General features: G+C 47.1%; 7 protein-coding genes across 17 annotated transcripts in view; 2 read left to right on the top strand and 5 right to left on the bottom strand.

Annotated features, from left to right (window-relative positions):
* The window catches only part of atp9a (ATPase phospholipid transporting 9A), a 26,657-nt gene extending 22,853 nt beyond the window's left edge, over positions 1-3,804 (bottom strand). The window contains exons 1-4 of the mRNA XM_058051230.2: positions 3,400-3,804; positions 2,239-2,383; positions 1,102-1,215; positions 911-1,019 (exon numbers count right to left, since the gene is read on the bottom strand). Of these exons, the coding sequence (XP_057907213.2) occupies positions 911-1,019; positions 1,102-1,215; positions 2,239-2,383; positions 3,400-3,467 (436 nt within the window). The 5' untranslated portion in view covers positions 3,468-3,804. The remainder of the gene's footprint in view (positions 1-910; positions 1,020-1,101; positions 1,216-2,238; positions 2,384-3,399) is intronic.
* Positions 3,805-6,129: 2,325 nt separating this feature from the next.
* sall4 (spalt-like transcription factor 4) lies at positions 6,130-11,164 on the bottom strand. Its single transcript, XM_058052068.2, has 4 exons — positions 10,950-11,164; positions 7,372-9,576; positions 6,995-7,299; positions 6,130-6,697 (listed from the first exon to the last, which is right to left on the bottom strand). The coding sequence occupies exons 1-4, from the start codon at positions 11,047-11,049 to the stop codon at positions 6,221-6,223; spliced, it is 3,087 nt and encodes a 1,028-aa protein (XP_057908051.2). The 5' UTR covers positions 11,050-11,164; the 3' UTR covers positions 6,130-6,220.
* A 9,884-nt stretch (positions 11,165-21,048) lies between these two features.
* Positions 21,049-25,755, bottom strand: zfp64 (zinc finger protein 64 homolog (mouse)). Its single transcript, XM_058052069.2, has 6 exons — positions 25,504-25,755; positions 25,091-25,252; positions 24,417-24,557; positions 24,248-24,310; positions 23,934-24,185; positions 21,049-23,114 (listed from the first exon to the last, which is right to left on the bottom strand). Exons 1-6 carry the CDS (start codon positions 25,550-25,552, stop codon positions 22,009-22,011), a joined length of 1,773 nt encoding a protein of 590 aa, XP_057908052.2. The 5' UTR covers positions 25,553-25,755; the 3' UTR covers positions 21,049-22,008.
* Positions 25,756-31,900: 6,145 nt separating this feature from the next.
* Positions 31,901-83,082, top strand: tshz2 (teashirt zinc finger homeobox 2). Of its 2 annotated transcripts, XM_058051952.2 has the most exons (4): positions 31,901-32,109; positions 32,345-32,412; positions 37,246-37,455; positions 79,964-83,082. In XM_058051952.2, exon 4 carries the CDS (start codon positions 79,969-79,971, stop codon positions 82,822-82,824), a length of 2,856 nt encoding a protein of 951 aa, XP_057907935.2. In that variant the 5' UTR covers positions 31,901-32,109; positions 32,345-32,412; positions 37,246-37,455; positions 79,964-79,968; the 3' UTR covers positions 82,825-83,082. The 2 variants fall into 2 exon arrangements, with proteins under 2 accessions (XP_057907935.2, XP_078653095.1); XM_078796969.1 differs by lacking the exons at positions 31,901-32,109; positions 32,345-32,412; positions 37,246-37,455 and adding exons at positions 59,195-59,638; positions 62,831-63,433.
* A 32,628-nt stretch (positions 83,083-115,710) lies between these two features.
* znf217 (zinc finger protein 217) lies at positions 115,711-122,024 on the bottom strand. 3 transcript variants are annotated; one of them, XM_058051299.2, is made up of 5 exons: positions 121,943-122,024; positions 118,754-120,079; positions 118,412-118,519; positions 116,593-117,720; positions 115,711-116,255 (listed from the first exon to the last, which is right to left on the bottom strand). In XM_058051299.2, exons 2-5 carry the CDS (start codon positions 120,048-120,050, stop codon positions 116,164-116,166), a joined length of 2,625 nt encoding a protein of 874 aa, XP_057907282.2. In that variant the 5' UTR covers positions 120,051-120,079; positions 121,943-122,024; the 3' UTR covers positions 115,711-116,163. The 3 variants fall into 3 exon arrangements, with proteins under 3 accessions (XP_057907282.2, XP_057907281.2, XP_057907280.2); XM_058051298.2 differs by lacking the exon at positions 121,943-122,024 and adding an exon at positions 121,502-121,861; XM_058051297.2 differs by lacking the exon at positions 121,943-122,024 and adding an exon at positions 121,181-121,401.
* Positions 122,025-124,006: 1,982 nt separating this feature from the next.
* bcas1 (brain enriched myelin associated protein 1) lies at positions 124,007-137,906 on the bottom strand. 8 transcript variants are annotated; one of them, XM_058051293.2, is made up of 12 exons: positions 137,679-137,751; positions 137,517-137,601; positions 135,776-136,029; positions 130,416-130,601; positions 128,288-128,377; positions 127,853-127,888; positions 127,499-127,690; positions 127,141-127,206; positions 125,895-125,942; positions 125,236-125,358; positions 124,315-124,545; positions 124,007-124,115 (listed from the first exon to the last, which is right to left on the bottom strand). In XM_058051293.2, the coding sequence occupies exons 1-12, from the start codon at positions 137,715-137,717 to the stop codon at positions 124,035-124,037; spliced, it is 1,431 nt and encodes a 476-aa protein (XP_057907276.2). In that variant the 5' UTR covers positions 137,718-137,751; the 3' UTR covers positions 124,007-124,034. The 8 variants fall into 8 exon arrangements, with proteins under 8 accessions (XP_057907276.2, XP_057907277.2, XP_078653093.1 ...); XM_058051294.2 differs by having other exon boundaries at positions 128,288-128,341; positions 137,679-137,750; XM_078796967.1 differs by lacking the exon at positions 125,895-125,942 and having other exon boundaries at positions 137,679-137,750.
* Positions 137,907-139,996: 2,090 nt separating this feature from the next.
* pfdn4 (prefoldin subunit 4) lies at positions 139,997-142,934 on the top strand. The gene is made up of 4 exons (XM_078796970.1): positions 139,997-140,066; positions 140,637-140,744; positions 140,916-141,056; positions 142,701-142,934. The coding sequence occupies exons 1-4, from the start codon at positions 140,040-140,042 to the stop codon at positions 142,830-142,832; spliced, it is 408 nt and encodes a 135-aa protein (XP_078653096.1). The 5' UTR covers positions 139,997-140,039; the 3' UTR covers positions 142,833-142,934.
* Positions 142,935-143,403: the final 469 nt, after the last annotated feature.

Genomic DNA, 143,403 nt, shown 5'->3' with positions numbered 1-143,403 from the left:
ATACTTCATATTTTACTTTATTCTCGTAAAATTATAGCTGCATTTTTTTTCGACCACTGGTAAACGTTCTTGTCGTTTATTCACATCATATTTTGATATTACCTGCATAATATTATACAACTTTTTCCCCAACCTAATATTTAACAATACAAAGTTGTATTGTTTTGTCTGTCATAATATTATGACTTACATACATATGACAAAATACATCTTTGTTGCTTAATATATGAACTTTATGCTACTGACATTTTTCCTCATAATATACAGTATATGGTTTTTCTTGTATTCTTTTTTATTTATTCATTCCCGTACAATCACATCTTTTTCCCCCATATTTTCTTGTCATATTCTGACTATATTCCAATCATATTTTCATCTTCTTCACATAATATTCAAACAATTACAACTTAATTTTCACAATATTACGACGTTTTCAAAAATGACATCTTTATTTCTACTAAAACGATGTTAGTTTTCCTCCTATTTATTCGTTTGACTTTTTCATCTTAAAATGCAACATAAAATGACAACTTTTATAACAAATATCAAAGAGTGCTAATTCATTTCACCAATACATTTTAAAGTCATCATATTTTGATTTTATTCCCATCTTTTCCCCAACCTAATTTTTCAACAATTCCAACTTTAGTTTGGTTTGTCTCTCATACTACTACTACTCTCATAATACTACTACGGCTGAAAAACCCCTTTACCCTTTACTAATATTTCACCTTCCTGCTACTAAACTGAGAGTATTTTTCCTCACGGTATTCAATAGTTGGATTATTTAGTTGATTTTCTGGTCAAATTCCAACTTTTTTCATGTAATATTTTGATATGTTGTCAGCAGTTTTCCCATTTTAGCTCATCAATCCAGATAACGTTGGTTTGAAGCCAGCCCGGCTCTTACCTCTGGTGGACAGCTTGCTGTAGATCTGCGAGTTCACCTCTTTGTCTCGAAAGTAGCATCGGATTTCATCCACCGCCTCTCGGATGATGGTGATGGTCAACACCAGACCCTGCGGAGAGGCCACGCGGCAAAAAGGTCACAAAGGCGGCGCCGCAGAAGGAAAAGGCAGCGGCGTGGAGATGGCCGCCTACCAGCGGGACCCAGTAGGTGTAGAGGTCACCCAAGCGCAGAACCTCCACAAACTGCGAGCAGGCCAGCAGCAGGAAGTACAGGTTGAAGAAGTACTTGAACTGATTGAACAGCACCTGTTGGCACAATATTACACAGCGGTACTGCATGACGGCATAGTACACAGCGGTACTGCATGACGGCATAGTACACAGCATGTCGGATGCCGGATGTCAAAGTGATTTTAATTTATTTATGACTTTTTAGTCCATAATTTCCCTTTTCATCTCATCATCGCATGTTTTCTCTTAGCACTGGGATTTGTGTTTTGTGTCAGTGGCTTAGACGGGCTTCCATCATTCCAAACGTAACACTCGGGTAATAAGGTCTCTGTTTCATTAGCACCCGAGGGTGAAATGACTGGCATTGCGTTGCAGTGAGGGCCGAGGAGCCCAGCCATTCATCTCATCACCGTCTGAAGAAAATGAGAATAATTAGAATATGAAAAAGGAGATGACATTTTGCATTGCAAATATCGATATGCTCTTGTCTTACGCTTGGCAAACAAAAACACATCCTGGTGAAGACCTAAGACTACTGGATATGTCTGGAAGGCAAATGCTTATGCAAAATACTCTGAAATCACGAGAACCATCTCCTCGGGCACACGTACACAGGTACACACGTAGATGGGTAGTACACAGGTAGAAAAATAGATGGGTAGACAGGTAGACAGATATATGTTTAGACAGGTAGTACACAGGTACACAGGTAGACGGGCGCCCCACCAGAACTGGGCCCAGGACACCAAGTGGGGGGGGGGGTCTCTGTAGATGTGTGGGGGTGTCATACACCTTCATGTAAACAAATCCAACTATCCCTTTAACTTTATGAAAATGATCATATTTCAGTAGCGTACTAATGAAAAGTCTTAATATAATGAGAAACAAAACCCAAAACAGGTGGGTGGGGGGGTGATATTATTGCAATAAATATTTTTAAATGTAATAGTTTTGTGCATGTGAAATGATTGTTAGTGCTGTTGTACTAATAAAGATAAGATAAGGTAAAGATTGAAGAGTCTGGTGATTACATAACCCCGCCCCCCCCCCTTCATGTATAGATTGCGCTCAGGTCCGGCCTTCCTGTGCGGCACTCACCCCGGGCAGGAAGGTGAAGAAGTTGTACTTCTGGTTGTTGATGACATTGCGGGGGTAGCGCTGGTCCCTCTTCTCGGGGTGGCCCAGCCACACGGTGCGGGGACGGAAGTCGCACATGCCGCAACACTTGGACCACGGGCAGCACCTGAGAAGAACGACACAAACGTTGGTTGCCGAGGCCGCAGGAGGCAACCTCCCAAGACGGCTGGCTGTTTCCATGACGACGGTCAGCATCCAGCGGCTTTGGCGATATCGCGACAACGGTTGCGTCGCTGCTGCGTTGTCTGCATGAATGCCCGTGAAGGAACTTGTGATGACAGACGGACACGCGAAGAGACGGCGTGACTTCCATGAACACGTCACGGCAGCTGCACGTGCTTAGCATGGCTTCCATTGCTGCTACTCACCTGCTGTTTCATGCTGGATCGCCGGTTTGCTCCTTGGCGCTACTGCAACACTGCTTCTGTTGCCATCAATCGTTTTGGGGGTTAGGGGAGGGACCCCCCCCCTTAAAAAAAAAACTGACATGCAAACTTAGCCACAGGGAAATATTACGAGAAAAAAATTAGAAAATTTCAGAAACACAACAGCGAAAAAAGAAGCAAACAGCAAAATAAACCAAGCTCAGATGACCAAGAATAACATCATCTGTTAATACGAACAAGTCTTCTCGTAGCAGCTCAACACGAGCAGCACCTGGCCCACGGGCCGCACTTTGGACACCACTGATGTCCAGGTACGAATAAATGCCTTCCAATGAATCCGCTGGAGGCCTGCCTCCTTGTCATGGACTAGCAGCAATTCTTGTCCAAAAGGGAGTTTAAACGATAAAAAGGGCGTTTGCGAGCCAACATTTGTCGCCATGTCAATATTGACGCCAAGTGCACTTGCCGAACAAGGATGGAAGCTAACACAAAGCTACATCTAGCTAGCACAGGGCGCCGTCACAACACAGTCGCAAGGTGTCAAGAATAGAAATATGACTATTTAAATCATAATTATCCTGTTGGAGCTTGGCCTTTCTCCCGCAGGAACACACCGTCGCTGCTTGTTTGGGCACAAATGGCCGCAAAAAGTCCACAGTGCTAGCCTAGCTAGCGCTAGCTAACGTTGAATGTGATGCATCCGGACGCTCGGTGTCGTCGTCTAAAGACGCCTTACCCATTTCTGTGCTTGCTGTTGTTCCTCTTGGGCCGCCGGACGGGCTGTAAGGGGATGTTGTCCGTCATTCCGGAGGCGGGCAGGCGGGCAGGCGGGCAGCCCGACCGGGCGGTTCTCTGCTGGGCGGAGGCTGCCAGGCACCGAGCTGCTCCGACCGAGCCGGATGGAGGACCGGACTAGCTGCCTCCGAGCTAGCAAACACGCTCCTTTTGTGGATTCTTTTCACATTCTCAAGCCCGCGGCTTCATTTCATCGACACGATTTCAATCTTGGCGCAAAGTTGCTCTGTATTGTTTACAACGTTTTTAGTTGGAAGGCATGGCCGGAGCTACATTTGGGATGGCTGCGGGGCAAAACCACAGCCTGGCCCCCCGCGGTGTGCAATGACTAGCATCGGCAGTAGCATCGGCAGTGTAAATAAAGAGAAATCTTCTATTTCTAATATATCATTTGAAATACACCAAGGTTGTATGCCACAACGATATCCCGTATATTATCACCTTTTCAGGCGAACTAGCTTGAAGGTGTATTTTGTGTTTCTAATGGGCGGGGCTACATATTTAATAATAGCATCGTTGGTCATATATATAGAAGTAAACAAATATTTAATAATGGGGAAGATATTTGGGGCAGTTGCTCACCATCAAAATACTGCAACTGTAAAAGTAAACATGAAACTCATCAAGAAAAGGAGACTTGGAAACGAGGGAAAAATGCACTTCCTGTCCGCCCAAACGCTGTTCCCCTAGCACCGAAAGACATTTGCAGTAATACGCACCTGCAAGTATTATTTTCTCTTATTCCATTTTCTGTACTGGTAATAGTAGTGACTATAGGGGTGTTATTTCATGTCTACAGGTCTCTAATCGTGATAAAGGTGTATTTAGAAGGTGGTAAACAGGTCTTCTCTGTATTATTTCCTCTTATGTCTACTATATTAGATATGAGGAGTGTAAAGGTGACTTTAGGGGTGTTATTTCATGTCTACAGGGCTCTAATTGTGATAAATGTGTATTTAGAAGGTGGTAAACAGGTTTTCTATGTATTATTATGTCTACTATATTGGATATGAGGAGTGTAAAGGTGACTATAGGGGTGTTATTTCATGTCTACAGGGCTCTAATTGTGATAAAAGTGTATTTAGAAGGTGGTAAACAGGTTTTCTCTGTATTATTATGTCTACTATATTGGATATGAGGAGTGTAAAGGTGACTTTAGGGGTGTTATTTCATGTCTACAGGGCTCTAATTGTGATAAAAGTGTATTTAGAAGGTGGTAAACAGGTTTCCTCTGTATTATTATGTCTACTATATTAGATATGAGTGTAAAGGTGACTATAGGGGCGCCTAGAGGGCTCTAATGTAAAAAAAAAAAGTTTCCATGTTTGTAAACAGGTTTGCTATGTCTTATTTTCTCTTATTGTGTCTACTATTTTGGGTAATAGGAGTGTATATTGTATTGAGAAGGTGTCAAACAGGTTTTTTTATGCTCCAACTATCCAAAGGTTTCATTTCTAAAGATGAAATGTAGAACCAGTAAACTGCCATAAAGGAAAGATGAGTATTGTGAAGTACTCTAACTATTTTAACTTTGTTCTCATAATAAAATTCTGACTGTCATGAATATTTCAGCTTCATGTGGCTTATTTTTTCTTAATATTTTGAACTTATTCTTGCAAAATTAGATTGTAAGAATGTGACAATGAAAATAAAACCATCCTGGCCACTGATATATATAAACAAATAAAACAGGGATGCGTGTGTGAAGAGAACGGTAAAATCCACGTTGGAAAAAAAAGTCACCCTGATTTTATTTTTCAAAACCAGCAAATATCATTGAAGGAAACATTAGAAGAAGAAAAGGCAACAATGTACACCGTAAACAAGCCGCACCGGCTCAACATTGGATTGAAAGCAGTTTTGGACACGGTTCTCTTGGTGGCAAAAAGGCACAATGTGGCAAATGCATATGGCCAAGGAATGTACAGCAGGGGGGGGGGGGACTCATCAGGACTCGTGTAAAGTGTCCAGTGATACATTCGTTTCATTTCAACACAGCAGAAAGAATGTACTGTTGAGTCTCTCACACACACACACACACACACAAAGAGGTAGACTTTAACCCCCTGAACTTGTCAAGCCTTGTGGATTACAAATAAATTAAGGATGCTACAACTTGAAGACGGTTAAACAGGATGAAGACAGATGCAATGTTAGCGTAAACCTTCAATAAAGTGCAGGCTGGAGATTTAAAAAAAAAAAAAAAAAAGGGACCCCACAAGGGAACCACAGGCGCCACACGAGCAATGCGACGTGGCGCAAAGATCACCCAGCCTTCAATCTGACATCACACCATTCCAGGCAGGCACTCGCCGGCTACCAGCACCAAATGGCTACTTTATTATAGACGGGCTCGTCTGCCCCTTCAATGCCAAACATACACTAGAAAATAAAAACATGGGGGGGGGGGTCTGAGCGCTGACCTTAAGACACCAGCTTTTAACAGCAACCTTCAAAAACAGGAACATAGGAAAGCGGTTTCAAGTAAGAGAGATACATTCAAGCCTGTGGAGACCAGCCCAACCCAGTGGAGGAGACAAGCCCAACCCAATGGAGGAGACCAGCCCAACCCAGTGGAGGAGACCAGCCCAACCCAGTGGAGGAGACCAGCCCAACCCAGTGGAGGAGACCAGCCCAACCCAGTGGAGGAGACAAGCCCAACCCAATGGAAAGACCTACAGTAGTTCCATCAGGTCCAACGGTCTTTGGGTGAAGATTGATTGTACCTCATTTGGGGGGGCGGGGACCAGTCCAGGTGGCGGCTAATTCACCGCAATCTTCCCCTCCTCCATGAAATGCGGGAACTGAGATTTGGGGACGCCGTCCGAGCCGTTCTTCTCCATTTCCGCCACGCTGGGGGGCAAGCCCGAGTGCGAGCTGGAGTGGGCGCCGGCGTGCGAGCCCAAGCCGGCGTGCGATCCGTCCATCTTCACCAGGCCCCCGGTGGAGCCAATCAGCGGGGCGCCGCCGCCCCCGGGGCTCCCGGGCAGGGGGATGCCGCCCCCCTGGATGACGGAGATCTCATTGGTCTTCATGGTCAGGCCGCCGGTGAAGGCCGCCGCCGCGTACTGGTTCCACAGGGACGGGTCGAAGTTCATGGGCGGCGCCTGGGGGAGGTCTTTGGGCGGGGCCGCCATCTTGGCCTCGGGGCCCATGGTCATCAGCGGCATGGGGCTGTCCAGCGAGAGCCGCTGACCCCGCCTGGACGAGCTGTTCCACATGTGGGTGCCGATGTGCACCTGGAGGAGGACATGAAGATTAGATGTTTTATGGTCATATATCATATCTCATATCATATCTATATGCATTGGTGTGTGCCGGCCCGCCACCGATACAGTTGGACCACCACAGATATTTGGCACCATTATTTTTGGAAGAGAAAAATCAGCAAATTTGAGGGATCTCCTTTTCCTCCATTTTAGAAATGCATTTGCATATTTGGAGATTTATTAGCCTTATTCCTCATATTGGCCATTTCCTTCTGGTGGTACGAGCCAGGCGTATGATGTCACGTGCAGGATTGTGCTCAGGCGTACCTTCAGGTTGCCCTTGGTGGTGAAGGCCCTGCCGCAGATGTTGCAGGCGAAGGGCTTCTCCCCGGTGTGGGTGCGCTCGTGGATCTGCAGGGCGCTGGCCGAGGAGAAGTTCTTCCCGCAGACGTTACAAACGTGCTGCTTGGCGGCGCGGCGCGGCGTGGCCGAGACCAGTGAAGGCGGCGCCGCCCCCTGAGGCATCGGAGAGCCGAACAAAGCGTGGCCGCCCACGGCGTTCTCTGGGGGCATCTTCATCTCCAGACCCGCCAAAGCGGAGGAGATCCTCATGAAAGACATGCCGCTCGGGCCTGGCGGAGGAAGGAGAGCATTAGCTTCCATTAGCTTCCACCACCAATAGATTGCAGTCCTGAGCTCCTTACCGTATTCTCCGTTGGCGAAGGGCAGGCCGGGTTCTTCTTTGATGGCTCTCGGGGTGAAGCTGCTGGACGCCGTGAGGTCGAGAGCGCCGCTGGATTCGCCGGCGTCTTGAGACGGAGCGTCCAGATCGGCTTTGGAGCCGTTCCTGGGAAACTCCTCGCCAGCCGGTTCGGGAGGGTTGAGGCCACCTCCGTTGTCGTTGGCGGGGGAAGCCGAATGGAAGGCGGCGGCGTCCGACAGCCCCGGGCTGCGGCCGTTCTCCTGCTCTCTGGGAGCCGCCGGCGACTCTGTGGGCGTTCCTTCGCTCTCCGACTGAACGCTGCTCTGGCGTTTCAGCGCCAGAGCCGAGGTGAGGTTCTTCAAGACGTCCAGGCTGGAGAACACGGCGGCCGGCGCGTCGGCGGCAGGCGGCAGGGCGTCGGCGTTCTCGTTGGGCTTCACCTCCGCTTCTGGGTTTTCCACGCTGGCGTCAACACCCTTGACCTCCGCCGACCTCTCCTCCGGCAGGGAGGAGCGGATGGCTTCCGGCTGCGCCTCGAAGGGGTTTTCGGGCACGGGGGTGTTGGGGATTTGGCCGCCCATGTGCATGCGGATGTGCTGCTGCAGGACCACGGCGTTGGTGAACTTCTTCTGGCAGATGGGGCAGGAGTGCTGCATTTTGAGAGGCGTGTTGGCGCGGTGGACGCCGTAGTGGGCCTTCAGGTTGCCCTTGGTGGAGAAGGCGCGGCCGCAGATCTTGCACTTGTACGGCCGCTCGCCGGTGTGCGTGCGGTAGTGCATCTTCAGCGAGCTCTGACAGCTGAGGATGCGGTGGCAGATGACGCACTCGTTGGGGTCGTTGGTCCTCTTCTCCAAGCCGTCCACCATCTGCTGAAGCCTGGCCGTTCCGGAGCTCTGCTCGCTCCCGTTCATGTGATGCGGTGGTCCCAGGAGGTCTTTGGCGTCCTTCTGGCCGTGATCCAGCCTCCTCTCCTGGCTGAAGACGTCGCTTGTTGACGGCGAGGGTCTCTGGGAAAAGGGCTCTCCTCCGAAGCCATCAAAGGTGCTCTTGAAGGAGTGGAACCCGAGCACCGGCTTCATCTCGCCGGGCTCCTCCATGGGCACGGACATGCCGAAGGGAATCCCGCTGCTGGTGGGAATGTTGTCCAGGTGTTCCGGCACGGGGTGGGGGTTCATGCTGATGTTGGGATACTTGTCCTTGTGCCGCTGGAAATGCACCTTCAGGTTGCCTTTGGTGGTGAAGCGGTTCCCGCAGATGTTGCACTTGAAGGGCCGCTCCCCCGTGTGGGAGCGCAGGTGGATCTGCAGGGCGCTGTCGTTGCCGAAGGTCTTGCCGCAGTACTTGCACTTGTGCTTGTACAAGGACTCGCCGGTCTTGGACTCCCCCGGGAGAGTCAGCAGCTTCCCCTTTGCCTTTTTGGAGTCCGGCCCCGCTTGGATGGCGCTGAAGGCGCCCGGGAAGGCCGCCGCCGCCGAAGACGACTCGGGCAGCAGGGCCGGCAAACGGCCAGCCAGATCCGGACCACCCGTCTTGGAGGCCGTTGCGCTCAGGCCTCCGGGCACAGACGCCGACATGCTAGCGGCTAGCGGTAGCGCCGCCGTCTTCACCGCCTCCAAGGACAGGCTTTGACTCCCGCTCCTTTTCCCGATCAAGGCTGCTGCGGCAGACAGCTGCTGGGACAGATGAGCCCCGAGGGCCTTGAGGGGGTCGGCGCCGGGCCCCACGGACGACTGGAGACTCTGTGGGGTCATCATGGCCACCTGGATTCTGATCTGTTCCGTGATCTGGATCTGCTGTAGCTGCTGCTGCTGGAGGCACACCAACTGCTCCAAGATCATGGGGAGGACCTGCATGGCGTCCTGACACGGCGTGTCGGGAGAAGGCTGGAAGTTGGTCTCGGTCTCCCGCGGGTCCTCTGCCATCATGTTGGAGTCCTCCTCGGCTCGCTCCATCTGGTCTCCGTTGGCGAGCGACAGGTTGCTGGAGCGGCTGTCGTCGTCGTCGCTGGCGGGGGAGCCTTGGGAATATTCCTCGCTGCCGTCGCCGTCCTTCATGATGAGCACCTGCTGGTTCTTGGCGCAGGTCTTTTCGTGCTCCACGAACTGGGCCTCGTCGAAGAACTCGGCGCAGCACTTGCCACAGACCCTGGTCTGGTCCATTCGGAACCTCTTCACTTGGCCGCCCCCGGCCTCCTCAGCTGGCTCATCTAGAAGAAGCCGGGATTCGTGAGTACACAAATAGTCACCAACATGCCAGTTGTGAACAAGTACAGCAAAACCTTGAATTGAGCTTCAACGTGACCCGCAACAAAGTGCGGGAGGACAAAGCATTTTAATGGCGAGAGTGCGGGGAAGGGGGGGGTGCGTATGGGGAGAAGGGGACTGGATCCCTGCGTTTGCATTCAAATAGCCAAAAAGGACTACGGTCCAATTAAAAGCACCATAAAGTACTGCATTTGTCTGCAAAAGGAGGCATTTCACAACAACTGGGTGTATTGTTAAATGCTAATGCCTTGCGCAGGGGTGGGGGTGGGGTGGGGGGTGAGAGCGGCCTGCAAAACCACCTGTTTGCATTTGCCCTAAAGAAACTGTTGGACTTGATAATTGCCCAGCAGGGAGGGAAGGCCACTAAACACAAAACTGCAAAAAAAGAAAAAAAGGTGCATCACAATACTACACAGGCCGGTGGGGGAGGGGAGGGGCAGGGGGAGGGGTCACCGCCACATTTGCGCACAATGCAGCGCATCTGCAATCTTATCGCTCCGAAATGAAACACGTTTGCGGATTTCAGAAGCACGGAGCGGCGGCAGTGCCGCTGTTGGCCGCCTGGGGGCGCCCGACCCGCTTCACCTTTGGGGGAGTGCATGGCACGAGGTCAGCGTAACACGAGCAAAGTGTTCGGTCCATTGTTAATAAAGTTTTTTTTTACATTTAGCTTAACTCGTACTGCACCTCCACTCGTCAAACAATTGGATATTCCAACTTTTACAAAGTGACGGAGGAGAAGGGCCCCCCCACCACCCAGCACACGCCACAAAAAGGGCCACCCTGCTCCATCCCCCACCGTCCAACATGGTACCAAAGGAAACAGTCATGCATTAAACTGGGGGATTTATTGCCTTTGGGTCGGCTTACGGGAGTCCCGTTTCATACCCTTTTAGTGAAAAGGGGGGTGACCTTTGTTTTAAAAACTTAAAACAATGTGAAGAAAACGCCATTTCATTCACCCGGGCACGATTAAGGAACTCGTATAATAACGTAACACGCGATTCAGTAGTGTAGATTCGTCACAATCAGCAGGCCAAAAAAATGACTTTTTCCAGAGATTAAAAATATCTATCCTTAATAAATGGTGTTGTAAAGGCCTTGGGGTTTCAGGTCGCTTGCGGGGAAGCTGAATTCCCACCAGAAAGAGACAAGCGATCAACAGGTAATTTGAAGGAAAGTTGCGATTCCGGTTGGCACATTCGATACAATGTGACTAATGTGACTCCCACACCTGGACGAGTTTCAGCTGCTCCAAACTTGGCGTTTCAAGACACGGACGGATTCTCACGCATTAGTTTGGCTTCCAACTCACCATTGTGGCTGCAAGAAGAGGAGGACGAGGAGGAAGCGGCGGCAGGAGAAGGTTCGTCCGAGTTGATGTGCTGAGGTTTGGCTTGCTTGCGCCTCGACATGGTGCAACCATCTGCCCCAAAAAGAAGTTCCGCACAATTATGCTCCTCTTCTTCTACTACTCCTCCTTCTCCTACTACTACTACAAATTCTTCTGAAACAAGGAGGTGAAATGACCCCCCCGCACCACCTCCCCCGCGGTCCTCAAGTAGAAATGCGCATGTCAAGGTGATTATTATGATCAATAATGCATTGCGATTTATCACAGAGCTCTGACAGCTGATTGGCTCGACTGCATTATGCAAATGAGCAAACCTCCACCCCTCCCGGCTCACTGACCAGAGGTGGGGGCGGGAGGAGGACTACCAGTGGCCGGCCTGGAGGTGTGGAGGGCCGGCCTGGAGGCGTGGAGGGCCGGTTTAAGGACGCCCAGCACGCCGGCCATCAGGCTGGGCGGATCGAGTCCAATATCGATATTTACCGATACCAGGTAGCGTCGGTATCAGACTATTATATGTATTATGTATTACGTTTTTGTTGTGCTGTTCCCATTATTGCTAATCAATATTTGTGTTTTATTATGAACATAATCAATATTTGTCTTTGATTATTAACATAATCTTTGTCCCTGATTAGAAACGTCATGAGACATGAAAGAAGAAGCCAATCATCAATGATTGATGAGTGTTGGCAGCCCTGGTCTTGCGTTGACTTGCTATGGCATCCATAGGAAATGCTTTTATGACATCATCACGACATCATCACGACATCATCACGACATCATGGTTTCTGTTGCTATGTGTAAAAATCCCCAAATGATTGTGTATGCTAAAAATAGCATCAATAATAAAGATGAAGGAATACAAATGATGATGAATTTGAATAGTTTTCTATCAAATGAACCCAAAACATACTCTGGTCCCACCAAACCCAAAAAACCTAAATAGTCACCTTCTTTCCTGCCTGGCTTGGATCGACATTCCCATCCGCCACAAAGAGCCAAAAGAGGAATCCAATATGGCCACACCTGATGACTGGAATCAAAAGTACATGAAGGAGTCCTCCTGGAGCCGTCTGCCCCCCCCCCCCCGGACACAGACAGCCATTTCTTTTTGTCCATGCCAGCCACATCCCCAGTCGGACTGCACGGACGCTGTAGGGTCAGCTCAGATGGGACACGCCGTGTGGGAACCTTTGGGAACCGTTGGTCCACTTAACCCTGCCTAATCTCACTCACGGCGACACTGGCTGGCGTGGAACATGTCCAGCATATTAGCTTTAGTGTCATGTTTACACTAAATAGTGCCACATAACACCATCTTTAGCGTCATGTTTACATTAATAGTGCCTTACGTCACTAAATAGTGCCACATTCTGCCATATCACACCATCTTTAGGGTCATGTTTACATTAATAGTGCCTTACGTCACTAAATAGTGCCACATTCTGTCATACAACATCATCTTTAGGGTCATGTTTACATTAATAGTGCCTTATGTCACTAAATAGTGCCACATTCTGCCATACAACACCATCTTTAGGGTCATGTTTACATTAATAGTGCCTTACGTCACTAAATAGTGCCACATTCTGTCATACAACATCATCTTTAGGGTCATATTTACATTAATAGTGCCTTATGTCACTAAATAGTGCCACATTCTGTCATACAACACCATCTTTAGGGTCATGTTTACATTAATAGTGCCTTATGTCACTAAATAGTGCCACATTCTGCCATACAACACCATCTTTAGCGTAATGTTTACAATGAATAGTGCCACATTCTGGCATATAACACCATCTTTAGTGTCATGTTTACATTAATAGTGCCTGATGTCACTAAATAGTGCCACATTCTGCCATATCACACCATCTTTAGCGTAATGTTTACATTAATAGTGCCTTATGTCACTAAATAGTGCCACATTCTGCCATACAACACCATCTTTAGCGTAATGTTTACAATGAATAGTGCCACATTCTGGCATATAACACCATCTTTAGTGTCATGTTTACATTAATAGTGCCTGATGTCACTAAATAGTGCCACATTCTGCCATATCACACCATCTTTAGCGTAATGTTTACATTAATAGTGCCTTACGTTACTAAATAGTGCCACATTCTGCCATATCACACCATCTTTAGCGTAATGTTTACATTAATAGTGCCTTACGTTACTAAATAGTGCCACATTCTGCCATATCACACCATCTTTAGCGTAATGTTTACATTAATAGTGCCTTATGTCACTAAATAGTGCCACATTCTGCCATACAACACCATCTTTAGCGTAATGTTTACAATGAATAGTGCCACATTCTGGCATATAACACCATCTTTAGTGTCATGTTTACATTAATAGTGCCTGATGTCACTAAATAGTGCCACATTCTGCCATATCACACCATCTTTAGCGTAATGTTTACATTAATAGTGCCTTAAGTCACTAAATAGTGCCACATTCTGCCATGTCACACCATCTTTAGCGTAATGTTTACATTAATAGTGCCTTACGTTACTAAATAGTGCCACATTCTGCCATATCACACCATCTTTAGCGTAATGTTTACATTAATAGTGCCTGATGTCACTAAATAGTGCCACATTCTGCCATATCACACCATCTTTAGGGTCATGTTTACAATGAATAGTGCCACATTGTGGCATACAACAGCATCTTCTTTAGAGTCATGTTTACATTAATAGTGCCTTATGTCACTAAATAGTGCCACATTCTGCCATATCACACCATCTTTAGGGTCATGTTTACATTAATGCCTTATGTCACTAAATAGTGCCACATTCTGCCATATCACACCATCTTTAGCGTCATGTTTACATTAATGCCTTATGTCACTAAATAGTACCACATTGCGGCATACAACAGCATCTTTAGCGTCATGTTTACATTAATAGTGCCTAATGTCACTAAATAGTACCACATTGTGTCATACAACAGCAGCCAGCCGTACCATGACTGAGATTATCTTTGGTGTCACGTTAACCTTTGAACTAGAGAGTGAACCTTGTGGTGTAAAAAGATGGAGGAAGGCCAGCAAGCATCCATACAATGACTGCTATTTCTCTCTATAGGTGTTATGTAAGGAGACGGCCGATAAACAACTTGAGACCAAATGAGAGCTCGGCTGAAGGTGTAAAAAGAAAAAAAGGGGGGAGTGCTGTCTAGACGCTTTATGGCCCCCCCAATAAGAAGGTATGCTTGAATACGCTGTTTTGTTTCTTCCTCTTCTGTGACTGTGTGCACTCATGCAACCATGACACCCCCCCCCACCCCACCCCACCCAACCCCCGCTCCTCTAGGAAAGGAAATAACCAAAATAGAGTGACGGAGTCAACAGTGATGAAATGTTGAATAATGGAGGCAGGAGGACACAACAACAATCCAATCATTCATGGATGGAATAACTAACCCTAACAGAGGCATGCTGGGAAGTACCATAGCATAGCATACTAGCATAGCATAGCATAGCATAGCATAGCATAACACAAATCAGCTGAACATAACATTGATGAAATTGAGGTATTAAATGAATGAATATAGTAACGTGTTTACTTCAATGACTTCAGTCAGTAGCATGTAGTACTTTGTTTTATTTCTTTAGCAATCATATCTTGAAAGAATTCTTGGTTTTACTACTCAACTAAACTCAACCTTATAGTTTGTAAACAAATGGATTCATTACATTTTATTGCTTTTTTAATCATTCTATTTATTTTTCAATTAATTTCTATGAATTCATTATTCAGTTGACTCAACTGATTATTTGAAATGTTGTACATTCATTCCAAAATCAATTTGATTTCTTTTTCAATGATTGTATTTCTTAGTGTTTCTCTTTGTTTATAATTAACATACAGTATTTGTTTATTACTGCTTCAACTAAATGACGTATGGATTGACTCAATAAACACTATTATTGTTATTATTCATTTCTATTTTGAAGGAATTACTGGACATCAGTTGAAGTCAATCAGACATCATATTTTCTAAATCAGTTCATTCATTTCATTGGTTAGTTTTCCAAATAATACCATCATAATTGTACTGGTATTTATTTTTTTAGGACTTATTAGCTCAACTCAATGACTTATTTTGTACATAGATGTACATAGATTCAATAATCAATGTTCTTTTTATTGGTGAATCAACGTATGAATAGTTTTTTTAAATCATGCCTTTCTCTATATTTGTACAGAATGATGTATGTACATACAACATGTATACATGTATAATACGTGTATACGTGTATACGTGTATGTATACATATTGTAACATTTGTATTATTGTAAATATGACTAGTGTCATCAAGTAAAAAGAGCGGATTCAAACAATCACACCCAGTAGTAAAATGTGTGTGTGTGGTGGGGGTGGGGGGGGGGGGTGGGGGTAAATAATTGACTCAGCATTTTAAAAACGGTGGGGGGGGGCTAAACCAACACAAAGCAGCATAAAGCACTGGGGGGTAAAAAGTCACCTGACAATGTTTTACAGCAACCACGACCCCCCCCACGACCCCCGCGCCCCCCCCAAATAAAATAAAAATCATACGTCTTTATTCTTGCCCCCCCTTGTGAGTTTATTGATGTTGCCATGGCGACGGCTTCAACACGACAATACCCCCCACCCACATCTGCTTTGTTTTGGATTTCCTTCTGTTGAAATGGAATATGAAAATGAATGTTTGAAATAAATCAATAAATATAAGAACTTTATATATATATAATATTAATATGACTTTATCCAAGTATTACTACTTTTTCATGGCATTTTCCTCCGCTGATCCAGGTCTGGGTCCGGGTGGCGAGCCAGGAGACATAATCCGTCTGGCGGTCCATCAGGACCACATCGTCCGCAGGTAGCAGAGATGAGACCCAAAGGCCCCCGAACCGGACTCCCTGGACGCCTTCCCATCTCGTCCCGCCCCCCGCCCCCGGTCACACATTGTTACCGGACCTTCCATTGTGGACAGCTTCTCCAAGTTCTGCCCCCCAGACCTCCAGACCCGGTCCAGCATGCGGTTGGTCCCCACGGCATCCTGACATGTGGTATCTCAGACTCGGCTTCGACTCCGGATGCTCTTCCTGGTGCAGGCCGTGTCCTGGTAGTCCTCCCAGTCCTCCCAGTAGCGTTTTGGTGGCCGCTAGGGAGAAGAAGTCATGGTTCCATGGTGGTTCCATGGTGGTTCCATGGTGGTTCCATGGCGTAGTTAGCGTGGAAGAGCACCTGCTGGCTGGGATCCACCCTTGGAAGAATGCTGGGCCTCTCCTGGTAGTCCCCTCATGCTGGGCATCCGGGTGTGAGCACCCCTCCTCCTGCAGGCCAGCAGAAGCAGAGGAAAGGGGGATGGGGGAGGTGGCCAGGAGCATTGGGGGGGGTGTGGGGGGGTACGTAGGTAGATGCTATCCTTACCTGTCTGGAAGGTAAGGCGGAGGCCAAATGTCCTCCATGGCAGCACGTTTGGTTCCAGGCTTAGTGAGACTTCCTGCCCGGGATGGATTTCCTAGCTCCGTTTGAGGTGTCAAAGGAAGCAACCCAGGTGATGACTACAGCCAGGGTGGGTGTCACGTGGGTGGGGGTGGGGTGGGGGGTGGCCTCATCTTATCTGCAGGGGCCGTAGCCAACTTATCTTCCTAAAAGCAGAAAAGACTCATCCTGATTGACAGCATTCCCCACCAGGTGTCAAGTTACTGGGGGTAATTAATAGAGGATGGCTATGGGGGGGTGGGGGGGGGGCATCAAGTCATTCATTATCTGGAGTGGAGACCACAGGAAGTCCCCCGGCCGGCTGTTTATGGGTCAAAGCGGGCCCACAAGAAGGTAGACCAGAGTGGATGTACAGCCACCCCCCCCCCCCCCCCCCATGACGCCATCAGCCTAACAATGCTATGCTAACATGGAGAGCGTGCATGCTAATGGCTTCTTTCACAAACGTCACACCTAGGAAACACTTCCTGTGCTGAAATATGATTAGCATCCATCCACTCCCAGACCCCCCCCCCTTTACCTTCATAGCTGGGGGAGGACAAATCACAAATGCTAATAAAACACATTCCAGCCCCACAACACCCCAAATGGACACCCCCCCACCCCACTCTGTCTTCTACTTCATTTTTTTTTAATCTCGGAATTGTTTTATCTCATATCTCATGCCTCATACCTCATATCTCATACCTCATATCTCATACCTTATATCTCATATCTCATATCTCATACCTCATACCTCATATCTCATACCTTATATCTCATATCTCATACCTCATACCTCATACCTCATATCTCATACCTCATATCTCATACCTCATATTTCATACCTCATACCTCATATCTCATACCTCATATCTCATACCTCATACCTCATATCTCATATCTCATACCTCATACCTCATATCTCATACCTCATATCTCATACCTTATATCTCATATCTCATATCTCATACCTCATACCTCATATCTCATACCTTATATCTCATATCTCATACCTCATACCTCATACCTCATATCTCATACCTCATATCTCATACCTCATATTTCATACCTCATACCTCATATCTCATACCTCATATCTCATACCTCATACCTCATATCTCATATCTCATACCTCATACCTCATATCTCATACCTCATATCTCATCTCATACCTCATACCTCATACCTCATACCTCATACCTCATACCTCATATCTCATACCTCATATCATCTCATATCTCATACCTCATATCTCATATCTCATACCTCATATCTCATACCTCATACCTCATACCTCATACCTCATACCTCATATCTCATCTTTCTTATCTCATCGTTCAACAGTTTCCACCTTTTATGTTGTCATGTGAACACTCATAGTTTGTACTTTTTAAATGATAATTGTGACTTTCTGTCATCGTTGGCTTTTGTCTTGCAACGTCCACTTTTATCTCCTACTGTGACTTTGGTCTCCGTAATCATCCTTTTTTATCTCAACGTTTCACACCAGATTGACTCTTTATGTCATCATTGGCTTTTCTCTTGGAATGACTACTTTTTACCTCATACTCATCTTTTTCATCTCATTATTACAACTTTTATTTGCTCATTTCAACTTTTCATCTCATAATTATGACTTCATCTTAGAGTTCGGACTTTCTTATCCCAAAACTGGAACTTTTCCTCTCAGGATTTGGACTTTTATCTGACATCTTCTAGTCATTTCTACTTTTATCTCATCATTTTTATCTCATGATCTTATCATTCGGACTTTCTCATCTCATAATCACAATTTTTATGTCATAATTTTGACTTTTTATCTTGAAATGTCAACACTTGATCTCATAGCTGACACTTTAACATTTCTATCTCCAAATGAGTTGATAGGAAACGGAAGGTCAGTTGGGTTGGGGGTTGAGCAGGATGATCCCGTGCGGCCAGAAAGCTGCTGTTATTTTGGGGCGGGGGTGTTTGGTCAAGGTGTGGGTCCTTGTTGGAAACTTTCCAGCACGCTGGAAGTCTCGGGTGACTGACAGGATTCATCATCCATTGTTGTCCCTTTGAGACGTGTTATGAGGCGGCGGCAAACATCACCTTTGTTTTTTGGCCGTGAAGGGAAGGATCGGGTCAAGCAAATACGTAATATCACTCGCGTCAGCGGAGGGGTGGGGGGGGTGGGGGTCGATGGCTTGGGTTGCTAGCCGTAGCCGTCCAATCGTGTAAAACTGCCTCCTGCCAGCCAGGACGTCCGCAGCCATATGCAGTAGCCTATTTATTTAGCCTTATTTACCGTCGCCATGACAACATCTCCATAGCATGATGACTTTTCCATCTCCTCATTCCTTCATCATCTCATTATTACATTTTGTCTTGTCAACTTTTTATCTCAGAATTATGACTTTCCTAATCTCCTCATTGCAACTTTTCAGCCCATAATTAGCACTTTGAATATTTTTACTTTTTTTAATCATAGAGTGACAATAATGACATTTTATCTCCTAAATTCTACTTTTATCTCATAATTTCAACTTTTTATCTCAGAATAATGACAATTTCAACTTTGCGTCTCATAATTAGGACTTTTACCTTGAAAGTCTGACTTTTGATCTCATAATCTTGATGTTCTATCTCATCATGAGGACTCTTGGTGTCATGGTGTTGACCTTTCACCTCATAATTATAACGTCATGTTACTGAAAAGCAAGGTAGGCAAATATAGCAGACGGAGTGCACGCTCATGCATCTCCCTCACACACACTTGCACGTGCACACGCACACACACACACACGCACACACACAATGGCTTGCATGTGTAAAGATCAGATTCCCGCCATGTTTGTTTTGCTAGGATAAGGCATGAGTGAACAAAGACAATATTTTGCTTGCTAATAGCCATCTGTTGAAACCCCAGGAATTCCTAGCATTGTTTTTGCAACAACAACAAAAAAAAGTTTGTTTTTGTTTTTTTTGCCAGTGAGGAATTCATAACAGTCGTTTCAGGCGAGCAGAAGATGATTTGACTTGTTGACGTTATTATTGGTAACTTATTAGTTCTAGTAACCTAAAACATTGTGTGGACACTTCAAAAAGCTTTGAGCATGGCCACAGCTTGACCCCGGAACAGACATGACTGTTGACATGACTATGAACAGTACTTCACTTCTTTTTACGCTTGTATGATGTGCAACCTAGCCTGCGCGCGTCATAAAGCTTTTAGGATGGCGCTAGATGTAAACATGAAGTGGAAGAGTGTCGGCGGTGATGGTAAACAATGGCCGCCTCCACTCACTCCTTCCTTTGGCCATAAAAAGACTTTAATGGCCCCGATTTGGAAAAGGTGCCGTGTTGAAGTCTTAAAGCGGCAACAACAACAAGACGTCAGGGTAATACTTCCTGACACGCTGGCCTGAGATTTAAAAAAGGAAAAAGCCAAAGGACAACAGGCTGAAGCATTAGGGACACCCCCCCCCACACACACACACTCAACACCATTTTTCTCCACAATCCTCTCCCAGCTAACATGAAATTCATTCCTTTATTTATACGTAAATATATATATTATGTATTTACTTCTACGTCTAATCAAGCATTTACAGCAGCCACAGTTTGACCCTGGAACAGACTATTTCCATTGAAGATTTGTCCAAGACTGCGACTGGCGAGCCAAGCGTGCGTTACGCTTGTCGTATTGACCGAGATAAGAAATGGGATCTAACCGTGGGCATTTCACCACGGTACCACCACGGTACCGTCATCCGCGCAGCTCGCTCCTCTTGGAGCAGCTGCCGGTGGAAGTGGGAATTAGTTGGTCCGTTTTAGGAGGGCAGGGAGATGGGGGGGTATTTATGACCCCACCACTCAAACACAGGAAGGAAGGAAGTGGAGAAGTGGCAAACAATATCAAACTGCTGCAACCTTCAAGAGGAACACACACGCGCACAGGGCAGCTTTAAAGTCACTCATCTAGAAAGGTCACTTCATTAAGTACACCCGTACGGCCAAATGGACACCGATACTAGAAACATGGAGGAATGCTGACCATCCATATAAATCTGTATATATGTGTATATGAGTATCTTATGAAGTTAATTACAATAATAATTAAAGCTTAAAGTTCTCATGACACCAAAGAACGTTTGAAAAAATAAAAAAAAAACAGGATGAAAAAATACTTGCTAAAACATTTGTCATACTGCTGTCAAAGATGAATAACTTACCGGCGACTTTCTCAACCGACGCCATCTTGGCTGTGACGTCACACACGGGAATAGGAAGTGACTCAGCTAGCTAGTTAGCCAGCTAGCTAAAACGAGCTGGTTCTCATCCCAAATATCAGCTGCTGGAATGCGAAACCGTTTTTCCAAAAGTAACCTAGTCGGCATTCCTTGCACTTAAACGTGAGACTAAGACCCCCCGAACTTCTCAACCAAGATGTCGGCCGACTTGGCTCAAAAACGAACAATCGGCTCAGTTTCCTTAGCTAACGTCTTCGGTAAGAAAAATCGTCGTCATAATCACAGCTTCGTTTGGCATCACCTGGCTTGGAAAGATGAAAGAATATGAAGGATATTCCATTTATTTGCCTTTCTTGTACAAGTCAATGAAGGCAGACTACATCAAAGTACAGTACTGGAATTCCCAACTGTAAACGGCACATTTAAGTGAAAGCTCTTAACAAAAATATTGCAAAGCTATACATAAAATATACAAATGCATACTTTCACTTTCATTTCCTTTTGCTTTTCTCGGCAGGGGTCTCCAGAAAGTGATGGCCTTTAACTCCTGCAAGCACTTTGGCGAATGGCTGCTGTTTAAACTAAAACAGGTTTTATCCACACGACCTACAAAAGTCTTCCACTTGTCGTTAGGATTCCTGTTCATCACACAAAAATAGGTGGAAACATTCCAATTCAATGAAAAACTTACTGTTATTGATATTTATTTTCGTACATTTGACTAAATGACAAGTGATTTTAGTGATGAAGGGCTATATAAATATATATAGACTTGACAATAATAATAAATATTTGAACAATGTGCATGTAGCAGCACCTTTATCAGAACCGTGGTGCGTTCCCGCTGCGTCGGTGAAACAAAGACATGATTCCGCTTATGCAAATGAGACCCCCCCCCCCATGGCGACACAAATAGATTGCAGTCCTGCGGGACTAAACCCTGTCCACCTGCAGGGAGCAGGTCCGCTAAAAAGCCGGACCAGAAATCAATAGTGAAGCGTTCAAGTGCAGCCTTGACGTCTTAGAAGCGCTAAGTGCTCAAGTCAAGAGACTCGGGACGCTCGAAGCCAAACGGGCACTTTATTGAAAAATCAATCCGTGGAGAGAAAGGCTGCTTTTTGGCGAGTGGAACATCTTTGTGCACGGCTTCGTTCCACGCCGGAGGAGAGTTATTCATCACGAAGGCAATCAATACTTGCAAGGCTGAGCCGAGTGGCGTCAGTCTCCCAGCTACCTGCTGCGCCCTGGTGGAAGAATGGAGGAACTGCAAGGCTAAAAGGTTAGCTTGTGTGTCACATGCTAAGGCACTGCCCTCGCCCCTCCCCGCCGCCCCCGGGTGTAGTCGTCAGCACGGCACCGTTCCCTTCCGTCACCACCGTCACCTCGGTGCCGCCCTCCTGCACCAAAGCGCTCAGGTCCTCCAGTTCTGCACAGGTGGTGATGAAGGTCTGCGGGCCGGCGCCTGAGTCCTGCGTGACGACGGCGGGCTGGAGCGTGTGGACCTGGTGCATCGGTTCGTCAGCGGTGGCGTGCAGCGGCGTCAAGAGGACCGTCTGGGGCACGAAGGTGGCCTCGGCGCTTTGGGGTGGCCCGGGGGCCAGCAGCATGGAGTTCACCACCAGGTCCTGGTGTTCTGGGCTCAACAGAACCATCCTGTTGGGACTCTCCGCCGAAGAGACGATGATTTTGAGTTGCGACAATGCGTCCGTCTGTACCGGGACTTCCACCTGAGGCGGCACAGCGGGAACCGGGGCGTCCACCTGGACATGGCCCTGCAGGGGGGGTTGGACTTCCCTGTGCTGCTTCCTGTGACTCCTCAGCGAGTCCTCCCTGACAAACGATGCGCTGCACAAGTCACAGCCGAAGGCTCGAGCGGCGTCCAGTTTGGCCCGGTACCGAGAGCTGACCGGCATCGGGGGGTCGTCGCCGGGCCTCTTGCCGACCCCTCGCCCGCCGCCCTTCTCCGGCGCGTCCGAATGGAAGCGCCTCCTGTGGATGACCAGGTTGCTGCGCTGCTTGGAGGCGTAGCCGCACGAGTCGCATTTGAACGGACGCTCCTCGGAGTGGATCCTCTCGTGGACCTTGAGCGCCCCCCGGCTGGCGCAGGAGTATGTGCACTTGGGGCACTGGACGGGCTGAACGGGCCGGTGCTGGCGCGAGTGCTGACGCAGCGCCGTCTTGTTGCTGCACTTAAAGTCGCAGTGCGCGCAGTGGAAGGAGTTCTCGGTGGCGTGTTTGATCTGAACGTGCGACTTGAGGTTACCTTTCATGGCGCACCGGTACTCGCACAGGTCGCACTTGTAGGGCTTCTCCCCCGAGTGGACCCGGACGTGCCGCTTCAAGTCAGAGTTGATCTTGAACTTGGCGTCGCACTGCTGGCACTGGAAGGGCGCATCACCTTGGACAAGACACGGCAAGGAAGGCTACATGATGTCTGAGTCGCAGTACAACCGTGTCTTGTCTACCGTCCGGCACGGTGGTGGTAGGATGCACAAGTGCTGCTGGCGCCGGGGAGCTGCGGTTCATCGAGGGGAAACACCTCACAGAGAATACGTCCTCAACGAGCCGGAGCTCTCCAGTGTCAGCAGCACTCGTGCAGCCGCGGGCCGTGACGCTGCCACCAGGACACGCTTATCTGCTTCTCACCTGTGAGTTGCATCTCGTCAATGGACAACACAGTAGAAAGTACACATGGATACGCTGTAGAGTAGTAGAGTAGTCTGTGTACAACTTGTATAGCAGGATAGATGAGCTATCAACACACAGTCGGTTGAGATAACAGTAGTGGGGGTGCATGAGTGGAGGGGGGAGCTGCGGTTCCTTCCTCAACATCAGCTCCTTTGGTGATGGTAGCGTCACAGACTCAGATGCATGAGTGCTGCTGGCACAGTGGCGCTGCGGTTACTTCAGGAGAAACGCCAATTCCAAGATGCACTATGAGATTCTAAAGATCGGCTTCCCTTGTGGGAGCCGCGTCACAGTCTGAGATGCACGAGTGCTGCTAGTACTGGGGGGTGCGGTTCACTCAGGAGTAACACGAATTCCAACATGTACTTTGACATTGTGAAGATCTGCTCGCCTAGCGGGAGTGGCGCCACGGTCGGAAGGTGCACGAGTGCTTACACAATCATGGCAGTAACTCTCGGCTGCTACACAGGCTGTACACCGGCTACTCTAGTGCACGTGAGGGCGTGGCCAGGACGGCGGCGGGGCCTACCGGTGTGTGAGCGGAGGTGCACGGTGAGCTGGCTGGAGTTGCGGCTGGCGTAGGGGCAGATCTGGCACTTGAAGGGCCGCTCGTCGTAGTGGATCCTCAGGTGCTTCTTCAGGCTGCTGCTGTCGGCCGCGGCGTACGTGCACAGCTTGCACTTGTGCGGCTTCTCGCCCGTGTGCGAGCGGCTGTGCATGTTGAGCTTGTCCCGCCGGCTGAAGCGCTTGTGGCACAGCTCGCACTCAAAGGGCTTCTCGCCTGCGTGCGGAGAGGATGGCTCCAGTAAAAGGACGGTGGCGGGTGGCGAGGCGGGCGCGTACCTGTGTGTGTTTTCAGGTGTCTCTCCATGTCCTTTTGGCCGTACTGCGTCATAAAGGTGCAGCCTGGACAAGAGGAAACATGCGTGGCTTCCTGTCGCTGTTACAAACACACGAGCAGCACCACGTATGGCACCGGGCATCGACCAACTTCAATGAGCACCAAACCCACCTGAGAAACAGCAGCTGTGCCTCTTGGACGTCAGCGAGTCTTTCAGCTTCTTGATCTTCTGCGGTTTGGTGAGGATCTTCTTGACCCCCCTCAGGAGACACGTCTGGAACGTCTCCTCCAGGACCACCTCCATGCTGGAGCCTGAGCACGGACAAATGACACACATTGGAAGGCCAGAAGAAGATGAGATGAGAAGAAGACGAGTGCAACTGGAGAAAAGCTTCAGAAGATGAGCAGAATGGGCCCAAAAGTACAACACGAGAAGATGAGGGTGAGGCTCTCAGGAATGAGATGAGAGCTGAGGAAATGAGATGATGAATGGAGCGTAATCAGTAAAAATGCTGAGAAGGCGGTCAGATGAAGGAACGGGACACGAGAAGAAGGCGAGGAGCATGATGCCATACGTGAGGACAAAGGAGAAAGCGTAGAGCCTAAAAGAAAATGTTGCATGCAAGAGCAAGGAAAATGAGAAGACCAGGAAGCGGAGCTGGATGAGAACAGAAGGAACCCAGCGTGATGAGGATGACCAGGCAAGAGGAGAAAAGGACTGGCGAGGAGCAGGAGGAGAAACTGGAAGCAAGGTAAGCAAGATGTAGGTAGGAGGTGAAGCAGAAGATGGACACGGGCACCAGAGCTAAGAAGGACATGAGAAGATGATGAGGCGATGAGGTCACCTGGCAGGGGGGAAGCTGCAGCGGCGGCTGAGGTGCTCCTCACGCTTTGTCGAGAACATCCAGTCTGCTTGTGCGCCACAAACACTTGGAAGTTGTTGAACTGTTGCTTGCAGAAGCCACAAATGTGGATGTCAGGGCTCACCTCCACCACCACAGAGTGTCCTGCGTGGGAGAAGACGCTCTTTTAGAGAACAGCAGTTGCGTCAAGGTTGTGCACTACATTACCCGTACGGCTTAGCGCCAGGAAAAGAACCCGGAAGTACATAAGCTGTTCAAGCTGCGCAGGTGAGCGTACAAAGCAATGAAGTGTTTCCATATATTGCTACACACCACTGGTTTTGCTTTGTTCACAAGCAACAAACACAGCAGCAGTGAAAGCAGAAGCGTATTAGAAGAAGCTGTTTTCTTCATACCTTCTGCGTCGTAAGCCGCCGCCATAGTGGAGCTTATTTGGCGACACATCAAGTCATGTCCTGGCCACTTTCTCCCGACCCGAGTCACACTTTGGTCAGGGCAACGACTTGTTCCGTCATGGTGCTAAAACAATGTGAATATTCGACGACATTCAGGCGGTAGACACGCCGAAAAACACACACAGCTAGCGAAGCGACAACAACATCAGCTCGGAGGAGGTTTGCGACATGTCACGCCAGGTTTACGGCAGCCGGGTACGCGTGCGCAGAGGTGTTGCTGGAGTGACGTCACGTAGAGTTGGTAATTAAAAAGCGACGAAAATGAAATAAAGATATGAATGGGAAATTATATTGGTTACTAAATGATGTCACTTTTTCAGTATTATTTTAAAATATACAATGATGTATTTTTTTATATCACATATTTATCTTTGTAATATGACCACATTTTATGCATGGAATGCATAACTTAATTCATCACTGAATTCTCATAAAATTCTGACTTTTTTGCAATACTTTATTTTGGTAAAATGACATAGGTCAAAAATATTGTGTAATATTACAACTTTATTGTGATAAAATGTCGTCTTCATCTTGCAATACAACATATTCATATATATAGCAAGTTACTTAATATTGAATGAATATAATAATACACATATTTAATCAAATAGATATAACAGAATCAAAGAATGGAGAATCAGCAGTGAGTAACTTCCCATCTTTGTACGTTTGAACGTCAACAATTGGCGGCCATTGCTTCCAAGCAGCTCTATTTCATGGCCAGCTGCTCTTACAAGGCACTTACACACGCACGCACGCACGCACGCACGCACGCACGGCCGCCCGCCATCTTTCAACCAGCGGGTGTAATTTAGTGGCTTGTTGGGTCGAGCGAAGGAGAAAGCGTCTTTATGTGAATAAGCCGTGAACGTGACTGACACACGGCGCCATTTTCCCTGGCAGCTCCTTAACTGGCTCGTTGCTACGCGGGACGTCTGGCCTGGTTCCCGGCCTGCTGAGACAGCACAAAATCCTTCAAGGCAAACAGGAAGTGCACGCGCACACACACACGTGTATATGCAGTATAATAGTGTACTGACGTCGTCCAACATCCTCCTGTACACGCAGCCTGTCAATCAAAAGACGGCCACGATGGAATAATTCCATGCGAGGGGAGGGCGTACAGATGGCGTGCCCGGAAAGCAGCCGCCGTTCGTTCATTCATTCATTTGTTCATTCATTCGTTCAATCGTTCATTCGTTCATTCGTTCATTCGTTCATTCGTTCATTCGTTCATTCGTTCATTCGTTCATTTGTTCATTCATTCATTCATTCAATCGTTCATCATGCATTAAAAAGACATTTTACGGCTGGTTGTTAAGGACCTGATACTCGCCGCGCCTTTCCACCTCCTGCCCTAGCCCCGCACCTTTACCAGCTCACACCCGGCCTCCACCCAAGGGCCCCCCAACAGCACCAACCACACCACGCCCCCCTTTTAAAAACACCCAAGTTCATATTTTTAGGATTATTCCTTTTATCTGATCAGAAGACCCTCGTGTGGTTGCGGTGCTGCTCACAGCCCCCCGGGCACGAGCCCCCAGAAGATGATTGTTGCTATGATCTGCTGTGATAGCATCACGTTGAGGCCTTCTGAGCGCGTGTCTGTCTCCTCGTGCACAGCAAAAGAAGGAGCCCCCACTCCTGCCCCCAGCCGTCGGGTGATGGTGGATTCCACAGCAGGGGCCGATGCGCGGTTCGCTGTGCGTCCACCAGGGGGCGTCCTACGTCATCTTATGGCGCGTGTGGAGGCCTCGTGCAGATTCACTTTGTTGTGGCTGACATTTTGGAAGTGTCGGCTCAGCAAAACGGAAAAGGAACAAAGACGTATTTATGGAAAGTGCTGACATTTCTCATCAGAAGACACTTTTTCTACCTTCTAACCACCATTCTCCGCTTTCATTAGCGCCGCCACTCGGGGGGGGGCGGGGTCGGGGGGGGGGGGGGGGGGGACATTCGCCCTTTTCAGTCAAATCCTGTCCCGTTTATCACTGGGTTATCCACGGGGTTGGAAGCCATGATGCCCACCGCTCACCCCTCCGACCCCCATACCGCCACCCTTTTTGGGTGCTTGCTTGTTTTTGAAAACTGTAGTCAAAGATCATCTATATGATGGAGCACTCTGCTCTTTTTTCCTCTATATAACAGGTGCGCTTTTCCGTTTTTTAAGGAGCAACTGCAAATATGCTGGCCAAAGATGCTCTATATGACAGAAGCACCCTGCTCGTCAAAGATCCTCTATATGACAGGAGTGCTCTTCTGTTTTTTTAAGGACCAATTGCAAAAATGCTGGCCAAAGATCCTCTACATAACAGGGATCTTCTGCTGTGTCAAAATCACCTACTGCAAGTCAAAGATCCTAGTATATGTGATGGGATACTCTGCTGTTTTTTTATGGACCAAAGTGTACTGGATCAAAGATCAACTATGTGGCAGGGATGCTTTCCTACACTGGAAACAACACTGGTCAGGGATCCTCTATTTAACAGGAGTTGTGTGGTGTTTCAAAATGTTGGTCAAAGATCCTGTAGGGCAGCAAGTCAAAGATTGTGTATGTGACAGGAGCGCTGTGCTGTGACGGCGTTCCCACAGAAAGCGGCAAAATGCTGCAGCAGCGATTTAGTTTCCAAGTGTTGGAAAAAAGCTGTTTGGCGCTGCCAGCGTCTTCGCAGCCGTGTCACCCGCAGGAGGAAAAGGAAATCACGCTTCAAGCGCTCACCTGACAGTCGACGCGCGACTTGTGATGAGAGGCTGGGGGGCGGGGGCGGGGGCGGGGGCGGGGGTGCCAATTAGGGACGGAGCGCGACGACGCGTCTGAAAGTGATGGAAATATGACGCCGTTGTTTTATGCGAGCGCAGCACTGACAGTGTGGCCCTCTTTGTTAGCGTAAACGTTAGCTGACACGCTAGCTGGCTCCCGATTACGATGGCTACGTACAAAAAGGAAGGACTCAAATAAAATGACTTTTATTGATCTTTGTTTTGCATCTGTGCTAACCTAGCATGGCGTTCAAGTGCTATGCTAGCACCTTAGCATCACATGGCTAGCCATAGTAACGTTCCTTCATGCGTTGTACGCCATGGATATCCGTGGATCCGTGACTTTATCCGACAATCTGGAATCATGTCAAATCTAATAAGAACCAAAATGAAATCATAATAAAATAAAGAAATCCAAAGATTTGAAAGCATAAAACATTGATTACATACGCTACATTCATCAATAAATTGCAAATGAAGATGAAGCAAACATGACTGGAATAGGATATATGAAAATGATAAATACATGAACAAAATTATAATACAAATACTTCAAATAAATCAAATCTAGAAAAGGTCTCATACTATTTCATAAAGCATTACATTTTTGGAAAAACAAAAAAGGATGTCAATAGAATTATAATAATAAATATGGTTCAATAAAATAAATAAAATGTTGGATGGATGGGTGGGTGGATGGATGGATGGATGGATGGTTGGATGGATGGGTTGGTGGATGGATGGATGGATGGATGGATGGGTTGGTGGATGGATGGATGGATGGTTGGATGGATGGGTGGATGGATGGGTGGATGGATGGATGGTTGGATGGATGGATGGATGGATGGATGGGTGGATGGGTGGGTGGATGGATGGATGGGTGGATGGATGGATGGGTTGGTGGATGGATGAGTGGATGGATGGGTGGATGGTTGGATGGGTGGATGGTTGGATGGATGGATGGATGGATGGATGGGTGGATGCATGGTTGGATGGGTGGATGGATGGATGGATGGATGGATGGGTTGGTGGATGGATGGATGGTTGGATGGATGGATGGGTGGATGGATGGATGGTTGGATGGATGGATGGATGGATGGGTGGATGGGTGGGTGGGTGGATGGATGGATGGATGGGTGGATGGATGGGTGGATGGTTGGATGGGTGGATGGGTGGATGGTTGGATGGATGGATGGATGGATGGGTGGATGGATGGATGGGTGGATGGATGGGTGGATGGATGGATGGATGGGTGGATGGATGGGTGGATGGGTGGATGGATGGATGGATGGTTGGGTGGTTGGATGGATGGATGGATGGATGGTTGGATGGGTGGATGGATGGATGGATGGTTGGATGGGTGGATGGATGGTTGGATGAGCGGGTGGATGGATGGGTGGGTAGGTGGATGGGTGGATGTATGGATAGATGATGGATGGGTGGGTGGATGGTTGGATGGTTGGGTGAGTGGGTGGATGGATGGGTTGATGGGTGGATGTATGGATGGATGGAAGGATGGATGGGTGGATGTATGGATGGATGATGGATGGGTGGGTGGATGTAAAAGGCCCCATCCCTCCGAATGCCACATCAAGGCCAAACTCGGTATCATCCCAATTGGAGCCTGATCATTCGGGAACGTCGGGCCCCGACGGTGCTGGAAGACGTCAGCTGACGTTAGCCGCAGAGTCCGGATGGTCTCGCGGCTTGGCTGGGACGTCGTCCATCATCATCCGTCGCGGATTTGTTTGCTCTTAATTGAAATATTATTTTACCTGACTTTTGAATTATTGATGGCTTAAAAATGTCTTTCTCGCTCATCAATAATTCAGAGCGGATGGCGGGAAACATGTCGCATCAAAGCGTCCGTCGTCTCGAGCGCAATTTACAATTTCCATCCGCCGCCGCGTCAACCTGGCGTCGCTAATGAGATGGAGGAAGGAGGCCGGGGGGGGCGGCGGTTGGGGGGTTCAAATGTGAGAGCGGCGGGCCGGCTGTCAAGCGCCGGGTGACGGTTTTAGGACTCGGCGGCGATACTTCATTAATTAACCTTCACAGGCGATGTAGATCCGCTCATCAAGATGCAGTTAATTAAAGAAAGGTCACCCCAAGGGCTGCTGGGAAGCGGCGGCCGTACAATGGAGGGACGGCACTGCTTTCAGCCAGATAACACTCCAAGGGGGCGGGGGGGGGGGGGGGGGGGGCTCAATGGCAGACATTTCACCACAACTCCGGGAAAAAAAAAACACTTTTCTGACTTGGTTCGGTCTTCATCCTGTCCGAACGCTCTAATGGAAAAAAACAGTAAAATATTCATCTGGCTCAATCGACGGCATCCATCTTTTAGCATCGTCTTCTTTTTTCATGCTGTCCGAGTAAATAATGCACTTTATTTATAGAAGGCTTTTCCTGCCCACTCAGGGAGGTTAAGTCAAAAGTAGGGAAGGAATACGTTCAAGTCCTACGCTGAAAGCAAAGTCTATTCGTGGCATCGACAGTGCTTCCCTGCAGGACTGCAATCTATCTGTGGGGGGGGTAGATGATGTCACCGTCTGGTCACCTCTCTTGTCACCTTTACACCCCTAGTACCCAATGTGGTAAAAAATAAGACAAAGGAAACCTGTTTGGCGCCTTCTCAATACACCCTTTAACATCGTTAGAGCCCTCTAGACATGACATAGCACCCCTACAGTCACCTTTACACCCCTAGTACCCAATGTGGTAAAAAATAAGACAAAGGAAACCTGTTTGGCGCCTTCTCAATACACCCTTTAACATCGTTAGAGCCCTCTAGACATGACATAGCACCCCTACAGTCACCTTTACACCCCTAGTACCCAATGTGGTAGAAAATGACTATTGGCCTGTTTTAGCTATTTTCATTTGTACATTTCATGAAGGAAAAGTGCATGGAGGTAATTCTTTCATCATAATAATAATAATAATAATAATAATCCTTTCAATGTTCCTCAATAGGAATTTAAAACATGTATCATCCGTCAACTCATCTTATTTGGAGCTGACACAAATAAACAAAAATATATCAGAGTGAGAGGTCTCACTCGCTCACATTTTGGATTTGCTGATGTTTGTGGGCGAGAGAAAAATGATACCAAAATATAGCTGCTGACTATACTATTTTAAATCATGACCCCCATAATAATAGTGGGAATAATAGTTCCCAAATTGAAAGGTTACAAGTTTTTTTTCTCTTATTTTGCTAATATTTCAACGTTATTGTCGTCCAATTATTGCTGTTTTTTCCCTCTTAGCAAATGTCCTTTGGACACCTTGGACACCTTGGACACCTTGGACACCTTGGACACCTTGGACACCTTGGACACCTTGGACACCTTTGGACACCTTGGACACCTTGGACACCTTGTACACCTTGGACACCTTGGACATGTTGTCATTTGTTGCTTGAAATATTCATATTGAATCCGTGCTTATTCATCCTGAGCAAGGAGCCAATCTGCCGACGCGGGGCTGCAATACTCGCCTTCGCCACAGGGCGGCAGCAGCGGCGACAGTAGCCTCTTGAGAGGCTTATTTTACGGTAGCAGCAGAGCGAATATGACGTGGCGACGCCGACGATTGAGTACATATTTAAACTTCCAGGTGGTGTTGTGTGTGAATAGCGTGCCTTTTAATAATATATATTTGATATTGCTTGTTAGTTCAAGGCGCTGAATTCCACTTCAGTCACGTCGAAGATCCACTTTAATGCTGTGGTCAGCTAGCATGAACGGCTAATGTCAGCCTGACGTCCGCCATGTTCAGGTCAGGATGAGATGGAGGTAGCAGTTTTCAGTGCTTGGGAAATGGGCTGTTATTGCAAATGTCTCATGGCGAATGTGATATTATATTAACGTGTAATGAAGAGGCGTTTTTAAGTTTTATTATTGGAGTTATTATTTTTTTGGAGTTAGTGGAAAAGCCTTTTCACGACCTAGAGACCTGTAGACATGAAATAACACCCCTACTGTCACCTTTACACCCCTGTTACCCAATGTAGTGTGACGTCTGGCCGTGTGGTGCTTGTGGCGACAGCGGCAGGATGCGCAGACAAGGACCCAAGTGCAGGTAAGGAAGGCACCAAGTTACCGTGAAATAGGAGTATGAAAACCTGACGTAAAGTCTGAGAGAGGTAACAGAGATAAACCAAGTGTGACATATCGTAGACATAATAAGTGAATGCAAGACATTTGAGGCATAGAAAACTTGTTTACCACCTTTGGAATACTTTGTTAATCATGATTAGAGACCTCTAGACATGACATAACAACCCTGTGGTCACCTTTACACTCCTATTACATAATATAGTAGACATAATAGCAGAAAATCTCTTTATGTCCTTCTAAGGGTGTTTTTTTTAAACATTAGAGCCCTCTAGACATGAAATAACACCCCTATAGTCACATTGACATGACCATTACCCAATATAGTAGACATAGTAGCAGAAAACAAGACATTTAAGGCGTAGAAAACCTGTTTACAACCTTCCAAGTGCGTTTTTAACATGATTAGAGCCCTCTAGACATGAAATAACACCCCTATAGTCACATTGACATGACCATTACCCCATATAGTAGACATAGTAGCAGAAAACAAGACATATATGGCATAGAAAACCTGTTTACAACCTTCTAAGTGCGTTTTTAACCTGATTAGAGCCCTCTAGACATGAAATAACACCCCTATAGTCACCTTTACACTCCTGTTAGCTAATCTAATAGAAATAAAAAGGGAAATAGGACATCTCAGGCATAGAAAACCCATTTACAACCTTCTAAATGCGTTTTTAACATGATTAGAGCCCTCTAGACATGAAATAACACCCCTATAGTCACCTTGACATGACCATTACCCCATATAGTATACATAGTAGCAGAAAACAAGACATTTATGGCATAGAAAACCTGTTTACAACCTTCTAAGTGCGTTTTTAACATGATTAGAGCCCTCTAGACATGAAATAACACCCCTATAGTCACCTTTACACCCCTGTTAGCTAATCTAATAGAAATAAAAAGGGAAATAAGACATCTCAGGCATAGAAAACCCGTTTACAACCTTCTAAATGCGTTTTTAACATGATTAGAGCCCTCTAGACATGAAATAACACCCCTATAGTCACCTTTACACTCCTATTGGAGCCCTGTAGGCATGAAAGAAAAGCCTACAGTTACCTTTCCACTGTCAGCCAACATAGTGGGCATGATGAGATGAAATAAGACATTTTACTACTATTATTATCATTATGATTATGATTATAAAATATAACCTTTTCCCTATGTGGCCCTTGCTGGAAAGCGATGGGACACCCGTGGCTTCTATAAAATGTGTATGTTTTTCCATTGATTGGAAAAGCAGTGAGTGGCTGGAAGACGACTAAGTGGCGTGTTCCTATTCTTCCAGCGTATTTACTTTCATTCCATCCAATCAAAGGGAACGCCGTCCTTCGCCAAATTGTATTCCCGTTCGTTTGCCGGCTGCGTGCACACAATGTCCCGTCCAACAATGGCGCTCAGCCTCCCGACGCCATTGGCTGGAGCGTGACAGTCTGACATAACTCCGCCTTTTCTTCCCCCCCCTTTCCTTTCACCCCCTGCCCCCCGCCCCCCGCCCCCCGACAACACAGCCCCCAATTATTCAGCTCCAAATTCAATAGCAATTTTCCGCTCAATGAAATAGTGGTTTCAATCTGGAGAGTAATGTCACTTTGGAGACGCTTTCTCCAACGCCGTGACTGCCGGCGGATGGATGGACGCGGGCGAGGGTTCATTTGGCGCGGAGGAAATGATAGCCGCCCGCCGCCGCTTGTCATTTATCGACGGGAGACGCGCCGTGCGGGGATGTTTGGGGGCCCCGCAGAGTGCTCTTCCTTTAAAAAGCTCCACTGGTTAGCTTTCACTCAAAAGGAAGGAACAACAACCAGAATAGCACTCAGACCCCCCCCCCCCCTTTGCCCCCCCCCCCAAAAAAGGCTGAACTGTTAGAAGAAAGGATGCTGATGTTAGGTTCCACATGGAGGGACTGCTCGGTATGGGGACGGGACGGCCAGGGTGTGGGATGCTGTGTCGATGGGGTGTCCAAAGTGTGGCCCTGACCACGCCGCATTCTAAATGCTCCATTTGTTACTGGAAGACTAAATGATTCATTTGACAAGAATGGAGGCAAACGATGACGACAGGAAATGCTGGCATTCTTGGAGAATAACGGCGTCGTATGACCAGGAACAGGAAGTCATTCCCAAGGGACCCACCTGTACGACCTTCACAGGGAGTCGGAATGCGTGTTCTCCCGCTCAACCATGCAGGGCATGCCCACGCACGGCTTCCCCACTCCCAGTTGATCCACGTCTCTCCAGGACGTTATTCCTTTCTTAGCAACTCCTACAGCCACTGTGGGTTATTGTGTGTAGCTGCTCTACAGGAGTCCCCAACTCAATCCAAAGGGCCCTAAAATGAGCGTCGTAGGCCCCCTTTAATGAGAAGTGATGGAAGAAAACCAGAAAAATCCCTGACAAACAGCAAAGGTGGAAAAATGACGTGTGATTTTAGCAGAAAGCCAAATTGTTACAAGAGATCAAAGTTCTGTCATCTAATGAGAAAAGGTGGAAAAAACCTCATTGATGATTTCAGCAGGTAGAAATATGACATCATGATGGTGTTCGATTCCAGCATGGTGGTTTTGCTGGAGTGGTGCTCTTAAAGCAGCACGCATGGCTAATAATGCAGGGTGGGGGTAAAAAAGGCAATTATAGGCGCTGTTTGTGTGTAATATATCAGCGGGCCATCCGGGGGCCCGGCGTAATGAATGCAAACGTGCGAGCAGTGAGCCGTGCCCCCCCCCCCATGTGGAAATAAACCGAGCCGTGGAAATGCTTCTCATTAGTGTTGTTTTCATATCAAGTCCCTCACACCACCTTCCACCAAGCCCCGCTCCCCCCGCTCCTCCGGGGACCGCAGCACCGATACGTACGGCGAAGGGCAAAACAACAAGGCAGCCCGCATCGACGCTATTACCCCCCCCCCCCCCCCCCCCCCAGTAGTTGCTGGTCCTCCCCCAGGACCGCCATGTGGAGGCCGGCCACAGGAAAACACATTAAGACCTTCCGGAAAGAGTCCCCGCTTTCATTTATTACCATTGGTGTTGCTCCCCCCGCCATCTTTGATACCATACCGTCTCACGGGGGGGGGGGGGGTATGTACTAGTACACATGGGTATCCGTACCCACCGCTTGGCCAGTTGGCGCAGAGTACACTCACCCGGCTCTATTCACTGTTAGGGATGTACCGACAATATACTAGTATACTAGTACGTATCCCAAATCCTACAATATACTAGTACGTACCCCAAATCCTACAATATACTAGTACGTACCCCAAATCCCACAATATACTAGTACGTACCCCAAATCCTACAATATACTAGTACGTACCCCAAATCCTACAATATACTAGTACGTACCCCAAATCCTACAATATACTAGTACGTATCCCAAATCCTACAATATACTAGTACGTATCCCAAATCCTACAATATACTAGTACGTACCCCAAATCCTACAATATACTAGTACGTACCCCAAATCCTACAATATACTAGTACGTACCCCAAATCCTACAATATACTAGTACGTACCCCAAATCCTACAATATACTAGTACGTACCCCAAATCCTACAATATACTAGTACGTACCCCAAATCCTACAATATACTAGTACGTATCCCAAATCCTACAATATACTAGTACGTACCCCAAATCCTACAATATACTAGTACGTACCCCAAATCCTACAATATACTAGTACGTATCCCAAATCCTACAATATACTAGTACGTATCCCAAATCCTACAATATACTAGTACGTATCCCAAATCCTACAATATGCTAGTACGTATCCCAAATCCTACAATATGCTAGTACGTATCCCAAATCCTACAATATGCTAGTACGTATCCCAAATCCTACAATATACTAGTACGTATCCCAAATCCTACAATATACTAGTACGTATCCCAAATCCTACAATATGTGTACTAGTACGTATCCCAAATCCTACAATATGTGTACTAGTACGTATCCCAAATCCTACAATATGTGTACTAGTACGTATCCCAAATCCTACAATATACTAGTACATATGCCAGTACATATCCTACAATATATGTACTAGTACATATGCCAGTACATATCCTACAATATATGTACTAGTACATATGCCAGTACATATCCTACAATATATGTACTAGTACATATGCCAGTACATATCCTACAATATATGTACTAGTACATATGCCAGTACATATCCTACAATATATGTACTAGTACATATGCCAGTACATATCCTACAATATATGTACTAGTACATATGCCAGTACATATCCTACAATATATGTACTAGTACATATGTGAAATGAGGGCTTTTGGTTGTAATATTCCAACATTTGATGATAAAATGAGGACTTTTGAAGGTAATATTCTGCCTTCTGACGTCAGCATAGCCCCCATCCCATCACCCCCCCCCCCCCCCCCCCACTAGTTTCTGGGAGGCGATACAGACGTATCAGGACATCAGGGCACGGACTAAGAGACTAAAAACTGTCTTTCCTATGATGGCTCTAGGAAAGGTCCAGTTTGTAACCATGGCAACCAATGGTCCTCCACAATGTATATCCTTCTTTATTTATGATTTATTCTTCAACATAATGTCCATATTTTGTAGTGAAAATGGAGCTGCTGCAATGTCATTCTCCAATTGGTAAAATGACTATATATATATAATCTAATAATCTAATAATGCATAATATCAAATCCCTTACTTTCAAATGTGTATGATCAGCTATGCACACCTTTATCCGGATCCTCACTAAAATGTCACATGTCCTTTGGTTGGTGCGTACGTAAAGAAAGAAGAAGCAGCTTGGACCGGGACGCGTCTCGGCTCCCCGGCGCCGCCGTCTGGGCCCCGCCCCGCCTGAGCCATGAGGGTCGTCGTGCGGCGCCTCCAGGCCACCCAAAAGATCGCCTTTCGCCCATCTGCCGCGTTTTCCAGTAAAGAGGGGACGTGTAAGCGGATCCGTCAAGGGGACATGAACGGCGGCTCCACTCCAGGACGGGTAAGTCATGGACGCTGACGGGATGAAGTGGGCGGGTCACCCAAGACCAGCAGGCACCGTAAAGCCACACCACTTGAAGATGCTGGATTTGATTTCATGCCGGGGACTTTTGGTGCTAATATTCTGACTGAATTCTCCTTAAACATCTGACGGGATCCACTTGAGGACGCATTAGGCCGGTCAAATAGTCGTTCCCTGGGTACGCGTGCTCACGTGAGCGTGTGACGGGCGTCGTCCAGCGTCGTCCACCGTCATCCGGCGCCAGCCAGCACGGACCGCCAAAATGAAAGCAGAGCTTTGGCTAGTATTTTGTGGCCTCTGTGTGCGATAGCGGCGTGGCTCCCGCTGGTATTTTTGTAATTTGCGGCGGTGTTTGTGCTCCTCCCGCCTTAATATCAGACTATTGCTTCAATTTGGGCGGCAGGAAAGTCGCTCTCGCTTTCTTTGTACGTCTCCAGGTATTTGTTGTGTTTTGTTTTATGGATGAATTATTTAGAAGACTCCAAAATAGAGAGGCGAGCGTGAGGCCTGGATGTCCCGCTATGATTTCTTTCATATGCTCCTCGCCACACGCGGGGCGGAGGATGCCTAATTTCCCTGAAGGAGGTCGCTGTTGAATTGGAGTGGAATGATAAAGAGTTATTACCTGCCTTTTTCACTCCTTGGCTTCCACGGCCTCGTGGAGATGCTGCTTCATCCTAGTCTCACCAAATACTGGACCGCAACGCTGGGGCTGCTGGTCTTCATCCTGCACCGTTAATACAGAAATAGACTACTACGTACTTAGTGCATCAGGACAGAAAGGTTCCACTTCAATGATAACAATTATGGGATTCAAAAATATGCAAATATTATGCAATATGCGAGTACCTGATCAAAAAATACTGTATTACAAATACTATAAATTACAAAGGTGTTGCTGTTCATTGACAATCAGGAAAAAACCTTTCCATTAAAAATGTCATCCATCCATTATCCTCACCAGGGTGGGGGTGCTGGAGCCTATCCCAGCTGTCTTTGGGCGAGAGGCGGGGTCCACCCTGGACTGGTGGCCAGCCAATCCCAGGGCACATATAGACAAACAACCATTCACACTCACATTCATACCTATGACAATTTGGTGTGGTATTATGGTAATATGTAAGGCTAATATGGTTATGGTAATATGATGTGGTAATATGATAATGGTAATATGGTAATATGATAATATGCCAACATGATAATGAGGCAATATGGTAATTGGTAATGGTAATATTGTGGTGTGGTAATATGGTGATATAGTAATGTAATATGGTTATGGTGATATGGTAATATGGTAATGGTAATCTGCCATTCATTTCCTGGCCTGGTGTGTATTAGGAAGTATTAGTATTAGGTAGTAAAACGTAGTAAAACGTAGTAAAACGTCATCTTTTCAAATATTGCAGGTGAGGTGAAAAGTGGAAACAAATTCGGTTTCCATGTTTGCTCCCGGTAGACAAAGCCCCCCCGCCCCCCCCCCCATGCTAATACTTGGTGGAATCATATTTCATCATTTAGCCAACACGCTAAAGTTCATAGCTCCATTAATGAAAGACTCAGGCTTTTTCTTTTTTTCTTTACACACGTAGCGCTTTTTAAAAATGCTAATGGAACCAGCACCCCCCCCCCGCACCCCAGCACCTGAACGTGCCCTAATTCCCCCCTCAAAAGGTCAGTGGGATGAGTTATGGCGGCGGGGGGGCAGAGAGCTATTCCCTCGTTAGATTTGACAAAGGGAGGCTCCCGTTAAAAATAGTACACCCTGATAAACGATGGTGGGACGGATACGGGCGCTCCTCCGACGCGGCCGGCGAAGGAACGGAAGGGGAATCATCTGTTCCAGGGTCAAAGTGTCACATGACAGCAGTATTATCCTCTTCTACTCATTTCATCATTCCATTTGGAAAACATTCCGGACAACTTTCATGCATTTTAGCTAGCAGACAAAGTAAGCTGTCATTTCTCCCGTGTTTTGGCTCCCACTCTGTATCCTGATAAAATTCACACCTACTCTACGTTGTATCAGGAGGGCAAACGGCACCACCTCCTGGACCAGGTGGGGCCCTGCCTGGCCTGGCTGCCCCGATGCCAAGTCAAGTGTGGTCAAGTCAAGTTTATTTATATAGCCCTTGATCACAAAAGGGCTAGGAAAAACTCAAACCCATTAGGGAAAAGGAAAGCTTGAGAAGGGACCGCAGATGGGGGCCCCAACGGGGGCGGGGAATACAGAGGGAGCGAGAGTGAAGGACGGCAGTCAGGCAGGGAATATTTTCAACGAAATGCTAAAGTGTAGAAACAAGTCCCAAGTTGGGACTTGAACATTTCTCCTGCGGTAGCAGCTCTGATATTAATATCAGGTAGTCCAGTACGTAGCGAGTACTTGGGTAGTACTTGGGTAGTACTTAGGTAGCATGGTAGCATTTCAACCAAGTGAAGTCTTCGTTTCCATTGCCTCACGACCTCTCGCGGACTTAACGATTTAACCTTCAGTCGCAAGCCGACGCAAAAACCTCCCACGCCGCCGTCCCCGCCGCCCCCGCCTTCCCCCCCGCCGACGCAGATTGCAACTCATCTGTTTTTTTGTTTTTAATTGCGGCAGATTTTTAGCCCGTCCCAGTGCGCCGGTGGTCGTTGTCATCCGTCTGCCGTGACAGGAAGGTAGTGTGGCACGGCGCCACTTGGCTGCCGCTAGCCCACCGCCCGGCCCCCGCCCCCTTCCCCAACATCTGATGTGTCAGGCGTATCACACGGCCCAGCGATCGCGAGGTGACACCCGCCGCTGAATCAGTGACATTTCACGGACGCTGCAAATCTATCCATCTTTGTCAAGCCGCCGCCCTCATTTGAAGCCTTCCTCCAGTTAGCATATTGATCACACGCTCGCGCGCTAAGAGACGACCACCCCTGCCACTCGTCGCCCCCTGCTGGCAAAAGCAACTTGACTCGTCTGAATAAATACCACGTCACTTTTCAAAGCACTCGAAGGTGTTGAAGTTAGCAACACTGTTAGCATGTCACGTTAGCTGATGATGCTAACTTATGTTGTTTTAAATGATTGTTCCTTTTGTTCAAATCCCAAATGTATTTATTACACTTTCCATACTTCAGCGTTAGCGTGTAGACGTCTTTACGGCACGCCTGGCCTGATGATGCACCGCTAGCTCATGCTTGCATTCCCTCTTCTATGGTTACCATCACATTGTCCCACATTCTCACGTGGGGCGGCGTCAGGATAGCCCCACAGAATGCGAGTTGCAAAAAAAGTCAAAGATCCTCTAAATGAAAGATGCTCTGCTGTTTGCAAAAAGTGACTGAAAAGTAAACGCTAGCCAAAGATCCTTTATATGACAGGAGTGCTGTGCTGCTTTTACAAACCTACTGGGAAAAAAACCCTGCAAGTCAAAGATCCTTTATATGACAGGAATGCTCTGCTGTTTTTAAAAACCTACGAAAGTAAAACACTAGTCAAAGATCCTCTATGTGACAGGAGAAAGAAGCAAGTACTGTAGGTAGTAGTGCAGTAGGAGTGAGTAGTAGTAGTTGGGGGGGGGGGGTAGCCAGGTGTCCCTCCTCCCTGCAGCCCCCCCCCAGTGAATGAAAAGATGAATGGATGCTAATCCAGAGTAGCCTGTCATGTCGTCAGTGGAATCACGTGCAACTTCCTGTGCGGGGGGAGGGGGTGGGGGGGTGTCTGCATGATGTAAGTAGTTTATGAAGAATGACTTTTTATTGACTGATTGTGTTTACTCATGTATTTTTTGCAATGAAGCCCACAGTGAACATAGTCAACTCACTAGTTTGCTGGTGGGGGGGGTTTGAACGTGTGACGAGCGCAGATGGGCGGGCCTTTAGCGCTAGCTTGGATAGCAAAGCGGTGCAGACATCGTTTGTCATCAGGGATTTCCTAGATAGATCCCAGAGCAGATCCAGGCTGATGGATACTGTGGATTTAGGACCATGGTCGTGTAACATGTGGCCAGATAAAGTGGTCTGTGTGTGTGCACGTGTGTGTGTGCACGTGTGTGTGTGTGCGTGTGCGTGTAGCACCTTTGACGTTTTTGAAATGGAGCGCCGAGTCAGCACGAGGCTCGTCACACGCTCACCCTCTGCACTGCTAGAAAACGATCACGCCGCAGCGTCCACTTAAACGCTTCCTCCTTGTCATGTGATTCATCAGAAATCCCCCCCGTCCCCATTTTTGGGGGCAGCATCGCTCTGCGTCATTGTGTCAAGTGAGGCTGCGGCCACTGCAGTCCAGTCGGAGCTGAGCACAATCTGCTGGAAGCCCCAAGTGCTCATCTGGCAACCCACTTAAAGCTACGCTAAGAGATAATTGGCTAACTCTAGGGCGCCTCCCTGTCCTTTAAATAAGCAAGGCCCACCGCCAAAGCTAGTGCTAACACAACACGGGAGATGTCCTGGCTGGTCCTCTGTGGCTGACATTTTGGTTTCCCGTTCTATGATTATCATCACACTTTTATCATTGCCATCCCTGGAGTCCTATTGATGACCCGCCGTACATTATTGATGGTCTCTGGAGCCATATTGTTCTGAGCAGCCAGGATGGACACGTGTGTGCCACCTACGTTACGCCCATTTCCTGTTCTACCGCTAACCAAAAATGTTCCAAAATATCACCGCTAACCAAAACTGTCAGAAAATGTCACCGCTAACCAAAACTGTCAGAAACCCTAACCCTAACCCTAACCCTAACCAAAAATGTTAGAAAATGTCACCGCTAACCAAAACTGTCAGAAACCCTAACCCTAACCAAAAATGTTAGAAAATGTCACCGCTAACCAAAAATGTTAGAAAATATCACCGCTAACCAAAACTGTTAGAAAATGTCACCGCTAACCAAAACTGTTAGAAAATGTCACCGCTAACCAAAACTGTTCCAAAATATCACCGCTAACCAAAACTGTTGGAAAATGTCACCGCTAACCAAAACTGTCAGAAACCCTAACCCTAACCCTAACCCTAACCAAAAATGTTAGAAAATGTCACCGCTAACCAAAACTGTCAGAAACCCTAACCCTAACCAAAAATGTTAGAAAATGTCACCGCTAACCAAAAATGTTAGAAAATATCACCGCTAACCAAAACTGTTAGAAAATGTCACCGCTAACCAAAACTGTTAGAAAATGTCACCGCTAACCAAAACTGTTCCAAAATATCACCGCTAACCAAAACTGTTGGAAAATGTCACCGCTAACCAAAACTGTTCCAAAATATCACCGCTAACCAAAACTGTTAGAAAATGTCACCGCTAACCAAAACTGTTAGAAAATGTCACCGCTAACCAAAACTGTTCCAAAATATCACCGCTAACCAAAACTGTTAGAAAATGTCACCGCTAACCAAAACTGTTAGAAAATGTCACCGCTAACCAAAACTGTTCCAAAATATCACCGCTAACCAAAACTGTTAGAAAATGTCACCGCTAACCAAAACTGTTCCAAAATATCACCGCTAACCAAAACTGTTAGAAAATGTCACCGCTAACCAAAACTGTTCCAAAATATCACCGCTAACCAAAACTGTTAGAAAATGTCACCGCTAACCAAAACTGTTCCAAAATATCACCGCTAACCAAAAGTGTTAGAAAATGTCACCGCTAACCAAAACTGTTCCAAAATATCACCGCTAACCAAAAGTGTTAGAAAATGTCACCGCTAACCAAAACTGTTAGAAAATGTCACCGCTAACCAAAACTGTTAGAAAATGTCACCGCTAACCAAAACTGTTCCAAAATATCACCGCTAACCAAAACTGTTAGAAAATGTCACCGCTAACCAAAACTGTTCCAAAATATCACCGCTAACCAAAAGTGTTAGAAAATATCACCGCTAACCAAAAGTGTTAGAAAATATCACCGCTAACCAAAACTGTTAGAAAATATCACCGCTAACCAAAAGTGTTAGAAAATGTCACCGCTAACCAAAACTGTTAGAAAATGTCACCGCTAACCAAAACTGTTCCAAAATATCACCGCTAACCAAAAGTGTTAGAAAATGTCACCGCTAACCAAAACTGTTCCAAAATATCACCGCTAACCAAAACTGTCAGAAAATGTCACCGCTAACCAAAAATGTTAGAAAATGTCACCGCTAACCAAAAATGTTAGAAAATGTCACCGCTAACCAAAAATGTTAGAAAATGTCACCGCTAACCAAAACTGTTAGAAAATGTCACCGCTAACCAAAAGTGTTAGAAAATGTCACCGCTAACCAAAAGTGTTAGAAAATGTCACCGCTAACCAAAACTGTTGGAAAATGTCACCGCTAACCAAAACTGTCAGAAACCCTAACCCTAACCCTAACCCTAACCAAAAATGTTAGAAAATGTCACCGCTAACCAAAACTGTCAGAAACCCTAACCCTAACCAAAAATGTTAGAAAATGTCACCGCTAACCAAAAATGTTAGAAAATATCACCGCTAACCAAAACTGTTAGAAAATGTCACCGCTAACCAAAACTGTTAGAAAATGTCACCGCTAACCAAAACTGTTCCAAAATATCACCGCTAACCAAAACTGTTGGAAAATGTCACCGCTAACCAAAACTGTTCCAAAATATCACCGCTAACCAAAACTGTTAGAAAATGTCACCGCTAACCAAAACTGTTAGAAAATGTCACCGCTAACCAAAACTGTTCCAAAATATCACCGCTAACCAAAACTGTTAGAAAATGTCACCGCTAACCAAAACTGTTAGAAAATGTCACCGCTAACCAAAACTGTTCCAAAATATCACCGCTAACCAAAACTGTTAGAAAATGTCACCGCTAACCAAAACTGTTCCAAAATATCACCGCTAACCAAAACTGTTAGAAAATGTCACCGCTAACCAAAACTGTTCCAAAATATCACCGCTAACCAAAACTGTTAGAAAATGTCACCGCTAACCAAAACTGTTCCAAAATATCACCGCTAACCAAAAGTGTTAGAAAATGTCACCGCTAACCAAAACTGTTCCAAAATATCACCGCTAACCAAAAGTGTTAGAAAATGTCACCGCTAACCAAAACTGTTAGAAAATGTCACCGCTAACCAAAACTGTTAGAAAATGTCACCGCTAACCAAAACTGTTCCAAAATATCACCGCTAACCAAAACTGTTAGAAAATGTCACCGCTAACCAAAACTGTTCCAAAATATCACCGCTAACCAAAAGTGTTAGAAAATATCACCGCTAACCAAAAGTGTTAGAAAATATCACCGCTAACCAAAACTGTTAGAAAATATCACCGCTAACCAAAAGTGTTAGAAAATGTCACCGCTAACCAAAACTGTTAGAAAATGTCACCGCTAACCAAAACTGTTCCAAAATATCACCGCTAACCAAAAGTGTTAGAAAATGTCACCGCTAACCAAAACTGTTCCAAAATATCACCGCTAACCAAAACTGTCAGAAAATGTCACCGCTAACCAAAAATGTTAGAAAATGTCACCGCTAACCAAAAATGTTAGAAAATGTCACCGCTAACCAAAAATGTTAGAAAATGTCACCGCTAACCAAAACTGTTAGAAAATGTCACCGCTAACCAAAAGTGTTAGAAAATGTCACCGCTAACCAAAAGTGTTAGAAAATGTCACCGCTAACCAAAAGTGTTAGAAAATGTCACCGCTAACCAAAAGTGTTAGAAAATGTCACCGCTAACCAAAACTGTTCCAAAATATCACCGCTAACCAAAACTGTTAGAAAATGTCACCGCTAACCAAAACTGTTCCAAAATGTGTCGTTTTCACAAAAGAGGAAAGTCATTTCATGGGACTATCTGCCCCCGATCCCACCAGACTGACCGCTTTAAGAAAGGTCAGGCTGTGAGAGGTCGGTGGGGGCAAAACGGCTCGTGGGTGACCCCCTCCCCAATTAGGAACACCGCAGGGTACGAGAGTGCGGTGGGGAGTGACAGTCATTTAGCAGCAGCTCATCTGAGGGGAGGAAGTAGGAGATGGATGATGGGGGGGGCCTGTTAGAACCTCTCCACCCGTCGTCCTGCCACCTCTGCTCCACACGCACGCACACGCACGCTCACACACACGCACACACACACACACACGCCATCGCCGCATGATTATTGGTGCAATCAGTCATGTAACAGCCCGGCCCGGCTTTGTGTGGGGGCTGCTGTATTTGTCACTGTCACTTTCTCCCACTGCTCCGCCATTGTCTTGGAAATTGTATGTGTAAGGCAAGAGATGCCTGTGACCCACTTCCACGCACACACACACACGCACGCACACACACACGCACTCACACGCACACACACACTTTGATGTGTCCTATTATGTGTCCCAGCAAGAGCCATAAATAATTGTGACAAGTTTTTTTTTGTTGCGCGTGGAAGTCCTTGACTCTGCCTCCTGTTCCAGCACCTCCCCTCTTGTACGGAGACGCTGCCAGACCCCCCCACCCCTCGCCGCCCGATGATAGATGGCACGGCGCGGCAAATGACACCGGGATAGATTTTTAGTTTGTGCTTTGGAAGGGATCAGTAATGGTGCTTTGCTGTACGGGGCAATAAAGAAGAGGGACAGGAGACGGAGCGGTGAGAGAGGAAAAACCAAAGGAGGGGGTTGTCGGCCATCTTGGCTCCGATGCAGTGCAGGGAAACGCACCTTCTGTCCTCTGATGACGCCGTCCACCACCGTCATCTTCCATAAAAAATGGAGCCGGGCGCCAGGTAGCGTACCACCTGCGGGGTGCGGTGCCAGGCGCTGCCATCGGTCATGCTAACGAGCGGCGTGCTAACATGCCTTGAATTATGGCACCTCCGCCAAGGCCCGCACTAGTCCTGCAGATGGCCATAAATTCTCTGGGACGTTTTGGCGCTGTTGTGCTCGCGACTCACGGGTGCTCAATGAAGACTCCAGCTTCACTGACTCACGGGTACTTCACAAAGAGCCGTGACTCGCGAGTGCTTAACAAAAACTCAAGTTTCACTTATTCATGGGTACTTCACGAAGAGCCGCGACTCAAGGGCGCTCACAAAGACCGGAGTTTCACTGACTCATGGTACTTCACGAAGAGCCGTGACTCGCGAGTGCTTAACAAAAACTCAAGTTTCACTTATTCATGGGTACTTCACGAAGAGCCGCGTCTCAAGGGCGCTCACAAAGACCGGAGTTTCACTGACTCACGGTACTTCACAAAGAGCCGTGACTCACGAGTGCTCAACAAAGACCGGAGTTTCACTGACTCACGGGTGCTCCATGAAGACTCAAGCTTCACTGACTCACGGGTACTTCATGAAGAGCCGTGACTCACGAGTGCTCAACAAAGACCGGAGTTTCACTGACTCACGGGTGCTTGCGGAATACTTGAGTTTCAGTGATTCAGGAGTACTTGTTTCACTGACTCACGGGTAAATCAAGTGCTGCTCGGGCCACAGCACGTTTGAGACTCGTTCATAGAATGTACTTAGCGAGCTAGAAGCGTCGCTGGGCGGTCGGGTTCGTATGTTCGCACCTTTCCGAGGGTCGATGACAGATTTCCGTGGCGCCACATTCAGAGCTTTGTCGTCTTTATTTGACCGCAGACGCATTTGCTAATTGCATTCACTCCTTTCCCTCACCCCCCCCCCCTCCGTCAGCGGCCCGTGATCATTCACGTCAGCGCGGCGGCCGCATCGGATAGTTCCGAAGCGGGGCTTCCGTAAAGAATCCATCACGTACATCAATGCGCATTACGGAGGTAATTAAACAGGAGGTAACGCCGGCAGATATTAAAATATCACGGGGTGATCATACGCCCCCGCGCACTCTGCAGCCTCAGCACTTGGAAGAGGGATCAGCTGCGGCATGGAAAAAATCCCAAATGGAAATGTAATTTGTCTATTTTAGAGTATGACTTCCCCCCCGATGAAAAATGATGCCTAGCGTACAGGAAGTGGCGTCGACATAATGACTGTCTGAGTTTGTACATTGAGCGCGGCAGCACCATTAGGAATAATCTGTCCAATTAAAGCGCGTGTAATTCATTAAGTTGAAGGGGGGTGGGGGGCGGGGGGGTTTATCACGCCGCTGAAATACGACCTCTCTTGTCCCTAAGACTAATACGTCTCAACAGAGGATGAGAACGGATGGCGGCGTTATTTGGAACACGCCGCAATGTGATGCATCTGCGCCGGGCCTCGTAAAAGCGCTGATGTATTGGACCCGCCGCGCTGAAGGGCGCCCGGATGCCAAAAATACTCGCTGACTTCATCCGGCCTCGAGTAGGCGGCGGGATAGCGCCGCCTAGGAGAGCGGCGGAGCGTGGAAATGTCTCACTGGGCCAAATCTGGCTCATCCTTTGTGCAAGAAAATATGCGCCCTTCCTCTCTCAGCCGTTGCAGCCTGCGTGCCAACCTGCGTGCCAACCTGCATGCCAACCTGCATGCCAACCTGCGTGCCAACCTGCATGCCAACCTGCAAGCCTGCATGCCGTGCTTCAGCTCTATAGAGCCACGCCTCTTAGAACAGCAGACGTGCACGACAGCGTCAGAGTAGCAACCCTGGTGACCATCGAAAACTCATCGGTTGTACATTTAGGAGGACGACCCGCCCAACGGAGACTCAAGCTTCACTGACTCACGGGTACTCTGCAAAGACTCAAGCTTCACTGACTCACGGGTACTCTGCAAAGACTCAAGCTTCACGGACTCACGGGTACTCTGCAAAGACTCAAGCTTCACTGACTCACGGGTACTCTGCAAAGACTCAAGTTTCACTGACTCACGGGTACTCTGCAAAGACTCAAGTTTCACTGACTCACGGGTACTCTGCAAAGACTCAAGCTTCACTGACTCACGGGTACTCTGCAAAGACTCAAGTTTCACTGACTCACGGGTACTCTGCAAAGACTCAAGCTTCACGGACTCACGGGTACTCTGCAAAGACTCAAGCTTCACTGACTCACGGGTACTCTGCAAAGACTCAAGCTTCACTGACTCACGGGTACTCTGCAAAGACTCAAGCTTCACTGACTCACGGGTACTCTGCAAAGACTCAAGCTTCACTGACTCACGGGTACTCTGCAAAGACTCAAGTTTCACTGACTCACGGGTACTCTGCAAAGACTCAAGCTTCACGGACTCACGGGTACTCTGCAAAGACTCAAGCTTCACTGACTCACGGGTACTCTGCAAAGACTCAAGTTTCACTGACTCACGGGTACTCTGCAAAGACTCAAGCTTCACGGACTCACGGGTACTCTGCAAAGACTCAAGCTTCACTGACTCACGGGTACTCTGCAAAGACTCAAGTTTCACTGACTCACGGGTACTCTGCAAAGACTCAAGCTTCACAGACTCAAGCTTCACTGACTCACGGGTACTCTGCAAAGACTCAAGTTTCACTGACTCACGGGTACTCTGCAAAGACTCAAGTTTCACTGACTCACGGGTACTCTGCAAAGACTCAAGCTTCACTGACTCACGGGTACTCTGCAAAGACTCAAGCTTCACTGAGGGAGACTCCTGGGTACTTGGTGAAAGCTCCAGTGTCACTGACTCTCGGGTGCCTGATGAATCTTTTCGGTTGACTGACTCACGGGTACGCTACAAAGAGTGGAGTTTCGCTGACTCGCAGAGACTCCAGGAAGAGCCGAGACTCACGGGTTCCTGCCAAAGACTCAATGAAAGTATTTGTTGGTGTGGGCCGGCAGAGAGCAGCGCCACAGCAGCTGTGTAAAACAGCGTAAACATTTACATGAGCCTGACATAAACACACGGCCAGAAGAGACGCCACCCCGGGCCTGTCACAGCCAACCAACGTGACAAATGGACGAGCCGACGGACGTCCCAGACACCCCCACCCCTCCCCCTCTAAACACTGACATTCCGCACGCATGAGCACTTCTTCCAAGGAACATTTGCAACACTTGGATGAAACCAAGCGACTGACAGGAAGTCTGACCCGACATCTCGTACATCAAATTGGAAGATACCACCTTTGAATGCAAACCCAAAGGACATAGACATGGTCTGTTCCAGGGTTAAACTGCAGCCACCATAAATGCTTTAGTCCTAGTCGTATATTTAACATTCTTAAAAAAGAAAAAAATAGTGTAGAATAAAGAAACGTCCAATTATAGTCAATGAAAAATGATATCATCATTCAAAACAAAGGTGTATTTTTAAGAAATAAATATTTATTGATAAGTATATTTGAATAAAAGAGCGCACAACTTCATTGTCATGGCCGCCGCCATATGGACTCGCCAAACGGCGATCGCTGGCGGCAAAAGGCAATGAAATTGCAATGAAGAGAATTAACGGCGCCATGTCGCCGCGCCAGTAAAGATGTGTGCCGAGTTTCATTTTAGACTCTACTCTGGCTAAAGTTCCAGCATATTGACTTACTTCAATTAGCCGTGTAGATGCTAACGTTGTTATGCTAGCAGTGTCACTTTAACATGCTGGGCTGAAAAATTAGGAATAGAAAAAAATCAGTATTAGGTGTCATATTTGTTTATCCGTTCATTTCTTAGCTAGTAGGCTACTTCCTGGTTCATACAGGTTAGCATTCCATGACTGGATCGGACCATTTTTGGTTGTGGGAAATGCTTCCTGTCAAAGTAAGCGTGTACATTTATACCACAAAACTACAAAATAATCAGTATTAGGTGTCGTATTTGTCCGACCGTCCATTTGTTAGCTAGTAGGCTACTTCCTGGTTCATACAGGTTAGCATTCCATGACCGGATCGGACCATTTTTGGTTGTGGGAAATGCTTCCTGTCAAAGTAAGCATGTACATTTATACCACAAAACTACAAAATAATCAGTATTAGGTGTCGTATTTGTTTGACCGTCCATTTGTTAGCTCGTAGGCCACTTCCTGGTTTACGGAGATTAGCATTGGATGACTGGATTGGACCATTTTTGGTTGCGGGGTGAGGGAAATGCTTTGTGTCAAAGTAAGCGTGTACATTTATACTACAAAACTACAAAATAATCAGTATTAGGTGTCGTATTTGTCCGACCGTCCATTTGTTAGCTAGTTGACGGAGATCGTCGTGTGAGGAAAGAAATGGCCATCTTGGCGTCGACTGCCAATAAGCGTGTGCAACTGCAGTCCCAAGCGCTACAAGATGCCCCCCCCCTGGCAGCACAAAAGCCAGTGAAATGATTGCAAATAATGAAAAGCCATCAATAAGAATTCAGCAGAGACTCATTTCTTTGTGTTTTGTGGCGGCCACATTCTTTTGTGTGAATGTTAGCGCGGCCGAGCCCGCCTATTGATTCTATTATTTCTGACCTTGCATTAGTGGCGGCTAATCTCGCCTGGCTATAAAATTTCATTTGCTGCTGAAAAATGCTGTCGGGCCCTCAGGGGTGGGTTGCGCGTGGGCGGGGGTGGGGGCGGGGTGTTTGCACACCCGTGGGATTCATAAAGTGCACACGCGGGTAAACAAACGCTTGGGTAGATGACTGAGCAGCAGCCGCCGCCGCCGCCGCCGCCGCTTCATTCCCGCTTTTTTTCTTTCTTGTTTTCCTGGGAGGTGTCGGGTCGCCAGACGAATGAGAGCATCTTCCGGAACAACATTGGATTTTTTTTTCCTTTTCTCCTGATCCCCACCAGGCTTTCCTACCGCCAACGCTCGTGTGAGGCGTGACCCGGGCGTGACCCGCGTGAGGAACAATGAAGCGCTTGGAGGAGAATTATGTGTTGCCATTATATATATATATATATATATATATATATATATATATATATATATATGATATTATACTGAATACAAAGGATTTCTTTATTTTCTATATCTTTTATTTAATTTGCCTGAAATGGAATATTTAATTTGGTAAATACAATATATAATAACTAATATTCTTGAATAATTATAATAAAGTATTTATATTTTCATATATTTGACACTCAAAAGTGTAGCAGACTTTATTGCTTTAAATGTAATATATTATGTATTTAGATAAATTTTTTATTCTACTGTTGCATTTGAATTCATTCATTCATTTTCTACAGCTTTTCCTCACGAGGGTCGCGGGGCTGCTGGAGCCTATCCCAGCTGTCTTATGGCAATATTTATAAAAAATAGATCATTTTTATCTTCTGAATTATACATAAAAATAGAGTAAAAAACGTCAATAGTACATGTCATGGCATCATGTTATTGTTTTTAATCTTTCCTAATAACAGCTCTGGGTGCCATCTTAAGATGTGTAGTGAAGCCTGAGCGTCACCGGTTTAAACATGAGATACTAAAATATGGCAGGATTGCAGTAATACTAGTCGTATAATCATGTGCTCATCCAAGTTTAACATGGCGGCGAGTCAAGAACAAACAAGCAGACGAACGTGTTGCCGACAAGCCAGGGACACGGCACACTCGCCTATGCTGTTTTGATAGCCGTGGTGGGGTGTGGCATGGTGGGCGGGGCATGGTGTGGCGTGGGGTGGCATGTTGATGAAATGACAGTGTCAGCCATTTGACAGGACAAGACGCCCCCAACAGATCTGCACTCCAGATCATTTGATGCCATATTTGGCATTCCCGTGCACATTTAGCTCTACGTGCATAGAAAATGTTGCCCAGAGAGCCAGACTGGACTTCCTGGGCTACGATGGCATGTTTATGTAAGAAAAAGTGTGGGTGGATGTGGATGATGTTTTTTTAGCATAACCATGGAATACAAATGGCCGATGCTGGTGCGATGGTATGTTCTTCCTGGCGAGGAGCCATTGAAGGGCCCGTACGGTAAACAATGGAGGCGGATCCCTGCGAGCGCTGACGGGTGTGGCGATCCTCTTTCAAATGGATCTTCATCATGACTTGACTTTGTAGTCGTTATATTTGTAGCATGCGGAGAAGCGGCGGGCCGCGCATTGGGAAGATGAGAAAGACGTGATTGGACGGCTCCGACAGGCGGACTCGGGCCAGAGTGACGCTTCTTTAAAGCGTCTGCCAAAAGCGCCGCATGAATGAAGTTGTCGCCGGACTTGAATTGTCGTCAGAAGTTTGGGAGGGGGGGGCGGTGGTCCCGCTCTGAGGAAAGGTTAGCGAGTCCACGTTCTATGAATATTCATGCGGCTAATGAAGACAATTGCCGCTTCCTCCGGCCGCTGATGTGTTGTTCCAGAACAAATATGTCAGGCAGGAAGTGAAGCCTCCGCCTTTATCTCCCATTCATCACCACGTTTCCTTTTTTGGCGGCACGGAGAGAAAACCGGGTCTGGTTTTAGACACTTCATTGTTATGCTAAGTGTTAGCATGGTGAGGTTTGCACGCTACCATGATATCATGTTACTATACTAGCATTTTTAGCTATTTTTGTCGCGATATAAACACTTAGCACAGTCAATGCTAACATTAGCATTTAGGCATTGCTAGCATATTAACATGAGCACAGTAGCTTTTTTTAGCCATTTTCTCAGGACGACACTTATATAAAGACTTACAGTTACTATCGTTATTATTAATTATTAATATTATTATTAATATTATTATTATTATTAGGTGGTAGCATACTAAGATTAGGATGCTAACATTAGTGCAGTAGCATTTCTAGCCACTTTCATAGGTAAAAGCATACTGTATATAAACCCTTAGCACTATGATGTTATCATGTTAGCATTGATAGCATGCTAACAATAGCATAGTATCATTTTTAGCCATTTTCATAGCAGGACACTCATATGTATAAGCACTCACCACTATGATGATAGGTATGTTAACGTTAGCATATTAGCATTGCTAGCATGCTAACATTAGCAATCTAAATAATGTAGGACTAATATTTGTGGTGGAACACAAAATGGGGGGGGGGGGGGGGGGCGATGACGCTTTTCTAGTTAGTGTATGTCTTACCTTGAAGACATGGAGCCAGGCAGCCAGGCAGGACCCCGGACCAGCCAGCCAGGCCCCCGCGACCCCGGCCAGCCCTTCAGCCCCCCCCCGCCTTTCCTCTCGCGGCTCGTTAATTGAGAATTTGAGCACACAAATGCATCACGGCAGCCGATAAAAATGGCAGGAGTGATGTGGTAGCGTTCTTCACTCCCGCTAATTTGTTGCCCCCGCCCACCAGGCGCCCCTGCCCCCCGCATCTTTTTTTTTTTGCTGAATATGCTACATTATCCCCTTATGAAGATTCCAAATACTTGTCAAGGTTAACGAGTTCATATTCTCCTTCAATATTTATTTTACGGCCGAAAGAAAGCGTCTCCCTTCATCGCCCCGAGCCCCCCCACCCCGAGTGGGGAGGTGGGTGGCGTTCATCAGCGTGACAAGGACAGTGTCCTTTTGGTTAATCCCCTGAATCATCCGGAATAAAAGATTGTTAATCAGCCGCCTGTGATGAATTGTTATGAAGCGTTGCTCATCCATTTCCGGATGCCTAACGATCTCCCCCGTGACTCCGCCCGCCGCATCAAAAACGCTTATTTGCGGCTTTGCTAACTGCCTTTTCATTCGAGTCTTTACTTTGCTCTTTTCAACTGTTGGGAAGCGTTGCTACATTTCAGCCACGGCGAATGCGCTAACACGCTAATGAGCAAAGACGCTAGTTTGTTTTGCGTGCCATGCTAGCATGATGCTAGCACACCATTTCTGAAACTGTAAAAAAAAAAGTATTTTTTGAATGCAAATGCTACTATGCCATTACAAGCTAAGTGTGACTAGCCGTAGTCTAGTCAGCTAGATTTTTACTTGGTTAAGGCTTTAGCGTCACAAATATCAAAAGCTCTGAAATATGTAGCCGTTAGCAATGGTTCTTGGCTAGCTAGGGTTTTAGCTTTTAGAAAGGTTGCCCAAAATGTCAGAAGTGTACTTGGCAAATGATCTGTAATAAACAGAAGGCCTAATGTAGCAGCTAGCAGCTAAAAAATAACTTAGCTAGCCATATTTGGGCAAGCTATATTATAGCTAGTGTTGTTTTAGCTGCTCAAGAATGGCAATAATAATAATCCAAATGCTAGGAATACTAATTTTTTTCCGTTTTTGTTCAAAGTGTAAGTGTAAGTTGCAAAACATGTATGGAAACCTGATAGGCAGCTAGCTGCTAACAGCTTGAAATAACTTAGCTAGCTATAGTCTAGTGAGCTACATTTTGCTGAGTTAAGATTTTAGTGGCAGAAATGTTGCACAAAATGTCCAAATATACGTAGCATAGCATACGTAGCTGCTAGCAACTGTTTAAGCTCGATTTTGCTGAAGAGCAACAATCATAATATTCACTTTTTCCATAGAAATGTGGCACAAAATGTCTGAAAGAAATGTAGCAGCTGTAGTCTAACATGAACTTAGCTAGCTGTATTCCACTTAAAATACATAAATGGATTTTTATTTTTGATTTAATTGAATCTGTGGAATGATTGCTTTAAAAAACACCAAAAAGGAATCTGTCTAATAATGAATCATGTTTTTTCAAAGATAAGCAAAGTGCTCGGAAGAAAAGAGAGGGAGAGAAAGCAAAGCAAAGTGAGCGTGAGTGATGTCAACACGTAAAAAGCAGGAACGTTCTTGACCAAATAACTGTCACATGATTTTGACGGCCCCCCGCCCCCGCCGCGCTGCTCTTATTGCACATCAGCTAACTTGTCACGTCCGCTACGTCCCTTTCATGGCATCACTGACAATTAGCAAGACGCCGCCGCACGCCAGCATCTGGACGGACGCGTCTCTTTCTGTCTCTCGGCTCGTTGCTGCTGAGCCAGCAACCAAAATAAATCTCAAGGTCACCCGCCGCCTGTCGCTTCCTCAACGGAGCAGGTTGCCTCGGAGGTGGATTTATTTTATTGGGAGAGGGTTAGCTTCCTGCTAATGACAAAACCATGTGACCAATCGGCAACTCGTCATTTTCGCACTCGCCTCATTTCGTGACTTGCACAACTTCTGTGCGTCCAGAAGTGCACACGGCACCAGGACGCCCTTGGCCACAGGTCTAGATGGGACGGGTCACCCCCTGGTGACGACTGCATCCCAGGTGGGGGGTATAGAGTCCGAATGGGCCCTATTCCATGCCTCCGATGCTGGGGCCACGTTAGAAGCTGTGGGGAAGCCGTGCCCAGTCCACGGTTTTCAGTGGAGACGGTGGCCTGCTGGACTTGGCTGAGGACACGGTTAGGCAGGGGAAGGAATACTTGAAGGCACATCTCAGTCCCGCTGACAAACCTTCCGTAGGAAGTCTGAATGCGGGCGGGTTTTGGTGTGGCTGAGGTGTCTGAGGCCCCCAGTGGCTCCAGGGTTGGACGACTTTCACCCTCAATTCCTCAGGGCTCTGGATTTTGTGGGACTGTCTTGGTCGGAAGTAAGGAACCTGGATTGGCAGACCGGGGCTTTGGTCCCCCTTTTCAAGAAGGGTGGTCACACAGGAAGTGAAAGTTTTCCCAATTAGTCTGCATGTGCTTGTGGACTTGGAAAAGGCCTTGGACCGTGTGCCTCTCCGTGTCCTGTGGGTGGGGCTCTGGGAGTACGAGGTTGCTACATGTCAATGCTTGTACAACCAGGGCGGGGTCCTGGTTCCCATCGTCTGCCCCCGTGAATGTTGGCCTCCGCCACGGCTGCCCTCGGTCACGGGCTTTAATGGACATCCTTTTCAGGCACAGCCAAGGCCGTGGTTCTCATTGGGAAAAGCGTGGAGTGCTCCCTCTGGGTCGGGAGTGAGGTCTTGCCTCAGATGGAGGAGTTCGAGTATCTCGGGCTCTGGTTCTTGTGCGTGAGGTGGACACACGGATCGGCCTCTGCAGTAATGGGCTCGCCGTGCTGGAGCGTTATGATAACGACGGAGCTGAGCCGGAAGGCACCCCGGTCACGTGTTCTGGGCATGCCCAGCCTAGATGGAGCCCCGGGGAGGACTGTATCCCACAGCTGACCTGGGAACGTCTCACGGAGCCGGAAGAGGTGCCAGAGACCAGGAGGTTCGGGCTTCCCCACTGACCCGGATAAGCCGAAGGAACGCTCCATGAACTGCTGTTTTTATGAAATGCCTCCCGAGCTGAAGAGGCGCCAGACGGGAGGGGACGTGACGGCCCCCCGCTGAGTGTCAAAAGACGCAAGACAAAACATATGACGGTGTTGCCGCGGCGATACAGTGGAGACACCACGAGCCGGAGACTGACACGTGCTCACGTCCATTACAGTCATGTCCTCCTCAAAGGTCACGTTGACGGCTGCTCCAAATTGGACGGGACAGCTCGGCCATACGCACTCTGGCAGGGGGGGGGCGCTCACACACACACACACACACACGCACAGTGGCGTGTCCATCACACTTGTCTTTAGCGCTTTATGACCGATATACCGATATTGTCCAACAATTTCCCATAGCGATATGAGCCCATATCGATATCGCCAGTGTAAGATGCCGTATGGCCTGCGGTGGAATGACGACCTTCAGTACGTGTGTTCATATCGGGAAAAGATCCGATACCGATATCACATATACTGATATCGCCAGTGTAAGATGCCGTATGGCCTGCGGTGGAATGACGACCTTCAGTACGTGTGTTCATATCGGGAAAAGATCCGATACCGATATCACATATACCGATATCGCCAGTGTAAGATGCCGTATGGCCTGCGGTGGAATGACGACCTTCAGTACGTGAGGGCCTTCAACATTAAAGCTAAGTGCTAACACACACACTTATACGATATTCCTCGGCAGCAACAAGGGAAGGGAAGGGAAGGGAACTTCTTCCCTTCTTTTCCCTTCCCTTTTCCCTCCAAAGGGAAAGGACTTGAAAGAGGAGGCGAGGAGGCGAATGACTGCGATGCCTCATTAGGTGAAAGCTTTTATTTGTCCGTGGCCAATTAGAGCGCATCTGTAATTTAAAACAGTCCCCTCTAAAAAAAGACTCAGTGAAAGAAGGAGTGGGGGGGGGTCCATGCTGCATCCATGCTGCTTTTCCACATGCATGGAAGTCATACTCCTAGCTGACCGTCAGTGGGGGGTTACTTTTGCATTCCCTCCGTTTTACTGCATTCCCCAAATGGGGAGGAGTTAGTTAGGAGTTAGTTAGGAGTTAGTATGCCCCGCCAGAAACAGCGACGGAGCTAAATGAGCTAAATGATCTGTCACTTCAGCATAGCTTCTTGTGTTGTGTCATGATGAACACACATTCCGGATTTTGCATCAGTTGGACGTATGGGGGGAGGGGGGGGGGCAATACTCCAGGGTTGCTTTCAGTCAAACTAACAAACTTTAGCAACAAGCTCCGCCCACACCTTACACACCAAACCTCTGGATTTTTGCATTTTATTGTCGCCCATCTGTCGAGTACACAGATGTACGTATACTGGTATATATCAGTACTTCCCGTGTGTACATTTTAGCGGCGATCAGAGGACTGAGCTAGGAAGAGTTAGTTCAGGTACCACGCCTGGAAAACCATGACAGATCCGTGAATAATGGCTGCTCATAAATCCATTCATAAATGCCTCAAGGTGTAAAAGCATATGATGGACACACACCAGGTTTGGTGGGGATTCCGACGCTGCTTTGTTGGCGGGGGGGGGGGGCTTTGTGTTTTAAGATGAATCAGTAGCCTTTGCCAGCCCCCCCCCCCATACCATATGGTGAAAATGCACGATTTTCTTAATATGTTGCCGACCATCCGTCCAGGATGCAGGCTTCATTTGGTGAGGATCCAAGGAATTAGAGGAGTTAGTCCCGGCTGGTACGGCGACATACACCGTACAAATGTCAGCGTACATCCGGATTTCCATGCCGCCTTTTCCGAGGTCCTGGTGGGGACGGCCTGGTAAACACCTGTACGTGGTCTCCCGGTCGTCGAGCGCGGGAATAAAAGGCGCGGCAATATGCATCACCAAATGGCGGCATAATGAGCCATCTGCACGTGCGCCATGCCAAGAACCGCGCCATCTGCCAGGCCGCTACCAGCTGTTTTCCTTCTTATTACATGTTTATTAAAAGCTGAACTTGGGGGGGGGGGTCTGTTTTCCTTTTCCACTAGAAACAAAAGAAAAGATTCCCAGAAAGCAGCAGAACAGAGGGAGCGCTAATGAAGTAGTGCGTCTTTGTCATCTGAGGCGAGCAGCAAATGAAGAGAACAAACATGCAAACATGAAAGCTGCCGAGTGAATAAATAAGACCCGCCCCCGCAGGCCCCCTCTGGGTTCCCCCTCTTTTTTACATGTCCTTCCGCTCGCATGGCTGTCACTTTTCAAAAGCGATTAGCAACAGATCGATCGACCGCCGCCGAGCATTTATGCACAGCAGGCAACCTGCGTGGCCGCGCTCGGGATCCCGTCCCGCCGCCGCGTAATGGAGGCTGACATGAGTGCGGACCACCCTCTGCGGCTGTCAGCGGACCTCAGCCGCTCGCAGGGAGACGTGCCGGTGACGGACACCGGGGAAAAGCCGAGCTGGAAACGTCCATCAGCGTCGCGCCGATGCTCGGGCCGCGTGGAGACGCTGACGAACGCGCCGGCCGACAACCCACGGGCTGCTGCCGTAACGCAAGATGGACGGGCGGACCCGCTCGCTCTTTCGCTAACTCGGCACGCCGACTCCGGATTGGTTTGATTCAGCAAGAACCTGCAAGAAGAAGTCTTGGCTTTTCTCTTCATGGAGTCCAAATGGAGGGCGGTGCTTGGCTGAGGCCGTTTGGGGGCCCCTGCCCTGATCCTGAACACCTGAGCCTGGCCCCAACCCCTTTTTGGAAGACGTAAACAAATGAACCCTAACCCCCTCACATAACCCTAAAGCCCAACCCCCTAACTCTAATACCTAATCCCCAACCCCTAACCCTCAAGTCTAACTATCTACCCCAACTCCTAACCCCTAACCCCAAACCTGAACCCAAATCCTCCTACCCTAAACCTAACCTTCAGCCCTTGCCCCAACCCCTAACCTGAACCCTAACCCTTAACCCCAACCCAACTCCCTAACCCCCTATTCTGAACCCAGACCTCAACCTGAACCCTGAACTCTAACCCCCAATGCTTCTCCTAACCCCGGCCCTAACCCCTAACCTGAACCCTAACTCTTAAGGCTAACCCAAACCCAAAGTCTAACCCCCAAACCTTAAACCTTAAACCCAGACCTGAACCTTAACCCCCAACCCAAAGAGACCTCCATGATGTCCTTGATCTAGCTCCATCATCCTCTGTCATCATCCTGACCGATCCAGCACTGGCATGGAAGTAGGAGTCTCCAACGCTCCTACAGAGGTTCCACCTTCCCCCGGGATTCCACAGGTCAGTTGCGTCAGTGCCTAGGTCAAAGGTCAAAGGTCAAAGGCCATGTAACGTTAAACGGCTCCTTTCATCTCATTGTCTCCACGCCTGCTTGACGTACGTGCTGGTTAGTCTTGGCTAGCAAATAGCTCAGGAAAGGAACGGGTCCGTGAGCTCCTCAAAGATCTGTAGGTGTTTCGCCATCACACGTGGACACGTGGACACATGACCACACGCTGCGGCTGCATGCGATGCCATGCATGGGCCGACAATAAAAGGGAAGAAGCTCCAATTTGTGTACAAACAATTACCTAGCTGGATCGGGATGCTCACTGGATGCGGCGGAATGTTGGAAATAAATCATTAAAGGCGCTGACAGGGCATTTATCTTCACTCGCGCTGCTCTGCGTGTGTGCGTGCGTACGTGCGTGCGTGCGTGTGCAAGTGTGAGTGTCGCGTGCGTCAATCCTCCCGTGTAGCCATGTTTTCTCAAAGCTCTTCCTTCTGAAATCAAGCATGAATAATTAAGCGTTTTCACGAGGCAGCTTTAACGATACATTACACGAGAGGAAATAGGTCAAGCAGCAGAGCCATCGCCAGCGCCAGCGCCATCGCCATCGCCGACGCCGCTTTTTTATTTCTTCATTCTTCTGGAAATTGTTATTGGCCAACCGTACGCTCATGGCGGCAGCTGACGCCGTCACTCACGGGCAGGTTCACCCTCACCTGGGAAACAAGGGAATGGGAACGGTCTGTTCCGGGGTCAAGCTGCGGCCATCATCAAGGCAACACAACTACCATCCATGCTTGGAGGAGTTTGGTGTGGAAGAACACACAAAACATCAGGTGGGGAGAAGATGGGGAGGCTGTCCCAAAACTTTTGTCCATGCGGTGTATTTGAGCACAATAAGTCAAAAAGTGAGCGCTGATCTTTCATACGTTCCGCCCCGAGGGCCAAACACGGCGGGCGGCACAAAGCTGCCCCCTGCAGCGGCGACGCTCTGCTCGGCCTCCGTTCTTCACGCTCCAACATGGCCTCCCTGCACACCCGTGTGTTCACCTTTGACCCACTGCTAATGTCAATAGAAATCATCTTTTCAAACTGGGGCCATTATATTATTTATTACAAAACTCATACAGTCACCATATTAGAATATAGAATTATATTTCATATGCATATGTATTATATATTACATGTAACCAAGTGGAATATGACATATGTAGAATATGTAGTTGACTTCATCATCATGTAGAAATAACCAGACAGGATATTCCTGTGGATGATTATTAAATATATGTATTTACATAACTAGGAATCTATAAACCATCCAGTGACAAAATTTAAAAAAACACTGCTAACTGCTAATGAGGATCAGCGGCATAGAAAATGGGCTCATGATTGACAGGCCACCCGTGCAGGCTGTGTCCCGCCCCCTTGCTGTCAGTCAGCTCACCTGTGATGCGGGGCGGGGCCACCGGATGACATCACATGGTGGAATTTTGTCCACTCTTGAGTAGCTTTCCTTCCTGGAAAACTGCAATTTCCCAGCTTCCTTGAATGCGGCACTGCTCCATGTTGACTGCAGGTGTCATAGTAACGTGTCCACGGGACATAGGACGTGCTAATAGGCTAGCGTAGGTTGCTAACATTGTGTGTGTGTGTGTTGTGTAAACAGTGTGAGGCAGGTAGGACTGAGGTGTGATTGATGGCTCGGGTTCAGGTGGAGTTCAGTGCGGGTTCTGGTATCGGCAGCGGTGCTGAGTGAGTGACAGACAGAAAAGAGGCTGATGGAATATTATCAGGAAGACATTTGTAACGTGGACCCCCGCCTGTCTTGTGGGGGCGGTTGCGGGGGGGGCGGGGTGTCTCCTTGGAATCAAGTCATCCATCAGCGTGGATGAAGTCATGAGAGCCTTCCCCTTCCCCTTCCTGACGAGAGACACGCTTCCCACGCCTCAAAGTCTGTGAACACGCTGACGTACACAACACCGCGTGGTACACACACGGGACGGGTCAAATCACTTCTTTTTACACTTGGAAGGCAGATACAAGCACCAATTCATTAGCATCATTGTATTGTTATTGACGGGGCTTTACTTATTCTTACACTTGTGTGACTCAGAACCCTTAATAAAGCTCTTAGGGTGGCCCCAGCTTGACCCTGGAACAGACCATTTCTATTTACATTATTATTAACAGGGCTTGACTTCTTCTTACACTTGTATGACAGTTAAAAGTGACTCAGAACCCTTAATAAAGCTCTTAGGGTGGCCACAGCTTGACCCTGGAACAGACCATTTCTATTTACATTATTATTAACAGGGCTTGACTTCTTTTTACACTTGTATGACAGTGTAAAAGTGACTCAGAACCCTTAATAAAGCTCTTAGGGTGGCCACAGCTTGACCCTGGAACAGACCGTTTCTATTTACATTATTATTAACAGGGCTTGACTTCTTTTTACACTTGTATGACAGTGTAAAAGTGACTCAGAACCCTTAATAAAGCTCTTAGGGTGGCCACAGCTTGACCCTGGAACAGACCGTTTCTATTTACATTATTATTAACAGGGCTTGACTTCTTCTTACACTTGTATGACAGTGTAAAAGTGACTCAGAACCCTTAATAAAGCTCTTAGGGTGGCCACAGTTTGACCCTGGAACAGACCGTTTCTATTTACATTATTATTAACAGGGCTTGACTTCTTTTTACACTTGTATGACAGTGTAAAAGTGACTTAGAACCCTTAATAAAGCTCTTAGGGTGGCCACAGCTTGACCCTGGAGCAGACCATTTCTATTTACATTATTATTATTATTATTAACAGGGCTTGACTTCTTTTTACACTTGTATGACAGTGTAAAAGTGACTCAGAACCCTTAATAAAGCTGTTAGGGTGGCCACAGCTTGACCCTGGAACAGACCATTTCTATTTACATTATTATTAACAGGGCTTGACTTCTTTTTACACTTGTATGACAGTTCAGAGTGACTCAGAACCCTTAAAACACTTAGGGTGGCCCCAGTTTGACCCTGGAACAGACCATTCCCAGCCACCCCCATCCAATCGGACATTGATGGCGGAGCTGAGAAGTTGTGATTTCCAGGGTGAGATAAGTACGAATTGTTTTTAGCAAAGAAGAAATCCCGAAAACGAAAAGAAGGAAGGTTTGTGTTCCTTTAATAAACCGCCGCTCATCTTCTCTGCCTAGCACCATCATCATCCTCATCCTCATCCTCATCCTCATCATCGTCATCGTCAGGTCCGAGGAAGGAGGGAAAGACGCGGGAGGGAGGAGTTAGCAAGCTCCAGTTCCTTGTGGATCCCCGCCGCCCTGACATCGTCCCTCCGCTGCCGGTCTTCGGTCCCGCTGCCGGTCCACGGTCCCGCTGCCCCTTTTTGTCTGCTTTGTCTGCCTCACGCGCTCACACGCACGCGCGTGCGGGCGCGGGAATCGGCGAGCTGATGGACACGGCGAGAAGGACGCTCCGTCCCGCGTAGAAGAAGAAGGAGTAGAAGGGGAAGAAGAAGAAGAAGAAGGGGGGAAGCAGAAGAAGAAGAAGAAGAAGAAGAAGAAGCAGAAGAAGAAGAAGAAGAAGAAGAATTTCCCTGGTCGGTGTTGGATTGGAGAGCGACGTCCTGACAAAAAGAAAGAAGAAAATCCCCCAAAGAGGAGGAAAGGATCGCGCACCTCTATGCGCGCGCACGAGCGTGGCCCCGCATCGTGGTTCCACCTGGGCACGCGCGTGAACGCCCCCCCACCCCCTCGGCAGCATGCCACGCAGGAAGCAGCAGGCGCCTCGACGGGCTGCAGGTAAGACGCGTCACCCCTTTGCTTCTTTTTTGGGGACACCCTGCTTGTTTGAGCTTTGTTGCCATGGTCACCGCCCCCCCCCCCCGCCCCCCCCCCCCTCGCCTGCCAACTTTTTGGGGCTTGTTTTCACGTGCTCCTTTAGTCAGGAAGTACTTTATCCGGTAAAAAAGTACCACGATCGGCTCACCTGTCTGCCGCCATTTGTTTGGGTCGGGGCTGGTCACGTGACTCCATCTTTTTTTTTTTTTACTCTTATGTTTTCATACGTGCATCAAATAATCCATAATCCCGCTCTAGTTCAACGATGCATTGGTATGCAACTGGAACAGAAATATTAGAAATCATCAAGCAGCTTCCGTCAGCAGCGCCACTGCTGGTTAGAGCAGGTACTGCACTTTAATCGAATAAATAAAATAAATAAAGTTATTATTCCACCAAGACGGACTTTTATTTCATTTGATGCTTCACAATGTTTTTTTTTCAGAAAATAGCTATATTCTTTTATATACTTTTTGCTCCTAATATTTGGATTTTACATTTTATTATTTTATTTTTCCAATTTTTCCCGTCATGTTATGACTTTATTGCCCTAATATTTTGACTTGGACTGATTTTCCTCGTTGGACTGCTTTTGTCTCTGAGTATGATTGTTTTTATTCTTTTCACGTTTTATCCTGACTTGGACTTTATTCTTCAGGTTTTTTCATTTTGGTCTTTTATTGATATCTTTTATTTAGTTTCTTGTAATATGATGACTTTATTCTCATAATACCAGCATGATGTTTTTCCAACCTAATTTTGCTAATTCTTAGGTTTTTTTCCCTTTTTTATATTTCAACTTTAGAAGGCACTAAATTAAAAAAATCTATTTTTTCTAACAACATAATAACTTTTTTCTGGTAAAATGATGAAATATTTTGTGATCTTATGACTATATGTTTTATTGTCTTTGTCCTCATAATATGATGATTTTATTCTGGTCAAACGATGACCCGTTTTGCCCCGTTTTTGTCCATTTTTGCTCATGTAAATGGCCCAGCCCAAATCAGGATGTGGCCTGTCCGTCATCCGGAAAAAGCTGACAGAAGGAAACAATTCCGACTTTAGTGTTGTGACATTTGCATCTTCATACCCTGTGTCGGTTTTGTATCCCATAATATCAAATGTGAAATGTGTGCTCCCAAAACTCATATGCTTTTTAAATAATATTATTCTTTTACAAAAATCAAGTCATAATAATTAGACTTTCCCCATTCTTCATATTTGGTGAGGTTATGTCTTCATCCATCCGTCTAGCGCTTATCCTCACGATGGTCGCGGGGGTGCTGGAGCCTATCCCAGCTGTCTTGGGGAGAGGCGGGGTGGGTTCTGTCTTCATTCTCATAATTCATTCCAATTTGAAATATTGAAAACTGATGCTTCTAAAAAGGACATGAAAATGAGGACTTTTGAAAAACGACTTTTTCTTTGAAAAGTTCTGACTTTATTCCCATAATATTTGGACTTGGTGCTCATAATATGTATAACATAATAATATTACCTCATCATTTTTCCAAATAATATTAATCATCATTTTAGGAAATGTCAAATTCATGATCCAATTAAAATATTGAACTTTATTCTGGTAAAAATCAGACTTTTTCCTTTTAATATTTTGACTTTGTCCTTGCATGTTCCTTGATTCTTGGATTTAGTCTTTCTATGCATATGAATCTGACGAATATGAATATGAATATGAATAAGAATACGAATGACTGCAGGTTTTTTCCCCAACCGAAATGTACAAGTTGACTCTTTGTATTGTTTGGTATCGGTGATCCCGAGTGATCCCGAGTGATCCCGAGTGGCGTTTGTGCACGCGTGCGAAGCGGTGCTCCGTGAGCGCGTGTCGTCTGACGCCGCATTCATCAGCGGCTTAACGGCCAATCAGGAGTTGGCAGGCTGAGTGTTTTCCTCCTTGGCTCTCCACTACATTAGGAATACTTCATCAAAATGTCGGCGGCTAATGGCTGTGAAGAGTTCATGACTGACTGATCCCTTGTCTTCGCCCCCCCCCCTCCCCCCCGCCCCCCCCATCCTGCCATCCTGCCTGAAAATGAACAGCTCCCCTCGTGCAGATAAACACATTGTGCATTCATATTTCATCTTCCAGACCCGCAAACACAATATTCCCAACCCTCCTTCCTTCCTTTCCTGGGCGGCTGTAACTCACCCCCCCCCATCCACCCCCCCACGCTTGATGACTCTAGCGAGGTTCCACAGAGTGACGACAAATTGATGACCTGGCAGAGCGACAAATGCTTTAATAAACGTACCATGCAAAGGAAAATGGGGGGGTCGGGGGGGTCTTTGGATGCTTCTGTAGGTCCACCTCGTCCCTAACCCTAACACCCCCTAACCCCAACCCCCACCCTAACCCTAACCCAGTAATTATTCATGAACAAGCACATAGTTAATATAGTATACTTTAATATACTGGATGGAAAAATTATCATTATATTCAATAATATTTGGACATTGTAACCCCCCCAACCTAATTCTTGCAAAATGACCCTCATTTTTGCATTTTTTTCATGTGTTTATTGCTATCATATTTTGACTTTATTCACGTAATATTGACATAGGCTCCATAGCCCAAATGGTGCCCAGGCCGCATGTTGGACACCATGTTGGTAGTTTGTGGCGGCCTTTTTGCTGCTAGACCCGACTAGGAAGAGAGCGGGTCCAGGACAGACCTCCACCTTGGCCGTTTCTAGTCTGGTCTGGTCAAGATGAATATTCATGCATGATTCCACCATAAGGTCGGGGAATGGGAACAGGAACGGGAACGGGAATGGGAACGGAATGTTATGAAATGTCTCCACGGCCTAATCATCAAGGTAGCCTTCTTTCCTTGTGGTGGCCCGCCACAAATACATTTGGGGCGTTGCCTTCCACTAACGCGGGCTAACGCGGGCTAACGCGGGCTAACGCGGCGTTGTGTACGTACGCATATTTACATTCCATACGTAAGACATATTGCGTATCAGCGTAATAGGAGCATGTTAGCGCCCATGCTAGTGCTAGCGCCAGACGAGAGGCGTCCTGGCCGGTCCGGCAGTATTGTACCGTGTGGAAGTAGCGACCGCAGTACTTTGTATTCCCAGGCGGCCCCAATAAAGTTGTTATCCGCGGCGCCAATGGTGACATATTGTTGCTGCAAGCTGGCGGAGCCTGAAGGTCTTTTAGCGTTTGGAGGTCGCCCGCCTGCTCGCGTCTTTGGCGAGTCGCTCCAAACGACTTAATTGATCCTCGTTAAACGGCGCTGACAGCTTCGGCGCCCGTGATGGATGCGGAATAATTGTGTTGCGCTCACATCTTGATTAAGAGGAACAACAACGGACGAGGGCGGCGCTCGCCGGGGCGTCGTACCCGCGCCGTGTCAGCCGCTGTGACTTTGGCTTCTTTCAACCAATCAAATTCATGGGAATGAAGTCCAAATCTTGGAATAGAATATTGCAGTCCAACACAAAAATCAACAATAAAATTCCAAAAAAAAGAGAAAAAGATGGCTGTAAAAAGAATAAAGTCCAAATATGACAAGATGAAAAGTTACCAGAAATTATTGTTAGGGAAAAACCAGCATAATTTGTCATTTTGTGACAATCAAATCCAAATATGAAATGAAAATGAAAGTAAGAATGAAAGCCAGAAAGAACCCCCAATGGGACGCTAGGTGAGATGAGTCGCAGCTAACTCCCCAAAGGGAACTTGGGCGCATGAACGCCGCCTCTTTCTGCTCGCAGGCCGTAAAATCAACATTCACATGACGAGGGCGGGGGGGGGCGATAACCGCATTGCTGGCAAATAACGCTGTCGTTAAAAACTGCAGGCCGCCAGGCAGGAAGTGGAAATAGCGCTCAGTCATGACTCAGTATTAGCCTGCGAGCTACGCTAGCGCAAGGCCTGCAGTCACTCCGTCAGTACGCCGTGGAGTCCTCCCGCCGTCGCCGTGGCAACGCTGCTCACGAAGGGAGCAGCTCCTCCCCTGGGCACTAGAATGCATCCGCTAGCTTAGCATCCGCTAGCTTAGCATGACTCTGGTATCAGCGATTGGTCTTCATCACAGCAGCATTGTTGCTGTTTCATCTTTGGAATGAGAAGGATGATATTTGGATGATATTTGGATGATATTTGGATGATATTTAGATGATATTCAGATGACAATGTTCTTCATGATCATTTATTGTCATTTGTTACCTTGCGTGTATTATTGTTTTGATAACTTCATCATAACAGGAAGTTGAAGGAAGTCCACTTCCATGATGAAAGTACCTGATGTGTACCCCCCCCCCCCCCCAGCAGTGCACTGATTGGTGGCGAGGGTGGTCCCTCCCATGGAACAGGAACAGGAATAGAAGGAAAACGAGCAGAAAAGGGGATGAGGAGATGAGCGCAGGGAAGCGCAGGGAGCGGCGGGCGGCTTTGGCGTGGGATTTACGGCGTGGGGGTCTTTTGTTGCTGAGACAATCTGGCCCACGTGCGATAACGGAATTATGCTTTTGTGCTGGAAGCGCATGATGCGCCACTGCGGACAGGAGGCATGGCGAGCCGGAAAATTCCTTTTTTTCCACTTCCACCATGTCTGGTTATCATGATGTGGAGGAAACGTGATATCACCCCGATATCAGCCTTATATCGCCCTGATATCAGCATTATATCACTGTGATATCACCCAAATATCACCCCGATATCACCCTATCAGCCTTATATCAACCTGATATCACCCCGATATCAGCCTTACATCACCCTGATATCACCCCGATATCAGCCTTATAATACCCCCGGTATCAGCCTTATATCACTGTGATATCACCCAAATATCACCCCGATATCACCCTATCAGCCTTATATCAACCTGATATCACCCCGATATCAGCCTTACATCACCCTGATATCACCCCGATATCAGCCTTATAATACCCCCGGTATCAGCCTTATATCACTGTGATATCACCCAAATATCACCCCGATATCACCCTATCAGCCTTATATCAACCTGATATCACCCCGATATCAGCCTTATAATACCCCCGGTATCAGCCTTATATCACTGTGATATCACCCAAATATCACCCCGATATCACCCTATCAGCCTTATATCAACCTGATATCACCCCGATATCAGCCTTATAATACCCCCGATATCAGCCTTATATCAGCCTCATCAGGTTTGTAGCTTGTACCAGTCCAGGGTGTACCTTGCCTCTCGCCTCAAGACGAGTGCTGCCAGCACTGGGGGAGCTGCGGTTCATTGATGAGCGACATGAATGCCAACGCGATCGGCTGCACGAGTGCTGCCAGCATTGTGAGCTGCGGTTCATCTGAGATCTTGTAAAACGGAGAGTCCCTGAACTAGGATGTGCTTGAAGACCGACAATGAGCCGTACAGCTCGGCCAGATTGTGTGTGAGTCAGAGTGAGAGAGCGCTCAATTCATAAACACCCCCCCCCCCCCCCCATAAGGATCTCTGATATCTCTGATAGCGATGGCGCGAGGATGTCGCTGTCTGAGTGATGGAGTGTTGGTCTCTGGGCTGGGCGCATCCTGCCGCTCTTAGCGCGAGTGGGGGGCCCGTCGTTGATGTCTGAGTGCTGGCCCCGGGGTTTGGAGGGCGGGTGAGGGGGGGTCTAGCTCACTAGCGATGATCAGTGGCTAAGCTCCACACACCCCACCCCCACAACCCCCCCACCCCCGTCCCCAGGAGCCCTCGACGCTGTCCGGGTCCGTCCTACTTGGCGAGCGTCAGAAAAGGCCGAGTGTATTTCCTGTTCTTGTGAATCATGCATCAGGACAATTCCCCGCCGTGCTCCGTGGCGGCGGCGGCGGCGGAATGACGGCTGTCGTTTATCATGGCGACTGAAAGAGGCCGTGGGACTCGGGGGCTGGAGTCGCCGGGCAGGATGCGGTGGCAAAGATGCGGTTTTCAGCTGAACACGGAATTGCGGAATATCGTCTTGTCCTCGTCTGTCTTTGCCTCATCAAATTGTTCTTCATCAACATTTTGTCTACCTTTCGGGATCCTCTTTCGGCCTGTCAGGGATGCTTTTTGCCGCCGACTGATCAAAGAAGTCGACTCGTGACGGGCTGTCGCCGCCGCCGCCGCCGCCGCCGCCGCCGCCGCCGCAGCGCAAAGATCTTGTTTTTTTTCCCTTAAAACCCCCAGCAAGGAGCTTTAACGTGTCCCCTGAAAAGGCATCCTTCCCACCCCGCCGCTCTAATGGAGTCAAACTTCCAGAAACATCCGCGTATCTGGCACCTGGAAGCCGCCTAAATGGGCTGCGGTAGAAATGAGAAAGACGTTTGCTATAGAACACTTTTCAAATTAAAAGTTCTCTCTAAATAGTACAATAGTACCATAGTAAATAGTACATGTGCCTACAATGTCAGGCCCGACTCTTTTTCTACATAAATGGGTAGAAATAAAAGTGAGGTTTGGCACCCAACTTTTTCAATCAAATTTGTTTCAAATTTCTCTGACTGTAAACATTTCAATGCTAAGTGCTAGATATGCCTAAAATGACACGGTTACAAATCCAGGCCCAACTAGCTTTCTGCATAAATGGGCTGCAGTAGAAATGACCAAGACATTTGCTGTAGAACACTTTTGAAACTAAAAGTTCTTTCTAAATAGTACAATAGTAAATAGTAAATAGTACATGTGCCTACAATGACAAGGTTGAAGTCAGACCCGACTCTTTTCCTGCATAAATGGGTAGAAATAAAAGTGAGGTTTGGCACCCAACTTTTTCAATCTCTGACTGTAAACATTTCAATGCTAAGTGCTAGATATGCCTAAGATGACACAGTTACAAATCCAGGCCCAACTAGCTTTCTGCATAAATGGGCTGCAGTGGAAAGAAAGACCTTTGTTCATTTTCATTCATTCATTTTCTGGTGTTTATCCTCACCAGGGTGGGAAATGCTGGAGCCTATCCAAACAACCCCCCCCCACATTCATACCTAAGGACAATTTGGAGTTTGGCCGAGGGTGGAATCGAACGAGGGTTTTGTGCAGCCATTAAACGCAGCGTTAGCACGAGTGGCTTTGTGGGCTGTGGTTAACCAAAGCGTGTGGGCGTGACCCTTGCGAGCGGCGTCCGCCCCCGAGGTACACGAGGACATTTGCAGGTTGCCAGAGTGGCTCACGTGCGGGTTAGCGGGGGCCAGGCGGGGGGGGCGTGCTGGCAGGTGACGCGTGTAGCGAGCCAAGCCCGGCACGGAGGTGGCCTACTTCTCTTCTTGTAGCGCGGACCGCAACCCAGAAACACGCCTCACTTTGTTCCTGACAAGGACTAACCTCCTTTCGGGTCAAGCGCAGCCTCGTCCTCATTCTGCTCCGCTCGCGTTGACGCCGCGGTCTCCTAACAGCAGCTAGCATACAAGCTACACGGGGGCCCCCAAGGTAGTTAGCGTATTTCCCGCGACCCCTCCCAGCTCTGCCAGCTGCAGGCGTGGGGGCGCTACATCTGCTGGTGTTTTAGTAGCATCACGGAGCTATGCTAGCAGTCTGCTCCACATGGGATCATGTGGGATCATGTGGGATCATGTGGGATGCTTCCCAAGTACATCAACTTCCGAAGCCAGCGTTCCAGCTGCAGACACGGTCCGGCTCTAACTTAAATCAGGGGCGGGGCGAGACGAGGCGGGACGAGGCGGGGCCATGGGCGTGATTGATGAGGCAGACTTTATTTGCTGAGGCGGTGTAATTGTGGAGCAGATGGCTAAGCTAACGGCTCTTGAATGACCAGCAGGCGGTCTGAACCCCCCCCCCCCATCCTCTAATGACCCCCCAACAACAACTCGCCTCGGGGATAAAAAAAAAGTGTGTTGTTGTTTGCAGCGTAAAAGTCAAAGTAGAAGGGAGGCAGGTTGGAGGATGGATGGGGGGGGGCTGGGGGGGTCATCCATCACTGCCCCTCAAGGGGAGGAGAAGCTAAAGCTGCTCTCAAGTGGGCTGTCAGCCGCTCCTGTGCCGGGGGGCGTGGCTTTCAAGGTGATCCTGCTTTTATCAGAGGATGTTTTGGGCTGACGTAGCCCCGCCCCCTCATGTTGCACGTGTGGATACGCCAAGATGGATGCTTGCTGTGCGTATGGATGACGTATGCCTTGTCATGGCTGGGATTGTTTGGGGTCCCACTTAAAGATCAGAGTGGGGGGTGCTGGTGGGGGGGTTGGACTTTGATGAATGACGCCGTTCACTTCTTCTTCTTTTCATTGCGAGCGCCGCCGCCGGCCCTTTAAGAGCGCTCAGACAAAAACAAGGCGAGGATCCGAGCGCCGCCATCCTGACAGGCGCGGCCCGGCCCGCATCAGGGTGGTCCTGGCAGACATGACACGACCATGACACGACACGACATGACACGCTGTGGGGACAAATAGTCCGTTCCAGGGTCAAAGCGTGGCCGTCATCCAAGCTTCATGAAGCATCCAGGCCCATTCTAGCGTGGTTAAGTGTCATTAAGTGTAAAAAGAAGCTAGTACGTGTAGTTAGCAAACATGGGGAGGATGTGAGCGTGTTGCCAGTCCAAGGGAGGGATTATCCTAATCCTACGTGGGGTCCGGCAGCAGGAAGTACGCGTCCTCCTTTCACACGTTCAGGAGACGTCAAGGGACCACCTCGGCCGACCCTTTTTGATGGGTGGGACTTTTATTTTGGCGGGTGCGTGAAAAAAACACAAAGAAGAAAAAGAAAGAAGAAGAAGGCGAGGAGAAGGAAGTCAGACGTTTGAGTGACAGCTAATTATTTGCCTTGTCTATCAAATAGTGTTTTGATGCAGGGATGCGATCAAACATGATGGCAACAACTCCTAGCTGCCACGTGGAAAGGATTCTTCACACTCGCACACGCACAAACACACACACACACGACTGACGGATCGCCACAGCTTCTCAACGCTGGATGGTCATTGTCTCATCTTTCATTGCAGTCTGACAACACTCCTGGTACACCATCGTCACGTCTAATAAACCATCATCACGTCTAATACACCGTCATCACGTCTAATACACCATCATCACGTCTAATACACCATCATCACGTCTAATACACCGTCATCACGTCTAATACACCGTCATCACGTCTAATACACCGTCATCACGTCTAATACACCGTCATCACGTCTAATACACCGTCATCACGTCTAATACACCGTCATCACGTCTAATACACCGTCATCACGTCTAATACACCGTCATCACGTCTAATACACCGTCATCACGTCTAATACACCGTCATCACGTCTAATACACCATCATCACGTCTAATACACCATCATCACGTCTAATACACCATCATCACGTCTAATACACCATCATCACGTCTAATACACCATCGTCACGTCTAATAAACCATCATCACGTCTAATACACCGTCATCACGTCTAATACACCATCATCACGTCTAATACACCATCATCACGTCTAATACACCATCATCACGTCTAATACACCATCATCACGTCTAATACACCGTCATCACGTCTAATACACCGTCATCACGTCTAATACACCGTCATCACGTCTAATACACCGTCATCACGTCTAATACACCGTCATCACGTCTAATACACCATCATCACGTCTAATACACCGTCATCACGTCTAATACACCGTCATCACGTCTAATACACCGTCATCACGTCTAATACACCGTCATCACGTCTAATACACCGTCATCACGTCTAATACACCGTCATCACGTCTAATACACCGTCATCACGTCTAATACACCATCATCACGTCTAATACACCATCATCACGTCTAATACACCATCATCACGTCTAATACACCGTCATCACGTCTAATACACCGTCATCACGTCTAATACACCATCATCACGTCTAATACACCATCATCACGTCTAATACACCATCATCACGTCTAATACACCATCATCACGTCTAATACACCATCATCACGTCTAATACACCGTCATCACGTCTAATACACCGTCATCACGTCTAATACACCGTCATCACGTCTAATACACCGTCATCACGTCTAATACACCGTCATCACGTCTAATACACCGTCATCACGTCTAATACACCGTCATCACGTCTAATACACCATCATCACGTCTAATACACCATCATCACGTCTAATACACCATCATCACGTCTAATACACCATCTTTGGCTGCTGCTCTCACCTGTTTGCAGTGTATTATCCAAAACCATAGTCCATAGTCCATTGTCCATTGTCCATAGTCCATAGTACATAGTCCATAGTCTGTAGTCTGTAGTACATAGTACATAGTCTGTAGTACATAGTACATAGTCTGTAGTACATAGTACATAGTACATAGTCCATAGTCCATTGTACATAGTACATAGTCCATAGTACGTAGTCTGTAGTCCATAGCCCATAACATAGTCCATAGTACATAGTCCATAGTACATAGTCCATAGTACATAGTCCATAGTCCATAGTCCATAGTACATAGTCCATAGTACATAGTACATAGTTCATAGTACATAGTCCATAGTACATAGTTCGTAGTCCATAGTACATAGTTCGTAGTCTGTAGTACGTAGTCCGTAGTACATAGTACATAGTCCATAGTACGTAGTCCACAGTACGTAGTCCATAGTACGTAGTACGTAGTCCATAGTACGTAGTCCACAGTACGTAGTCCATAGTACGTAGTACGTAGTCCACAGTACGTAGTCCATAGTACGTAGTACGTAGTCCACAGTACGTAGTCCACAGTACGTAGTGCGTAGTCCATAGTACGTAGTCCATAGTACGTAGTACATAGTACGTAGTCCATAATCCATAGTACGTAGTCCACAGTACGTAGTCCACAGTATGTAGTACGTAGTCCATAGTACGTAGTCCATAGTCCATAGTACGTAGTCCATAGTACGTAGTCCATAGTCCATAGTACGTAGTCCATAGTACGTAGTCCATAGTACGTAGTCCATAGTACGTAGTCCATAGTACGTAGTCCATAGTCCGTAGTCCATAGTACGTAGTCCATAGTCCATAGTACGTAGTCCATAGTACGTAGTCCATAGTCCATAGTCCATAGTACGTAGTCCATAGTACGTAGTACATAGTACGTAGTCCATAGTACGTAGTCCATAGTACGTAGTCCATAGTACGTAGTCCGTAGTACGTAGTCCGTAGTACGTAGTCCATAGTACAACAATAGGAGTGAGCTAGAGCTGTCCATCATAGATGAAGGCAAGGCTAGATGCTAACATGCTAACATGCTAGCGTGTTGATGACGGTTGCGTGGACACAAAGGTGTCAGGTGCTGTTGGACTGAGGGGGCCATCTTTAATGAGCATGAATGGGGGGGGGCCGTGTAAGGAAGGCGGCGTAGTGTAAGCGTTGAAGGTGGATGATGGGAGGAAGGAGCGTATCCCAGGCCTCCTTCATCTCTGTCAATGATCCTCAGACATGATTTATGGTCGCTCTCCGGCTCTCGCCGTCATCCATCAAGCGCCGCCTCTGCCGCAGCGCCACCCGTTGTAAATCATTCCCAAAGCCTGTCACTCATTTCCATTAAGCGTTCCTCTGTCGTTACCGGCGGACCACCCCCCCACCCCCCACCCCGTGCAGGGATCAGTTCCGTGCCGCTGCTTCGTCCGCCTACCCCCCTTCCCGATAAATGAACCGCTCCTCTTGTCGCCGAGAAAAGGAAAAGTCGGAAAAGACCTCCTTCCTCCTCCTCCTCCTCCTCCTCCTCCTAAATGTCACGCAGGGAAAATGTTTTTATTCTACTGGAATCTAATCTAATCTAGTCTGTTCCAGTGTCAAACTGTGGCCGTCCTAAATGTAGTTATTTAGTCTTCATGTTGGAAGTCACTTTTCAGCATTCACAACTGTCATGCAAGTGTAAAAAGAAGTTAAACACTGCTAATAATACTGTCAATATGTCATGTTTTTATTCTACTGGAATCAATCGTCTGTTCCAGGGTCAAACTGTGGCCGCAATAAACGCTTTAAGTCCTCAGGACACGTTAGCAAGTGTGCTAATTGTGTTGTTTGGGCTGTCAGCTTGTTTTCATGATCTCCTTGTCTTCTGTACCTTGAAGCCCACCTGAGAGGATGAGCTGCCCCCCCCCCCCCCCCCAAAGCGGCAGGGGACTATTAATGAAGTGAAATGTTGACGAAGTGCCTTGCTCTGCTGAAAAGGTAAAAGTGCGTCCAGCAGCCTCGTAAAGACGCAAGAAAAAGGCCAAAACGTTTAGTGACGTGCAGATCCCTGCCAACAGGAAACGCAGCTGCACCGTCGCCACGGTCGCCACGGTCGCCACGGTCGCCACACACGACCTTGACGAGGGGTCGTGCTTGGTTTGGGTTCACGCGGAGGTGACGCTGCACACGTGGGAACCGCTACACCTCCCCAAAGGACAAGGGCCTCCCTGCAGCCACTCCTTATTAGCATTGCTATTAGCATGGCTATTAGCATGGCTATTAGCCCGTCTTAGGCCATCCCAATGAGTTCTACTTTTGTCTTGGACTCGTGCTTACGACCTTTACACCGAGACCTTCTACAGACGTGCCTGGCATGCTAGCACGCTGTCTTTACATCAGGCTACAATTCTAGGATGCCAATATCACCATGCTAACAATGCTAACATGGTAGCGCTAAGTGTGTTAATACTTGGGAATATTAGCATGCTAGTTCTCACATGCTAATAAACCCTCGCCAGCGTGGAACAGATGCAGCAGCAGTAGTAGTACTTTAGTACTCGTATCGGTGGTATCGCACATGACTAGCGCTCCCACTGCAGCCATGCTTCCTTCCTTGAAGCCACGGGAATTCCACTTTTCCAGACGCGTTGCGTTCATGTTCATGTTCATATTCATTCTTTTCACGTGTCAACCGCCATGTTATGTTAGGGCACGTCTTGTGCGTGAACAGTGTGTGCGGGCGCCGCGAGGCGTTCAGGGACTCATAAAGGCCCGGTGGTGTGTTGAGGCTCCTTTTGGTTTTTCCTGACGGACACTCCATCAGCGGCACGTGAAGCCGAGCAGGATGCTCCTTTTCCCGTCACGCCGCCCTGTTTGCCGGAGCGGTCAGCTCCAATATGCGCCGCGCTCCCTGAGTGGCGTACGGCGAGATGATGCCCCCCTCCCCCGCGCTGTGATGAGGGCGAACGAGGGCTAAACTGCTGTTCTGCAGAAAGGAAGCATCAGACCTCGTCACGCCGTGGCAGACAGGAAGTGTGTCTCTACAGGAGAGGAAGGATCATCTGTCATGTGACAAACACGCGGGCTTCTCCTCGCTTGTCCGGACAAGATGGCTGCCGCTGTTTACCTTTGGCCTGTTAGCAACCCCCCAGCACCATTTCACAAGCACAACGAACCTCCGCCAAGGCCTGACAATACACAAAGATCCTCTATTCGACAGGAGCGCCTTTTGCTTTTTAAAAAGCACCACACCACAAAGATTAACTAAACTTTATGGAAGCGACTTCAAAGATCCTCCATATGACAGATGTACTCTGCTGCTTTATAAATCGCTCGTCAAAGATCCTCTATTCGACAGGACCACTTTTTAGTTTAGTGACAGTACATGTGCCTGCCAAAGATTGTCTATATAACAGGAGCATTCTGCTGTTTTTAGGGATCTACTGCAAAAATGCTAATCAAAGATCCTCTATTTGGCTTTTGTTTTTAGGAATCTGCTGCAGACATCAAAGATAGTCAAAGATTCTGTCTGTGACAAGATTGCTTTGCTGTTTTTCGGAAGCCATTTCAAAGATCCTCTAAATGACAGGAGTGCCTGCTGCTTTTAATGACTTACTTCAAAAATGTTAGGCAAAGATTCTGCTCTGCTGTTTTTTGGGAGCTATTGCTAAAATGCTAGTCAAAGATTGTCAACAAGACAGTAGCGCTCTGCTCTTTTGTAAAGATCTACAGCAAAAGAGTTAGCAGCTAGCATGTGGGACAGGAAACAGCAAACATTAGCAAGACTAGCGTAGCCACGTGACGCTAAAGTGCTAGCATTCCATTGAACATCATGCTAGGCTAGCATGCTAATATGCTATTCCCTTTTCTAAACATCTCGCTGCTTCTACTCCAGTCCTGCGGGCGGCGGTGGCGTAGCTAGCGAGCGGATTTATTGAAGGAAGTGAAGGGTGCTGAAACAGGAAGTGAAGTGAGCGGACGCGGGGGGAAAGCGGCGCGTGGGCTGACAGACAGGCGGCGGCTGCCCTCGTAAATCCCGAGCCCGGCGATGCCAAGATTCGGCTTTCTCGCAGAGAGCTCCTTTCCCGCCGCGCTTCGGCCGGCTGATTTACGGCCAATAATCAATAATCCACATGGAAATAGTCTGTTCCAGGGTCAAACTGCGGCCATTCTTAAGGCAATGTTTGAAGTCACTTTTTGACGTTCTCAAGCACTGTAATAGGGTACAATGTCATTTATCCTACCCTGACTGTTGTTGCAATTATCTATGCTTATCTATGGTTCTATGGTTATCGGCACACTTTTCCTCACTGCTAACCCAGCCGTGGCGGATTGAAAATGGCGGCACTTTTGAAGGCACCGCTGTACGTCTTCAGGTCTTCCTTGGAACTCTAACCCCCTGGGGTGGTGCCACAGGTTTTTCCACCCCCCCCCCCCCAATTTGCTTCCGTAGCCGCCGGTATTCTCCATCTTTCCATAGAAATCCAAGCGTCTTAAATAAAACATTCCTCCCTCAGCATCTCGCCTGTTTTAGAGGCCATCACCGTCCTGGCTCGGCCAATCGGGAAGCGGCTCCGACGCGGGGTGGGGGGGGGTGTTCCTGGTCGGGATGTTTGTTCTCCAAACCTCCATCTTCACGCGTCCATTAGCGGGGCGAGCACCTCCAGGCTTTCTCTGGAGGCGCTTGTGAAATATTGACGAAAAAAAAAGCACGAGGACGCCTGGAAGTGCACCCGCACCCCCTCGGTTATGTCCCATTCATTTTTTAAAGGGCCGGCGCCTCTCCCCAAATGCACCTTTCTCCTGGTGCGCGGCGTCTTGTTGGATCACCGCTAATGAAAGCCATCATGCTAGCATCTGGGACAAGGACCATGAATAATCTACCATGGGGGGGGGCAGGCACGCTTTCTTTACAGGCATCACACTGGGGGGTCCAAACGCTAAAATATCATTTCACAAGGAAAGCAAACGTTTCAACATCAGCAGGCAAAATATGGCCTCCTTTGATGAGGATGACGTCTTCATGATGATGAAGAATCACGTCATCTTAGTAGGGGGGGTGCTGGAGCCTATCCCAGCCGGACTGGTGGCCAGCCAATCCCAGGCCACATATAAACAAACAAGCATTCCCACCCACATTTGGAGTGGCCAATCAAGCTAACATGCTAACATGTTTTTGGATTGGGGGAGGGGCGGAATACCCGGAGAAGAGCCATGTCCTCGTGGGAAAAACATGTCCGCCATGAAGCAAACTGTGTGCGTGCCATTGCACGAGGCACCACCCATGGGGGGCAACAGTAGAGTATGTACACCTGTCATCATCATCATCATCATCGCCCCCCCCCCCCCCCCTCCGCTGGCGTGCAAACAACATGGCGAGATGTCCTAGAAGTTTGCGGCGAGCCGATGGTGTCTTGGCGGCCTGCAGGCGCGGCCTTTAATCACCGTGGAATGGCTCGTTTGCGGCGGCGTTCCCGAGCCTGCAGAACAATCAATTTGCGTTTGTCACTCAGCGGCCGCTGATGGCAGTAAACGCATCACGTCCAGGCCAGGAAAGCCTGGAACGCGGCGCTAAGTCCGTGGCCTGTCGTCAATCACGCGGCGCTCCGCTAGCGGTTTTGCTCAGCGCCGCCATGGCAAGACGACGACAGGCTGATTGGATCCTTGTTGTTTTGGCGTGTGAATTCCAGAAGGGATTGGCTGGACCACAGACTTCCCAATATTTTTCCCAATAAATATGAATATTCACAATATTTATTCACTTAGTAACCATTTGTTTTGTACTTTAGAGCTTTTTTATTCACAAGATGTCATTTTATACATATATACATATTTATAAATGTACATTTAAATACACATTGAATAGTACAAATAATATTTTTGGTATTTTGTACAACTTGTCTTTTCTTGAAATTATGATTTTGTTTCATTTGGTAAATGTAAATGAAAAGTGTGTTATTTGAATAATAATAATTTAGTTTTTCTGAATTGTATTTGAGAAATGTAAAGTACAGTTTTTTATTGAATCATAATGAATAATTTCCAAGATCATCTAAATGTATAAATATAGTTATTTTAATAATAATCATCATATTTGTGGCCACTTCATGGCACGTTTAAAGAAAGTTTAAAGAGACATTTTTTTCTTTTTAAAAAAGATTTTATTTTATGACTGTATTTTAGTACATTTCAATATTTTATGAAATATAATAGAAATAAAATCAATAAATAGAAGAGTTGTTGATAAAAAATGTTTTTTTTTATCATTTCTTCTTACGCAGGAAAAAATAGCGTCCACGGGAATACGAACGTGATTAACGTGTGTTGTCGTCTGCCTCCAGTGTACATGCCCGACGACAAAGACGGCGCTCTTCAGGACGGCGTCGCGGAGGAAGACGACGAGGGCGACGCCCTGACGGAGGAGGAATGCTCGGGCAAGACCAGCCCCAAAGTGTCGGAGGACCGGGATCCGGACAACAGGAGCAGCAACAGCTACAGCGACCAGAACTCTCCCGCCAGCCTCCTGTCCAACCGGGAGGCGGAGCTGGAGGCGGAGCTGGAGGCGGAGTTGGAGTCGCACCTGAGCGACGCCTGCGACAGACTGGCCGACTTCAAGAACTCGGAGGGTTTTCCGTCCAAGGACGAGACGGGGAGCAGCTTGCAGAAAATGCGCGCGGCGTACGCTAACTTCCTCTCGGACTCCTACTGGGCGGCGGCGGGGGCGGAGTTGAAGGCGGGCAAAACCAGCAGCAAAGCCAAGTGCGACAGCACCGACGGCGGCACCAAGAGCGACTTCGACTGGCACCAGGACGCGCTGTCCAAGACCCTGCAGCAGACGCCGTCCCCCAAGCCGGCGTCCAAACCCAACCTCTTCAGTTCGGTGCACCTGTACCGGCAGAGCAGCCGAGCCGGCGGCGCCGCCTTCACAGGCGCCAGCCGCTTCCGCTGCAAAGACTGCAGCGCCGCGTACGACACCCTGGTGGAGCTGACCGTGCACATGAACAAGAGCGGCCATTACCAGGACAACAACCTCAGCAAGGACAACGCTTCCTCCGCCTCCTCGTCCAAGTCCAGGAAACGGAGCCTGCAGGACCTGGACGGGAAGGAGGACGCCCAGAAGGTCCTGAAGTGCATGTTCTGCGGCCATTCCTTCGACTCGCTCCAGGACTTGAGCGTCCACATGATCAAAACCAAGCATTACCAAAAAGTGCCTTTGAAAGAGCCGATCCCGGTCATGGCCCCAAAACTGCTGGCGCCGGCAAAGCGGCGCCCCTTGGAGAGCGCCCGGCCATGCTCCCCGGACTCCACGACCGGGGCGTCTGGGTGCGGAGGCGACGCCCAGCGAGCCAGCCCTGCGGCGAACCCCAGCAATAACCGCTACGGCTACCAGAACGGCGCTAGTTACACCTGGCAGTTTGAGACCTGCAAGTCCCAGATCCTGAAGTGCATGGAGTGCGGCAGCTCCCATGATACCTTGCAGCAGCTCACCACGCACATGATGGTCACCGGACATTTCCTCAAGGTCACCAACTCCGCTTCCAAGAAGGGGAAGCAGCTCGCGCTCGACCCCTTGGCGGTGGAGAAGATCCAAGGCTTAGCCGAGGCGCCGTCTGAAATGGCCGGAGACAAGAACGTTTCCCCTGGAGGCAGCGAGAGGGACGACGAGGACGGCGAGGACGGCGAGGACCAAAGGGAAGCCAAGGAGGAAAAGGCAGGACACCTGAAGTACCCTTATCTCCGTGAGGAGGATCTGGAGCAGGACTCGGCCGGAGGTGGGGACATCCTCAAGTCTTTGGCCAATACGGTGGCGTCGGCCATCAATAAAGCTCAAACGGGAACGCCGAGCTGGAGCGCCTACCCGAGCATCCACGCCGCCTATCAGCTCTCGGGCATCATCAAAAGCGTCCCCATGTCGGCCGCCGCGTCGCCTCCGTTTCATCAAAAGCTGCCGCGGCCGATCGCCCCCAAGGGGAGGGGCCACGACCCGATGGGCGCCGAGGGTCCCCCGGCGCCGCACAAAGACGGCGACATCAAACAGGACGTGACGGCTGACGCTAAAGACGGCGAGAGCGCCGAGCTCGATCTGATGGAGACGGACGACAGCGACTGTCAGGATGATGGCTCCTTCTCTTCAAAGGCCGACGCCAACGCAGGGAACGACGGCGGCAAGGAGATCAAAGCAAAGATGAGCCCAGATTTCTCCCATGCGGCGGATGTCCTCGCCGTCAACCCTCTCAGCGCCCTGCAGTCCGTCCTGAACAATCACCTCGGCAAAGCCAGGAACGCCAAACACAAAACATCTTCTCACGCCCGATCCGTGTTTGCTCACGCGACGCAAAAGCCGACGCTAACGCCGGCCCATCCTGCGAGGAATAAGCCCAAGACCGGCCTTCCCTCGGCGGGGGACGACCAGCCGATAGACCTGACCAAGTCCAAACACGGCAAGCCGAGGTCGCCGCGCAAGTACGCCCTGTCCGACATCGCCGACATGGTCAAGGTTCTCCCCAAAGCCACCACGCCCAGGCCCCCCGCGGCCCCCGGGCTCCCTACCCTGAAACTGGAGTCCGACGTCAGGCGCTTCGAGGACGTGTCGGCCGAGGTCTACTCGGTCCACAAGCGCAAGGGGCGCCAGTCCAACTGGAATCCTCGCCACCTCCTCATCCTGCAGGCGCAGTTCGCCTCCAGCCTCTTCCTCACCTCGGAGGGCAAGTACCTGCTGTCCGACCTGGGCCCCCAGGAGCGCACGCACATCTCCAAGTTCACGGGACTCTCCATGACCACCATCAGCCACTGGCTGGCCAACGTCAAGTACCAGCTGCGCAAAAGCGGCGGCACCAAGTTCCTGAAGAACATGGACACGGGCCGCCCCATCTTCTACTGCAACGACTGCGCTTCCCAGTTCAGGCTTCCGGCCGCCTTCATCTCCCACCTGGAGTCCCACCTGGGCTTCCGGATCAGAGACATGTGCAAGATGGCCGTGGAGCGCCGCGCCGAGGCGGACGAGGCCCGGCTCCCCAAGGTGGCGGGCCCCGTCCGGCCGTGCCAGACGCCGCTCCCCGACGAGGATGGCGACTCCAAGTTCAAATGCAAGCTGTGCTGTCGGACGTTCGCCAGCAATCACGCCGTCAAGCTCCACCTGAGCAAGACGCACAGCAAGTCGCCCGACAACCACTCGCAGTACGTGGACACGGACAAGGACTAGTCGGGGTTCGCTTCCGGCTTACGGAACACAAACGCGGGTCGGACATGTTTTCCCCGAGGGACGCTGGTCGGGAGACGGCGTGCGCTGAGGCCACGCCTGCTAGGAGAAACTCCCACGCTGACGTTTGCATGAGTAGCCACGCCGTGACCACTATTATTTATTATTTTAGCATACTTCCTCAATGCTACTTCAACGGCCACATGGTGGGAGTATTTGGAATATGAATATTTGGAGTATACTGCATCCGATATAGGATTTGTTTCCAGACGCAAAAAAGCACTTTAGCCAATCTGTCATCACAAATTAGGAGCAAAACGATTTCACGTAAAAGGAAGGACGAAACACACGCAGCCAACCTGTGATCCCGCCCCTTTTTTACGTCCCCAAATAAAGACCCGACCTTTCATAATCATCTCTTTGACCTTTGATTGATTGATTGATTGATTGATTGATGACTTCCTTCTTTAAAGCGGACATGATGCTGCCATACGTCGTCATGGACGCCCCGGGACATACATGTCATGTCAAACATATTCATATTCATATTCAGATCACATGTCATGTATGAGACAATATTACACAAATACAGAAAATATATTCACATATTTCAGGGAAATTATTTCTATAAAATAATATTTATGTATAATATGTAAATGTGATGAAAAGATGAAATTACATTTTTTATATTTAGGGTTAGGGTTTTATATTTCTAGTGCTAACACAGTGCTATCACAGTGCTAACACAGTGCTAACACAGTGCTATCACAGTGCTATCACAGTGCTAACACAGTGCTATCACAGTGCTAACACAGTGCTATCACAGTGCTATCACAGTGCTAACACAGTGCTATCACAGTGCAAACACAGTGCTATCACAGTGCTAACCCAGTGCTATCACAGTGCTATCACAGTGCTAACACAGTGCTAACACAGTGCTATCACAGTGCTATCACAGTGCTAACAGTGCTATCACAGTGCTATCACAGTGCTATCACAGTGCTAACACAGTGCTATCACAGTGCTAACACAGTGCTATCACAGTGCTATCACAGTGCTATCACAGTGCTATCACAGTGCTATCACAGTGCTAACACAGTGCTAACACAGTGCTATCACAGTGCTATCACAGTGCTAACACAGTGCTAACACAGTGCTAACACAGTGCTAACACAGTGCTAACACAGTGCTATCACAGTGCTATCACAGTGCTAACACAGTGCTAACACAGTGCTATCACAGTGTTAACACAGTGCTAACACAGTGCTAACACAGTGCTATCACAGTGCTAGCACAGTGCTATCACAGTGCTATCACAGTGCTATCACAGTGCTAACACAGTGCTAACACAGTGCTATCACAGTGCTATCACAGTGCTATCACAGTGCTATCACAGTGCTATCACAGCAGAGATTGACAGCACGCTAATCGTCCCACATCTTTTGTATCAAAAGGTAAAAATGTAAAGCGTGACAGCAGGCAGGGAAAACATTCTATTTTGGAATGGTGACCTTTTTTTCATTTTCCTTCAAAATAACTCCGTCACCTTTCTGGTCTGCATGACGGCTGTTCAATCTTCATCTTCTTTACACTCATAATAATCATCATAATGTGCATATATGGGTATGCGTACATATTGCTTGGTTTTTAGTACTTTAAACGTCACCTTAATCAAAGAAATACAGCAAGAATCCAAGGTGACGCGAGTGTGAAGCCGGGATTCAATCCTTCTTCCCGACGCTCCGTCAAGCCTTTTTGGAGGCGAGCGTAGTTTAGCGCGTATGATTAATAAGATCCAAATGAGCGAAGGATACTTGATGAATGACTGGGCTTTCATATTCATGATGTCCAATGAATATGCGGCGGCGGTGGCGGTGGCGGCGGCGGCGGCGGCGGCGGCGTTGGCCTATACTTGATTGATCAAACGTATTCCATTCATCACATCTTCCGCCTAATTAGCATATTTCAGGCAACACCATTAAGAGAGCGCCACTTTGGGCTATTTGGGAAATATGATGAAATATGATGTATGTATGCAGATGAGCCGGCATCCTTCTTCTTCTTCTTCTTCTTCGTGTCCCACGACGCTCCACAAATCCCATCCGGGCCAAGGGGGAGGTGGCCAAGATACGGTTGGCGTCCGCCATGCGCTCCGTCGCCAGCGTTGTGCTGGCCTGCGTGGCCGTGTAGTGCATGTTTCTCCCAGACCACCGCACTGCCACCACCGTATTTGACTCTTCTTCTTCTGCCAGATGGAGTGGAGTCATGAACACTCGACACCTCTTTGGATGTCGCTGCGGGGTCTTTTGTGACCTCGAGGATGTCATTTAGGTTGGCCACCACGCTTCCATGTTTTGGCCATTTTGAGTAATGGCTCTCGCTGTGGTTGGCTGGAGTCATGAGATGGATTGCATAAAATGTTTATGAATTTAGGAGGCAATTGTTTTTTAATAGCTGGGGAAATAATCGAGCTGGAGGAAATCTGCGGAATTGTTATGATAGCATCTTGCAGCACAGCAATAAAGCCAGGAGATATCCCGGCGCCATTACCAGGAAGCGTCCTCCTTTATGGCACGCAGCTGCAGCTTGGAGATCTCCTGGTGCCCCAATTGGATGACCCCCAGTTGGTGCCCCCACCATGTCCTCCCTGCAAACCCGCTGGTCCATCTCCACTTCCATCCCCATCGGCTCCAGGAAGTGGTCACCACGCCTTTATTGTGGCGTGCAGCCCATTTCCTGCTTCACCATGTCACCATTTCCCCTCAATGAACCACATCTCCCAGTTCTGGGAGCACTCGAGCGGCCCCAGAGGAGAGCCCCTGAGTGTAATGCTATGTTGGGAAATGATGTTTCCCTCAATGAACCGCACCTCCCCTCGTGCCAGCAGCACTCGTGCACGCCAGCGCCTTCATGTTAACTTGCTGCTCACTTGTGTTGCCAGATATTTCCATCCATCATTTTTCTATGTTGCTTATCCTCACCGGGGTGGAGGTGCTGGAGCCTACCCCAGCTGGTGGCCAGCCAATCCCAGGGCACGTATAGACAATAAGGATGTGGAAAATAATAGTAATTCTAATAATGTATGTATTATATATATATGTATTATAATGTATGTATCAATACATCCATGCCATTCACTGAGTATGGATGCAATTGGGTGAAATCTACATTCATCACGATGCGTTTGTGGGTGTCGGTCAAATCCGATGCAAGCGCCGTTTCATTCACGTTCAACTTCGCCCCGTCTGCTGTTCCCCAGGCGCCTTGAACGCACCATCACGACTTCGCCTTTTGAATCGAATACGGACGGAAGCCGCGAGGCACATACAAGTACTAGTAAGTTCCTAGCAAGTAAGTTGCTAGCAACTTTCTATATTTAACCCCCCCTCCCCCCCCACGTTTGGAAACACTACAGAGTCGCAAAGAACGGCGGGAAGCTCCACAAAACGTCCGTCATTTGCAAAGAATGGGCGTTAAGAAGCCGACCCCCCCCCCCCCCCTCACCACCACCACAACACGGACAGGTCTACCGCCACCCCCCCCCCCCGTCTGGTTCCTGGTCCTGGTCGACAAGCAAATCAGGTCAGTGGATCTTCCTGCTTTCCAAATTGTCCAGGAGATATTTGTCCTCCCCAACAAGTGCCCCCCCCCCCACAGCAGGTGACATTAGAACAGCTGAGTTGGCTTCTTCCTGAATTTCAGCTAGCTAGCTAGCGAGCTAGCTCGCATGAAGGATGCTTGACTGATGAAGCTGGCACATCCTCTATAGTAGATTTATTTATTTATGTGTTTATATATTTATATATTTATATATTTATATATTTATATATTTATATATTTATATATTTATATATTTATATATATCTTTTAGACCTGCATCATGCTGTTAGCACGCTTACACTCATCAGATAGAAATAATATTCCATAGGATACATAGGACACTGGTAAACATTCCATAGGATACGTAGGACACTGGTAAACGTTCCATGGGATACGTAGGACACTGGTAAACATTCCATAGGATACGTAGGATACTGGTAAACATTCCATAGGATACGTAGGATACTGGTAAACGTTTCATAGGATACATAGGACACTGGTAAACATTCCATAGGATACATAGGACACTGGTAAAGGTTCCATAGGATACGTAGGATACTGGTAAACGTTCCATAGGATACATAGGACACTGGTAAACGTTCCATAGGATACATAGGACACTGGTAAACGTTCCATAGGATACGTAGGACACTGGTAAACATTCCATGGGACACGTAGGACACTGGTAAACATTCCATAGGATATGTAGGACACTGGTAAATGTTCCATAGGATACATAGGACACTGGTAAAGGTTCCATAGGATACATAGGACACTGGTAAACGTTCCATAGGATACGTAGGACACTGGTAAACATTCCATAGGATACATAGGACACTGGTAAACGTTCCATAGGATACATAGGACACTGGTAAACATTCCATGGGACACGTAGGACACTGGTAAACATTCCATAGGATACATAGGACACTGGTAAACATTCCATGGGACACGTAGGACACTGGTAAACGTTCCATGGGATACATAGGACACTGGTAAACGTTCCATAGGATACATAGGACACTGGTAAACGTTCCATAGGATACATAGGACACTGGTAAACGTTCCATAGGATACATAGGACACTGGTAAACATTCCATGGGATACGTAGGACACTGGTAAACATTCCATGGGACACGTAGGACACTGGTAAGCGTTCCATGGGATACGTAGGATACTGGTAAACGTTCCATAGGATACATAGGACACTGGTAAACATTCCATAGGGTACGTAGTACACTGGTAAACATTCCATAGGATACATAGGACACTGGTAAACATTCCATAGGATACATAGGACACTGGTAAACATTCCATAGGATACATAGGACACTGGTAAACATTCCATAGGATACATAGGACACTGGTAAACATTCCATAGGATACGTAGGACACTGGTAAACATTCCATAGGATACATAGGACACTGGTAAACATTCCATAGGGTACGTAGTACACTGGTAAACATTCCATAGGATACATAGGACACTGGTAAACATTCCATAGGATACATAGGACACTGGTAAACATTCCATAGGATACATAGGACACTGGTAAACATTCCATAGGATACATAGGACACTGGTAAACGTTCCATAGGATACGTAGGACACTGGTAAACATTCCATAGGATACATAGGACACTGGTAAACGTTCCATAGGATACGTAGGACACTGGTAAACGTTCCATAGGATACATAGGACACTGGTAAACATTCCATAGGATACATAGGACACTGGTAAACATTCCATAGGATACATAGGACACTGGTAAACATTCCATAGGATACATAGGACACTGGTAAACATTCCATAGGATACGTAGGACACTGGTAAACATTCCATAGGATACATAGGACACTGGTAAACATTCCATAGGATACATAGGACACTGGTAAACATTCCATAGGATACATAGGACACTGGTAAACATTCCATAGGATACATAGGACACTGGTAAACATTCCATAGGATACGTAGGACACTGGTAAACATTCCATAGGATACGTAGGACACTGGTAAACATTCCATAGGATACATAGGACACTGGTAAACATTCCATAGGATACATAGGACACTGGTAAACATTCCATAGGATACATAGGACACTGGTAAACATTCCATAGGATACATAGGACACTGGTAAACATTCCATAGGATACGTAGGACACTGGTAAAGGTTCCATAGGATACATAGGACACTGGTAAACGTTCCATAGGATACATAGGACACTGGTAAACGTTCCATAGGATACGTAGGACACTGGTAAACATTCCATAGGATACGTAGGATACTGGTAAACGTTCCATAGGATACATAGGACACTGGTAAAGGTTCCATAGGATACATAGGACACTGGTAAACATTCCATGGGACACGTAGGACACTGGTAAACGTTCCATGGGATACGTAGGATACTGGTAAACGTTCCATAGGATACATAGGACACTGGTAAAGGTTCCATAGGATACATAGGACACTGGTAAACGTTCCATAGGATACATAGGACACTGGTAAACGTTCCATAGGATACGTAGGACACTGGTAAACATTCCATAGGATACGTAGGATACTGGTAAACGTTCCATAGGATACATAGGACACTGGTAAAGGTTCCATAGGATACATAGGACACTGGTAAACATTCCATGGGACACGTAGGACACTGGTAAACGTTCCATGGGATACGTAGGATACTGGTAAACGTTCCATAGGATACATAGGACACTGGTAAAGGTTCCATAGGATACATAGGACACTGGTAAACATTCCATAGGATACGTAGGACACTGGTAAACATTCCATAGGATACATAGGACACTGGTAAACATTCCATAGGGTACGTAGTACACTGGTAAACATTCCATAGGATACATAGGACACTGGTAAACATTCCATAGGATACATAGGACACTGGTAAACATTCCATAGGGTACGTAGTACACTGGTAAACATTCCATAGGATACATAGGACACTGGTAAACATTCCATAGGATACATAGGACACTGGTAAACATTCCATAGGATACATAGGACACTGGTAAACATTCCATAGGATACATAGGACACTGGTAAACATTCCATAGGATACGTAGGACACTGGTAAACATTCCATAGGATACATAGGACACTGGTAAACATTCCATAGGGTACGTAGTACACTGGTAAACATTCCATAGGATACATAGGACACTGGTAAACATTCCATAGGATACATAGGACACTGGTAAACATTCCATAGGATACATAGGACACTGGTAAACATTCCATAGGATACATAGGACACTGGTAAACGTTCCATAGGATACGTAGGACACTGGTAAACATTCCATAGGATACATAGGACACTGGTAAACGTTCCATAGGATACGTAGGACACTGGTAAACGTTCCATAGGATACATAGGACACTGGTAAACATTCCATAGGATACATAGGACACTGGTAAACATTCCATAGGATACATAGGACACTGGTAAACATTCCATAGGATACATAGGACACTGGTAAACATTCCATAGGATACGTAGGACACTGGTAAACATTCCATAGGATACATAGGACACTGGTAAACATTCCATAGGATACATAGGACACTGGTAAACATTCCATAGGATACATAGGACACTGGTAAACATTCCATAGGATACATAGGACACTGGTAAACATTCCATAGGATACGTAGGACACTGGTAAACATTCCATAGGATACGTAGGACACTGGTAAACATTCCATAGGATACATAGGACACTGGTAAACATTCCATAGGATACGTAGGACACTGGTAAACATTCCATAGGATACATAGGACACTGGTAAACATTCCATAGGATACATAGGACACTGGTAAACATTCCATAGGATACGTAGGACACTGGTAAAGGTTCCATAGGATACATAGGACACTGGTAAACGTTCCATAGGATACATAGGACACTGGTAAAGGTTCCATAGGATACATAGGACACTGGTAAACATTCCATGGGACACGTAGGACACTGGTAAACGTTCCATGGGATACGTAGGATACTGGTAAACGTTCCATAGGGTATGTAGGACACTGGTAAACATTCCATGGGACACGTAGGACACTGGTAAGCGTTCCATGGGATACGTAGCTTGCCGGTAAACATTCCATACTGTAGGATAGGATGCGTAACGGTCAGGAATCGAAAGTCGGGTGTAAGCCGGAAGGAGAAGAGGAGTGGAGCATCTTCCTGTTGCGGCTTCTTGCCGAGGAGGAAACGGTGATAAAAGTCCTCACGCCAGCGTTGGAACATCCAAGAGGACTCATTCCGCTGTCGTTCCAAATTCCACTCATGGCTCCGTGGGGAAATTAGATTCGAAAATAAAGTGAAGGTTTGGTGTGAAACGGCCAAGACGGCCACATTTGTCTTCCACGTCCCGGACGCGGCAAACATTTTAGGGGGGGGGTCGTACCAATTATGAAAGCCTTGTTGCCCGCCGGAGTGGAGCAGCGAGGTCGTCCTTGCCCGTCGACTAACGAGCGGAATGGGATGAGGCCATTGGATTTGGCGTCAGGAGAATTGCGGCTTTGTCGGCCGGCTGGCACGCGACAAGGACGAAAGATGATGCGTCCAACATCCTGCCGTCGCTACGGCGATGCTCGCTGTTCACTGGACCGCTTCCACCGTCTAACAACGCAGAGGTCACCCTCAAGTACGTCCCGGAAGCAAAAGCCATGTTGGACCTCCGGAATAGTTGGGATGCATCGTCATGTCCGAGGTTGCTTTTTGGAATATGAAATAATAATAATAATAATAATAATAATAATTGTTCCCTTGGATATTCAAACTTTGACAACTCTTGTTCATTCTTCAGTTTTTCCCAGCCAATATTCTTTATTCCCATAATAATCCCAGCCTTTCCTCAATACAATATGGCTTTATACCTCCCCGCTGCCATCACGCCGCCTCCCAGCAGGCCAGAGGTTGTGTGCATTTGGCGGCCATGTTGTAATCCTTCTGAGTGTCTGCCTGCCAGCTCTCAGGTCAGCTGTCAGTCAAAGTGACATGAATCAGCGCGGACGCCGGCGCGTTTAAAGCGTAAACACACACGGTCCTCGGCGGGGGCCTCCGGCACCCGCATGGGACCATGTTTCCCCGCACGGCCTCAAAAGTATTTACACGACCCCGCCGAGGTGCAGCAGGTTGTTGGAGCCTGTTATTTGCTGAGTAATCAGACATGACAGGCGGCCAACGTGGCGGGGGGGGGGAAGGTGGGGGGGTCTACATGCTTACGTAAGTGTGACGTAACAATCTCGCCCCCCTGCTATCTTTTCTCCAAGCGGTGTTTTTCCTGCCGGAGCCCATTAGCATGCAGGGCTAGCGCCCGGCGTCAAAAAGAGCAAATGGATCTAATGATGCAAATGGCGGCAACGGCAACGGCGACGGCTCAGACACTTGTCAGCGCGGTCAGGATTCCGACACGTGCAGCCTTAAAAAGGCGGCCGCGCGGCGGACGGGGAAATCAATACGGCATTTTGTTATCCATCTCTATCCCGGCCGCTAAAAGAGAAGGATGACGCGTCACAGAGTGAGCCCAGGCGGACGCGGACGCAGATCTATCATGCTGGAGCGTCACGGGACGCTTTGCCGTGTAAATCACGTGTCACGTGGGCGGCAGGTTCATCCTCTGGCCACGGAATCCGTTCAGGCCTCGGACGCCCACCCCCATTTTTCACCTTCAAGTGGAGTATTTTCATTGTTCCCTTTTGTCACGGCGTCCGTCCACTCGGACGGATCAAGCGGCGAGGAGAAGTGTTCTCCAACGTGTGATTGATCCATTTTAATTAGCCCGCTTCTCGCCACAGCAACTGTCACGCCTCCCGAGGTTTAATGTGACAAACGCTCGGCGGCGAGGCGAGGAAGGCGGATCACAACACCTGAGATAAACTTGTGGACGGACTCAATTTCTCCCCTGGGAACACTGGAGCAGGCCCAATCCTCTACAAGACGCATCCGGGTGGAGGCTCCCCCTTAAAGCCGCCCCTTTAGGACCTGCAGTCCTGGGGTGGACAAGAACCCTGGTCATTGCTCCACCGCTTATCCCGTGCTGGCTCCACGGAGATGATCCCAGCCCGACGGACAGGCGGCGTCCTGGACCGTTTCCTGGACGCCGTGCTGTCAGCGACAAATGAAGCTCGCCTCATTCCCAAATGAAGCTCGCCTCATTCCCAAATGAAGCTCGCCTCATTCCCAAATAAAGCTTGCCTCATTCCCAAATGAAGCTCGCCTCATTCCCAAATGAAGCTTGCCTCATTCCCAAATGAAGCTTCCCTCATTCCCAATTGAAGCTCGCCTCATTCCCAAATGAAGCTCGCCTCATTCCCAAATGAAGCTTCCCTCATTCCCAATTGAAGCTCGCCTCATTCCCAAATGAAGCTCGCCTCATTCCCAAATGAAGCTCACCTCATTCCCAATTGAAGCTCGCCTCATTCCCAAATGAAGCTCGCCTCATTCCCAAATGAAGCTTCCCTCATTCCCAATTGAAGCTCGCCTCATTCCCAAATGAAGCTTCCCTCATTCCCAATTGAAGCTCGCCTCATTCCCAAATGAAGCTTCCCTCATTCCCAATTGAAGCTCGCCTCATTCCCAAATGAAGCTCGCCTCATTCCCAAATGAAGCTCGCCTCATTCCCAAATGAAGCTCGCCTCATTCCCAAATGAAGCTCGCCTCATTCCCAAATGAAGCTCGCCTCATTCCCAAATGAAGCTCGCCTCATTCCCAAATGAAGCTCCCCTCATTCCCAAATGAAGCTCGCCTCATTCCCAAATGAAGCTCGCCTCATTCCCAAATGAAGCTCGCCTCATTCCCAAATGAAGCTTGCCTCATTCCCAAATGAAGCTTCCCTCATTCCCAATTGAAGCTCGCCTCATTCCCAAATGAAGCTCGCCTCATTCCCAAATGAAGCTCGCCTCATTCCCAAATGAAGCTTGCCTCATTCCCAAATGAAGCTTCCCTCATTCCCAATTGAAGCTCGCCTCATTCCCAAATGAAGCTCGCCTCATTCCCAAATGAAGCTCGCCTCATTCCCAAATGAAGCTCGCCTCATTCCCAATTGAAGCTCGCCTCATTCCCAAATGAAGCTCGCCTCATTCCCAAATGAAGCTTCCCTCATTCCCAATTGAAGCTCGCCTCATTCCCAAATGAAGCTTCCCTCATTCCCAAATGAAGCTTCCCTCATTCCCAAATGAAGCTTCCCTCATTCCCAATTGAAGCTCGCCTCATTCCCAAATGAAGCTCGCCTCATTCCCAAATGAAGCTCGCCTCATTCCCAAATGAAGCTCGCCTCATTCCCAAATGAAGCTCGCCTCATTCCCAAATGAAGCTCGCCTCATTCCCAAATGAAGCTAGCCTCATTCCCAAATGAAGCTTCCCTCATTCCCAAATGAAGCTTCCCTCATTCCCAAATGAAGCTTCCCTCATTCCCAAATGAAGCTCGCCTCATTCCCAAATGAAGCTCGCCTCATTCCCAAATGAAGCTTCCCTCATTCCCATATGAAGCTCGCCTCATTCCCAAATGAAGCTTCCCTCATTCCCAAATGAAGCTTCCCTCATTCCCAAATGAAGCTTCCCTCATTCCCAAATGAAGCTTCCCTCATTCCCAAATGAGTTCCCCTCATTCCCAAATGAAGCTTCCCTCATTCCCAAATGAAGCTTCCCTCATTCCCAAATGAGTTCCCCTCATTCCCAAATGAAGCTTTTCATTTCATTCTAACTTTGTCTGGTTATTTCAGCGGATGGAGACATGTCTCCACAGGATCCACAGGATGATCAAATATGGCGGCCCACGCAGCAGAGTGCTTGGTGGGAAAGTAGGAAGTGGACGCCAGCGTCGGCGTGACGGCGTCCTAAAGGCCGTCCGTGCGCTGACACGCATTCCAATGAGCAGCTCTCGTTATCAAATCACGAGCGCGGGGCTGAGATTGATTTTCCAGGAATGACAGTTGTACAGCAAAGCGTCGCATCGCAAAGTAATTGATCCCGGGCCGCGGGCTCACGGCGGCGGCGGCGGCGGCGGCGGCGGCGGTGGCGGCGGCGAGGTGTCGTCCCGGGCGTTTAGCATAAAAAGCCAATCTGGCCAAGGTGGGAGGTGCAAAGACAAAGCGGGCGGCAAGCAGTCCGTCACGGCGACATCTATATTACATCTGTGAGATGAGCTCTCCGAGAGACAATCATCGCCGGCGTTCCCGTCGGCCACAAAAGAATCATCTGGTGTCATCAAAGTACGCGCCATTGTCAGCCGCCTCCCACCTCGGCCTTTCATCATCCCGTCCTGGAGCGTTTGGGATTGAATGCAAGTGTGCTGGGAAGTGCTCCCATTTTCTTTTAATGAAGTTTTTCAACTTGGACGATTGCTTACCGAGGAATCGTGTCCATCTCGTCATCCGACTGTCATGTGATCGCACTCTGTTTACCGACCTGGGCAGACTCCTTTCATCTAACCTCATTTGGTTGGGAACCCGGACCCAAAGCAATAAGACCTTCCCAAGCATCCATCAATCCCGCCAGGGATCACGTGGATCAGCGGTGCGGTGTCGCAGTGGGACGGTAATATGGCCGCCAAGGAGCCTCCGGTAGGCGGGATTAGTCCGGCTAAATCGACAGGAGATGACATGACGCTATTATGGATTCAAAGGCGGCAGGGTTTCAGGCCCGGTTCAGATTTTTGGGTCCAATTCCGTCTTTGGTGGAACGTGAAGTTGCATGTCACATGAGGTGTAGTGTGTTTTGGGGGACTAAACATGCCCCCCCCCCCCCACCTCGGTCCTGGCCCCTTATATTATATTTAATTACAAAGAAAGGGGGCAAGAGTTTTGGCTACGGACGTTTGTGGGCCACTTGCTGTGGGGTCTGTTCTGGTCTGTTCTGGTCTGTTCTGGTCTGTTCTGGTCTGTTCTGGTCTGTTCTGGTCTGTTCTGGTCTGTTCTGGTCTGTTCTGGTCTGTTCTGGCCTGTTCTGGTCTGTTCTGGTCTGTTCTGGGGAGCATGTTGAGAGACATAGTCTCGCCAACGTGTCCTGGGTCTTCCCTGAGTTGTCCTGCCGGTCTGACGTGAATCCTGGGGGGGGGGTTGCGCCTCGTGAACAGCAATACTTGATGTTGTGTTCGAGTCTCCAAAATATTGTACTATAATTTGTTTTGGAGAATAATGTACAAGGACGACCGGTCCGCTGGAGGTTTGTGTGAACAAGAAACGGTCCGTGGGTCCAAAAAGGTTGGGGACCGTGGCAACAAGGCCAGAAAAAGTCCAGAGATTTGGCATTTTTGACAAAGCTAAATTGGCAAAACCGACCCCCATGGTTTATCCTCTGGCAGGCCAAGTGAGTATCAGGTGTGTTGGTACCATGTGGTACCCTGTGGTATCGTGTGGTACCGCGTGGTACCGCGCCACCTACCAGATGCAGTTAGAACCACAGGCTCCATTTTGAGGACCACAGACCATGGGAAATGGGAAGCCCTGCTCTCTCAGTTGAATGTTGGATCGCCGCAGCATTCCAGGCGGGAGTCCATATCAGTGCAAAGGGCAATGTTGGGATTTGGAATATCAGCCTCCGGTGCGGGAGTTTGCCCCGACCCGACATTAGGGGAAACAAAGACCCGCCAAATGGCGTCGTCAACACGCGGACAATGCGATGTTGCGATGTTGCGCCATTATGCGGGCGAGTTGAGACAAAGAGCAAAATAACAGACAAGATCAGCTCGGAGACGGAGACGGGGGCCGAGGCGCCGCGTCGGCACCCGGCAAAGCGAAGCGTCGCGTTTGAAAGCCCCCGAAGGCTTAATTCAAAAAGTCTAATCAGACTAGCAATCCCTGATGTTAATGAAGGTGTCACACGTTGCACAAAGAAAGTTGTGGCTGGCAACCTTCCATTTTTCGGCTGCCGAGCCCGGTGACATTTCATCTCACATTCAAAGAGCGCCGAGGCCCCTTAATGAAATGCATAATTAACATATTCTAATTGTGCTGAGCACGCCGATGCTTTTGACAGAGCTCACTTTCCATGTCTAATTCAATGCTAATTTCATCTCTTCTTTTCCCGCCGACATGACCTTTCTTGATTGAGTTTCACTGCCAAGATTTCTTTTTTTTTTGGATGGATTGATTTCTCAGGCCCTCGGAAGGCCGGAAAAGTCACACTTTTACACAGACAAAGAAATCAGCCGAGTGGGGAGAAAAACAAGCTGCTATTTTCAAATGAAGTTAAACAGAGTGGCTGCGTGCCGCCCCGTGTGGCGTTCAAGTACTGCACTTCCGGTGGGAACTCTCAACATGTATAATACTTTATGATTAGGGTTCATGGCAGTTGACCTGGGTTTGATTTATCATGAGATCATGGGGTGCGCCTGTCCATCCGTCCATCCACCCATCCACCCAGCCACCTGTCCATCCACCCATCCGTCCATCCACCTGTCCATCCATCCATTCGTCCATCCATCCATTCGTCCATCCACTTGTCCATCCATCCACCTGTCCATCCATCCACCCGTCCACCCACCCATCCGTCCATCCATCCGTCCATCCACCTGTCCATCCAATCCACCCACCCACCCATCCATCCACCCATCCACTCATGTATCCATCCACCCACCCACCCACCCATCCATCCACCCATCCACTCATGTATCCATCCACCCATCCACCCATCCATCCACCCATCCACTCATGTATCCATCCACCCATCCATCCACCCATCCATCCATCCATCCACCCACACATCCATCCATCCACCCATCCACCCATCCACCCATCCATCCACCCATCCATCCATCCATCCATCCATCCACCCATCCATCCATCCATCCATCCACCCATCCATCCATCCATCCATCCACCCATCCATCCATCCATCCATCCATCCATCCACCCATCCACCCATCCACCCATCCATCCATCCATCCACCCATCCATCCATCCATCCATCCACCCACCCATCCGTCCATCCATCCATCCATCCACCTGTCCACCCACCCACCCATCCATCCACCCATCCACTCATGTATCCATCCACCCATCCACCCACCCACCCACCCATCCATCCACCCATCCACTCATGTATCCATTCACCCATCCATCCATCCACCCATCCATCCATCCACCCACCCACCCATCCATCCATCCATCCATCCACCCATCCATCCATCCATCCACCCACCCATCCACCCATCCATCCACCCATCCACCCATCCATCCACCCATCCATCCACCCATCCATCCATCCATCCATCCATCCATCCATCCACCCACCCATCCACCCATCCATCCATCCATCCACCCACCCATTCATCCATCCACCCACCCACCCACCCATCCATCCATCCACCCATCCATCCATCCATCCATCCATCCATCCATCCATCCATCCATCCACCCATCCACCCACCCACCCATCCATCCACCCATCCACTCATGTATCCATTCACCCATCCATCCACCCATCCATCCATCCATCCATCCATCCATCCATCCATCCACCCTAAATTCCCACCTAACAAGCAATGAACTCTTGCTTCCCCTTTCCGTGGGCCAACTAAATATTCCAGGTGTGATTCTTCCCAGCCAATAGCAGAAGAGATCCTAAGCTGCTGGGCGGGACTAGCAGGCGTCTTCACAGCACTAAGAGCATCTTGTTCATGGCCTCAGTTGTCCTGCGTCGGTTTGTGTCGGGAAGGAGCCTTCAACGGGATCACCTGACCGTTCCCTCGGCTAGTTCTTGTTTTACGGCACATCCCAAAAGGAAGTGACACAAATCTCCTCATTCCGACACCCGAGCTGGGAAATTAGGGAAAGGTCTGCGTTGAGGAGGAAACGTGGAGCTGTCAGTCGGTCCGTCAGCGGGAAGGGGGATTATGCCGAGCTCAGAGGCGTAATTGAACACCGTCGGGCCCGCCCTCATTTACATCTCTCCCTGCCGCCACCGTTGATTGGCAGCTGTACATGAAATGCCACGCGGGCTGGAAGTATGTCGGGAGCCGGCGCTAACAATCCCGCGGCTCCACGGAGACCTGCCATATTGTAATTTGGTTATCAGGCATGAAGGAAATCATTCCGAGTGCCAGGAAATGTGAGGCAGGATAAACGCTTCATCGCGGCAACTTGCCCGCGGTGACGGTTCTTATTTGACGTGGCACAAAGCGACCCACGCCTGCCGACCGACGCTGCGGAAGGGAAAGCCAGGGAGTGGGCGGATAAGTGGAAAACAGAGGCCATCGTTAAGAGAAACAATCGTTTGTTTGGAGTCGGGTTTGAGCCACAAAGCCAATGATTGATGCAAGTTGGAGGCCGAAGGACACGGGGAATGTTTGCATGGGAATGTTTGCATGGGAATGTTTGATAAAGTGCAGATTCCGCTAAAGAAGAAAGGCTAAGTTCCCTCTTTGTCCGACCCACCGTGTGGCTCTTCTCCTGCAGGCTGCACACCAACGGGTGCATCCGAAAATGTCTTCCATAAAAGTGTCAGAAATAATAACAATAACCAAAGATGGAAAATGTCTTCCATAAAAGTGTCAGAAATAATAACAATAACCAAAGATGGAAAATGTCTTCCATAAAAGTGTCAGAAATCATTTCAAAAAAAAATGAAAAATAACAACTAATATATAAAGTGTAAAAAGTCATGAAAAGAAATTCAAACAAAAATGATATAATATATCATGTATAAATATGAATACATTTCTCAAGTAAAAGTGTGAAAAATAACTTTTTGGGCCAAAATTTGGTCCCGGTTTTCAAACAATATTTTGCATAACAAACAAAAATCAAGTGCAGATGTTTTAAAACAACCCACCATGGGGCCAAAATAACCTGCAGATTTCATGCCGAAGGTGAGAAACTTGAATCCAAGTGAATCAAAGAAATACAAAAAGTAAATAAATACTTAAAAGTGTCAAAATGAACAAATAAATGAACAAAAAAATGAATTCATACAAATGAAAATGCCTCAAATAAAAGTGTAAAAATAATCCAAATGAATGACAATTAAAAATGACCTGAATGTAAGAATAATATATTTTTTCCAAAATGGCTTAAATTCTAAAAAAAATGAAGTGGCTTAAATAAATGGCTAAAACTATAAAAATAAAAGTGACTGATGGAACTTTTTGGGCCAAAATTTGGTCCCGGTTTTCAAACAATATTTTGCGTAACAAATAAAATTTTTTTTTTTTATTTAAAAAAAAGTGCAGATGTTTTAAAATAACCCACCATGGGGCCAAAATAACCCGCAGATTTCATGCCGAAGGTGAGAAACTTGAATCCAAGTGAATCAAAGAAATACAAAAAGTAAATAAATACTTAAATAAAAGTGTCAAAATGAACAAATAAATGAAAATGCCTTAAATAAAAGAGTAAAACTAATAAAAAATAACTGCAAGTGTCAAGTAATTCAAAGAAATAACGTACAATTGACTTAAATAAAAGTAAAAAAATAATAAAAATGACTTGTGTAAGAAGTGTAAGAAATTTAAACAACTGAAAACGACTTCAACAAAAATGTTGAAAAAGATATAAAAATGCACTAAAATGAAAATGCCTCAAATAAAAGTGTAAAAATAATCCAAATGAATGAATTAAAAATGACCTGAATGTAAGAATAATATATTTTTTCCAAAATGGTTTTAATTCTAAAAAAAACTGAAGTGGCTTAAATAAATGGCTAAAACTATAAAAATAAAAGTGACTGATGGAAATGGAATGATCTTCTTTTTTTCCCCAGTTTTGGCGCCGCTGCACGTCCCAAACTCCTATGCTGCCAAATAAGCCGCCATGGGGCCAAACCAGCTTCACATTTGATGCAGAAGGTGAGAAACTACTTCAAGTCAATTCTGTGTAAATGTTCTTTTTTTTGCATGATTTGCCGTGTGAAAAGTTGCGTGTGTTTACTGTCCGGTGAACCTTTAGGAACAAAGTAGTCCCAAAAGGCCAGGGAGCTCTGTCTATTCGGGAAGTACATTCGGGAAGAGCGGCAAGACCCGTTTGTTCTCCCCCCTGCACGGGAAGCCGCAGACAAAGCGTGATGAGCGCAGACAGAGGCGATGCAGATTTGTGCGTGCCTCCTCCCCCACCTCCTCCTCCTCCTCCTCATTTGCTTGACATGTGGTGAAAATGGGTCCTGAACGCAGCCACTTCACTTAAGTGGCGCCGGCCTTATTTGTTATGATGCACTGAGAATGTGCTCTCTTGAGATGGAGCTGTCACCGTGTTAAAAAAAAAAAAGAGGGGAAGGGGGAAAAAAATAAGGAGCAGCCCCCGACGCTGGCAGCGGCCCCCGGGCAAAATGAAAACAAGTAAGTGGCATAGATAAATCATGCCAGCCAACGTCTTGTTGATGGATCCGATACGACCGGAGCGTCTCAGGAACACGGCTTAATGGAGGCTCCGCTGGCTTCGTCGGGACCGGCTGCTTCTTTTGTTTACTCGCTCGCACCGAGTAGCACTCGTGCGCGGTTGCCAACAAAACTTTGACTCCCGCATTTTTGCACCAAGAATACACTTAGGATTATTTACGAGGAAATGTCGTCAAATCAAATTATTATTAAGATATCCAAAATAATAAATAAAATTTTGAAAAATAAATGCATAAAAATAATAATTAAAGCCCTCTGGACATGAAATAGCACCCCTATACCCACCTTCACATTTGTCTTACCCGATACAGTAGACATCATAAGAGTAAAAAAGGACATATTAGACGTAAATACGACGTAAATAAGCAAGGTTCTACTCTACTTATGAATATGACATCCCATTTCTTTCATCAACCAATTCAGTAGGCCTAAACAAAAATGGAACAAAAATGGCTCAAAAAGTGTTCAAAACAAATATGAAATAAAAATAAATGCAAATTAAATAAAAGTGTAAAACATAACGAAAATAAAAACAAATAAAAGTGTAAAAAATGAAACTTTTTCAAAATAAATGTAAACACAAAAAATTGAAAATAAATGACAAAAAAATCAGTAACAATAAATAGATAAGCGTAAAAGTCACACAAATAAACGCTGATGAAAAGTAGCGTGAATAAAAAGTCAAAATACTAAATACTGTTTTTCTGTTAATGACCGTTTAGGAGAGGCTGACAGACGTCAGGATGGAAAATCCCGGTTATTCCGGCGGTGTCCTGACACCTGATGGCTGACATCCCCCGGCCAGAGTGACCATCATTTGGAAGACAACAGGAAGGCGAGCAAATGCCACGGCGCGGGGGCGGGGTGCCCGTTAAACAATGGCTGATGGCCGGGCGGTTGTCAACGGGAATCGGACCCCCGTATTTGAAGAGGTCCGCCCGGAGCATCATTAGGCGGGCCTGCCACCGGCTCCCGGGCCATAAATAGCTTCCACGTGTCGGTGGAATTCATCAAGGTCCATGATGTGCTGCTTTACCTGCTAGCAAAGCTCACCGCGTGTTCCGCTAAAGCCGCCGCCGCCGCCGCCGCCGCCACGCGTGGATTTGTCCGGTGTCCGCCGCAGCCAGCCGGGCCAGACAGGTTTAGAGCATCGTTACTCCACTGGGAGGTCCCTAAATTGGCGGCGTGTCAGTCCGCTCGGCCCTCGTGAGGCGCTAAGCAGCGTAATGATGTCTGCGCCCACGTTTGGACACATGGCCGCATCGCCGGGCGAGCGCTAATAAGACTTCTCCCACCGCATGTTACGCCGGATAAACACCCACCTTTGATTTGTTTGCGGACATCTGCATTCTCCGGTTCCGTGTGCCGAGGAAGGGCTAGCTCAAGATGGGCCCAACAACCTAATCAATTCTTGGAAAAAAGGATTTTAACAACAACTTGGCTCTTTTTCCTTCAAAGAGTTTTCATATATTTCAACACTCTTCCGAATAATCTTTTAGGAATATTTGGACTTTCTTCACATAATATAATAATAATATAATATTAGATCATTTCTAAATATTACAAGTTGATTTTGTTTGGTTTGTTTTTCATGGCAACTGTATGCGACTAAAATGTCATTATTATTATTATCATCGGTAAATCTTCTCATAACATTATGACTTTAATCCTATAGTATTTTGACTTTATCTCCATATTTACAATGAAAACATATTATGGAAGGGTTAGCTACAAATGATAACAAGTGGTAAAACCTAGCAAGTGGAAAAAGGCTAAATATGCTACTATCTTAAAATTAGCTTGCTAACACCTAGCATGATGGCGTTAGGTGTCGACTTAAGTTGATATTAATGAAAATTGCAAAAAATTCTAGTATGCTTTTGTTAGCATGTTAGTAATGTTAATATTAGCATGCTAGCATAAAAAATGCTACTATGCTAATATTAGCATGTTAGCATCTAGCATGATAGTAGTGCTTATATATATGTGTCTATCTTGCCCAAGGGTACTTTGACATGATCACGGCAGGATCGGGTGACGACCACTCTACCAGCTAAGCAACGCCGCAACACCTAGCATGATAGTGCAAAGTGGTCAAATAAGTGTCCGCTAACATGCTACTATGCTAATATTAGCATGAGCCGAGACTCCAGAGAAGGCGTCTCCGCTGCTCTGTAGTCCAGTGGCGACGTATTTTTACGCCACAACATCCGGCGCTTTGCATCGCCTTGGTGACGTATGGCTCGGATGCAGCAGTCTCCATGGAAACCATTCCATGGAGCTCTCTATGCTATGGTACCGTACTTGGGCTAATCTGAAGGCCACATGAAGTTTCCGCTGACCCCCCCTCCATCCGTTGACAATGCCGTCGTTCCCAGACGCTTCCGTTCCGTTTATCCAAGCTGACAGTTGGCTGTGGAATATTTAGGAGCGAGGACGTTTCACCACCGGATTCGCCGCCTGGTAGTGGGAGTGAAAGAAGAAAGCGCACGGTGCCTTCAAGCGCGCGCACGTGTCCCAACAATGGAAACGCGTCTTTGCCGTGACGCGCGGCGCCAAGCGAAGGGCTCCGCCAAGGCTTTGAAGTGTTGATGCGCCGGCGACTCCCCTTCACCCATCCAAGTTTCACGTGCACTTGAAAACTGGTGAAGGTCGCTTCTCGTCCCGACTGTCAAAGGTGTCACCGGGCGACATCGCAAATTCCATCTTAGCATGGCGGCATCAAACGAGCAGGCGCGGTTTGAAAGTCCACAAATCCCCCCGCCAAGTCTGTCGAGTCGGATCCTTCCCGCTTAAATGAAGGAATCGCTTTGAATTTCATCCTTCTTTTTTTTGATGAAGTGGCAGCCGGATTCCACGTCAAATACTGCGTGTACTTTGTACTTCATCTCCTGGAGTCCATTATTCATTTGTTTAGGGACGGCCTGGAGTGGATGGGCTTTGCTGCTAAGTCCACGTCCATGAAAAGCTTTTTGTTGGATGTCACACTTGAAATATTTGGAATTCCCTGCTTGTCAATGGCGCTCCTGCTGGAATGTTGTATGGATTGATGAATACCATCCAGCTACTTAGCTTTCTTTTTCATTTCACATCATTTGGCCGCTTTGATATTTTGGAGATATTTTGGAGATCAACACGTGTAAATATACACTATGTGTATGTGTCTGCCTCTGAAAATGCTAAAAAAGTTTAGCATGCTAACATTAACATGCTAACACCTAGCATAATAGCGGTATGTGTTTAAGTTGATATTCATGAAAAACGCAAAAAAAATCTAGTATGCTCATGTTAGCATGCTAGCAATGCTAACATGCTAAGTTTAGCATGCTCGCACCTAACATAATAATTTTGACCTATAAAAATTTGCTAAATGCTAATATGCTAATGTTTGCATCCTAAAAGGGCAAACATGCTAATGTTAGCATCCTAACACATAGTGTGATAGTGCTAGGTGTTCATATAAGCATCTCCTCATGAGAATGGCTAAAAATGCTACTGTGGCTACTACTACTGGAAAAAGCTAGTATTAGCATACTTGCTATGCTAATATGAGCGCTAGCATGCTAACACCAAGCAAGATAGTGGTGCTTACCCATGAAAATAGCAAAAATAAACAATAGTAATGTTGGCACATTAGCATGCTAACATACTAACATTAGCATGCTAACACTTAGCATTATGGTGCAATGTACAGGAAGGCTAAATTTTGCGACCATTTTGTGGAGTTTTATGCACAAATACCAAAAATGTTACAGAATCCTTCAGAAACTTCCTGGATCCAGACGACGATCCAGATCATTCCCAAAATTTCATCATTTTTTTTTTTCATGTCCCATTTCTGGCAATTCCCGACAATTCCATCCAAATCCTTTCGGAACTTTCCAAGTTATTTAGAACACTGTTTGACATAGTAGCATGGCACGTAGCATGGCAAGTAGCATGGTATGTAGCATGGCACGTAGCATGGCACATAGCATGGCAAGTAGCATGGCATGTAGCATGGCAAGTAGCATTGCAAGTAGCATGGCACGTAGCATGGCACATAGCATTGCAAGTAGCATGGCAAGTAGCATGGCACGTAGCATGGCACGTAGCATTGCAAGTAGCATGGCAAGTAGCATGGCACGTAGCATGGCAAGTAGCATTGCAAGTAGCATGGCACGTAGCATGGCACGTAGCATGGCAAGTAGCATGGCAAGTAGCATTGCAAGTAGCATGGCAAGTAGCATGGCACATGCTCGTGTCACTCTGGAATGTTTGCATTTTACCACTGGGATGGGAAGGGGGGCCATCAAGACGAGGGGGGCCATCAAGACGAGGGGGGCCATCAAGACGAGGGGGGCCGGGCTTGGGCAGAGACGGGAGACGGGAGACGTGAGACGTGACGGCCATAAAACAATAAAAGGAGAAGATTAGAAGATGGGCGAGGACAAAAAGGGAAGAGGCTGCCTTTCATTGGACACCTTTAATTAGCCTGAACCAAGATGAAAGCATGGAGGTGTGAAATGAAGCCATGATTACTGAGGGGGGGGGGGGGGGGGGGCTGACCAGCGGCGTCAACGTTGACCGCTTGACGCCGCTTCCTCGCCTTCGTCCTCACTCAAGCGGCTCATGATGGCGCCTCAATGAGGAGGGAAGGTAAGGAGCTGATTACCAGGACCTCTTTGGCACTGGGACCTTCCTGTTTGGTGTTGGGGGGGGTCCACGTCCGAGTACCTGGGGGTCTTGCTCGCTACTGAGGCTAGGACGGATCGGGAAATGGACAGGCAGATCGGGAAGTCGGGAAATGGACAGGCGGATTGGGAAGTCGGGGAAATGGACAGGCGGATCGGGAAGTCGGGGAAATGGACAGGCGGATTGGGAAGTCGGGGAAATGGACAGGCGGATCGGGAAGTCGGGAAATGGACAGGCGGATTGGGAAGTCGGGAAATGGACAGGCGGATCGGGAAGTCGGGAAATGGACAGGCGGATCGGGAAGTCGGGGAAATGGACAGGCGGATGGGGAAGTCGGGAAATGGACAGGCGGATCGGGAAGTTGGGAAATGGACAGGCGGATTGGGAAGTCGGGAAATGGACAGGCGGATCGGGAAGTCGGGAAATGGACAGGCGGATCGGGAAGTCGGGAAATGGACAGGCGGATCGGGAAGTCGGGAAATGGACAGGTGGATCGGGAAGTCGGGAAATGGACAGGCGGATGGGGAAGTCGGGAAATGGACAGGCGGATTGGGAAGTCGGGAAATGGACAGGCGGATTGGGAAGTCGGGAAATGGACAGGCGGATCGGGAAGTTGGGAAATGGACAGGCGGATGGGGAAGTCGGGAAATGGACAGGCGGATCGGGAAGTCGGGAAATGGACAGGCGGATTGGGAAACAACTTTTCTTGAAAAATTCCAACTTTTTGGATTTTTTATTCCACTTTTTTCCACTTAATTCTCTCTTTTTTTTATCATTTTACTGGTCATATTTTGACTTCATTTAATATTTTCCCAAAATATGGCGACTTTATTTCTTGTAAAACCCAAACTTTTTATTGTAATATTATGACTTTATTCTCATACATTTGGAACTTTTCATCCTAATATTAGGACCTTTTATTTGTACAATTAAAACCTCTGATTGAAATATATCTACTTATGTTTTTATCCTAATATTAGGACTTTTTATTGAAATATCACTACATATGTTTTTATCCTAATATTAGGACTTTTTATTGAAATATCACTACATATGTTTTTATCCTAATACTAGGACATACTTCTTGTTAAAGTAGTACTTTTTTATTGAAATATCACTACATATGTTTTTATGCTAATACTAGGACGTCAAGCTTGATAAAGTTGGAAGTTTTTATTGTGATATCATGACTGGTAAAATGTTTAATAATATAATAATTATAATAGTTATAATAATAATGAATGGATGAATGAATTCTACTGCTGATGCCTATCCTCATGCTGGAGCCTATCCCAGCGTCCAGCCTTGTTTTCATCACAATTTTAGGATCTTATTTTTGTGAAATTCCTAAAATTAGAACTTGTGATTTTATTATTCCAGCGTTTTTCTTGAACCCGTCGGACTTTTGACTTTGTGAGCAAGTAACCAGTTTGACGCCCCTGCACACGAGGGTGTCGGAAGGGGTTGAGGGTACGTCCCCGGTGGAGGTAGCGACTCCTAAAAAGCTCCAGCATGCGGGTGTTGTCGCCTGATGTTCCCAACTGGGAGACGTACGCTACCCCGGGACCCCCCAGATCCCCCCCCAGACGGTCGGAGCTGTTTAATATAATTAGCAGTAATTAATGAGCACAAAGTGGGGAGTGGTTTGTGTTTGAAAGGGTCCCATTAGCACTTGTCATTGTGGTGTCACGTTCAAAGTGCTGACGCCTCCTTGGGACTCCTCCAATGGGACTCCTCCAATGGGACTCCTCCAATGGGACTCCTCCAATGGGACTCCTCCAGTGGGACTCCTCCAATGGGACTCCTCCAGTGGGACTCCTCCAATGGGACTCCTCCAATGGGACTCCTCCAGTGGGACTCCTCCAATGGGACTCCTCCAATGGGACTCCTCCAATGGGACTCCTCCAATGGGACTCCTCCAATGGGACTCCTCCAATGGGACTCCTCCAGTGGGACTCCTCCAATGGGACTCCTCCAATGGGACTCCTCCAGTGGAAGGCCTCCAATGGGAGTCCAATGGGAGATATGAGATGGGGGATGATATATGAAATATGAGATGAGAGATATGAGATATGAGATATAAGATGATATATGAGATATGAGATTAGTGAGATATGAGATATGGAATATGAGATATGGAATATGAGATATGGAATATGAGATATGGAATATGAGATATACGTTGCTGTGTATTTCATGCATGCAGGCTGAGCAGACAGACGAGGGAGGACAGAGAGAAATAATAATAATAATAATGAATCTAAAAGGAATAATTCATTCCCATCAAGTGCTTCTGGGATGAGTCATGCACTGGTGCCCCCCCCCCCCCCCCCAGACCAAGCCAGAGGCCTGACGAAGGCGGGATTGACGAGCAGCCATAAATTCTAATTATTCTGGCTGCAAATGGCCGCCCTCACCGTGGTGGTCCTTTTCTCCAACAAACTACCCCCCCCCCCGACCCCCCCCAACCATTTCTCCCACCCCCGTCTGAAGAAGACGCAGGACAGGAGAAGCTGGAAATCAGGAAGCGCAAGGACGATCAATTAATCCAGACGGTAATTGGACGTAGGGCGGTAATGTTGGAATGAAAGTCATCCATTGTGCCTCCCTCTCTCCGGACGCCCCCCCCCCCCCCCCGGTCCCCCCACTCTATCCACCCCCCCCCCCCCCCCCATCATGCTGGATCTCAGGTGCTTAGCCATGCAAATGTGCGTGACAGGCCAGTACATCTCTGTCCGCCTAATTGGACAGTATGGACTTGTTTATGGGTACGCCTCACATTCAGGGCTCGTGGGGGGGCTGCTCCCAAATCATTAGCCAGCCGCCCGCCCCCGCCCCCGCTCCCGCCCCCGGTACCGGACTGGCAGATAAAGCGTGTTTATCTCCGGCTGAACAGCACCAGCAAAAATTACAACTTTTAGTATTTTGGGCTATAAAAAGATTTTCATTTTCATATTTTAACTCTTTTTGGAAAAATATGATGACTTTATTCTCATGACATTTCATGGTAATATTTCTACTTTTTCTTGTAATATTAGGACTTCCATAATTGACTTTTATATTGCAATATAACAACTTTTCATTTTGAAAATGGCAACTTTATTTTTGGTAAATTTGTTAAATGACTTTTTAAAATATAAGATTGGGGATTTTTAATCGTAATATCATGAGTTTGTCTTCATAAATAGTACAACTTTTTTCTCATAAAATGGTCACTATTTATTCTAATATCAAAACTGACTTATTTATTATGATTTCATTTTCATAAAATTAGGACTCATTATCATATTTACTTATGGGACTTCATAATCATCCAATATGGTGACTTTTTCCACATGAAATTAGGCCAGTTATTATTTTCAGAAATGCAATATAGAAATATAGAAATAGAAATATTGACATGTTATTCTAGGAAAATGACTTTTCGGCCAAACTATCACAACTTTTTTCTATGGATTAGGATTTTTGAAATTCCAATATTATGACATCATTTTTAGAAATTGTAATTTACCACTTTTTAATGTATCGTTAAAATCGATTTTTTTCAGGACTTTTTGGATAATAATATTTCCACTCATAAAATGAGGCCATTTGGTTCTAATATTATCTTTCCAATTTGCAAAATGCGGACTTTTGATGGTAATATTAATAATAATATTGTCTTCTTCAATCACATCTTTTGATTGAAATATTGGACTTTTTACCCAAATATGAATTTATTATGGTGACTTTTCATTGTTCTATCATATTTATACTAATAATTATCATATATATGACTTTATTGGACTTTATTCATCAACTATTTCCACTGACCAGTCCTTTCAAAATAAAAGCGGAAACAGGTGAAAAGAACAAAGGTGCAATATGAGTCCAGTGATGCTCACTCAGACCCCCCCGCCCCCCCCCCCCCCTTGCCCCTTTTCCATGATTGGTTATGGACGAAGCAATCAATGCCCCCCCCCCTTCCCCCCTCCCCACTGATGACTTCCTGGGTGACATTGAACTTGCGATGCCCTGGCCGCCGAGACACATCCTTCGCCATCACTCTGCACCCCCCCCACCCTCACCGTCACCCCCCCGCCCGCTAACAATTTAGTAATGAAGTATTGATTTCCAGATTGCGTCTCTTCTGGATGATACGAGATGGGCCGGTGTAAAACTAAGTGTCGCCGGAGGATAACGACCCGGCCGACATCCTGGCATCCATTTGGAACGCTTGACGATGAGGGAAAAGGGGGCGGGCCTTTTTCAAAGCGCCAATGCCCTCAGATGCAAACCGTCCCAGTACACGCTGAAGGTCCGGTCCTGAAGACCCCATCAGGACCACATCAGGACCACATCGACAGCTCTTCCGATTGCAGGGACGTTTCCGTTGCAGTGGACGCTCCCACAGGAAGGAGGAAGTCCCGCACATCCATCCCGGGAAGCGCAGCAATAGCGCTTGTCTGGTAATTGATTGCGACACCGAATGGTGCGCCACAGAAACAAGGAGGCTGAAATTGGCTCATCCTTCCCGCCTGCCAGGAATCCCTCCATCAGCGCCACACATGCAGATCCGATCGCCAAAGTGGCCGATGTTCCTCGGGGGCCGCCTTCCACAGGACGGATGGGGCGCACGTGATTGGACTGTGTGTTTTATAATAAGCAAAAAATCTTGAAATTGAGATAAAAAAATTTTAGTTGTATTATTATGTATTAAAATACATCCAAAAATGTAATAATCAAACAATAATAATAAAACAAAAAGGAAGTTTGGACGTGAAAAGGATGAAAAAGAATCCAAAGCGTTTGTGGGCGGCCTGCCACAGATACATTTGGCCATCCACAAATGAAATGTAGTCCACTTGGCGCTAGCTGCTGGCCCGGCCTCGTGTGTGAAGGCGTGCTGTGAGATGGGGGGGTCGGGGGTTGGGGGGGGGGGGGGGGGGGGGGCCTGTGTCACCGAGGGTGGGGGCGACGTGGCCGTCATCCCAGAAAGCCCACCAACCATCTGCTCGCCATGTGAGCGAGCAAAAAGCCACCCCCCCCCATCACACTCAACATGGGATGCAAACCCCGCCCCCTTTCCCTCTGCCGCCATCTCACCTGAAAGATGGCGTTTGCTTTTATGATGGCAGAGCAGGGGGGGGGGACGCTACAGTGGCTTTATGGCTTCAATGGGGGGGGGGTTGGGGGGTGTAAATGAACTTCCAGGAAGGACACGGGCGAGCAATGAGGCGTGGATGGGGAATATACGTACGCCGCCCATCATCAGCGAGAGATGCGGCAGCAAATGGCTTCATTCAAGTGTCAGCCCTCATCCGTCAATCAATCATCCGTGAGAAACAATAACGCCGCCGCAGAGGCGCCGGCGACGGCTTTTACGGGGCCGACTCATGGGTGTCGGAAACACCACTTAAGTGCGCTTCTGACACCGGGGGGGGGGGGGGGCTGGCGGCCTTGCTTGCCATGTGGGCGGGGCTGAGAGTACGTGGGGGGGGCACATGCAAATGTTGATGATTCCAGGGAACATTTGTAGCGGGAAAAGAAGCTAAACGCTGTTGCTAATAACAGAAATAGAAATAGTCTGTTCCAGGGTCAAACCTTGGCCACCCTAAAAGCTTTGCTAGGCGTACAGGCAATGTTTGAAGTCGTGTTTTAGTATTTGTAGCTGTCATTCAAGCGGGAAAAGAAGCTAAACGTTGTTGCTAATAGCGGAAATAGAAATAGTCTGTTCCAGGGTCAAGCTGTGGCCATCCCAAAAGCTGATTAACGCCAAAGGCGCTGAGAAACGGAAGGGCCCGGCCCCCAGGACGCCATCAAAATAAGGCTGATGCTCCAACAGTCACTTTTGCCGTGCGGGAGTCTCGGTGCGCCCCCCCCGAGCCGAGCCCCTTGACGGCTTGTGGGCATCATGAAACATGACACGTCATCCATTATTCTCCACCAGCGCCCCCTCCATATGGCCCCCGCCGTCTCCAGACGCCCAAATCCCTTCTCCTCGGGCCGGGGGCTCTTTTCCGCTTTTCTTGTTTTGCGGGAAGCGCGGCGACACGACTCCTCTTCCTCAGAGGACATCACGCTGACGAAGATGATGATGATGATGAGCTATCACGGCCCAGATTCCCGCCATCCGTATCCTGACGGGAGCATCGAGCCGACTGGCTTTTGTTGGCCCAATTGCTAATTCATGCAAGTTGGCAATCTGGAGGCAACAATTAGGAAAGATGAAAGCGTTACGCACACGCATGCACACGCACACACACACACGCACACGCCATCACACACACACACACGCCATCACACACACACACGCCATCACACACACACACGCCATCACACACACACGCACCCCCGCTGACACACGGAATGGCCGAGCGGACGCCAACGCGAGCACGGAGCCGCGTTCCACACGAGGCTGACATGTAAACATAGCGTACCCTAAAGCAGGGGGTGTCCAAGGTGCGGCCCAGGGGCCACTGGCGGCCCGCATCTGTTACCTCATGCCCCAAAAATGGCAAAAAAAAAAAAAATTAAGGGGTACTACAACATTGGTTGTGTTGCTGCTGTGTTGTACCAAACACCCATAAATGTGGTGGAACGGGGGCACTTTCTCATGCACTCCAAATGATCATTAACGCTTAAAAAAATGTACTTAAAGACGGCCCAACTGTGACTAGAAGTTCATTTAGCTCTGCAGGCGCTTGAACGTGTTGCAACAAGCCACAAGCCATGCGCCTTCCACTTGCTTGTCGTACCACGCTTTCCTGACAGTTAGCGCCTAGCCTAGCCTAGCGTTGGCGCTACTACAACATTGGTTGTGTTGCTGCTGTGTTGTACCAAACACCCATAAATGTGGTGAAACGGGGGCACTTTCTCATGCACCCCAAATGATCATTAACGCTTTAAAAAATGTACTTAAAGACGGCCCAACTGTAACTAGAAGTTCATTTAGCTCTGCAGGCGCTTGAACGTGTTGCAACAAAGTCACAAGCCATGCGTCTTCCACTTGCTTGTCGTACCACGCTTTCCTGACAGTTAGCGCCTAGCCTAGCCTAGCATTGGCGCTACTACAACATTGGTTGTGTTGCTGCTGTGTTGTACCAAACACCCATAAATGTGGTGGAACGGGGGCACTTTCTCATGCACTCCAAATGATCATTAACGCTTTAAAAAATGTACTTAAAGACGGCCCAACTGTAACTAGAAGTTCATTTAGCTCTGCAGGCGCTTGAACGTGTTGCAACAAAGCCACAAGCCATGCGCCTTCCACTTGCTTGTCGTACCACGCTTTCCTGACAGTTAGCGCCTAGCCTAGCCTAGCGTTGGTGCTACTACAACATTGGTTGTGTTGCTGCTGTGTTGTACCAAACACCCATAAATGTGGTGGAACGGGGGCACTTTCTCATGCACTCCAAATGATCATTAACGCTTTAAAAAATGTACTTAAAGACGGCCCAACTGTAACTAGAAGTTCATTTAGCTCTGCAGGCGCTTGAACGTGTTGCAACAAAGCCACAAGCCATGCGCCTTCCACTTGCTTGTCGTACCACGCTTTCCTGACAGTTAGTGCCTAGCCTAGCCTAGCCTAGTGTTGGCGCTACTACAACATTGGTTGTGTTGCTGCTGTGTTGTACCAAACACCCATAAATGTGGTGGAACGGGGGCACTTTCTCATGCACTCCAAATGATCATTAACGCTTTAAAAAATGTACTTATAGACGGCCCAACTGTGACTAGAAGTTCATTTAGCTCTGCAGGCGCTTGAACGTGTTGCAACAAAGTCATGCGTCTTCCACTTGCTTGTCGTACCACGCTTTCCTGACAGTTAGCGCCTAGCCTAGCATAGCCTAGCGTTGGCGCTACTACAACATTGGTTGTGTTGCTGCAGTCGTACGAGCGCTGCGCTCCGCCGCTGCCATGCATGCCGCTTGGCCGGGTTCGAGCGCCAGCTGTGGTGTTTGAATCCTCACACGACGGCGACGGCGAGGGACGGTCTGCGGACGGATGTCACAAGTCGCGGGCCCGCACAAGTGGGGAGGGAAGGGGGCGGGGTTACGTGAGGATGATGCTAAGTGAAATGTTCATTTTGCGTTGGTGATTACCGAGGCCCATGGGCAACATGCGCTAATGTGAGCTAATGCAATAGATTACACGGCGCCGGCCCGGGGGAGCAGACGGCAAACAGATGTGCTGCACCACTGGGGGGTGGTGGTGGGGGGGGGGGGTGGAATAATAAGTGGAATAAAATAAGAAAGAATTCACCATGTCAGTTCTTAACATGACTTAAATAAGGATTTTTTTTTATAAATGATTAAAAATATGAAAATAAATACGACTTCAACATGTAATCAAAATAAAATAATACGTCTAAAAATCAAAGTAAATGAAAAATGACTTGTGTAAAAAAATATACATATATACATAAAAAAATTTTCAAAGGACTTAAAACTGAAACCATGATAATAAAAAACAAAAAATAATAAAAATAATAATATAAAAAACAAAAAATGACTTAAGTGTCATAAAACAAATTAAAATGACTGAATGAATGAAAAATAACAATACATGTACAAAGATAAAAATATTAATTTATCAAAAATCATTTCAACTGAGAAATGACTTAAAAGTGCAAAATGTAAGAAAAAATGGAAAAATAACCTAATAAAAATTAAAGAAGTGTAAAAAAATGTAAGTAAACATTCCTAAAAAAATGCTTAAATGTTGCTTCAAAATGTATATTTCAATAATACAATCAAATATAGATTGTATAAAATAATTTATGAAAATAATTATTAAAAATGTTTCATGATTGTAATTATAATTACATTTGACTGATATACATATATATAAAAATACACACATATTATATATATGTATATATATATATATACACACACACACTCGCGCGCCACATCTTTTTACACGTTTGGGTGAATATGCTCCAAATGTCAAAAATGAGATTCATCTGTACGTAGTGACTGTAGATATATGTAATACTGGATATGGTCATTTAATACAACAGAAAAATGTATTTACTTCCGTTAATCTAAGCTGTAAGTATCAAATTTCCTACTTCGGCTAATGCAGCATTAGCTTGATTGACACGTCAAGTAGTGTACTAGAAGGTACAGGAGAGACGGCTTCACGGCCTTCCCTGACGCCCGGAGCCGTTTTAGGCTCCTTTTCCGACTCCAGGCCAGAGTATTCATGAATTATTATAAAAGACGACATCGATACGAGTATTTTGGCCTCGTTTGGAGCCAGAAAACACAATTAGTACTGCACGGACTACTCCACTCTCCAGACCTTGGCAGCACTGCCCTCTAGTGGCCAAACTCTGTCATTACACCTACACGGCCACGTATAGCAGATGCAAGTAGGAAGTAAACAAATGGGCGGAAGTGAGAATACGGCAAAATAAATAGAACATACAGAACAGGACTTATTATTGCTTCTGTTTCTTGTCATGTTATGAGTGATCTTCAACATTTATATATCATATCATAATACTACTAAAACCAACATTTCCTCAGTTTATTCTCTTTCAGCTCTTTTCTTGTAAATGTTCATCCTCTAGGAACCACGCTAATAGCCAACTACTCTAAAAGTAAATACTCTAAAATGTTCCTAGTCCCAGAGTAACTACTCTAAATAAAAGTACTACTCGAAATGCAGCCTCGTCCCTGGGTGACAACTCCAAATGAAAGCAAATACTCGAAATGTTCCTCGTCCCCAGGTAACCACTCCAAGGGAAAACAACCACTCTAAACATCCTGAGTAACTACTCTAAATAAAAGTACTACTCGAAATGCAGCCTCGTCACTGGGTGACAACTCCAAATGAAAGCAAATACACGAAATGTTCCTCGTCCCCAGGTAACCACTCCAAGGGAAAACAACCACTCTAAACATCCTGAGTAACTACTCTAAATAAAAGTACTACTCGAAATGCAGCCTCGTCACTGGGTGACAACTCCAAATGAAAGCAAATACTCAAAATGTTCCTCGTCCCCAGGTAACCACTCCAAGGGAAAACAACCACTCTAAACATCCTAACTTTTTTTTTTTGTAGTTTCATTTTCATAAAACTTTCTCAGAACCAAATTTAAAATTAAATATATCAAATGAAATATCGCTTTGCCTCATATTCTTCTCATTGTTAATTTTTGAATATTTAGATTTTTCCATCTTTGTTTTGTTTTTTACGTTTGATTCTATATATGGAAAACAAATGGGCGTATCATTTTTTAAATAATCAGGGCGCTTCTTATTGCCTCTCTTTATTGAAACGTGTCATATAGAAATGTGAAAACATATTTGACATTTGAGCGAGTGAAAGAGAACAAAAACAATAACTTAACCCAAACTCTTGAGAAGGCGGACCAGGTCTTGGAAGGCGGACCAGGTCTTGGAAGGAGACCAGACATTTTCTTCCCGTCCTCAACAAGCTGCCTTCAAACATCAGCAAAGTTCATTGAAAAGTCGCCAAAAAAGAAGAAAAAAAAAAAAAGACGGGCGTTCCCGGCGTCTTGAAGACGAGGACGCAGGAGTCGTGCTCTTTGAACCCCGCCTACACGTAAACCCGTATCGTGTTGCCTCGGGAACCCCCGCCACGGGGCTCAAACAGGAACTGAAGGTCGGCCAAAGTACGGAAGATGGACGTAGAGCAGCACCCGACGTTCCAAACCAAGATGGCAGCCTTTGACCAGACGAAAGACGTCAGGGGTGCTTGGGGGCGGGGCCTGGGGGCTCCCTCCTCTGCAGATTGGGTGGGGGTCGGGTCAAGTGTTGGAACAGCACGCTCCTGCCCCCTGAGGAAGACACGGGCCAGGTTTAATCGGCGACACGCCGCGGACGGGCACGCTTTTCATCTGCTGTCGGATCCACTGAAGCAGCCCACCTCCCACTGGGATCCTACTAGATCCTACTAGATCCTACCAGATCCTACTTCCTCCTTCAAGCATCACTAGCTCTACATGCGCTTACAAATGTTTAAGTCTTACATTGAACAAAGAAAATGACTTCCAACTTGAAATAATGAAAATAATGATGTAGCTCTCATTTTTTAAAACTAACTTAAGTTCTACTTAGAAGCTTTTATTTGATTTATATTTCATATTTCATAACTAACGTAGAGAACCTACATACCTGCTCTTGGGGTAGGCGGCCCCCCGTGGTTGGGGTTCCCCGGGACGGGGTAATAGAGGGGCGGCAGGTTGCTGGGGGCGCAGGAGTGCAGGAGGTTCATCACCTTCCAGTCGGGGGCCAAACCGGCGCCGATGGACGTGCTCTTGATCGGGCCCAGGGCTTCTGCGGGTGGCGTCGCTTTGACGGCCCTCCCTTGAGGCGGCGGCCTGATGATGGCCCCCTCCCCAGAGGGCGCTCCCCTGAAGCCGGGCCTCCCAGCGGCGGGGTCCCCGGCAGGCAGGGTGACCTTCAGGCGCTTGACGGACGGCTCGCCAACCGGCGGGAGGCTCCCGAACGGGCCGGACAGGAAGAGGCGAGCGGCGTCCGACTTCCATACGGCGCCGCCACTTCGCCCGGGGAAACTTCTCTCGGCAGACGCCACCCTGTCCGCGGTGGGCGGTTGCTCGGTCCGACACCCCCTGGCCGCGTCAGTGAAGCGGGTCGGCTCCGAAAAGCGACTCCGGGGACCGTCACTGAGAGTTGCGTCCGGGGTCCGCTTGGGTGTGGGCTCTTTGGGTCTTGAAGGTTGAGGGGGCGGGGACTTGGTTCGGCGAGGGTGGCGCCTGTCGAGGGTGTCGAGCGGGGGGACGTCTCGGCCCTGGAGGGCGGGCGGGCACCCCGTGAGGCGTTTCTGCTTGCTGTAAAGATTCTTCCTGCCGACGTCCGACTTCTTGTGGCTCAGCTGCTTGTGTATCATCACAACCTCGGGGTAGATACTTTGGTACGCGCACAGGGAGCACGCAGACGCGCTTGACACCTTCCTCGCCGGGACGGACAGGGACATTTTTAAGGACAGATTCAAGGGCGCCTCGGGGTCCTGGTGTTCCTCCTTTTCCGCCCTCGGGGGCGGCGCGATGGACGCATTTTCAGCCGCCGCTTTGTCTTCGCTTTCGGGGCTGTTCCTTGTCGCCGTGTCCTCTGAACTCTTGGCGGCCTCGTTGGCGAGTTTCCCGTCGCTCGGGGACAGACCCGGTTTGCTGGGGATCTCCACGTAAGGTTTGTCCTTGTGGCGGCGCTCCAGGTGGTACTTCAGGGACGTCCTCTGGGCGGCAGCGTAGTCGCAGTAGACGCACTTGTAGGGTTTCTCACCTGAGCAGCGGGGGGGGGGGGGGGGGGGGGGGGGGGGGGCAAAGAGCCGTCATTCAGGAGACCTGCTGTGTAATACGCCGTATCGTCACTAGGTGTCAGTCATGTTGCATTCATGACACAAAAGCCACACTGGTCCATCCCTCCTTTAGGGCCGCCAGTCCTGACCCCAGTCCTGACCCCAGTCCTGACCCCAGTCCTGACCCCAGTCCTGACCCGACCGTGATAAGCCAATTTAGGGTTCCCTTTTTTATCAGTGGAATATTTCCGTCCCAGCATAGAAAATCAGGTCACAACCTTCTAAATATCCTTTAACATGATTAGAGCCCTCTAGACATGAAATAACACCCCTATAGTCACCTTTACGCTCTCTATTACCCAATATAGTAGCTAGAAGACAACATGACTCATAGGAAACCTGTTTAACACCTTCTAAATATACTTGGATTAAAGCCCTCTAGACATGAAATAACACCCCTACAGTCACCTTGACACTCCTATTACTCAATACAGTATGAAGTCTGGCACAGTAATTTAGGGTACGCGGTCAGGTGACGGTCTTTCATCGGTTAAGCATTGTACACTTGCATGACTTCCGCATATGAGGTCCAGTTTGACCCTGGAACTGACTCGTGCCACTGCCATGACGTGAAGGCTGGACTACAAAGATTGTGTATCGGTGGTGAGGGGTTACCTGTGTGGGTCCTCAGGTGCACGGTGAGGTAATAGCTGGATCGGAAGGACTTGCCGCAGTAGCTGCAGTGCTTGGATCGAACCTTGGCGCGGTCCAGGCCGTCCTCGCCTTCAACAACAGGACACGGGAACGCAAAGCGCCGTCAGAAGGTGAATGCTAACTTGTCCAGGCTAGTCAGTACAACATAACACGCATCCCAATTTGTCCGTTACTACATTTTTTGGGAGCTACGGTGCTTCCGGCAAGGACTTCCGGCTGAAGAGCACCAAAGTCATGTGATCAACGGGCGTCCACGTGACGCCGCACACAAACAAAGCAAGACGTGCGAACGTCGCCAAATACCTGCAGCAAAGCGTTCCGCCAGAGACGCGTCCTCGGCGCCGTCCTCGCCGTCGTCCACACGGTCCGCAGAGCCGGCCCTGGACAGCGTCCCCTCGGCGGACGAGGCGGGACTGTCCCCCCCCGCCTCCTTCCTGTGCACTCTGGAGTGCAGCACCAGCTGGTGGTACGTCCTGAAGGTCCGCAGGCACTCGTCGCAGGTGGTGGGGCGTTCCGTGTCTTTGGCGTGTTGCATCCAGGACCGGCGCTGCAGCAGTCGCGGCTCCCGGCGGCGTTCGGCGGCCTGGTGCTGGGACCGGAGCTCTCGGCCCGGAGCGTCCCTGGCAGCTTTGTCTCCTGGAGCGTCGGGGGGCCACGCCGGGTTCGTCTGCTCCTTGTCCGAGCCGCAGTCCTCGTTGTCCGTGCTGGCCTCCTGGCCCAGGTCTTTCGTGGAGACGGGACCCACGGCGATCTTGCCCTTGGTGGCCAGCTGCCAGGCCTGGAACGTGTTGTAGGGGTCCAGTTGGGGGATCCATTTGGACGTCCTTTCGGGTTGCAAAGACTTTCCCGGGGGACGAGGCTGGAGGTCCAGGCCGTGAAGAAAGCTGTACTGGCTCACGTATCGTGAGTCCGGGTTTTCGTCTTTGCCGGGCTCCGGCTCTCGGTTGTGGACCTGACTGTGTTCCACAAGGCTGTCGTGGTCCGGGAAGAAGAACCCGCAGACCATGCACATTTTGTAGGCGGTGACCACGGGCTCGGACCCGGCCTCTTGGACCACGCCGTTGACCGTGACCGGGTTCTCCTGGTCCTGCGGGGCCCTGTTCCGGCCGCCGGTCTTGCCGTGCATCTTCATGTGGTTCTTGAGGAACCAGGGCTCCCTGAAGCGCCGCCCGCACACGTGGCAGCAGTAGGCGAAGTAGTCCTTGTGCTTCCTCAGGTGGTTCTCCAGCTCGCCGGCGTCCCGCCACGCCTGGCCGCACACCACGCAGCTGTGACCCTCCTCTTGGTCCGGTGCCGAACTGCCCGCTTCGGGCCACGCCCTCTGACCCGGGATCCGGAATTCCGCTTCGATCCTGAGCACGGCCGGCTCGAAGAAGGTGGTGGGGTGCTGCGTCAGGACGTGGGCGCCCACCTCGTCCTGGTGGGTGAAGGTCTTGTCGCAGAACATGCAAGATGGCGGCTCGTCCGCCTTGGCCGGGTGGCTGGCGTGAGGGGTCATGCTGGAGCCGGGTCCCGGGACGTCGGCGCCGCTGCTCGTCAAGCTGTCTCGGCCCGGTCCGTCCGGGCTCTCCGGGAACGGCAGCCGAGCGTCGGTCGGCATGCTGGGATGCTCGTCAAGGTGAGGCCGACCTGGCAACAACACGACAACAGAGTCTCCTCAAGTGACTGCCATCACGATACCGCTTCATTGATTGACAGGTGGGACGCCAGCCCATGTCGGGAAACAGGAAATGGAACTTTTTAGCAATAGAGCGCAGACGACCGATTTCCTCTAAACGGAGATCCTCTATGTGACGGGAGCCTTCGGCAGTTTCAAACAAGACATTGACAAAGATCCTGTATGCAACAGCAGCTCCTGCAAAACGCTAGTCAAAGATCCTCTATGTGACAGGAGCGCTCAGCTGTTTTTAAGCGCCTACTGCAAAAATGCTAGTCAAAGATCCTCAGTTTTTTCAATGCTTGTCAAAGATCCTCTATGTGACGGGAGGCACTTTGGGGTTTTTTTTAGAACCCACTGCAAAGCCACTGGTCAAAGATCCTCTAAATGACAAGAGCCCTCTGCTGTTTTAAGGATCTACTGCCAAACCGCTAGTCCAAAATCCCCCATACGACAAGATGGCGCTGCCGTTTTTCAGGATCTGCTGCAACAATGTCAAAGATCTTCTATACTGTATGACGTGAGGGCTGTGCTGTTTTTCAGGACCAACTGCAACAATGTCAAAGATCTTCTATACTGTATGACGTGAGGGCTGTGCTGTTTTTCAGGACCAACTGCAACAATGTCAAAGATCTTCTATACTGTACGACGGGAGGGCTGTGCTGTTTTCAGGACCAACTGCAACCACGCTCATCAAAGATCATCTACGGACCATGACAGGTGTGTGCCGCTAGTCCGAGATCCTCTATGTGACACGAGCACTTTGTTGTTTGAACAAAGGTCAACTTGGTTCGTTACGAGTGCATGATGTCGGCAGGTGTGAGCGTTAGCGCGTACGCTAGGCGTGCTTCCTGGTGACCATCCTGAGGACGGGCGCCGCCATTTTTGATTCCGTGGATGCCATCAGTCTTTATACTTCCTGTACGGGCGCTTTTATCCTGACCCTCACCAAAATGGGCCCCCACCGAGCCGTGTGGGGTATTTTATTGTGAAGTCCTAGTCCTCCCACAAGTGCTAGCTAGCCCTGGAGGCTAGCCCATGTAATAATAATAATAATAATAATAATACAGTACCGTCATGACTTTGATTGATGCTCAGGTGGACTCGGTAGGAGTTGTGAGTGCGTGACGTCATCAGTCGACGACAAAGCCTTGTGTTTGTTGTGCGGCTCCAGGTGTGCAACAAGTGTGATTGTCAAGCGGCCGTCTTTGTTCCCATCCAGGAAGCTGATCAAGCAGCCGTTTTTTCACGTCGCTTCGCCGCGAGCACGAAGCGTAGATCCAAGAGTAGACCCAAGAGTAGACCGAAGCGTAGACCGAAGCGTTCGGGGACGAAAAAGCAAGCCGAACTCTGCACTTTGACAAACGGGAGACAAACTTTTTCACGGTACTCACTTGAAGGCGTCCGGTGGTGCGTTCAGGGTCCGAACGACAACGACTTGACCGTTAACATTTTGCGCGTGTGTGTGTGTGTGTTAAGTTTGTTTTAAAGCAGAAGACTTTCTGACGTTTCCGGGTTTGTGTCGGGTTTTGTAGTGTAGTGTTGGCCGTTGTTGTGGCTAGTTAGTTAGCATGTGGTGTTAGTTAGCGTGCGTGGTTAGTTAGCGTGCGTGGTTAGTTATCGTGCCGCCTGCCGGTGCAGCTGTTGAGCGAAGAAGATGAGGAGGCGCGTTCACGGCAAGACCTCCCTCACCTCACATGAGCGCGCCCCCAGAAAAGATGAAAGAAAAACAAAGTGCGGCCGTTATTCTTTTTAGTGGGTGGGGGGCGGGGTGGGGGGTGCTTATTGTGGTTTCTTGTGAGCGAATGCGTTGTTGCCATGGTGACGTCACATACCAATCAGCCGCACGTGTGCGCGTCCTCATTGCCCCAACACCTTGAAAGAAGGCTTCGTCTCAATAAAGGTTGGTTTCTGCTCTTCTTCTTCTTCTTCTTCTTCTGGGGGCGACGCCATGTGGAGGTGGGGGAGGTGGGGGGAGGGGAGTTTCTTCACAGTTCCACAGGAGGCCTTTTTGCAGAAGCAGGTTGCTTGAGTCATCTTCCTCCTCTTTGAGGCCATGCAAACATGGAAGTAGAGCGATGAAGAGTGCTGATGTTCTTCCTGATATCTGATCATTGTTGTGTTGATGAGATAAAGACGGCTGCCCCCCACCACCGCTGATAGCAGCCTAATGGGCTCCAACAATGAGTGCATTCACGCTTTCACTGTCCCCAAAGAAAAGCTAGCTCTTCTCTTTACGACAACAACCAGCATTTATGTTGGACTTGGCTAGTAAACATAGTTAGTAAACATAGTTAGCCATTTATGTTGGACTTGGCTAGTAAACATAGTTAGTAAACATAGTTAGCCATTTATGTTGGACTTGGCTAGTAAACATAGTTAGTAAACATAGTTAGCCATTTATGTTGGACTTGGCTAGTATACATATAGTTAGTAAACATAGTTAGCCATTTATGTTGGACTTGGCTAGTAAACATAGTAAACATAGTTAGCCATTTATGTTGGACTTGGCTAGTAAACATAGTTAGTAAACATAGTTAGCCATTTATGTTGGACTTGGCTAGTAAACATAGTTAGTAAACATAGTTAGCCATTTATGTTGGACTTGGCTAGTAAACATAGTTAGTAAACATAGTTAGCCATTTATGTTGGACTTGGCTAGTATACATATAGTTAGTAAACATAGTTAGCCATTTATGTTGGACTTGGCTAGTAAACATAGTAAACATAGTTAGCCATTTATGTTGGACTTGGCTAGTAAACATAGTTAGTAAACATAGTTAGCCATTTATGTTGGACTTGGCTAGTAAACATAGTTAGTAAACATAGTTAGCCATTTATGTTGGACTTGGCTAGTAAACATAGTTAGTAAACATAGTTAGCCATTTATGTTGGACTTGGCTAGTAAACATAGTAAACATAGTTAGCCATTTATGTTGGACTTGGCTAGTAAACATAGTTAGTAAACATAGTTAGCCATTTATGTTGGACTTGGCTAGTAAACATAGTAAACATAGTTAGCCATTTATGTTGGACTTGGCTAGTAAACATAGTTAGTAAACATAGTTAGCCATTTATGTTGGACTTGGCTAGTAAACATAGTTAGTAAACATAGTTAATATACGTATTTACATAATATTTGTATGAATGGAGTTGACGTGCTTTTGGATGAATGCCGGGCTTTGTCCCGCCCATCTGGGGGTCTGGGGGCTAGCCCGGACTTTCAGCTTCTGCATGATGATTGGATAATCCCTTTTTGATTGACAGTGAAATGAGCAAATCACGCTAATGTGGCTCACGTCGTACTAGAGTACCATCTAGTGGTTGCAACGTGAATGGCACCTCAGGACGATAAATAACCAAGTCTTGGCCATGATATCCATTTTAGCGCCGACAATTTGCCGCAAAATTAGTGACGGTGATCAACCCGTGGCCCAATGAGTGAAGAGTCCACAATGAGGCGGGGCCTGTTTATTGTCTTCAGTACGGTTATGGTACATACAGTACAGTCCATAAATACCATGCTATTAATTGCATTAAAAGAAAAATACGCCACAGGACAACACGCACACACACGCACACACGCACACGCACACACACACGGACAGGAAATACGCTGACACGGCACGTTAGACTCCCATGGATTTGTTATTGAAGCTTCCCAGCAGAGCAGATTGTGATTTCTCTGCAACATAAACATAAATGCAACATACACGAGCATCTTGAAGGCACCGCCACCCCCCCCCCCCCCCCCCCCACAGTCAAGCTAAGCGCCATAAAAGCTTGTTCATTAGTACGTCAAACTCCTCCCACTCAACCTGCATCTTCCTCGTCCACCTAAGTCCCGCCTCCGGACAACCTTTGTTATGGCCCCTGCCCACGGGATAGCTCCTCCCCCTCCTTCTCTCCCTCCTCCTCCTTCTCGCCTCATTTGGACTTCTCGGCCGCCGCAGCCACGATGACCGGCTCGGTCTGGACCCCGGCGTCTGTCGAGTGGCGCTTCTGGCCCTGAAGAGGAGCATCACAGGTTAGCACAATATTTATTAATATTTATATAATATTAATATTAATTAATATTACAATTTGCTTTTTGGAATACCGTGGCCAATAAGGTATAATAAATACAGTATGTGGTGCTGCCATCTAGTGGAGACAGCATTTAGCGAAGTGCGGGGCCCTTCACAATAAGAGCGTGGCTGTTTGTTACCAGGTGTTTCAAGAACAGCTGGATGGAGTTCCGCTTCTCCGTCTTGCGGGCCGCGTTGGCACCGCCGTCGCCGGCTTTGGAGGCCGCCGCCGTCGCCACCGCCACCGCCGCCGCCTTGTTGTCCGGCACCGCCTCTGGCGACTTGGCGGGGGCCTTGGGTTCCTCTTTGGCCTTTGCTGTGGGCGGAGCTGCTGTGGCAGGGGCGGGGCTGGCCTTCTTGGGGTCACCTGCCTGGAAGGGGCGGAGACGGAAAAGGCACGTATGTACTTGAGATACTTGGGTCTGCGCGTACGCAAAGCGACCTGAACAACACGTCCGTGTGTGAGAGAATAAGAAGACGTAGCACGAGGGATCAGTGCAAGTCCCCTGACACCACGGGTGTTCAAAGGGCTGCACTTTTTTTTTTTTACTTTTTTTGAACAAACAATCTTGAAAAAACAACAATAAGAATTTAATTTTACAAGAATAAAATACAAAGAAAAAGTTCGAATATTTGAAGTCCAAATGATCAGAAAAAAAAGACGGAAGTTGGAATAGTGGGGGGCCAGCAAAATGGGAAAAAATGAAAAAAAAAAACTGTTGTGAGAATAAAGTGAAAATCTCCTAAGAAAAAAGTAGCAATTTTCCAAGCTTAAGCTAGCGATATTGTAATTATAGCAACATATCGTGTTGAAATATTTCTAAAAAAGTTGTAATATGTGAAAGAAGAAAATGATTCTTTAAATGACTGATGATTATTTCCATTTTTGCTGCTGTTGTTGTTTTAGTTGGTATATTTTTAGAATGTGTTGCAGGCCCATAAAACAGGAGGGGCGGGCCGCAAATGGCCCCCGGGCCGCAAATGGCCCCCGGGCCGCACACCTTGTTTCCATAAAGCGGTGCTTTAGGTTAGCTTGGCCTTGGATTGGGGCTGCTTCTTACTTTGGGCTTGAAGAAGGAGAAGAAGGTGGACTTCGCTGGCGTCTTCTTCTCCTGGGGAACGCCCGCTTCCGCTTCCGGCTTAGCCGTGGCCTCCAGAGTGGCCGCCTTGGACGGGTCGGCCTTCTTTGGGGGAGAGGGGGGGGGGGGTGGACATCGGGGAGTCACAGACGGGTAAAGAAGGGGAAGGTCCCAGAAAGAATGACAGAGAAGCCCCCAACCTCCCACACGGGGGTCCCCCAATCGTTTCAAGGCAAAAGGCACTACGGCAGGTCAGTCAACGATTTCAATTTCAAATTCTGGCTTTATTCCCATAATATTTAGACTTTTCCCCCAAACCAAATTTCCCCCCCAAAAACGGAGCACAGCATTTTGGAAGGACGGAAACCTCCCCCGAGGGTTTTTACCCGGGCTTCTACAAATGCTGGTGACGCCCGTCACGGTTATTTAGGGGGTGCGTGCGGCACGTGTCTAGACGCTGTACGTGTCAGTGAGGGTGCCCCGTTATGAATGAGCTCATAAAACGGTCATATGATGTCATAATTAGGGGCACCAATCATCTCCCCTCAAAGGCCCGCCCACCTCTCGCTCTTGTAGTTTGTCAAGACATGCTGGGAAGCTGACATAGACTCTGATGGAGTCGGACGCCTGCCCTTCTTTACCTTCGTTATCTCCACTTGGGGGGCCGGCAGGGGGGTGTCCTTGTTAGTCTGCAGCACATTGAAGCAGGAGTTACAAAGGGGAGACATAAAAAAGCAGGACAGGAACAAAGAACACGGCAAATGTTCTTAGGAGGCAAAGCAGGGCAGCGGTTGGCACGGGAACCGGATATGGAAATATAGATATAAAATTAAAATAAATTAAATATATATATATAAATATGTCTGACAAACTCAAATCAATTCTTCTAGCATTCGAAGAAGCCTTTTTTCTAATCTTCCCATTTTTTGGTATTTCATATTCAATATTCTATTTTTTGGCTATAATTCTCAAAACATTAGGACTTTCGTCTTACAAAATTGCAAATTTTTTTTACTTGCATATTCTCATCTTGTAAAATGACAATAAGAATTTTGTCACAAAATTAGGACTTCTATTTAGAAAAACGGCAGCAAGACTTATTTGTAATATTCATACTTTTTTTGTTGTGAAATTGCAACATTTTATCAAAAAAGTATGACTTTCACCTTGTAAAATTGCAATAGAATTTTTTTTCCTAATATTCTGATTTGTTTAGTAAAATTGCAGCATTTTCTCGTAAGATTACAACTTTCATCTTGTAAAATTAAAATGAATTCTTGTAGAATTCTAGTCATTTTTCTTTGTAATATTCCGACTTTTTCTTGTAAAATTGCAGAGTTTTCTAATAAAATGGCAACTTTTATGTCATAAAATTGCAATCAATTCTTTCTTCTTTCTTGTCAATTTTTTTCCGAATATTTTGACTTTTGTTTTGTAAAAGTGCGGCATTTTCCCACAAAATGGCAACTTTCATCTTGTAAAATTGCAATAAATTCCTGTAAAATTGTAGATTTTTTTGGTAATATTCTAAGTTTTTTCTTGTAAAATTTCAGCATTTTGTCAAGAAAATGCGAGTTTCATTCAGTATATAAAATCTCAAGAAATTCTTAATTTTTTTTTCCTATTGTTTTTAACTGTAAAATTGCAGTATTTTCTCACAAAACTGTGACTTCTATCTTGTAAAATTGCAATATTTTCTGTAATATTCCAACTTTTATTCTTGTAAAATTTCAATTTTCCCCACAAGATGTCAGCATCTTCTTCTAAAAGTTGTGTCTTTGGTTGAAATCCTAGCTTTCCACTTCTACGACTGTGGACAGAATAATGTATATAATAATGATATGACATATGAATATATGACAAATAATGGAGCCTGTATTTGTTTACCTGTATTTGGTCAGGTGTCTCTACTTGGGGGTCTGGGTCAATGGTCAATGGGGCCTCCTTGTTAGTCTGCAGTAGTTGATAATAATGAGAGTTAAAAATCAAAGTGACATAGTAGTAGTAGTAGTAGTAGTAGTAGTAGTAGTAGTACGCATGGCAGGCCAGCAGTTGGCAGTATAACTGCATATGAAAGAAGTCTTTTAGTGGACAAAAGCTTTCTGATGTGGGCGAAGTCAGCTGATTGAGCGTAGATGGATGATGAAGTGAGAACTGAGTACGGAAGATGTCAAAGTAGTACTTCCCCCTCATTTGAAATACACATGAGTATGATCAATGTAGTAATAATGAGTACTATGGTTACCTTTGGACGGAAGAACTTGCCCAGAACGTCTTTGCTTGACTTCCCGTCTTTTGCCGTAGCGGTTTTGGGCTTTTCTTTGGCGCTTTTGCTACTCAGCTCCACTTTCACCTCCACTTTGGGAGGCTCGGGAGGAGGCGGTGGCGGGATCAACATTCCCTTGGCGGCCGCGGGAGCTTCCGACACTTGGGCGACCTTACGGGAAGAGAGAGAGTTGCCGTGTGTGCGTGGCGAGCCAGCCAGGTGCAAAGAAATAAAAGAAGCATTTTGTTTCCTTAGTAGTACGTAGTACGTAGTACATAGTAGCAGCGAGTACTTATGCCAAACCAACATGTACTTTAAAGGAAAGACGCTCACGGTGGTGCTTGGTGCCGGCTGGTTCTCCTTCTGCCGCTGTTTGCCAATAAGAGAGGCAGCAGTCATTAAAGCGTTCGTACAAAGTCGTCCATATCTACTGTTTATACAAATATATAGAAATATATATATTTGTCATATATAGAAATATGTGACAAAATGGATAAAATGCAACAAAAAAGTCAAGTTTATGTATCTTTTTTTTGTAATATTCTAACTTTTTCTTGTAAAAAAAAAATTAGCGATTTAGTCACAAAATAACTGTTTCTTGTCAAATGGGCAGCATTTTCTCATAAAAGTCCGAACTATGACTTTTGTCATTTCAAATGTTGGTAATATTCCGACATTTGTCTTGTCAAATAAATTGGGATTTGATGGGAATTTTTAATTAGATTGCCAAGCAAGCAAGGAAGCAAGTAGACCATTCATCATGTTCACCTGATCCTTCGGAACGTCGGCAGTTTCCTTTTTGGACGTTCTAGTGGGCGTCATCTGCCGAACAAGGGAAGGGACAGTCACCGTTAAGTTCTGCCGTGAAAGAAGAAAAAACACAAAATGGGAATACCAAGATGCCGAAGTCAGGCGTGGTAAACGCGGCTAAGTTATTTGAGATGCTGAATATGCAAAAGGCGGACGGAGGGCAATCAAGGAGGTCTTTCATGAGCGCGGACACAGGCCTTTAGAATAACCGACGGCGTGCCCACGGCCCGCCGAGCGCCGGCAGACTGGCGGCCATTGTGCCGCGGCGATGGCGTAGGCCTGCCCTCGCTCTGTCCTCGCCAGTCTCCGCTTCCAGGCGCACAGGCCTCCCCTGTGAGGGCGCACGGGCCCCCAACAATGGGTGGCCGCACGCCCGCGCGTCTCAAGGCTGGAGCGGCGCGGCGTCAGGGTGCCGGGACTCTTTCAAACGCAAGGAGACACAATGGCCGCCTGTTGTCGTTTGTCACCGATACCTTCCGTGCTCCGCTCCTTCGGGTCATTTAGGCTAACGAATAGCTCGGGCGAGAATGATGAGCTTTGTCCGAGACGCCCTTCAGCAAGGCGACAAAAGAAGCAACACAAAGCGTCCCCGTGTTGTGGACGTACGCCATTTTTGGCCAAGTCCATAAATGGACTGTCTTCGGGGTTAGTCTCCGTTGCTAGCGCGTTTGCTTCCGTCAGTGTCTCATGTATAAAAGTAGCAACATTTTTCCCGAATATTCCAACTTTTGTCCTGTCAAATTGCAGCATCAATTTGCCACTTTCATCTTTTAAAGTTGCAATAAATTCTTCTAATATGTGGGAGGATTTCTTTCCCCTGATATTCCCACATTTATCTTTCTCATAAAACCACCACTTTCACCGTGGAAAGTTGCAACAAATTCTTGTAGAATTGTGCTAAGATTTTTTTCCCCCCTGATTTTCAGACTTTTTATGTAAAAGTGCAGCATTTTCTCATAAAATTGTAGGATTTTCTTATAAAATGTTCATATTTTTTGTAAAATTGTGACTTTCATTGTGTGAACTTGCAAAAAAAATCTTGTGAAATTGCACTAAATTCCTGTAGAATTTTAGTAAGATTTTTTTTGCTCTAATATTCCACCGTTTTTCTTGGAAAAGTTTCATAAAATTGTGACTTTCATCATGTGACACTGCAGTAAATTATTGCAGAATTGTAGCAAGATTTTTTTTCCTTGTACTTTAACTTTTTATTTGTAAAATTGCAGGATTTTCTTATAAAATATTCATATTTTTTGTAAAATTGTGACTTTTATTGTGTGAACTTGCAAAAAAAAAAATCTTGTAAAATTGCACTAAATTCCTGTAGAATTTTAGTAAGATTTTTTTTCTCTAATATTCCGCCCTTTTTCTTGGAAAGGTTTCATAAAATTGTGACTTTCATCATGTGACACTGCAGTAAATTATTGCAGAATTGTAGCAAGATTTTTTTCCTCGTACTTTAACTTTTTATTTGTAAAATTGCAGGATTTTCTTATAAAATTGCAGGATTTTCTTATAATATTTTCATATTTTTTGTAAAATTGTGACTTTCATTGCGTGAACTTGCAAAAAAAATCTTGTAAAATTGCACTAAATTCTTGTAGAATTTTAGTAAGATTTTTTGCCCTAATATTCTGCCTTTTTTCTTGGAAAAGTTTCATAAAATTGTGACTTTCATCATGTGACACTGCAGTAAATTATTGCAGAATTGTAGCAAGATTTTTTTCCTCGTACTTTAACTTTTTTTTGTAAAATTGCAGGATTTTCTTATAAAATATTCATATTTTTTGTAAAATTGTGACTTTCAAAAAAAGTAAATTAATCTTACTAAATTCTTGTAGAATTTTAGTAAGATTTTTTGCCCTAATATTCTGCCTTTTTTCTTGGAAAAGTTTCATAAAATTGTGACTTTCATCATGTGACACTGCAGTAAATTATTGCAGAATTGTAGCAAGATTTTTTTCCTCGTACTTTAACTTTTTTTTTGTAAAACTGCAGGATTTTCCCATAAAATTGCAACTTCCATCTTGTGGAATTGCAGGTCTTTTCGTAATAAAACAGAGCATCCCGCGTTGTGTGTACTTACTAAATTTCGGAAGAAGTTCATAACTGGAGCGTCTTGGGGGTTAGCCTCCTCGGTTCTTGCCGCCGGGCCGTCAGCCTCGTCAGTTTGCTGCCAGGCGACTGGTGGGGTCGGCGGGGTCGGCGGGGTCGGCGGGGTCGGCGGGGTCGGCGGCTGCGTCAGTGTCTCTGGCTGTGAGTTAGCGGGCTCCTAAGCGGCATCACACACAGACACAGTTAGCCGTCTGAGGGTTACGCCGTGGCAGAGCAGGGAGTGCGGCGGCGTGCGGTCCGGCGTCTTAATCACGGCATTGAGAGAGCGCCACCATTCCAACCGTGCCTCTGCCTACTGCTGCTGCCAACAATGGCTCTTTTATCACAATGCACGCCCCCCCCCCCCCCCCCCCCCACGCTCATTGATATTCAACTATGTCGGACGGTCACGTCGCAGGAATTATATCCCAAATCCCAATCCCTTGTCGTGTCCCGGTGCGACGTGGCTGGCCTTGAACTAAGTCAACATGGAGTCCGTGTTTTTGGACGCATTGAAGACCATTTCAAGCAGAGGTCAAAAGGTCAAACGTGACTTTGCCACTTTGATCTAATAAGTCATATTTTTAGATCAGTGATATATTTCAAGATGTTATTAGGATCAACTTTGGGTTTTTCCCCAATTTTTGCTGTATTTTTTAAAAACATTTCACCTTTCTTTGCAAATAATCTGCATTAAAAGAAATGTATTAAAATATTAAAAAATAAAATATTAAACTATGCAAAAGTATTTAGACTTTGTTTTCATAATATCACAACATTTTCCCCAATCTAGTTTTATTTTGTTTGTTTGTCATATTTTGACTTTCAAATATCAATTTATTCATTTTATACCACTAAATCCATCTTATTTTTCCTCTTAGCCTTTTCAGCGTAATATTTTTTTTTCTTAATAATTATTTTTGTTCTTCTAAAATTAATGCTGAATTTTCTATTGTTGCTGTTTTGTTTTTTCTATTTTCCATTCCAATATTTATTCTCATGATTATGACTTAATCTCATAACATTATGACTTATTGCTAAATGACTAATTACTCATTTTCTCAAAATATTATGCCTTGTAAAAAATTTCTTATTTAATATTTCAACTTCATAAAAAACTACTAAAATTAATAAAGTTAGGACTTTTTTCTCTTAATATTTTGACTTCAGTGTTTTTTTTATACAAATTTAAAAAAATTTTCTTGTAATTTTGACTTTATTGCAATAATATTTTGACTTTATAATTCATAAGCCCGGACTTCCATCTCCTTGGGTACTTCATCCGGCTCCTCCTGGTGGATCCTGCGGGATTCCCAGGACAGTTGAGGGACTTAGTCTCAGCCACGTGGTCCTGCACCCTTTTCCGAGAAGGAACCACGGACTCGGACTTGGAGGTGCTGATTCCCATTTCAGCCGCTTCACACTGGTCTGGGAACCAGATGAAGCCAGCGGGACCACATCGTCTGCGATCCTGCAGCCACCAAAGCGGATCTCCTCGATGGCGTCGATGCGTCCAGAACTTCTCTCCATAATGGAATCTGCTTCTTCACTGGAAACCAGTCCAACCAGTCCAGCAATTCTCTCCGGCCACATAGAGAGCAAACTGCCTGAATTAGGTGGTCCGGTACCCCCCCCAGTCCTGGACTACCCCCCCCCATCGTGTTCTCCATGGTGATGAGAATTCAAAGGGAAACAAAAGAAGTTCCAAGAAGTTCTACTTTTATTGTGAAGCATCAGTCGGTGAGAAGATGAACTCCATATTTACAAACACAACCATACCATCTGGAACGTTGAAGAGGAGCTAACAGCTAACTAGCTTAGCATCCATTTCCACTTCTCACTGCTGATCTTCTAGCGGCGACACTTGGAGGACCATGGTAATCTCACCACCCGACGAAGATACCTCCAAAGCGTGGAGTCTGTAGGAAGATTCTTCCACGACCGACCTACATGAAGACCGCAACCCCGCAAGTAAAGCTTCAGTGGGCTCCTCATGGTCTGGATTCAGGTCTGAGGAGTCTTCAGTCGGCTTCACCTCGCTCGAGTCAACCTCTGGCGGTTCTTCCTTTGACGGCCCAAAACTAGGTTCAGCTTCAGCGGTGTCCCCTGGAAGATCTTTTCCAAAGACCTCCTCGATGACAACCCTGAGGCACTCCGAAGCAGCTAAACAATTATGGCAGTCGTTGGCTTCTTCAGGAACTGGATTCTCCGTGAAGGTTTTGGATCGATATTCCTCATCCTCTTCGCTATGGTCTGTATTCTCTTCCACCGGTTCCTCCTGGTCTAAACCGCAAGAACTCAGATCCTCTTCTCCTGGTGGTTCTGCTGGCACGCCGTTCTTGATTTCACCAAGTGTGGAGGTCTCTGATGGAGCTTCAACAACTATCTCCACTGCAGCCGCACCTTCATCATCACGAGGACTCGCCTGCTCCTCTTTAGGGACTTCCGATGTTGCAGGGTTGGCTTCGGAATTTTCAGCTTCACATGATTCAGAAAGTTGGCCTCTAGTGGAATCTTCTCCAGCAGGTTCTGGAACTGCAGATTCCTCATGGTGGTCTGAACATTCGGCATCTTCAGATCCTTCTGGAACTGATACCCCGATCGTGAGATCCACTTCTTCCTGTTTGCAACCATCATAGCAGGCCTCATCTTCAGCAGTTGGAGATAGGATTGTTGGGATCTCAGACGGTTGTTCAGAACTGTGACGTGATTCCGAACAAGGAACATGGATCACAGCTTCACCTACAGAAGATGATTCCTGGGCAGGTGTATCTTCAGCAACGCTTTCCAGGACTGCCTCAGTTGGCTTCTGTGTCGGTTCCTCACAGCGGATCTCGTCTTTGGAAGGAATGAAGACCTCCATGCGGGACTCTGAGTGGTCTGGGATTCCGTTGACTGTTGTGGGACATTCGGCATCTTCAGATCCTTCTTCAACTGATCCTCGGATCGTGAGATCCACTTCTTCCTGCTTACATTCATCATAGCAGGCCTCATCTTCAGCAGTTGGAGATAGGATTGTTGGGATCTCAGACGGTTGTTGAGAACTTCCAGCTTCTGCTACAATACTTTCAGATCTTTGGTTAGGTGTATCTTCATCCATACTTCTTTGGACTTGCTTTGGTGTAGATTCCTCACCTTGAGAAGAAACCATGGTGTCCTCAGCGGGAATTGCAGGGATTTGGTGACGTGATTCCGAACAAGGGACATGGATCACAGCTTCACCTTCGGAAGATGATTCCTGGGCAGGTGTATCTTCAGCAACGCTTTCCAGGACTGCCTCAGTTGGCTTCTGTGTGGGTTCCTCACAATGGATCTCGTCTTTGGGAGGAATGAAGACCTCCACGCGGGACTCTGAGTGGTCTGGGATTTTGTTGACTGTTGTGGGACATTCAGCATCTTCAGATCCTTCTGCAACTGGTCCTCCGATCGTGAGTTCTGATTCTTCCTGTTTACGATCCTCATGGTGGACCTCATCTTCAGCAGGGATGGAGATCTCTTCCACGGGTGGCTGTAGGACTGCTGGGACATCAGCGAGGTGTTTGGAACCTCCAGCTTCTGCCACCAGACCTTCAGATCTTTCTGTCAAGGAGGATTCTTGGTTCGGTGTATCTTCTTCCGTACTTCCTTGGACTTCCTTTTGTGTAGATTTCTCACCTTCAGCAGGGATGATGGTCTTCTCAGCGGGGATTGGAGGGATTTTGTGACGTGACTCAGAAGATGGGACATCTACCACAGCTTTACCTTCAGAGGAAGATTCCTGGGCAGGTGTATCTTCATCAACGTTTTCCAGGACAGTCTCGGCTTTCTTCTGTGCAAATTCCTCACAGAAGATCTCGTCTTTGATCTTCACATGTGAGTCGTCTGGGATTGCAGAACCTTCAGCATCTTCAGATACGTCTGATACTTGGATGGTAGGAATATCTTTATCCGCACTTCCTTGGACTTTCTTTGTAGATTCCTCATCTTGAGCAGGAATGATGGCCTCCTCAGTGGAGATTGCAGGGATTTTGTCCTGTGATTCAGAAGATGATTCCGGGACGGGTTGATCTTCAACACTTTCCAAGACTGTCTCGGTTTCCTCGGGTGTAGATTCCTCAGAGTGGATGACCTCCAGGTGGATATCAGTGCTGGGTTCCTGAGAGTCAGGGTTTTCAGAGAGGACATCGACCGCTTCCGCTCGCGTCTCCTTTGCAGGTTTGTTTCCTTCTGCAGGACCGTCGTTTGTGGAGCTAAGTTCAGACCCAGCGTCGTCCAGATGGTCCTCAGGAACTTCATCAATGGTTGACAGTTCATCTTCACAAGCATCACGTCTCTCTGAAGGTTCTTTGAGTACATTTGAGACCTTGATAATGTCCTCCTGGACCGTCGGCTCTGGTGTCTCCTGGATGGAATGTTCCTCCTCTTCTGAGATGGTCTCCATCACTCTGATCACGTTTCCTTCTCTGATGTCACGCAGGACAACATCATCCTCAGCTTCAGTCAGCGGTGATCCACAGGAGGCTTCTCCATCTTCCACTTTGACCTCCTGGGCTACTTCTGGGATGGATTCTGGATCCGTTTCCTCAGGATTCCTGGCATCGCCATCATTGGTGAAGACAATGTTCTCATAAACAATGTTCTCCACTGTGATTTCTTCAATGATGATTCCCTCCTGGTTGCCCGGCGACGCCTCCTCCTGGGAGCTGTCCTGCTCCTGGGAGCTGTCCTGCTCCTGGGAGCTGGCCTCCTCCTGGGAGCTGGCCTCCTCCTGGGAGCTGGCCTCCTCCTGGGAGCTGGCCTCCTCCTGGGAGCTGGCCTCCTCCTGGGAGCTGTCCTCCACCGCTTCTTCTGCGACGACGATATCGTAGTCACCGAGATGTCTGCCTGCTTCTGTGGCATCGAACACGTTAGTCAGCATCGCGTCCTCTTCATCTCCCGTCTGCGTCCGAATCTCCTGCGTGGATGTTCCTGCGTTGCCATGCCGACATTCCGACTCCTCTTTGGACCCAAACGTGGAGACGGCTTCTTCTCTGCTCAAATTGGGTTCCTTTATCGTGGAAATCGAGATTGACATTTAGATTCACGACTTTGCTCTTTGCTCCTGGGACCAAAACAAGGTGAAGGACCACCATGGAAAAGTCTAAGGAGAAGTAGAGCTGCTGTTGACTTGGTGCCATCAAGCCGTCATACTGGTCCTCTAAATGGACCTTCATGGACTGGTTCTTTCCTGGTTTGGATTGTTGCAAAGTCCCCACTAAGGAACCCGTTATTGGTCATTCCGAGGACCTGGACTCTCGCCCGACATGAACCTGACGCCTGACCCCCAACTCCAACACAACTTCTACGAACGCCGCATCGTGTAAAAATACTCACCGGCTCGATACGAGCGTCCGGACGACTTCCATCCTTCCCATCGTTCCGTCTTTCATCCTCATCAACGTTCTTGGGATCAACTGTCGCTTCCGGTTCTGCTTTCTTCGGGAATAGTTTGTCAAGAAGATTCACTTTATCTTTCCACTGCTCAACTTCAGGAGAAGCGGGTGAAGGTTCCATCGCTGAGTCAGGCTCCTGCGGGGGGTTGGCAGCCGCTGCCTTGCCCATGGGTTGGACTGGCGTCTCGCTGTTAACTAGAAATGAGAAAAACGACAAAAAACTCAGCGACCGTCGTGGATCCGTTCGACTTTAGACGACTGGTTGGGATTCTAAAATTAAAATTAAAAATTAAATTAAATTAAATTAAATTAAATTAAATTAAATTAAATTAAATTAAATTAAATTAAATTAAATTAAATTAAATTAAATTAAAATTAAAAAGAGAAAAAAAAGCAAAGAATGTGTTGATATGAACCATATCATATTCAGTAGAAGCTGTCAGCATATTCGCCCACGAAGTAAACACGGGCCGGTCAAGCGTGAGGATCATGTGACCACCTGCACGTCCCGTGTGTCAACATCCTCCGCCATCTGCACCGTGACCGACGCTCGGTGGTGCGTTTCAGGGACGCCGCCTAAAGTTCACATTGGAGGTGTTTGCAGAGCATTAAAGGATCCAAGGAGGGAACCACGTGGACGTGGGAACGCCGCTTTGGTCTGACAATCAATGATGGACGCTTTTTATGTCAGCTCTTTATTTCCCATCTTTTTGGAAAATTTTAAAAAAACCGTTTCAGCTTTTTGCTTGTAAAGTTTTCTTGGAATGATGACTTCATCTCCATAATATTTTGCCCTCGTTCCCATAATATTGTACATATTTTGTACAAACTAATTTTCCAAAAATGACAACTTTTTGTTTGTTTTTCTCACATTTGGATTCTGTTTTTGGAAAATGACACCTGTATTTTCATTTCATTTTATTTTCAAGTAGTAGAACTGTGGGGGTGTTATTTGGTGTCTACAGGGCTCTAACATGTTTAGAAGGTGACAAACAGGTTTTCCATGTCTTATATGTCTTTTATTCTCTTACGAGGTCTACTATATTGGGTAAAAGGAGTGTAAAAGTGACTATAGGGCTGTTATTTGGTGTCTACGGGGCTCTAACAATGTTAAAAACATGTTTAGTAGGTGGTAAACAGGTTTTCCATGTCTTATATAAAGGGTATTTAGATGGTTTAAAACATGCTTTGTATATCTTGTATGTCTTATTTCTCTTACAATGTCTACTATATTGGGTAAAAGGAGTGTAAAAGTGACTATAGGGCTGTTATTTGGTGTCTAGAGGGCTCTAACAATGTTAAAAACATGTTTAGTAGGTGGTAAACAGGTTTTCCATGTCTTATATGTCTTTTATTCTCTTACGAGGTCTACTATATTGGCTAATAGGAGTGTAAAAGTGACTATAGGGCTGTTATTTGGTGTCTAGAGGGCTCTAACAATGTTAAAAACATGTTTAGTAGGTGGTAAACAGGTTTTCCATGTCTTATATAAAGGGTATTTAGATGGTTTAAAACATGCTTTCTATATCTTATATGTCTTATTTCTCTTACAATGTCTACTATATTGGGTAAAAGGAGTGTAAAAGTGACTATAGGGCTGTTATTTGGTGTCTAGAGGGCTCTAACAATGTTCAAAAGCGGAAACGAAATGTGAAAATGTGAAACCAATCCCATCAACTTACCATCGATGTCCAATCCGTTGGAGGCAATGTCGACCGTCAGGCCGCCGACTCCTCCATTTTCCTGAGCGGGCTGAGTGTTTTCATCCTATAAAGCAAGAAGAAGCGCAGAGGTCACGGACGGAAAGAAACACAATGAAAAGAAAACGCTACTTTGTGTTTGACCTCGACCTCGACCTTGGCCTTGGCGTGCTCGTTGCCCATGCTTGACAGCTGAAGATGTCGCGGAAGCGTTGAGAAGCGTTGAAGGAGCGCCCGGCTGCTGCCAAGCGTTATATGTGTGCTCGCCCGTGGGTGGGACTCTTTTTATGTCACCGGTGGGATTTCCTCCCAGGTGGAAGAGGAGGAGAATCCCGTGATTAGCTCAAGCTAATCTGCGTGTGTGTGACTCTCATCAAGTTGAGTACTGAGGACAAAACTACTTCCTCTTCACTGTTCTTTCAGCCTGATTGTTTACTTCCTCTTTTTCATGTCAAGCGTCGTGATGGAATCCCCTGAATGCAAATGAAGTCCGTCTATTTCTGACATCCGTCCGTCAACCAGGACCGACGTAGACGCCAGCATGACGCCAAACGTACGTGATGTTTGTCTCTTTTGTGTCGGGAAAGTCTTTTCCGCTTTTATGAAGGCAGAAAGGGTCCCAGGTGTCCAAAGTGCAGCTCGGGGGCCATTGTGTCAAAGTATTTCACATGAAAAGTAAAAAAACACCCCAGCAAACATGCAGCAGTTTCACAAGAACAACATTGTGCTATTATGAGGAAAAATTACATCATTTATTAAAAAACATAATGTTGAAATATTCAAAGAAAAAAATATTTTTGTTAAAATATCTAGAAAAATTGGTTTGGAAAAAATGTATTATATGAGAATAAAGTTCAAATATTATGGGAATAAAGTCCTAATATTATGAGAACAACATTTACGAGACAAAATAGAGAATAAAGTATTAAAATATTAAGAAAAAGACTGTATTCTAACAAGAAAAAAGCCATAATATTATGAGGAAAAATTATGTCATTTTATTAGCATAGAGCTGAAATATTCTAGAAAAAATACCTTGTGTTTTTTTTTATTTTTTTATGTAGTATTACGTAGTTTTATGTAGTAAGTATTATGTGCAATAATGTTTGGATAACAAAATAACATTTACAAGAAGAAAGTGGAAAGTTGGAATCAATATAGCTGGAAGTTCATCAGAATAAAGTCCAAATATTAAGGGGAATAAGAAAAAAGAAGAAACTTGTCATTTTCGTAGCACAGATTTGAAATATGAAAGAAAAATGACTTTGTTTTAAAAGAAAAACAACAATAAATGAACTAAATTAGCTTGCAGTTTTGAAGACAATTTACAGGAAGAAAGTTAAAATAGTTGGAAAATTTAATTTAAAAAAAACACAAAAAATGGAAATAAAAACGGCTGCCGTTTTACGGGAATGAAGTCAAAATAATAAGAGAAAAAAGTTGTATTGTCACGAGAAAAACTGCAGTTTTCTGAGAAAATTCTTTAGAATATAATAATGTGATAAGGGGGAAAATATCATCGTATTTAGTAGTATACAGTTGAAATATTAAAGGAAGAATATATTCTGGTATTATATATATATATATATATATATATATAAGTGGTATTTCTGCTGATGCATTTTTCGATAACGTTTCAAATATTCCAACTTTCTTCTTGACAATTTTCTTTTCATAATTATGACTTTCCTCCCATAATATTTGGACTTTATCCCCATGTTAATATAACTTATAACACAATGATGAATAAGCCCCCCCCCCCCCAAGGGAAAATGTGTTTGCTGGCTGTCTTTGTGATCAGTGCTCATCATAAGAAACAAGAGGTCCGAGTGATGACATCATGGATCAATACATGATGCAATCAGCTCCTTTCCGGCTCTTATCCTCGTTGCTATGGCAACGTGTGGTGATTCCAGGAGTTGGAGGACAAAAGTTCCTCGGCGTCTGTTTTGTTCTTCCGAGAAGATAAAAGGTTTGTATCTTAAACCGAACGAGCAGCATCGCGATGGAATGCTCGGGCACAATGCCGCCATTGTGGCCTGCGGTGGGCGACGGATTCCCCGCTGCTGGCGCTGTCATGCCGCAGTTTAGCGCTTTTCTGGCCGCCGCAACGGTGACAAAGGGCTACTTTTAGTCAGTTCATGGGCCACAAGCAGTTCCGTGGGGATAGTGCGTGGTTGTTGGTCCGCACAATGCAGCGTGGATTTATGCTTCCCAGATGTTTTTGGTAAATATTTGCGCATTGGGCGCAGTACTGTTTGTACTGGAGAAATATTGACAGAGCAGTCGCTCGGTTTGACACCTCGGACATCTTCACACATGTTCACTTTCACCCCAAAATACACCTGAAACGGTTGTACTGCATTACAAGTCATTTTTAATTTAAAAATGACGTCTGGACTTAAGTATTTGTAGTAAAGCATAAAGACATAATAAATATCGCTTGTCCACCACGCCGCTAGGAGGCGCTGTGATCGCCGCTGTGTCGCTCGCGAGGGAGTAAAGATGGCCGCCACCATGAAGGGACCTGTCGTGAGTACATTTAAACAAATCAATTGTTCTGTTTAAAGTTCGGCAGTCCTAACAGTCAGCATGTGAATATACTCATTGATATTCTTTATAAACTTGACTTTGGGCGGGGATGAGATTTGTGCTATATTTTAAATCGCCGACACACCCTCGTGTCTGTCAGCGTTAGCTAGCTAAGTGCTACTAATGCTAACTCATATTAGCCATCATTTGGTCGTTTTTGCTCCGTTTGGAGATTTGAATTGATCATTCGGTCTTATTACGATGTTGTTTATTAAACCGTCCCTCTCATGTGTGTGTTCCGCATTGATGAGGCACTTTTTTGCCACCCCGTAACATTTAATGCACAAAAATAGAGAATTCTCATGTTTACGTCGTTTTGCTTTAATCTCCTTCTGACTTGTTTTGGGGGGCAAATGACCAGCTTGTGCTGATGGCTGTTCTTTAAAATAAAGTTAATGTCTCCTGTGCAGCGCATCGTCTTTAAGTAACCGTCCAAACAATGCGAAGCGCTGCTTTGTTGCATTGCCAGAGCTTCATCTTATTTCAGCGTTTTTATTTGTGGACTTGCAGGGGGTAGAAGATGTGAACGTGACTTTCGAGGACCAGCAGAAGATCAACAAGTTTGCCAGGAACACCAATCGCATGACGGAGCTGAAAAATGAGATAGAATCCAAGAAGGTAAATGCTGTCACGGTGCAGAAGGTGCATGGCCTTTCTGACGTCATTCCGCCGAAATCAAGTCTTCAGCAGTCGACCGCGTAGATTGAGACTCACTTTTGTTGTCGTTATTTCAGCAGGTGAACAAGCTTATTAGCATCAACCTTGCTCTTTTTTCCCAACTTTTGGCAGAAGTCGCTGCAGAACCTGCAGGACGCCAGCGACGACCTGATGATGTTTGACGACGACACGCTACTGATCCCATATCAGATCGGCGATGTCTTCATCAGCCACCCGCAGGAGGAGACGCAAGAGATGCTGGAGGCTGCCAAGGTAGGCTGATGGCCCCGCCACTATATGACTAAAGTCATATTTTGTGCAAAATGTTTAGCCATGGCATTCAGCTATTCCCTAAATGTGTTGACTCCATTCGCTACCTCCTGACACACGACATGGTGCCACTGCAGTCATGTACTTTTCATAGCAAGGCTGGGATTTGGGGGAAAAAGGCATGAAATGACGTATCTTTTACTGTTATGGAATATTCCTGTTTTATATATTTGTAAGTGTTGGATTTCATCAGTAATTGTTAGTAATCTCTTGTGTATTGCTATTAATTGGCCATTTTTGCCAAGGAGGATTCCTTATTTTATAAAAGGAATATTTTGACAGTTAGAGCATAGAACACCTGTTTAACACATTCTGGATATGTTTTTGAATATTATTAGAGTCCCCTAGACATGAAATAGCACCCCTATATTCACATGAACTCGCCCAATGGCTAATATAGTACAAATAAAAGACTCATATTACACAATATAGTTGACATAATAAGAGAAAATACGACATATGTAAGACTGAATTAAAACACTAGTATTTCCCGAGTAGTAGATGTAATAAAATACGACAATAAGACATAAATTCAGTTAGAATTGTGAGATTTTCTTTGGTGGCTATTGTCTCATGAATGTAACACTACTGACACCTAGTGACCAGTGTACAGTACTACATATCCTCACAATGTTTTTCATGTCTTCATGTTGCCATTTTATGCTGGAAAATGCTTCATTTTGAACCAAAGAATGTGTGGAAGTTGCTTACTTCTGCATATTTTGGGCTCAGGGTAGTCCACAGTGTAGCACCAACAACCCTATATTCAGTAATAGGCAATGATATGGGCCACATTATATGTCGTTCTTGTACTTTCATAAGATGGATTTGCTGTTTGATGCCGCAGTGAGCACATACGGAAACGTTTATACAGTGCTTGACAAAAGTATGGTCACTTATTTCAGGTGAAGAAATCCTAAATATCTTCTCTAGATTTTGGCAAACTAAGTCCGGGATCCTTCATTGATTGTATGATTGCATTAAGACGGCTTGGACATGCCTCTTGCTGCCTACCAAATCATTTAGAGTAGAAATGATATTTTCCTCTGGTGAGAAGAATGAATGTGGTGTCTGACTCCCTGAGCTTGGAGGACTCCATCCGTACATGTCGGCAACCAATCCAATGAGTACTGGATCCAATCATCTGGAACGGTAAGAAAGCAGTCCAGCACCACTCCGACTTCATGAAGATTGTTTGGTTCCATCTCCCAAGCATCTTCTCCATCTAAGCCCAAACGTGCTGGTGTCCGGGCCGGCCAATGCTGGAGCACCTTGGCCAGATGCCTGAGTGCTGCGAGATGATGAGACCTACGGATGGAGTCCTACAGTGTTCATTCTTCTCACCAAGACACCCCGACTCTATGTTCTGATGCTTTGGTGCGCAACAAGACGTTTGCCAAGCCCTGTAGAGGGCGGCGCACGGACCAAGGGAGAAGACGTGACATGATGGTGAGAGTCTGGATAAAGTTGCGGCAAGAGGAGTTTGGAATCCTCCGTCTTCGCCAGCGCCCTCCGTGAAGCAGGAAGTAGCGTGTAGCGAACAAAGCCAAAGAGTAACCCCCCCCTGCGCCGGTGCTGTGTGAGCAGGAAGCCTTGGAGCAGGAGGTCAAAGGTCTGGAGGAGCGCGTGTCGGCCATCCAGCAGCTGCTGTCGGACCTGAAGGTGCAGCTTTACGCCAAGTTCGGTAACAACATCAACTTGGAGGCGGACGAAAGCTGAGGCGGGCTTGAGATCTGTCCAGGAAGCCCGACAAGGACGGAATATTTGACCAAGCGGATTTCTACTCCATGTTCCCTCAAAAGAAATAAACACACAAATGTATTTCATTTACGCCTCTTTGTTGTGTTTGTGTCCCAAATGATCATTCATCTTCACTAGCGGAGGAGGACCAGCAGCACCGGGACCAGGACCCTGGACAGAGGCCTGTCAGTGGCTTTTTAATGAGGCGCCCCCTGCTGGTGATGAACTACATGCTGGGACATGCTGAAACGGTTTCCACCTGGGCCCACTACTGGAAAATGAAAGGATTATGATTAGTAATTATTTAGAAATGATCCAAATGTTCTTCTTTATTATGACTTTATTCCTATTCCTATATAACCTTCACCCCAACCTAATATTTCAACTCTATGCTCATAAAATATTTGACCTCATACCATTTTGTTGATCGTAAAATTGCGACATTTTAGCACCAGAATAAGTTTTGGACTTGATTCTCATAAAGTAATGCTGTTTTAATTTTTCCAACTAACTTTCCTCTAATTATGACTTATCATATTTTGACTTGGGA

This window comes from Doryrhamphus excisus, linkage group LG15, assembly GCF_037039965.1.
Source record: "Doryrhamphus excisus strain RoL-2023G ecotype Guam linkage group LG15, RoL_Dexc_Guam_v1.1, whole genome shotgun sequence".
NCBI classification, from domain to species: Eukaryota; Metazoa; Chordata; class Actinopteri; order Syngnathiformes; family Syngnathidae; genus Doryrhamphus; species Doryrhamphus excisus.
This window is presented reverse-complemented; position numbering and strand designations above follow the sequence as displayed.

What these genes read in the sequence shown, in the direction of transcription:
- sall4 (XM_058052068.2), bottom strand. Translation starts at nt 11,049, where the DNA reads ATGTCGAGGCGCAAGCAAGCCAAACCTCAGCACATCAACTCGGACGAA. An exon ending in CTTCGCCAACGGAGAATACG is followed by an intron (nt 7,300 to 7,371) that starts GTAAGGAGCTCA and finishes TTCCTCCGCCAG; the next exon opens with GCCCGAGCGGCATGTCTTTC. An exon ending in CCACCAAGGGCAACCTGAAG is followed by an intron (nt 6,698 to 6,994) that starts GTACGCCTGAGC and finishes GTCCTCCTCCAG; the next exon opens with GTGCACATCGGCACCCACAT.
- tshz2 (XM_078796969.1), top strand. Translation starts at nt 63,394, where the DNA reads ATGCCACGCAGGAAGCAGCAGGCGCCTCGACGGGCTGCAG. An exon ending in GGCGCCTCGACGGGCTGCAG is followed by an intron (nt 63,434 to 79,963) that starts GTAAGACGCGTC and finishes GTCTGCCTCCAG; the next exon opens with TGTACATGCCCGACGACAAA.
- pfdn4 (XM_078796970.1), top strand. Translation starts at nt 140,040, where the DNA reads ATGGCCGCCACCATGAAGGGACCTGTC. An exon ending in CCACCATGAAGGGACCTGTC is followed by an intron (nt 140,067 to 140,636) that starts GTGAGTACATTT and finishes GTGGACTTGCAG; the next exon opens with GGGGTAGAAGATGTGAACGT. An exon ending in AGATGCTGGAGGCTGCCAAG is followed by an intron (nt 141,057 to 142,700) that starts GTAGGCTGATGG and finishes CTGTGTGAGCAG; the next exon opens with GAAGCCTTGGAGCAGGAGGT.
- bcas1 (XM_078796964.1), bottom strand. Translation starts at nt 137,717, where the DNA reads ATGGGCAACGAGCACGCCAAGGCCAAGGTCGAGGTCGAG. An exon ending in AGGCCAAGGTCGAGGTCGAG is followed by an intron (nt 137,602 to 137,678) that starts GTCAAACACAAA and finishes CTTGCTTTATAG; the next exon opens with GATGAAAACACTCAGCCCGC. An exon ending in AGGCCAGCTCCCAGGAGGAG is followed by an intron (nt 135,093 to 135,182) that starts GCCAGCTCCCAG and finishes TCCCAGGAGGAG; the next exon opens with GCGTCGCCGGGCAACCAGGA.
- zfp64 (XM_058052069.2), bottom strand. Translation starts at nt 25,552, where the DNA reads ATGTGTCGCCAAATAAGCTCCACTATGGCGGCGGCTTACGACGCAGAA. An exon ending in GGCGGCTTACGACGCAGAAG is followed by an intron (nt 25,253 to 25,503) that starts GTATGAAGAAAA and finishes TCTCCCACGCAG; the next exon opens with GACACTCTGTGGTGGTGGAG. An exon ending in GCACAGCTGCTGTTTCTCAG is followed by an intron (nt 24,311 to 24,416) that starts GTGGGTTTGGTG and finishes CCTCTTGTCCAG; the next exon opens with GCTGCACCTTTATGACGCAG.
- znf217 (XM_058051297.2), bottom strand. Translation starts at nt 121,241, where the DNA reads ATGACGTCACGCACTCACAACTCCTACCGAGTCCACCTGAGCATCAAT. An exon ending in CATCAATCAAAGTCATGACG is followed by an intron (nt 120,080 to 121,180) that starts GTACTGTATTAT and finishes TGTTGTTGCCAG; the next exon opens with GTCGGCCTCACCTTGACGAG. An exon ending in GGCGGAACGCTTTGCTGCAG is followed by an intron (nt 118,520 to 118,753) that starts GTATTTGGCGAC and finishes CTGTTGTTGAAG; the next exon opens with GCGAGGACGGCCTGGACCGC.